The 124,198-nt window shown below is 39.7% G+C and overlaps 6 protein-coding genes and 2 long non-coding RNA genes across 11 annotated transcripts; 1 reads left to right on the top strand and 7 right to left on the bottom strand.

Annotated features, from left to right (window-relative positions):
• Positions 1-1,044: 1,044 nt before the first annotated feature.
• Positions 1,045-1,991, bottom strand: LOC122659973 (sterol carrier protein 2-like). Its single transcript, XM_043855139.1, has 4 exons — positions 1,846-1,991; positions 1,674-1,734; positions 1,265-1,364; positions 1,045-1,171 (listed from the first exon to the last, which is right to left on the bottom strand). Exons 1-4 carry the CDS (start codon positions 1,972-1,974, stop codon positions 1,090-1,092), a joined length of 372 nt encoding a protein of 123 aa, XP_043711074.1. The 5' UTR covers positions 1,975-1,991; the 3' UTR covers positions 1,045-1,089.
• Positions 1,992-3,251: 1,260 nt separating this feature from the next.
• On the bottom strand, positions 3,252-29,727 carry LOC122659972 (caltractin-like). Its single transcript, XM_043855138.1, has 7 exons — positions 29,705-29,727; positions 11,343-11,463; positions 11,197-11,233; positions 11,088-11,115; positions 5,275-5,427; positions 5,099-5,201; positions 3,252-3,673 (listed from the first exon to the last, which is right to left on the bottom strand). The coding sequence occupies exons 1-7, from the start codon at positions 29,705-29,707 to the stop codon at positions 3,609-3,611; spliced, it is 510 nt and encodes a 169-aa protein (XP_043711073.1). The 5' UTR covers positions 29,708-29,727; the 3' UTR covers positions 3,252-3,608.
• On the bottom strand, positions 20,067-28,528 carry LOC122659975. Its single transcript, XR_006332592.1, has 3 exons — positions 27,921-28,528; positions 21,282-21,285; positions 20,067-20,077 (listed from the first exon to the last, which is right to left on the bottom strand). It is a non-coding gene; the product is annotated as an uncharacterized LOC122659975 (long non-coding RNA).
• Positions 22,733-23,119, bottom strand: LOC122659974. The gene is made up of 2 exons (XR_006332591.1): positions 22,963-23,119; positions 22,733-22,836 (listed from the first exon to the last, which is right to left on the bottom strand). It is a non-coding gene; the product is annotated as an uncharacterized LOC122659974 (long non-coding RNA).
• A 3,678-nt stretch (positions 29,728-33,405) lies between the features above and the next one.
• On the top strand, positions 33,406-45,400 carry LOC122660480 (thioredoxin-like 4, chloroplastic). The gene is made up of 4 exons (XM_043855800.1): positions 33,406-33,489; positions 42,954-43,594; positions 44,262-44,315; positions 45,031-45,400. Exons 2-4 carry the CDS (start codon positions 43,118-43,120, stop codon positions 45,151-45,153), a joined length of 654 nt encoding a protein of 217 aa, XP_043711735.1. The 5' UTR covers positions 33,406-33,489; positions 42,954-43,117; the 3' UTR covers positions 45,154-45,400.
• A 2,889-nt stretch (positions 45,401-48,289) lies between these two features.
• Positions 48,290-51,182, bottom strand: LOC122657352 (abscisic acid 8'-hydroxylase 4). Its single transcript, XM_043852027.1, has 9 exons — positions 50,838-51,182; positions 50,410-50,731; positions 50,011-50,160; positions 49,662-49,910; positions 49,459-49,548; positions 49,207-49,285; positions 48,996-49,102; positions 48,751-48,869; positions 48,290-48,485 (listed from the first exon to the last, which is right to left on the bottom strand). Exons 1-9 carry the CDS (start codon positions 51,038-51,040, stop codon positions 48,365-48,367), a joined length of 1,440 nt encoding a protein of 479 aa, XP_043707962.1. The 5' UTR covers positions 51,041-51,182; the 3' UTR covers positions 48,290-48,364.
• A 3,527-nt stretch (positions 51,183-54,709) lies between these two features.
• On the bottom strand, positions 54,710-107,303 carry LOC122658527 (glycoprotein 3-alpha-L-fucosyltransferase A). 4 transcript variants are annotated; one of them, XM_043853529.1, is made up of 8 exons: positions 106,683-107,302; positions 104,612-104,778; positions 101,135-101,376; positions 80,960-81,064; positions 80,522-80,678; positions 80,118-80,336; positions 79,018-79,292; positions 54,710-54,743 (listed from the first exon to the last, which is right to left on the bottom strand). In XM_043853529.1, exons 1-7 carry the CDS (start codon positions 107,097-107,099, stop codon positions 79,037-79,039), a joined length of 1,563 nt encoding a protein of 520 aa, XP_043709464.1. In that variant the 5' UTR covers positions 107,100-107,302; the 3' UTR covers positions 54,710-54,743; positions 79,018-79,036. The 4 variants fall into 4 exon arrangements, with proteins under 4 accessions (XP_043709464.1, XP_043709466.1, XP_043709465.1 ...); XM_043853531.1 differs by lacking the exon at positions 54,710-54,743 and having other exon boundaries at positions 78,870-79,292; positions 101,135-101,279; positions 104,608-104,778; positions 106,683-107,303; XM_043853530.1 differs by lacking the exon at positions 54,710-54,743 and having other exon boundaries at positions 78,871-79,292; positions 104,612-104,782; positions 106,687-107,303.
• LOC122658529 (heat shock factor protein HSF24-like) lies at positions 101,067-119,461 on the bottom strand. Its single transcript, XM_043853532.1, has 4 exons — positions 119,202-119,461; positions 117,996-118,733; positions 117,761-117,767; positions 101,067-101,087 (listed from the first exon to the last, which is right to left on the bottom strand). Exons 1-2 carry the CDS (start codon positions 119,403-119,405, stop codon positions 117,996-117,998), a joined length of 942 nt encoding a protein of 313 aa, XP_043709467.1. The 5' UTR covers positions 119,406-119,461; the 3' UTR covers positions 101,067-101,087; positions 117,761-117,767.
• Positions 119,462-124,198: the final 4,737 nt, after the last annotated feature.

Genomic DNA, 124,198 nt, shown 5'->3' on the forward strand with positions numbered 1-124,198 from the left:
ACATCCTATTAGCTTTCAATCGGATTAAGATACTTTTTTGAAAATCGATTATTCAAGTACGGATTCCTCTAAATTGATACAATCATGAATTGAATACGAATTTTTTGGTTATCCATTTACATTTCTAGTGGAGAATAATAAGAAAACAACGCTTGGAAAAACTAGAAAAGCCTTTATCAAAAATAAAAAAAACAAACTAGAGAAGACGAAAATTTGAAAAGACAAAAAAGTGAAGGGCTGAATCCACTAGTCCATTAGACTTGGTGTTGAAATGACATGTCTGAAATTACATAGATGTCCTCATCAACTTTTCTCTTTTTCATGTTTAACTACTTATAATATACCATGAATTAATAAGAGTATTTTAATATTATAAGGTATTATTTAATCATATTTTTATAATTATACCTAAACAGATCGAATAAGATCAATAAGCTTTCGAATATATTCAAATACTTTCCAAAAATTGATTTGTCGAGTAGATTCAAATACGAATATGAATCGAATACAAATTTTTTACTATCCATTTACATCTCTAATATTAAGTGGAAACCCATTTCAGTTTCTGAATATAATGAGAAAAATTATGATATAGCTCTGTTCGGTTGCAAATAAAATAGAGGGAAGGGAAGTGAAATCAAATCAACACTAAAGCAAAAAAAATTTATAAATCATTACCTCACATTATGGTGTAATTAATTCCAAATCATACTAGATTTGATTATTAAATTTAAGGGAGAAAGAATGCTACCTGGGTGTGTGCGATGCGCTGCTCTGTGCCCAGACACAAGGGTGAGCAAAATGACTATCATGCCCCTGAGAAATTTCCCCTTTCCATGGGGCGTTGCTCTACGCCCAGGTAGTGTTCTCTTTCCCTAAATTTAATTATAATTTACAATCAAGTTTCTTTGATTTGAAAAATAAATTAAAATATTTACCAAATATATGATGGAAGAGTCTGTAAATTGTACAAATAAAGATTACATTTTTTTTAAATCAGTGATTTCATTTCCCTTTACTCGCAAGGGAATGGAGACTACAAGCAATGTTTTAAATGAAAAATCCATACAAGAAGATCCCAGAGTCTGCTCACAGCTTGGACTGCTTTAGGAAAACGTCAGGATGGAACTTCTGGGCAGCGGTCAGACTACCTTTAATCTTCATGGCTCCCCTGCATTCCCCATCAAGAAAACAAAATAGAAATGAAACAACAGAAGACTACACAGACAAAGATTGAAGAGTTGGGGGGGAAGATTAATTATACCTCATGAAAGCCACCTGTGGTTTCATCTTCCCTGTGGCAATCTTGACGAAATCAGCATCCTTGAAGGAAAACGTGGCATCAGGCTTGCCTTCGTAAGGACCTGAAATTCCCCAAATCAGGAAGGAGGGTAAGGAAGATGAAACCATCAAAACCCAAAATTTTAAATTTTATTGATTGCGTTGAAGCACAAATCTGAAATTTAAAGTAAATTACTCGACAAATTCACAGATGAAGTGGAACAGAATGAGGACCAAATTCGCTATCAAAACTGAATTCTTCTTTTCTAACTATAAAATTCCTAATGAAACCTCAGATGGAGCAGAACAAAGCAATCATCAACAGCTTCAATGGTAGATCTTGTCCAACCAATTCGAAGTCAATGCAGAAAGGGAGAGGATAATTCACTAACCTTTAGTTACCTCTCCTTTCTTAAGGTCAACGACATAAATCTCCTCATCGGTTCCAATTTTCTGAACAAAGAAAGAAACATTAAAGAAGAACGCAATTAGAACTAGGGTTTCAAAAGATAGATAGAGAGCGAAGAAGAAGAAGAAGAAGAAAGCGAGGGAAGGAGGAGCAACCTTGGGGGCGATGTTGATCTGATAGACGTAGCCGATCTTCTTGCTGAGCTCTTTACCAGCGTCTGTGGCGAGTTGGAGCTTCATCTGATCCAGTATCGCTGCAGAATTTACCTGGCTTTGGTTTGACATGGTTGGTTGTTGGCTTTCTGGTAGGAGGATGGATTAAGGTCCAGGGCAACACCATTTGGCTTTTTGTTATCGGTACTGGTTTTTATAGGTAACTTGTGATAGAGATAGAGAGAGTTGAAATTAAGGGAGGAGGTGTGAGCGTGACTGTGCGGGCGATGAACCCAATGAACCGATGAAACAGTGTCATGACCTCAGCACCAACGCATAAAGGAAACGTTGGAGCTCTCTGGTATCATTCATTCTTACTGCCTTGTACGTCACTGTGAAGTCTTTACTTGATATGGGAAGAATTAGGGCTTTTTTTTTGGGACTTCACTTGGAGAAAGCCTTGGTCTTGGAGAATATTAAAAAGCACTCAATTTCTTCCTTTGGGTAATTTGGCACTTACACTTGAAGTTGACATTAACAAGGATTTATGGATCTTACCCAAAAAAAAACCAAGGATTTATGGAGAGTATAGTTATCAGCTAGAGAAGTAGAAGAAACTTTTTATGGCAAAACATAAAGAGATCATTAGTTAGGAGAACTACTCTCAGCCTGCAATTAATGATCCATCAGACAGATCTCAAAGCTTCAGAGTTTGCCAAGCTTTGGCCATTAGCTGATACATTCTGTAAGGCTAATTAAGGCTGTGTTTGGTATGCATTCTTGGAATGTATTCTAGGTCAATTTTGCATTCTCAGATGATAAAAACAACTATTTTTATCCTCCAAGAATGCAGAATTGACTTAAAATGCATACCAAACACTGCCTAAGTTTCATACTTCAAGGCAAACCACACAAACCATGTGACCCTCTTCTCATGCATCCTACGAAACTAAACAGGTCAAAATGTTGCCTCTGAATCAATCTTACAGGAAGAATCACATAGGATCTGCTCTCCCATACTCTATATTCATCCACCATGTTATTGGAAAGTGATTATGTTGCCCATCCAGTGTCCATGTGGCTTCCTATTATATCCCTAAAAAGAATGATAATAAACATCTGATAAGTCTTCTTCGTAATCAAGGTAAACGAAGACTGCTTATACATACATCTAAAACACACACACACACAAGCTCAATCCTTGATTTCATCTACTGCACATTCTCGAAGGATTAGCAGGCAACTCTGCTGCTACATCTGAGTTTGAGATATATCAAGGTTTAAAAACAGGTGCAAAAGTTTGGGATTGGGTTTTGAAGGTGTGGGAATGGGGACTAATTGGTGTTGTTCAGTCCGGATCCCTTTGTTCGTCACGTCACAAATTTACGGAGTGAATCAGGGAGAGAAAATGGCATGGCTTCCACCAAGAAGGAATCGATTGCAAGAATAAATTGTTATACAATGACAAAGCAACTCTTATCTTTCATTAGATACAGATAAAATAAAACTTGCTTATACATCTAAAATCAGTGTATTGCAATAAAGAGTATGTCCCAAACAGGCTTTCCATCATTAAGTCCTATAAAGAGAATACAATAACAGGACAATAACAACCCAATCCCCATAGATGGAAATGTCAAACTAAATTAGGCAACATAAAAAATCCACGAAATAGCGTTCTGTCAAGCTTTCCGGTGCCAGGTACTACAGAAAAAGCGTGCAACGATGATTACCGACTACGTACAAGGACCTTCAACATCAAAGATTTAAAACCCATATGAAGTTTTCCCCATCACCCTGATGAACTCATCAGCATTGATTTCACCATCACCTGCATATTTCATCATCGTATAAACCATTACATACAAGTGATCTACTATATGGTTGTGATACAGAGAAAGATTGCCACACAATAACAAAACTAGCATTCCAATCAAGGATCACAGGATTAGCATTGGAATCCAGCTTGTTCACAGCCGACATTCCATACCAATCCTTAAAATCATGATTCCAACTGATACAATTTGCTTATTCATTTATTTGTCTATTACAAGAGGCTGCAACTCAAGCTGATTGCAGTGATTTAGTCCAGAAATCATTGATTTTTATAAACACCCATGTTATCCTCCCAGATGACTTCATTATATGCTAACACAACATCCTTGAAGCTGACACAACTATCGTAGGGGCTCCCAAGCCATGAATAGTGCGGACACAAAATTCACATGCAGACAGCTTAGGGAAGATTCATGAGCAAAAGGGTGCAATTTCATGAATTCTTGATACAGCAACAATGGTGAGATAAAGCCTCAACGATGAACTAATGAAAAATGATACGTCCACTACTAATTTAATGTTTTGTTCCATCAAACTCATGTCACAAAGTAGTGCATCCATTCAAGACTGGTCTAATAAGTCCAAAATAGACGAGGTGGTCCAAAAGCCTGTTTAAACACTTTCAGGTAATTTTCATAAAATGCTTTTCACACATGAATAAAATTTCAACAAAGGTTGTCCAAGATTTCAGTAGAATACTTAATCGTTCATGGAGAGGGTGGGCCTTGGTGCAACGGTAAGGTTGCTCCATCGTGACCAAGAGGTCACAGGTTCGAGTCTGGAACCAGCCTCTCTGCAAAAGCAGGGGTAAGGCTGCAGACCCCGCAGTAGCGGGAGCCCTGTGCACTGGGTACGCCCTTTATTTAATCGTTCATGGAAAAGGGAATTGTCATCTTGAAATTTGAAATGGAAACAGGTCACATCAAATTAGTATCATGAGACAACACTTGTAAATGCCACGTGGCTTGAAGCGATACTGAAAGGCACTATGAATTGTGACAGAATACAACACTTCAGAATTTTGATCATGAACTGTAGAAATTATTCAAACCACTTATCTTCATGGGGCGCATTGTTATTTTTGAATAATAAGCATTAATTGTTGTCTCAGTGAGTCCACAAGGAGGTCTCGAGTTCGAGTCTCCTGGCTGGTACCTTACCCCCTCCCCAGGTCACCCCCCCCCCCCCCTATAGATAAATATATATATATATATATATATATATATATAATATATATATATATAAGCTCCCAATCCCCCCCCTCCAAAAACAAAAACCATGTCACAGGCAATCATCCTTAGCTTGACAGGTAAATGTAATTAGATCTTTACAATTCCGTAAAATAGCATGCAATTTTGATCTCAAGCACAACAGAAGAAATGCGTATAATACATCACTTATGCGGAAAAGGCTAACTTACGATCAAGGTCTGCTTCATCAATCATATTTTGAATCTCTCTGTCGCTAAACTTCTCACCCAAATCCTTTGCAATACGCTGAATATCACTAGCAGATATCTTTCCCTGAATACACATTAAATAAGAGTTAGTTATCAACAGGAAAGAACAAGCTGACTCGAGATAATGGATACTTCACATTATTATCTTGGTCAATTATGCGAAAAGCTTTCATGAGCTCCTCCTTGGTATCCCTTTCTCCAATCTTGGCATTCATCATGTGCACAAATTCATCAAAATCAATTGCACCACTGCCATCCTTGTCGACATCTGCAATCATTTGATTGATTTGCTGAACAACAGATGGTACTACCATTAGCCATGCAATCAAAGTGTACCAAAATAGAGAGGAAAACATCACGGTAAGATATGGAGATATGAAGAGATTAGCCATTAACAAGAAGAAACTTATGCAGATCTAGGCCTAAAATCTTATAGTTTTACTTTGTGTTAAAAAATGTAAACCAACGCATCTGTTAAGAATTTCTAGTGGTAGTATGAAGCTCCTTCCATTCCACATGTTAAGACGTTTTAAGTAATAATCAACACTAAAGCAGCCGAATATAATGCAATATGAAGACAAATAACTCTATATACATTATACAAACTGGAAATAATTCAGACCATGTTAATGCAACCTGAGCTCCCAAAACCCTACTTTTGTGGGATTGAGCTCCTCTCCAGGGAGCCCAGCACGCCCAGGGAGCATCCAGCGAGGAGCAAGTTAAATTTGTGTTGATAGTATTTTTGAGACATTGCCTGTCATTAATATCCTACAACTTCCAGAGGCTGAAACTGAAGGGGACAACCTAATCCCATCGAAAGTTTGTGACACTTGTGGAAGTACGGCATGGGACGAATTGATTTTCTTTGTGGCAAGTGCAACCAGGGAACAGAACACATTTCTTGCATGCACCAGAATTTTGTCGACACTCACGCCAGAAGTTTGGGCCCATGGTATTATAATGCCTCTAATTAACAAATACAAATCTAAAACGTTGATCTTAAGATCAAACTTTATCATACACATCTGATCTTGCCCATGCATTATTCCCTCCTTGTTTGAAAAAACTTGCCCTCGAGTTTTGTAGTACAGGAGGATCTCCGATGCATGATGAGCAATCATTCCTGGGACCCAATGAAACCAACGATCCAACAGTATGCAATCAGCGATGAAGAGCCTGTTGTTGAAGTCGCAATGTGGAAGCACAAATTTAACTGGTTCGATCAAAAGATTAACCAGTGTTTGTTCCTCCATGGGTGGTTCTTCAACGATAAATAGAGCCACTTCGTCTTCCATCATTGGTGGTTCATCTTCTTGCTTTTCCATCCATTGCGTAACGACTGAGATCAGTTTTTCAAAGGAAGATTTCAAATGATCGGATGCGACCAGCAATTGGTTCTTAAAATCCTTGCATTGTCTCTGAATCTCTTTGTGTAGAAACCAATTCAGTTTAGGGATTCTTTTAATTCCATTCCACAGGGCCTGCCTCACACTGCACCTCTACCGCCTCATTTTACACCACCACTGCCATATGGAGCTGGCTAACCTTTTGACAACACCCCCTATTGAGCTGAAAGAGAGGGGCCAAGTTGGATGTCCTCAATTTCTACGAGGATAACAATCCGGAACAATAGCTCGATTACACTCATAGCTTGGAGATATTCTTCCGATGGTATAGGTTGACTGAGGCCAGAGAGATTTTATTTGTTGAAGCTAAACTGAAGGGTACGACTCGAGTCTGGTGGGTCAAGTACCAACAGCAAAAATTGACTCGAGGTATTGGGTTGGTCAACACCTGGGCTGAACCGGAGATCCTTGCTTGTCTACTACAAATAGTGGATGTACCTCCGGTTCTGTTATTGCAACAGAGTAATATGACCGTTGAGGAGTATGTGGCGAAGTTTTACCACTTAGCCACTAGGTTTGATTTTTGAGTTAGACGAAGAGGTATTAGTTGTGCAGTTTCAGAATGGATTACACTATCATATTAATGCCGGATTGGCTTATAGTCGATTGCCTATGATGGATGACTCTGTACAAGTAGTGTATCAGGTAGAGGAGGACCTGAAATAGCTTGACAATCAAAAGAGCTTCCCAGACACCTCTAAGGGTGATAGTACAAGTAAGCATCCTTCTCAACCAGAGAAGCCATTAAGTAAGCCATAGGTCATCTGTTCTTCTATGGCATCTTCAAGGCCAAATCGCCTTTATACTCCACCTCCTGGGTGTGGTTCTAAAAGACCTCCTTCGAAGCCACAAGCTGAGATACTGTGCTTTACGTGCAAGGGGCATAGTATTTTCCCGCTCAATGTCCTAATCATTTGGTCGTCATTGTTGATAAGGACGCTCTCATGGAAACTGCTTCAGAAGAGAAATGGAAGAATGAAATAGTATATTTGGCGGCAGAACATGAGCCTAGTAAAGGCAGTGATAGCGACAGTGATGGAAAACAACAACAGACTTGCTACGTTCTTCGTCCTCTTTTGGCCGCACAAAATCTTTGAAGAGAGTGATTAGCGTCATAAGTGTCACAACAACATTTTCCAGTTCAAAGGTAAAAGTGCAACGACATTTTGTGCACTTTGGTGATTGACAATGGTAGTTGTACCATCACTTCTGAATATGCTGTTTGCAAGCTCGCGTTGAAGACAAAGCCACATCCCAATCCCTACAAGGTTGCTTGGGTGAACAAGCACTAATCTCAAAATCAATGATGGATGTTTGCTCACATATTCCATTGGTGGGTTGGTAGATATGGTCATGGAATAAAAACTCGACTGAAACCTGTCGAAACTACCGAGTTAACTCGGTTTCCTAGGTTTCTGAGATGAGTTGAAGGGAGATTTTATAAAATCCTTGGATTCGATCGGGTTTCGATGGTTTCGACTAGTTTCGACCATATTTCGGTGGTTTCGACACATATGCCCATCAAAACTAGGAGAAACTTGGCTCGAAACTAGGACAGACAAGTATTTATGCCAGAAACCAGGACAGACACTCAGTTATGTCTAATATCAATTAAGTAAATGATTTTGTATTTGTATTTCATTTACTTAAGATATTATTCATAAATAAGCAAATACCCCCCTATTTGAATCCAATAAAAATAGTTAAAAAATCAAATTTCAAAAAGGAAAAAAAAGTCCCCCCAGTTCAAGAACAAAAACTGGATTTTCGACGGTATGTGCAATTTTCAACTTTCTAATGCTGGGGTTTTTCTCAAATCTAAAAATTTCATAAATCCTAATATGGTAAAACATTGCTAAAAACCAAAAGTGCGGTAAAATATTCATTTGTTTTGATTTCCAAAAAAATATTTTCATTCAAAGCGATTTTGACAACATTTGCACACACCAAATTAAGTTTGACCGGTAGATAACTCCTTCAATATAAATCAGATTTAAGCAACCTTGGACTTATTGGAAAGCTATCAAAACAAAGCTTTCTAACAAATCCAAGATTACTTAAATCTCATTTATATTGAAGAAGTTATGTTCCGGTCAAACCTTATTTGATACCATGTCCAAGAACAATATACAGTATCAAACTTGGATCAAAACCACAAGTAATATTTTTAATGTTCTCTATGTGAAACTAATGCATGGATTTAGTATAAAATGTCAAAAATAGGCAGCACAACAAGAATCAGGGCAAAAAAACAACTTCTGGGCCTCGAAACCAAGGTTCGAGTTAGCTTGGAGAAAGTCCCAAGTTTCGACTAAGATATGGTCGAAACCAAGACGAACTCGTTTTCTGGCTGGTCAAAACCTAGTCGAAACCCGAGTTTTAGAACCTTGGATACGATACAGTGTGACATTCTACCTTCGAAGGTTTGTCACATTCTTCTTGGGCAACCGTTGCTATTCGACAAAAAGGTGCAGTACTGTAGGTATAAAAATACCTATTCTTTTAAGCGCGGTGGCCTAGAAATGAAGCTTCTTCCTGTGATGGATCTCCCAACCATTAAGCTCAAGCAAACAGTGGGATCGATCCTTCTCAGCAAGTTGACCCAGATGGTATCCTTAGCACTCATCGAAACTCGACGGAGTCAAGTTCTTTGCGGAGGGGAAGAATTGATGTAGTTGCATGTGCATGGCTAGACCAGTATGACCCAAACTGGAAACCAAACTGAGTGGAACCAGAACTAAACGAGGCTTTTGCTCCAATAAGGGTTCGTTTTTGTTATTCTTGTAATTTGAATTATTTTTATTTTGGGATTGGATACGTAGGAGAATTTGTTTCAGTTTTCCCTTCTTTGAGTCAACTTCAGTCTTGAAAAGCCAATATATGTAACAGATTGATGAAGATTGAACACAGTTGAATATCGAATGAAATTTAGAATTTTCCTCACGTTCTCCCAGTGTGAGTTGCTTGCGTGTTCTGCTCGTCGGAATCGGTTGACGATTACTACCTGCCTTCTGTTGATCTCTTTCCCCATCTCAGGTGCAATTTTTCTTCTCATTTTTTTCTTCTTCTTGATTCCTTATTCTTCTTTCTTTCTTTCTTTCATTATTCTATTTACCTCTATACTCGATACTGTTAACATCACTAGGCTGAAAAAGAGTACATCGATCTCCTTCATATTCAGTCCTCTCTAATAGAAATTCTGGGGTTAGAATCACTACTCTAGGGCAACCTAAACTCCTGCTGTGAGATTAAAATCTGCAAATAGGGTTTAATCTCTCTCTTCCGCCAGACCATGAATCAAAAAAATTCTACTCGATCTCAGGCTGCTGGGCCGGGTGTTTGTCAAATCGAATCTAGAGGTCTGAGGGTTGGAAATCTTACCCTCAAATCTCACCATCACCGAACTCTTCCTGAGAGAGATCTCCTCATCTGAAACCAAATCTCTCTTTTGCCTTCACTGTTATTTATCGAGAAGAAGAAGAATCAAACTTCTTCTATTTACAATTAAGGCCATACTTTGGTAATTGTTAAAATGCCTTTCTTTCTTGAAATTGATTCTGTTTATTCCCACTCTTATTCAAATTTCCAGAAAAGCCATTCTCTTCTAAATTTATTTACCGATTGGTCCTTGTGCCTATTTGCTTTAGCCAATGGGATTCTTAACATTATTTTGAGTTTATTTCAGCTTGGTGGGGCCATAGCGACACAAAAGGGATCCGGCTCCTCTCCAGGGAGCTCAGCGCCCAGGGAGTGCCTAGGGGGCATCCAAGGGTTGGGCTGTGCCGCACACATCTCGGACCTCTCGGCGCACGCCTAGGGATGTGTGTGGCACACTAATCACCTCCATTCAAAGCCATACTTCTAACTAGTCCAAAGTTATGCATGTCTTTCCTCAACATTTCTCCTAGTGCCGTTTTAGGCCCCCGAGCTCTTTTAGCAACTCCAATCTGAATCATATCACTCCTCCTTATCGGTGCATTCAATGGTTTATGTTGCACATGTCAATGCCACCTCAAGCAACTTGCTCTCAACTTATCATGCATCGGAGCTACTCCTAAAATAGTAATTTGTTCATTCCTTCTTTTATCTTTTCTAGTTTTACCATTTGTTCATCTCAACATCCTTACTTTTATCTTTTCTAGCTTCAGCCAAGATGAAGATGCATCACAATAGGTCAGAGACAATATTCCAAGAACTTTGACTAGAGGTCCAAAAAGAGAAAGAAAAGCAGGGAAGTTTAAGAGAAACATAATTAAGAACTGAAGATTCTTGAACTTCGTATGAAATCGCCTCCTTTTTTTTTTTGTGAATGCAAAAAGTAAAAAACTTTGGAATCTGAATAACAGAACTCATAAGCAAAAATAAATTTGTTGCTATGAGGCCTACAAAACACCAATGTGTTCACAGAGGAATGCCAATCAATTAGTAAATATCAATCAAGTCTGCAAAAGACACTGGCATCCTAAGGATCCGAAACTTCAGCAAGGATCTGCACAATACTATAGCAGACACACAGAAACTAACTGAGCAGAAACTAATACCTCATCTGTCATCTCAAATCCCAAGGATCTGCACAGAAGTCATTTCAGTGTCAATTTTTGCATGACTGATAATTAACAGTTTAGGCATGTTTGATGAAAGCATTACTACCTCATTGCAACATTCAACTCTTTGGCGTCAATGGTACCTAGCAGGTTAAAAACAATAAATTAATTCAAACAAAGAAAAGAAAAGAAAAGAAAAGAAAACATATGCACATGCATGTGCACACTTATAAGATAATACACGATGTTGACCTGAGCCATCAGTATCAAATAGCTCAAATGCTTCCTTTATCTCTTGCCTCTTCTGTTGAGTTAAACCATGATGGCGCCCTTTAGGTTTCTCCCTCCTAGATTGCCCCCTGTAAAGGCTTGCCTGACAAAGAAATGTGCAAAAGTTCATAGGAGAAACTTCTATTCACCAAAGAATGTCTCTCAAAGTTGACAATACTTATCTTTATAGATATTTTGAAACAGTATTTGGTCAGAAAACAAGTAAAAGAAATTAACTATATACAAAAGAGAGATTTTAGAAACATATATACGCATAAAACTAGTACAAGTAGCCCTATTTTTGTAATTTCCAAATTCAACCTGGGGACCTACTCCCTGTGACCTGATTGAAATTATCACATGATTTCAATTCATAACCTCCCTTGCATATCCTCATTTGGAGTAATATCCCTATTAAACCCAGACAAAAGATACTCCCTCTGTCCTAGAGACTGTCCTGATTGGGAAAAAACATATTTTAAGGAGGTGGTTGTTGATGCATTAGTCACCAACTAATTTCAAACCTTGTTTCCAAGATCACCCCTATTAGTTTGGTCTATGTAACATAGGGAAACAATCATGACAAGTGCATAAAATAGATGCGTGGATGAACAAATAGGGGAGTTATGGGAAATCCAACAGAGCAGCATATGTTAGTGATGCAGATTTATCACCAATCTGGGCTTCTTTTATTAGGAATAAGTCTAGGGTTGGGTTACATAAATGTTGGGCCTTTGATCTCATGGGTTTCTAATGTAATAGGCCACTTTTATGGGCCTAAAATATGGGTAAATAGGTTGCATACGGGATTAGCTCCCATACTTAGTTTTATTTTCATACTTAGCTTTTTATTTGGTGTTTTAAATTGAACCGGTTCAACCAATGGTTCAATTTAAGTGATTTTATTAGTTTTTGTTTTAGTTGTTTAGTTGGGCTGGATTAGGACTTTATTTTGAGTCTATTTCAATTTCCTAATCAGTTTAAGTTAGCTAATAGGTTAAAGATTGGGTTAGGCCATTCCTTTTTAGTGTCTAAGTCTATTTTTGAATCTTCTATATAAGTTTGTGAGGGAGGCCAGCATTGAATACGAATTTGATTAATAAAAATTAGCTTTATGCTTGCTGCCTTTGTTGCTGCCTTTGCTCCATCGTGAGTGTGCCTTGTGAGTAATATCAAGGTTGAAGGGATTGGTGGATCTTCAATCGACTCCTTGCATCGTGAAGATCGGGAGACCCCACTGTTCATCTTCAAAGCTGCTACCATTGAAGACCTGCAACAAGTAAGAAATTCTGCAACTATTCTTCTTCCTTCTAGAAGGTCACATACAAGGTGATTTTTGAGATCTACCAAACCAGCCATCCGATTGAACTCAGATTTTCACCATACCTCTATTAACCCTAATTTGGGAAGTGATTCAAATTTGACCTAATTCCTGTGGCCTGATTTGAATATATTCTCATATTTCCCATTCTGCCCCTACCTCCATTAAAACACAGTTTCAGACCTTCAACCATACTCGATTCTGATTTCATGCTCAGAATAAGTAGTTGATTTCATGACATGATAATTCTGAAATTAGTAACCAAATCATATCTCTAAACCCTAGAATCCCCTTCTCCTACCTCCATTAGGAATTGTCTCAAATAACCTTATCTTGCTGCCCAACTCACCTAACCTACTTCCATTCATTCAAACATCATAAAACCTATACCATTAGACTTCCCTACACCTGCCCATCATTACTATATAAGACAACTCTAACCTAAACCTAACTTTAACCCTAATTTTGACCTAAAACTCAAGTTTCACCCATTCGGATGACCTGTTCATATTAGATCCTGGTTGAACTGGCTCCTAGTAGGTCTCCTACCTATCTAGGACTACATTAAAGTGGTATCAAAGCCATGGATGAGCATGGCCAGCCCATTACCTCTGTCTCCATCGACTCTTTGAACAAAATTCTGGAGAAGCTTCAACAGTTTCATGCTGGTCAAAGGGCTATAAGTGAAACATTGCAGCGAATTGAGCAACACCAAACTATTCCAGTAAGGAACAACAACATTCCCCTAGAAAAGGACAAATATCAAGTCAATTCGGTAGCACAAAGAGCCCCAAGAACAGATCAATACAAAGAAGACAGCGATTACAGGGATCGACGTAGGCATGATAGAGATCATAGTGAAGATAGGAACAGAGGATACAAAGATTACAGGAGACGCCATAGACCTCCAGAGGCATATGAGTTGAGAGACTATGATGGCCGACCAGATCCATAGGTATTTTGTGATTGGTTAGCTGCTTTAGATGATTATTTTAATTGGTATGATTTGCCTGAGCATAGGAAAATGAGACTAGCACATACCAAGCTAGTGGGACCAGCACATAATTGGTGGAGAACCCAGATGGATTATCCTGACTACCGTGGTAGAGAACCTGTTACATGGGCAGAGATGAAAGAAGATCTGAGTAAGAAATATTTCCCACGGACGTTCAGAGCTCTACAACAAGGTAATTTAAATTCCCATTGACAACATCACCATCAAAAGGCCTTCAAATCTGAAGACAACTTGAAGCCTCCATCAATGAGATTCCGTTTGCAAGTTGAAGAGTGTTGGAAATCTGACATCACCAGTGTTAAATCAGTGGTTGAATACAAATGTACATTGCCAACAGAAATTGAGAGAGCACAAGTTGAAGACAAAGCTGAAGTGATCACAGTGAATTGTGATGAAAAGAAAGAGACAATGCCTGGAGCTTCAAAGATGGAAAGTCAACATGCAGAAGATTCTACTGAAGAGGTCTACCTTGAAGAAGTCAAAGTAGACAAAGCTGAAACAGCAGAATATGAAGAGGTGGTTGAGAATATTCCACAGGAGATCAATGATATTTAAGATGTTATTCTTGAAGAGGTGGAGCATGTATCTCAAGTATTAGATGAGAAGGTTGCTAACACTGAAGACTCTATGGATAGGGCATTCACAGTTGGTGTTGATTCAAAGGTAGAGCACATAGAGTTTGTTATGCCACCACGGTTCTTCGAAGAGAAAGCTCCACGCCTTGAAGACTATATTCCTAATGTTCCTGCTTTACCGGAATTCTGTTTGGGGATGGTTAAAGCTGCTGATCACATGTTGATTCCCCCTCATCACTACAAAATTCGAGGACAAATTTTTTCAAGCTGGGGAGAGTTTATGTAGATTTATCACCAAACTGGGCTTCTTTTATTAGGAATAAGTCTAGGGTTGGGTTACATAAATGTTGGGCCTTTGATCTCATGGGTTTCTAATGTAATAGGCCACTTTTATGGGCCTAAAATATGGGTAAATAGGTTGCATACGGGATTAGCTCCCATACTTAGTTTTATTTTCATACTTAGCTTTTTATTTGGTGTTTTAAATTGAACCGGTTCAACCAATGGTTCAATTTAAGTGATTTTATTAGTTTTTGTTTTAGTTGTTTAGTTGGGCTGGATTAGGACTCTTTTTTGAGTCTATTTCAGTTTCCTAGTCAGTTTAAGTTAGCTAATAGGTTAAAGATTGGGTTAGGCCATTCCTTTTTAGTGTCTAAGTCTATTTTTGAGTCTTCTATATAAGTTTGTAAGGGAGACCAGCATTTTTTTATTTTTTATTTTTTAACCCGAACTTCTCTGGGACCCGGGTCAGCCCCTAGATTTTATTAAGCCAACAAAGAATAACGAATACAGGGGGGGACGTCCCGCCTTACCCCAACCCAAAGCTATACAGCTTACAAGAACATGCCATGTCCTAAGCTCTAAGGACCGGCAAGCCCTCTCTATCCTCCCTCACTATACATCGAAAGCCGCCTAGCGGCAAGTTATCCGGCTGAAAGGTAATGGAGCATTGCGAAGCACAAGCTTGCTTGGCCAGCCAGTCAGCGGCCCTATTGCTCTCCCTGAAAGCAAATGTCACCGTCGCCCTAGTCGCTGCAATCAGCTGGAGGATCTCATCAAACCAGTACCACCCCTGCCACAGGTTACACTTCTTATGGTTTATCTGTGTAACAGTGGTCTCTGAGTTCGAGTAAACAAGCACATCTACGTATCCCCGATCGTGGCATAAGCGGAGGCCATCCCTCATAGCCCTCAGCTCTGCAATAGCAATAGTACACATCCCATAGCTGTTAGAAAAAGCTGCCAGCACTTCTCCCTCAATATTCCGGATGACTCCCCCTCCTCCCCCGACCCCTGGATTGCCCCGACAGGCTCCATCAACATTTAGCTTGACAGCAACAGAAGGGGGGCACCAAAAAACAGGGATAGGCCGAGAGGCCTTGGCCGGCGGAACCATTAACTCGAACCACTGCTGAATCAGCCCATCCCTTGCAGATCCACGTTTGCCCACTTGTGAGGGGATTGGGAGCTCTTTCACCCACCTTCTAACACGATCAATGATAGTGGTAACAGTACGCCTAGTCTCCCCATGCCTCCTGTTGTTTCTTTCTTTCCATAGCTCCCACACAATCAAAGCCGGCAAGAGCCCCACAATGTAATCACTGATGCACCTGTAGCTCGCCAACCCATGCCATAGCGCTAGCCGACCCCTAACATCCTGCCCTGGGTGAGGCACCAAGTCAAAAAGGCGAGAGAAGAACCTCCACACCTTAGCCGCTGTAACACCACCTATTAGGCAGTGATCAGTAGTTTCCCTTTGGGGGGAGCCACAGTAGTAACAACGAGAGGCCAAGGGAATCCCAACTGACATTAAGGTAACATCCGTAGGTATCTTGCCGTTCAACAGCTGCCAAGAGAAGAAAGCCACCTTGGTTGGGAGCGAGGGGTTCCATATCCACTTTGCATAGGCAGCAACTGACCCCACTGTCCTGATCTCATTCCAGACCGATTTGGTCGAAAAGCGACCATCACTAGCCAGTGCTCACACTAGAACATCTAGCCTGTCTGAGATGTGAACATTACCTTGGACGATAGCCTGCCGGATGGCCTCATCATCAATGTGATCCAAGATGTCTTGTCTCCAAGAGCCATCCCCCTCAACAGCATCTTTCACCCGCAGGTCAACATCCACCAGAAGGGCATTGTCCACTGCATCAATCAAAGGACCCGCCCCCAGACCAGTTATCCAGCCAAAAAGAGACATTCCCACAGCCAACCAGCCACCGAGATCTCTCCAAGATCATTCCCCTAAACGCCAGCGCATTCCTCCAAGACCTAGAAGTCACACCCCATGAGGGTCAACCAGCACTACATGGAGGCCCTTGAAGAACTTGGCCTTGAAAAAACTGCTCCATAAAGAATGCTCCGTTAGAACACGCCAGAGACCCTTAAGCCAACATTGAATACGAATTTGATTAATAAAAATTAGCTTTATGCTTGCTGCCTTTGTTACTGCCTTTGCTCTATCGTGAGTGTGCCTTGTGAGTAATATCAAGGTTGAAGGGATTGGTGGATCTCCAATCGACTCCTTGCATCGTGAAGATCGGGAGGGCTGCTACTTATCTCCTTGCATCGTGAAGATCGGGAGACCCCATTGTTCATCTTCAAAGCTGCTACCATTGAAGACTTGCAACAAGTAAGAAATTTTGCAACTATTCTTCTTCCTTCTAGAAGGTCACATACAAGGTGATTTTTGAGATCTACCAAACCAGCCATCCGATTGAACTCAGATTTTCACCATACCTCTATTAACCCTAATTTGGGAAGTGATTCAAATTTGACCTAATTCCTGTGGCCTGATTTGAATATATTCTCATATTTCCCATTCTACCCCTACCTCCATTAAAACACAGTTTCAGACCTTCAACCATACTCGATTCTGATTTCATGCTCAGAATAAGTAGTTGATTTCATGACATGATAATTCTGAAATTAGTAACCAAATCATATCTCTAAACCCTAGAATCCCCTTCTCCTACCTCCATTAGGAATTGTCTCAAATAACCTTATCTTGCTGCCCAACTCACCTAACCTACTTCCATTCACTCAAACATCATAAAACCTATACCATTAGACTACCCTACACCTGCCCCATCATTACTATATAAGACAACTCTAACCTAAACCTAACTTTAACCCTAATTTTGACCTAAAACTCAAGTTTCACCCATTCGGATGACCTGTTCAGATTAGATCCTGGTTGAACTGGCTCCTAGTAGGTCTCCTACCTATCTAGGACTACATTAGTTAGTTTCATAGAACAGTGAAAAACCTCAAACAGGACTAAGTTTGTGGGACAGAAGGTGCAATAGTGGATTGTCATGTTCACTTCTCATTCTTTTATCTAATAAAAGTATTTCAAAGAGACCATTAAGCAATTCTTCAAAGTCTCAATTACAGAATGTAGGACATCATAGTTGTCACGGCGGTTAGGCGACCCAAGGCGGTGGAGAGGGCCAAAGTTCAAGGCGACACCAACTAGGCAAACAAGGCGTCCGCCTAGGCGACCACGGCGCCCAAGTAGACCAAGGCCCCTGGACGCCTAGACGACGCCTTCACAACTAGGGGTAGACATCATTAATTGTTCTGAAATAGGATCCCAGTAGCCAACCCACTTGGTTCGTAGAGGCTTAGTTGAGATGGGGTTCAGACATCATCAATTGTTCTTGGGAAAACAAAAAAGTTCACAAGTCGAAAACCTAATATATTTCCTATGTACAATTTTAATCCCTTTTTCTCTCCATTTCCTTTCCTTCCTAGATGCTGATCACTTCCAAGTTCCAACACAAGAATATGAAAAGAGATATACAAAAGAGGGAAAAAGGAAGCATGGAGATGTAGGGGCAGTAACAAAGAGAGTATTCCTATTTCAAATCACAAGAAAATTTCGGTTCAGTAATAGTTACATTCCCCCACCCTCTCCCCCTCCCCCTCCCCCATGTTAGAGTTCATGTTGTAAGGGGTATTTTTGTCACTGGCTTATTATAAGTCATGTTAAGTTGTAATTTTATATTTTGTTTTTTTTTACCTTTTACCTCCCCAGGGAGGCCTATGTAATGTCAAGAAGTTATTCATGAAGCAAATAGTTGAGAGGAGTCCACTCTCCCTCAACCACGATTTCTCCCAACTCTTCTTCTTCTCCTTCCCCTAATTGTTAATCCTTGTTCCCTTGTTAGAATCGATCCACACCTAGTTTCTAACTTGGTATCCAAGCTGGTTTGAGAGTCGACCAAGCTCATTTGTTCTCTTCACCTCTCTTTGGAACCCTAGAAAGGTAGAGGGTTCCAATAGAGGCCATACCATGTAAAATATTTCACATAGCATATTCATTGGAGTTAATGGAAGGAGTTTAAGGGCTGTAGGAGTTGATTGAAGCCCTATAGGGTAAAACCAGAGCTACCGCCAGCTTCTCTTCTCTTGGTTTCGATTCTGCCTCATTCCACCTTTGTCTGCAATGAGACCAAGCTCATTTAAATCGCCTAAGAGTACTTTTTTAAGCCCTCCAAGGGCTCAGTTGGTAAGGAGAGATGGTTGGAGAGAATAGCTCTCTTCTTTGCTGCTGTACAGGTACCGCCAGGTGCTACTTTTCTTCTCTGTTTGAAGTTTTTTTGAATGTGGTGTGTTGAATAGCTGCTGTGAGTTGAAGAGTTACACTATTTGAATATCTTTGGTTGTTATGGAATGAAGTTAAGGTGCAAGAAGTGTATTTGAGTTGGTTATCATCAAGAAACTATTGTTTGTTTACTTGCTGGTGATGTGTTTGGTTGTTGGTTTTCTTTCTTTCTTTGGGTAAAGTATATTTCCCACTTGTTCAAGATATTTCAATGATTTGTTAAGTGTTTGCAAAGATCCATGTTGCAAACCCCATTTAGCTGAGATTCTCCTGTCGTGCTAGGTTGGGCTTCTTCCCTCTTACTATCTTTCATCTAGCATATTGCATCTTTCATTTGGCATTCCCCATTTTACATTTCTCTCTTTAAGAACTCAGTTTTCATTGTAATTGGATCCATGTAGCCGACCCCATTAAGTTGGGATAAGGCTAAGTTTGTTGTTGTTGTTAAGTGTTTGCACATCATGTTTGGGTCTAGATCTGACGTCAGCAGACCCTTGGAAGCTTTGGCTAGTGGTTTGGATGGTGCTCACCCCAGTATGACTCCGTTTAATAATCCCAACACCCAAATAGCTATTGTGAAGTTGGATAATACCAACTATTTAAATTGGTCTCACTCAGTAAAGTTGTCTTTGCAAAGTATGGGGAAGCTAGGATACATAACTGGATCTATCAAGTATCAAGGCACCTGAGTGACTGATCCAACATATCTGAAATGAGAGATTGAGAACTCCACTGTCATGACCTGGTTGATTTTCTCTATGAAACCTGAGATAGGTAGGATATTTATGAGAAAGAAAATTCCAAAGGAAATTTGGGACAATGTCTCCAAGACTTTTGACCGAGTGGGTGACTCAGCAAAGGTCTATCAAATTCCTCAAAAGGTCATTACTATGAAACAAGGTAACCGAAGCATCTCTGAATAATACAACATTGTAATTGGTCTCTGGGAGGAGTATGACCACTATAGGGGTCTCCATTTGTCCAACCCTAAGGATGAAGCAAAGGTGTATAGGACACTTGAGAAAGAACATGTCCTTATTTTACTTGGTGGGCTTAATCCAAAATTTGAGCCGATCTTATTGCAAATCTTGGGGAGGTCGCCTCTTCCGTCCCTAGATGAAGTTTGTAGCTAGTTACAGAGTGAGGAGACTAGAAGAGTATCCATGGACACTGCACCATCCCTAGAGAGATTTGCTCTTAGTTCTAATTCTCACAAAGATTGGTGAGGTGGGGGTGAGGCCAAGGACCACCCCGCAGAGATAATAAGGAAAAAATTAAATGTGATCATTGTGGGAAGTTGGAACACACTAAAGATAGATGTTGGGCACTTCATGGCCAACCTCCTGGTATGCATGGTGGATTTACTGGTACTCGTGGTGGTAGGAGAGGGGATCCTAGATCCCACATTGTGACAGCTGAGACAGAGTCACCTGGACTACAGGCTGATCCTGACTCCCTTTCTAGAGAGGATATTGCAGCACTACACAAGATGATGTCTAGACTGGGCCACTCTTCTATTACTTCTGTAGAGTCAGATTGATGTAGTCATGTAGATTCTGGCCAGAAGAGGAAGAAGCAGCTTCTCCATCAAAGCAGGTCCTTTTTTGCCAGAACTGGACCAACTCGAGCCAGCCCAGCAGGGCTTCTAGAAGCTGCCCAAAGATGCTCCACGATTTTGACAGCTTCTCCTTTGACCAGTCAACTAGGATTGGTGCACTTTAGTTCCTATTTTTGCAGCCTTTAGTAGTTACTATATTTACTAGTTTCTAATTTGTTCCTTGCATGTTGGCTGAACTATAAAGCCTAGTTTCTATTTCCATTAGGTTTCTCTTTTTAGAAGTTGCTATTTCTTTTAGAAGTTCCTATTTCTTAAGTTTCTAATTTGTAAGCTGACCTATTCCATTAAATAGGAAGCCCCTCCTATAATATAAACAGATTTTGGAGAATAGAATTTTCAAGCCATGTTGTCATCGGTTATGGGAGAAATTCCATGTTTCAACAGTTGGGATAGCTGTGGGTGAGAGAACCAGGCTGAGAGAGCCATTCCCCCCCCCCCCCTCTTTCTCTTCTCTATCTTCTCTTCCATTGCAATCGATCCCCTGTTGTGTTGCTGCTACCCTGTGATCAATACAAGTACTGTGAAGACTCACTGGAAGGCTGCAATTAATCCGCAGATCCAAACAAGGCTGCTGTTACTGTTGCTGATCAACATAAGGGGATTTTCATACCTTGCGGATTCAATTCTGCCCCAAGTTCCTGCTGCAACATCAAGGCTGCATGTCTCCCACATTCATCCATTGAAATCTGCTGGGTTTTGGAGCATAGAACCACACCATCAACCACTCCATTCGATCCCCACTTCCACCCCATCTCATTGGCTAGAATCCTCCATTTTCACAAACCTTCTATTATCATTCCCCCTTCAAAACTTCACTTCTGTCCATCAAAATTACACCAAACTTGCTGCAGATCACCTACTCCACAAGGCCTGCACTCGATCCTCATTGGAGCCCAAACAAAGTGCTGGTTTGTGAGATAACTCTTACCCTTCTATTTTGGTGTTGCTGCCATATCTTCCAATTCAATCATCAGAATCAAGTGAGACTTTCGCTTCTACTCCTTACAAGCACCAATTGACCTGAGTTTGGTTCCCTTCAAATGGCTGGTTTGGTTTTTATCCACTGATTTCTACTTTCTAATTTTGTGATCTGTTGATAATTGGTGATTTGGTCATCCTACTCTGTCCCTGTTTGAAGGGTTTGCTGAATACCCTGGGGCCTACACTCGACCTTGCTATCACCCCTACCGAGTGGCTGAATTTTGGATTACAACCCAAGTTTTACATGAGTTTCGGCCCTTGTTATCCCCAGCTGTTGGGGTTAATTTTGATCGACTGCTGTGAACTATTGTGGGTTATTTGGGACTAAATTAACCCTAATTTAATCTTACATTACAGATCCTTCAGCCTCAGCCTTGCAAGCCTCTACTTCTGTACCTTCCACTGCTCCTTGGGTCATTGACTCTGCTGCCACCGATCACATGACTGGTATGTCTCAGTGTTATGATTCCTATTCTATTTGCTCTGGTAGGGATAAGGTTAGAATTGCCGATGGTTCCATTTCATTGGGAAAATATCATTCCCCTCCCCTCTAAGTTTCCTTAATATCAACCCAGTACCCAAGTTTTGGAAAATATCATCCCCCTCCCCTACTTTATAAAGTTACTATCAACCGTGCCCTAAGTGATTAACGCTGTTAAAAAAACAAATAAAAGACGAAATCACCCCCTCTTCTTCTACTTCTTCCTCCTCCTCTGCGAACAAGAGAAGAATTATCCAAATATACGCTTCATCGTGAAAATCGTCATCTATCCGCCAAGATCGTTCTTTTTTACCCGGAAGTTTGGTTGATGGATCAGTGAGGCAAGTTAATCTGGAAACAGATCATAAGAAAATCCACAGCTATCCGACTCTAATCAATGGATTTTGTCCTGCAAAATTTCCGAATTACAAAAATTTGACATATTTAGATTTTCAGAAGTTTAATGGGGTCAAGTTCACTGGATTACTCCTTTTCGGATCGACCGGGTTTGATTAATTTATATGCTGAAGAGGAATCAACTTTTATTAAGAAAATGCTGGAAGCTGAGGTGTGTTCTTCTCGGGTTCTGTCACCTTTTCGTGAGGAAAGTGGTGATGAGGAGCTCTCTGTTCTTCCTCGTTTTGATGTTGCAGGTGTGAGGAAGAAGAAGAAGATACAGAAACTAAAAAAGGGGTTTTGATTTGGGGTGAAAAATGATGAAGGGTGGTAATAATGATATCCAATTCCTCAGATTTCTGGACTTTGGTTGATGGACATAAATTGTAAGGAAGTTGTTTCGTTTGAAAAGGATGCCGATTTTTTATGTTCGTCCGAATTAAGAAGCAAAAGATGACATCATATTGTGGCTGTAACCTGGAATCACAAAGCTTAAACTCAGTTGACTACTTATTGATCAGTTTTGAATCTGGAAAAGACATTAAAGTTTCAATGCAATTTTTGGAATCCATGAACAAAAATAGTCTTATCCGAACTAATTACCTCCTTCTATTAGATTCTGTTTCCGTGAAATCAACCGTGGATTCCACCGTCCAGAATTGAACTCGGAAGAAAAAAAATAGTCTTTTAAGCGCTAATCGATCTTCTCATCAGTCAACACTGAAGTAATTGTAGAAATCTGAAATCTGCCACTATTTCTACTCTTCTGTAGCCCCACATTTCAAAAAAATTTACAGATTACATTCGATTATCATTAAAAAGAATAGCTGATCTTTGAACTCTACAAAAAACATGTGAGATCAATATAAACTCAATCGGAGCAAATAACAGTATCAATAACCTAAACATAAGAAATCGTGAAGGCAGTTGAATTCTGGAAGAAGAAGAAGAAGAAGATGGTGAGGGAAGGAGATCTGGACGGCGATGGAGCTCTCAACGAGACGGAGTTCTGCATCTTGATGGTCAGGCTCAGCCCCGGGATGATGGAAGACGCCGAGGCGTGGCTTGAGAAGGCCCTCCATCCGGAGCTGCAACGATCTGCTTAGTTAGTTTCACCTTCAGCTTCAGAGGAAGAAGAAGAAGAACGGGGGTTTTGATTTTTAGGGATTTTGGGATTGGAGAGGGTAAAAATGGAATTAAAAAAGATTAAGGGTAATCTGGGGTTTAAAAAAATTGGACATGTCCACGTCATCAATTAATGACTTTTTTAACGGTTAGGGTACGGTTGATAGTAACTTTCCAAAGTAGGGGAGGGGGATGATATTTTCAAAAACTTGGGTACTGGGTTGATATTAAGGAAACATAGAGGGGAGGGGGATGATATTTTCCCTTTCCTTTATTTCTGGTAAGGATAATGTACGAGTTACTTCTTCTATCTCTCTTGATTTTATTCTTTGTCCCTATTTTGCCACTAACCTATTACCTGTAAGTCATCTAACCAAATCCTTAAGTTGTTGTGTCACCTTATTTCCTTCCTATTGTCTTTTTAGGATTTGGTTACGAAGAGGATTATTGGCAGTGGACGTGAGGAGAAAGGACTCTATCTTCTTGAGTCTCGAACACCTATTTTGCCTACTGCTCAGTCCTATGTTTGTGGCCAGAGTGACAGTAGTACTAAGGATTCCGTGATGCTTTGGCATCAACGTTTAGGCCACCCATTTTTGTTGTTATGAGAAAACAATTACCCCATTTGTTTACTTCTTTTTTCTTCTTCTTATGTTTTTCAATGTGAACCATGTATTTTTGCTAAACATTGTCGTTCATTTTATCCATATCATGGTAATAGATCTATTGTTCCTTTCAATATTGTATATTTTGATGTTTGGAGACCTGCTCCCACTACCTCTTTGTCTGGATATCGGTATTTTGTTACCTTTGTTGATGACTATTCCCGGTCCACTTGGACTTTTTTGATGAAACAGAAAAGTGATCTCTATGATGCTTTCAAAAATTTCTACCAGTTGATTTGTACTCAATTTGGTACTCGCATTCAAATAGTTTGTTCTGATACGGGGGGAGAGTATATGTATGGGGGACTCCAACAGTTTTTTCTTGACAATGGCATCATCCATCAAGTTGTTTGTGTTGACAACCCCAACAAAATGGGATGGCTGAGAGGAAAAATCGTCATTTGTTGGAGGTCACTAAGAATCTCCTCTTTGGCATGCATGTCCCTAAGACCTTTTGGCCTGATGCCCTTCTTGCTACTGCCTTCCTAATCAATCGGATGCCAACTCAACTCCTTGGCTCTAAATCCCCCCTAGAAATCCTTTCACCTCAAGCTCCTGCTTTTTCCCTTCCTCCTCTACTAAAGGGTATAAATGCTACCACCCTTCCTCCCGAAGATGATTTCTCTCCAAAGATGTTGTCACCTTCTTTGAGTCTATTCATTCTTCTCTCCTCATTAGCATCCTCTTCAAGGGGAGATTAATGGAAGTGAACAAGTTGTTGATGTCATCCCCTTTCTTTCTCCTTTGCCTATCTCCCCATTCTTGCTTGATATTGGGAAACACAAGGAAGTGGATGTTGTTGATTGATACCAAGTGTTGATGCTAGCAATGAAAAAGAGTTAGTTGTGTACAACAGAGATGAATGCTTAAAGGGAAAGAGAAAGAAGACATGCCAAGAGTCCTCTTTGGATCTACATCTTGAGCTCCACTTTCCTCAGTCAGGTAACACTTTTTCTCCTTCCTCTGAGTTAGATCTTCCCATTGCTATCGAAAGGGGAAGAGAGCTTGTACTAATCCCATAGCCAAGTTTGTTTCCTATGACGCTATTTCTCCTACAGGTCTTGCCTTTTCTACTGCTCTTGCCTCTTCTTCCATTCCCAAAAATGTCATTGAGGCTATATCGGACCCAAAGTGGAAGGAGGTCATGTCTGAAGAAATGATGGCTCTTGAGAAGACTGGTACTTGGACACTTGTAGATCTTCCCGGGGGAGAGTTCCAGTTGGATGCAGGTGGGTATATACAACTAAATATCGATCAGATGGTACTGTGGAAAGATATAAGGCTTGGTTGGTGGCCAAAAGGTACAGTCAGGTATATGGTATTGACTACCAACAAACATTTGCTCATGTTGCCAAGCACAACTCCATCAGAGTTCTCCTATCAGTGGCAGCCACTAAAGACTAGCCGTTGTATCAATTAGATGTAAAGAATGCCTTTCTCCATGGTGACTAGAAGAAGAAGTGTATATGCAGCCTCCACCTGGTTTTAAGTTTCCATCAACAGAAGGGAAAGTGTGCCTTCTAAAAAAGACACTTTACGGCCTCAATCAGTCTCCTAAGGCTTGGTTTGAGCGATTTAGACAAGCCATTATAAGGAATGGGTATCCCAGAGTTAGGCTGACCACACCTTGTTTATCCGGCGAGGAAATGGTACGATCACAGCTCTCATCGTTTATGTTGATGACATTGCAGTGATTGGGAATGATAATGCCGAGATAAGTAGATTAAAATCTTACCTAGCCCAACAGTTTGAGATTAAAGATCTTGGACTTTTGAAGTATTTCTTGAGAATTGAAGTATCAAGATCAAAGAAGGGAATCAATATTTGCCAGAGAAAGTTTGTACTGGATCTATTGAAAGAAACAGAAATGTTGGGGTGTAAACCATTAAACTCCCCAATTGATCAAAATCACAAGCTTAGTGAAGATTGTGGCTCTCCTCTTATAGATGCAGGAAAGTACCACTCTCTCCTTAACTCGGCCAAACATCACTTATGCAGTTGGAATGGTGAACCAGTTCATGCATGCTCCCAACAATGGACATTTGGATGTTGTTTTATCGCATCATCAGATACTTGAAATCTTCTCCAGGAAAAGGCCTTCTATATGCTAGGCATAATCATTTGAGGATAGAGGGCTACACTGATGCCGATTGGGTTGTTTCAGTGTCTGCCAGACGATCCACATCTGGTTACTATACCTTTGTGAGTAGTAATTTAGTTACATGGAGGAGTAAGAAACAACAATTGTAGCTAGATCCAACGCAGAGGCAGAATTTAGAGTCATGGCTCATGGAGTGTGTGAACTCATATGGCTGAGGCGGTTGATTCAAGAGTTGGGTTTGACTTTGAGGGACCTATGCGGCTCTATTGTGATAACAAGGCCGTTATAAGTATTGCTCATAATCTCATGTAACATAACCAAACGAGCACATTGAAGTTGATAGGCACTTCATCAAAGAAAAGTTGGATTCTGGTTACATTTGTAACCCCTTTGTGAAGATAGGTGATCAAGTGGCAGATATATTCAACAAAAGTCTCATCTCCTACCAGTTCAATACCCTCTTGTGCAAGCTGAGAATGCATGACATTTATTCTCCAACTTGAGGGGGAGTGTTAAAGTTTATGTTGTAAGGGGTATTTTTGTCACTGGCTTATTATAAGTCATGTTAAGTTGTAATTTTCTATTTTGTTCTTTTTACCTTTTACCTCCCCAGGGAGACCTATGTAATTTCAAGAAGTTCTTAATGAAGAAATAGTTGAGCGGAGTCCATTCTCCCTCAACCACGATTTCTCCCAACTCTTCTTCTTCCTCCTCCTTCTCCTTCCCCTAACTATTAATCCTTGTTCCCTTGTTAGAATCGATCCACACCTAATTTCTGACTCTTCCCCCCCCCCCCCCCGTCCCCAAAAAAAAAATTACAATAGCAGTATAACTGCCAGGTCCAAGAGAAACCAGTAAGTCGCAAGTTGGTAAACAGGAGTTTAGACAAATCTCAAAAGGAAATAACAAATAAGGTTGTCTCATATCACATTTTTATAAAGGAAGTAGGAGTTGGATATGAGGGATAAATTAGCTTTAAGAGGGCTAGAAAGTAAAGCTATAAATGGCCAAGTAGACTTAGGGTTGTTGGGTGAAGCGACAATGGAGAATTTTGACAGATAGACATGGCTGGAGATTTTATTATAGGTTACATGAACCTCAGGTCCACAGGTGGACTTGGAATGGAGTTTATGCTAGAGAAATGGAGGATTAGTAAGTTCCAAAGGACTAATTAGATGGAGAAAGAATATAAGAATACAGCCAAGGTTAGATGGGTGAATATATGGAAATGAATAAAAGATATGAGAGAATTAAGGCCATAACAGAAATAATGTACTTAAAAGAAAAGTACAAAGAGAGAAGATGTTTTTTAGTTGATTACCCAGATAGAGAGGAAAAAGGAGCAGGACCTCATTAAAATTCCAAACACAAAAAATGTGAACTCTTTATAAACATCTCTAAATTGAGACTTGCATACCTGATGCTACACGAGATGTTTACTACTGGTAAACCAACTCAAGATAACAGAGGACAGAAGCAAAGATGTATGCATTGAAGATCACTGTTACAATACCCCCGCAATCTTCTGCCTTTTACTGATAACAATCTTGCCTTTTATAGGCTAAAGCACGGACTTAATAGATAGACTAACCACAAACAAAGGACATTTTAGTGCTCCTACTCCCAACAACCCTTTTACTTTTAGACAAACTAAAGCATCTTATGAATACCAGAAATTTAAACAGACTTAAGGAATCGATATGAATACCATTCTAATCTGGACAACCAAGGGACACCATTATATAACATATGCCCCATGAAGGAAGGTAACAGGTGAGCTACATAGTAGACTACTAAGATCCTAACAAGCAAGCTAGAAGCTAACATTGGACATCAACAGCTGATTCGCTATATGAAATCTCCCTCATGTCAAATAACTTGACCATTTGTTACTTTGATTCCATATATACTATTATTCATTTTTTTTTAAATCAGAGGTGTCCCTTGACTCTGTTACTCATTCTTTTAAATCAAAGTGTGTCCCTCCAATCTCCTCGGAGTTGAATTGACCCTTCCACTGATATATCACCCCCATTATTTCCTTGATAGCCCTTCTATTACAACTCTTTCTTTCCTTCATCTTCTGCCAATCTGAACTTTAAAAAATTAAGGGAAAAAAAAAAACCAATTCCTAAAGCCAGCTCAAATTACACAATCAATGTCATAGCATCATGACCCATCATTCATGATGTAATCACGGCAATCTCAAAAGAATGTGTATCTATCACTGGCATAACAAAGCAACTTGAACCAACTCCCATCTTGCACTGGTAATAGCAATGAATGTAGCCAATGAATTGGGAATAATATATCTGCAAAGTTATCATTCATACCGGGGGGTTGCAAATGCAAATCAAACAAGGGTCGTATTTCCACTAAAGCATTAGTCATAGCAAAATTCCATAGATGTGTGGGAAAGAATTGACCAAATCCAGATCATTATCCCCTGCAATTCCCTGCCGGTCCAGTTCCCCTGGTGCCCCTAACAAGGGGGGCGGTAATGACCATTCCATCCCTGCCCGAACACTCTGCCTGGGTGGGGTCCACCCCCCTCTTATTACAGGCACTAGGAATTGGACCGGGCAGGGAATTGCAGGAGATAATTTTCCGACCAAATCCTGTGCTGATTAAAGAGAATAATAATGTTTCTCCACTACAAACAACATTCTCTAGCTTATTTTGCAATAGGACATAACTCGGAGCAAAGAAACATTATGGCTTGGTAAGACGTATCCAAGCCGCAAATATTGCCCAAGTTATGTCCAACTCACATACATTGAAACCTTTATAACTAAGGGGAAAAAACAAAAATCAGATGAATGAGGGGGTTGGCACTTGGCAACTTCCAACTCTGTAGAAATATTTCAAAAGCTTACTCCAGTTTTCCTCTTTTACTTCTCCATTTATTAAATCAAATCCAATCCATAATTTGCCCATTCCTACAGATAAGTGACCGTAGTCCATCTCCATCCTCTCGTCAACAACCCCCCCCCCCCCACCAGGCCCTTGAATTCTATCATTTTTTTAATGAGAAAATTGAGTTCTATCAGTTGTTGAAATAGTCTCTCCTGCTTTCCCGCTCCTTACAAATGTCCGACAATTTTATTCTTCTAGGGTTTACTCGATACTAAGGTACCAACTTGAAAAACAATGTCAACCGAGCACCTCCAACAGGAGATCCCAAAGAATACTTGATTGTATCTCCAAGCAAATTCCCGTTTCACAAAAAAGAAACATGTTACATACTAAATTTACGCCATGAAGCTTAACACAGATTACAAAACTTAACAGATTCGTAACCTAAACGAATGATCGGAAGAGAGAGGGAGATCAGGGTCAAAATCGATTCGCATCAAGAAAAAACTAGAAAGGAGAGATTAGGTACAAAATCAATTCAGATCAAGAAAGCTAAAATGAGGGGGGGGGGGGGGGAAGTTGAATATATTAGACGCACCATCGTTTCCGGTGGAGGAGTCGGCGGCAGGAATTGTTAGCAAAGCTGCGTCTCCGCCTAATCCTGGCACGTCTCTCTTTGTCCCTTTCGGGCTTTCCCTCCCTTATTTAATATTTTATGGGAAAATTACATCAAGCTACTTTTGGGTCTTCATTTACAAAACTGTCCACCCAACCTCCCCCCAAAAAAAAAAAAAACAACTGTCCTCCCCATGTTTGAGATAACGAAAATAGACAAAAACAAGTTTAGTTTTACAAAACTAGACAAAACAGTGACTCTCCTTCCTTCCTCGGCAACACCCCTTTTAAAATATCTCTTTTTTTTTTTCTTTATTACTTGGGGTAGCAGAGAATGGCAATGGCTGGGACAAGGGTAGGGTTGCAGGAACGGAGGATGCCTAGGTGAGAAGGCAATGACAGGGGTAAAAATGTCTAAAACAATAACTGTGGAAGGGAGAGACACTATTTTGTCCAATTTTATAAACCTTAACTTGTTTTTGTCTATTTTTGTTAACTCAAACATAGAGAAGACAATTTTGTAAATGAAAACCCAAAAATAACTAATCCTGTAATTTTCCCATTTGTTTTCTTGATATTTCTCCTCTATAATTTTTTATACCTTTTTATGGGGAAGGATTCTTTGAGCCTAAGGGGTTTCTCACGCCTACGGTCTACCACATGTACATATTCATTAATTTAAAGGGAAAAATATATATATATATTTGGTGCAAGGGAAAAATTAATTAAAAAATGAGAATGTGATGAGGAGGTACAGTTAGGGATACAAATGGGTAGCCCAAATGTATCCGATCTTAGGGGTTTTCAAATCTGGAATTTGGTAAACGGATTCGAATTCAAAAATGATAATAATTTTTAATTAATCGGATAGAATATCCGAATATTTGATAAACTCCTGAATTCGAAAATGCTAATAGTTTTTAAAATTCCGTCAGATATCAAATCGGTTACAGATATGTCATTTGGTAAATGGATTCGAATTCGGATAGTAGTAAATGCGAGCCAAATCCGATCCATTTACATCCCTAGCACGTGTACCCCTCAGGTTCAGAGAACCTTTTCACATCTTTTATAATTATCAAGGAGAAGAGGTTTATATGCACGCCAAGCTGACTCGCACAAAAAATAGAATGCCCCACGTTTGAATAAGGACCATATGGTTAGAGAGGAGGAAAGAGGGTATACAGACAGTCAAGGAGGAGAGAAAGTGTTCCAGAGTATATGAGAATATGTTGCGTACACGAGACAGTGTATAAGTAGTAGTTATTATTTTATTTAAATTATGTAGCTATTGTATTTGAATAGTGTAGTTACGATAAGATAGGAGTTAAAAGAGTTTGATAACTATTTTGTAACATATTTAATTGAATCCCCTAGATCATCTCTTTAAGTTCATGAGAAGAGGATTGATTGCCTCCCAATTGCGTCAAAACGTCTTGTTCGTAAAGCCCACAAAACCTGTATCCCCTATATATATATATCATATTTTTCTCTCCTTATTATTATTATTTATCCTTATTATTATTATTTATTTATTTAGATTATAATGCACATGAAATAGAATAATGATGCTTTTATTGCACTCTTAAAGAAAATCTTTTCCTCTTCTTGGGAGAGAAGGAACAAGTGAGTCACCACCGAACTTAAAGTCTATGAACCAAAAATAAAACATTACTCATTTCAAACTGATCCAACTGTGAGATGAGTTCAAGTCAGGTTGTTGGTTAGGAAAGGTCTTTTTATTAAGGGAAAAGGTTCGTTGAGCCGTTAGAGTTGGGTACACTAACATCTTTGTGTCTATCTCTATCCTCTTCACATGAAATGACCTCGTTGTCCTCCAATGTATAATACCATTTTACCGCACCTCATAGGCGCGCTTCTGTATGTTGATTGATAAGAGAATCCTCTTCCCCTTTCATGTACCTAAGCCTAGACGCAGCTGCATGCGAAATGACTGGTGAATTCCTTGTCCTTTATGCCTTTCCAAGGGGTGTCTGGGTGCAATTACACGTCGCGCTGTGTAACAGATTAGCGTTCTGTCCCTTAATAAATCAAGTGGGGAGCTGCAATTTTAGCAATTTGGAGCTCTTTAGATCTCCGAATGAGTGAAGTTCCCAGCCGATCAAATCTTGTAGATTTGATATGCAATTAAAAGATAAGGGCCCCAAATCTGGTTAGATTCCAGTGCAATTCCACAGAGAAATCAAGCCTAAAAGGAGTCGGGGTTGAAACTTCGAGTTGCAGGTTCATTTCACAATTTTAAATTTTTAATAGCCATGGATAGGCTGGATCGGACGGATTGAGCAATCTGCATTGGATCTGCCCACATTGCCCGATCCACCTACACCTGAGCTACAAAGCTAGAATGGTGGGACGTGGGAATCGGGACGTTCCCGATCACTTCTGATCCAGATCGACCGATTTGATTGATCAGATTGCAATCCAGATCTACTGATTCAACCTACTCAATTCCGATTTTAAAACACTGACTTTTTTTTTAAAAAAAAAAAAATTTAAAACACTGGCTGGCGTGACCTTTGCTGAAGGACCTTTATCTGCTCCATTTTCTGGGCAGGTCCATTTCACCAAGTTCCTCTAATAGATAGGGGGAGGGGGGCAGAAATGACCACCCTACCTCTGCCCGAACACATTGCCTAGGTGGGGTCCACCTCCTCTATTGGAGGAACTTGGGGAAATGGAGCGGGCAAGAAATTGCAATTTGGATTCTCTATTGCCGAGTTGCCCAATAGGACCGTGCTGTCTAGACACGGCAAGGCATGTCATGACCGCCTTAACCCTGCCCAAACGCCTTGCCCCAAGTGGGGGTAAAGCGGTCATTGCACACCTCAACGTGTCTGGGCAACTTGTCAGTAGAAGATCTGGATCCAAGAAATTGTGCAGATAAAAATACTTTGTTGACAGTTCAAAAATAATAATAATAAAAAAAGACATGGGTTGCCAATTTTAATAATAAAAAAGTCTTTCTAAACCTAAAGCATCTTTTATGTCTACTCACATAAAAAAATTATGATTATTTGGTTTTTGGTTGCGTGGCCCTGCACTAGTGATAGGTATCAACATGGAAGAGATTTTTTATTTTACGAGGGTGGGGCTGTACTTTCTGTTATAATAATATACACAAGACAACAATTTATGTGGTATATAGCGTTTTCACGCGGTACAATATAATATGCAAAACTTTAACCCACAAAAATATAAAACTACTCTGAAGCCCACCCAATCTAATCCAAGGTACAAATTATCAGGGCAAATAATATATCAAATCGAAGATCTTGATGAGCTCTTCAAGGGTTAACGTCTTAGGCGCTAATATATGCACTATTTGGCCGTTTACACGCATTTTGAAGGCTAACCACCCCACCGAAGAATCAATAGTACTTTCTAGATTAAAACTGAGGTCAGGCTTCACCAATAACACTTTCGTGCACTTTTTTGTGGGCACAGATTTCACGTAATCTGACAAAGACCTTTTTCCCATAGTGTGGCGCCTGCACCTAGGCATAAAGAGCGGCAAAATGACCGCTCTGCCACTGTGAATGTGAAAAATCCTGCTCATGTTAATGCTCCCGCACATGCTGTGATTGGTCCCCTGTGCTGGCGCGGGCCACACTGCTAGGTAGGGAACCCCTTTCCCATACTAATATGAGTAGTACTGTAGTAGTATGGGATGGACTCGACGAGATTAGATTTGTGTGGTTTTATCGGATTCTGATTTGATTCTATTCCAGAGATCTCGTTCTCAGACCGGTAAGAATTTCTCTCCTTTTAGAAAAGAAAAAAATTTACAAAATTAAATGATAATTAGTTAATGCCACATCCACGAATGATAATGCATGATTCGGCAAGCTCTGAATCCCAATTGTTTTTTGTTCCTTCTTCCATCATTTCTGCTGTTGTTATGTATTTTTGAGTTACAATAATTTCTTAAAGAGATTTAAAATGAGAAAACCTAAAGAACCGACTTGTTCAGTTGTTCAAAGTTATTTGAATTGGATGAATTATACTGTTCCAAACGAATTTATAGATCATGGTTTGAGGGGAGTGATTAGATCGGCAAAAAGCCTGGCTATTTTAGTGTCTTAAATTTCTGAAATACCATCTGTAATTTGCACTTATGATTTGTCATTGTCAAATATAGATCATTGTCCTCGTATGCGCCCCTTGGAGCTGATGGGTTTGTAGGGATTTGAGGCCTAGATGGTCTGTCATGGGCATATTTATGTCAACTCATTGGATTGTGTACATTGCATGGATTAACATGACTAGTGTGGTGGACTAAGCATGGATGGTTCCATCTATAGCGAGGTTTGCCTCCACAAACAAAACTGTGGATGGGCTGCATTGGATATCCATTGGGAATGTGCAGTGAGGGAGAAAGGGCAGCACTGTGCCTATCCCTTTGCATTGCTTATGAATGAGTTAAGTATGGGGCATTGTATGGTTATACTTACTTTGACTGAAATGGTAAGGGTGTCGTTTACTGCTATTTTGGAACTTCGATGAATGTTTTGGAGTCTAAAGCTTATAAGTAATAATTTTGGTATTTCTTTTTCTTTTTTCTAGGTAAAATATGGGCTTAGGGATGATTGAATTTGAAATTTGATGGCTGAGAGGTATTTAAGAGCTACCATTGTCATTATCTTGGTTTAATCATTTATAGGGATTAGGGAGGGAGAAGCTGCAGAAGCTTTTGCGAATAGACTTAGGTTAGGTGATTTAAGTGGGTAGCTTCTTTAATGTTGCAGCAGCAACTCATGTCAATAATTTTGATGGGGAATTTCAAAAGTGTGTTTTTAAAAAAAAAATAGGAAAGCTATAAGAATAATGAATGATTTGTGAAGCAGAATGCAGGGCATTCAAAGAAACAAAATATACTATGGTGAATGATTAACATGTTGAGATGGATGAATGGTGAAGCATAAGAGTACAGAATTAGATATGTATGCATAAGGTAACACTAGTAAGTTAAAGATGTGAAGTTGACTGAGATGAACAATTATGTCCAACTAAGATGATTACAGTCTTGGAGGATGGGCCTTGGTGCAACGGTAAGGTTGCTCCATTGTGACCAAGTGGTCACGGGTTCGAGTCTGGAAACACTCTCTCTGCCCAAAGCAGGGGTAAGGCTGCGTACATTATGACCCTCCCCAGACCCCGCAGTGGCGGGAGCCTCGTGCACTGAGTACGCCCTTTTAAGATGATTGCAGTCTTGAGATGATGTAATACTATGTGCCTTCAGGTAACCATGGGCCAGCCATGAACAAAATCTTGCTTAACCACAGTAGGTCAGAGACTCAGAACTGCATTTTATGCATGCTTGCTAATGGGTAAACAACATTTTCAAGCCCTTAGAAGCTACTGTATTTGATGTACCAAACAATTAGCTAATGTTTATAGAGCCACCCCCCCAAAGAGAGCTCCTGCGGCTGAAAATATCCCACATGATGCATGACAGCATGAGTCCCGATAAATTGCATTTTCTAGTAATTTGTTGCCTCAGTGATGCAAAATTAAAGACTTACCAGAGTATAAAGTCCAAGAAGAATGAGGCCTAGCGTGTCCCAATCTATTTTAATGGTTCTGGTTCATTTGTTTTAAGTTTAAGTCAATTTCTGTTTTAAGTGTTTTAAGTCCCAGTTGAACTGGTGGTTCAATGGTCCAGTTTAAGTAGATATATTTTTTTTTTTTTTACCTTTTATTGTTTTAAGTTTGGGTCCACATCCTTTTATTGTCTATTTAGACTTAAGAAGGAATAACCAGTTGTAAGGGAGTTGGTTGGGGGGGGTGTTTCCTAGCTTGATTGGAACTCTATTTGTGGCTTGTTATAAATAAAAGACCAAGGGCTTTATAGCCCATGATTTTACTGTTTTAAAAAACTGTTGTTGCTGCCTATCATGGTGTCCTCTTCCGTGTGGTGATTAAAGGTGTGATTGGAGGTGAATCCAATCAATACCTTGTCAGCTTGTTGTGGGAAGTCCAAATTCTGCTGGGGGTGTGTGTTTCCTAGCTTGATTGGAACTCTATTTGTGGCTTGTTATAAATAAAAGACCAAGGGCTTTATAGCCCATGATTTTACTGTTTTAAAAAACTGTTGTTGCTGCCTATCATGGTGTCCTCTTCCTTGTGGTGATTAAAGGTGTGATTGGAGGTGAATCCAATCAATACCTTGTCGGCTTGTTGTGGGAAGTCCAAATTCTGCTGGGGGTGTGTGTTTCCTAGCTTGATTGGAACTCTATTTGTGGCTTGTTATAAATAAAAGACCAAGGGCTTTATAGCACATGATTTTACTGTTTTAAAAAACTGTTGTTGCTGCCTATCATGGTGTCCTCTTCCTTGTGGTGATTACAGGTGTGATTGGAGGTGAATCCAATCAATACCTTGTCGGCTTGTTGTGGGAAGTCCAAATTCTGCTGGGGGTGTGTGTTTCCTAGCTTGATTGGAACTCTATTTGTGGCTTGTTATAAATAAAAGACCAAGGGCTTTATAGCCCATGATTTTACTGTTTTAAAAAACTGTTGTTGCTGCCTATCATGGTGTCCTCTTCCTTGTGGTGATTCAAGGTGTGATTGGAGGTGAATCCAATCAATTCCTTGTCGGCTTGTTGTGGGAAGTCCAAATTCTTCTGTTCTATGCTTTTGATTCTTCTCAAGTTCTTAAATGTGTTCTAGTCTGATTTGCATTCAAATCTCAGTTCTGTCCATGCGATATAGGCTTTTCCATTCATACTAGGATTGCTGGAATTCTTGTTTTTACAGTTCTGATTTTGATTCTGATTTCAGATTCCTTTGTGGACATTGTTATGATCATTATTCTAACATCAGTTGCTGAATCTGCTGTGTAAAGACTATAGTCCTACTCCAAAGTGGGATGCAATTCTTACTATTTTGAAGGCCATTCTATACTGATGCTTGTTGATCTGTTTGGTCTGAAATCAATAGCATAAGTTGAGTTTCTGTTGGGCATATGAAATTTGTAATCTGATCATTCATTCGATTTAGTGCGTGGCTGATTTTGAGCTTTCCTAGTTCCACTAGGAGTTGGCTATAATATCATATCCAGCTGTTAGATCTGGCGGAGATTTGGTATTATGTGATTTCTCTTGATTCTAGAAATTCTTACTCTGTAATTGATCCTATTGTTGGTACTGGTTTACATCTATATCAGAACCACATTACTCAGGTTCCTTTATTTGTTGGAAGCAAATCTTGTCCAGCTTACTTATAAATTTTCGGCTCTGTTTGGTATGCTGTCTTGGAATAGATTCTGGGTCTAGAACACATTCTAAAACCCAATTCTTCTCTATTTCCTTGCTTTAGAATGTGTTCTAGACCCAGAATCTATTCCAAGAGTACATACCAAATACAGCCTTCATCTGCCCAGCCCTATGAATCTGCTGAGAGAGAGAGAGAGAGAGAGGGCTTAAGAGGAGGCTTAAGAATTCTTTTATTAGGTTCCTTAGTGCCAAGGGAATCTACCTTTTTCATAGTTAAAAAGAGATGTACAAATGGATGGTTGGATGTTGTGAGTGGAGAATCTTGAGATGGAGCCCACAAAAATAGACGTTGGGTAATTATGGGAAATCTCTCTCTCTGAGTGACTTTCAAAGGCCAACATCTGCTAGTGACAGTTCCTAGCTTCAGGACCCAGCGGTAACTATCTTCTCTTGGCCTCCATTCCATTGATGTGCCAATTCCCCCACAAGTTGTTATTTGATGCGAAGCATGAAGCATTGGAGGCAATTACAGTTTTTCTCATAGAGTGGTTTTTCAGACAAAAACATTGTGGGATTATTGTCAGCGATTTCTTTTTCTTTCAGTTTCTACCTCTGGAAATGCTATGACATGGATTGTAGCCCTATAATAAGCCAATTCTTTTTGTGGCGTGGCTTTGTTTAAGGGGTGGCCATGTAGTACAGGTTTGTTTTTACCAATCTGACAACTACAGGAAGAAAACTTCTTGGTATCCTTCCAGTATAATAACAAACGGGATTTGTGACAAGCACTTGGACCTTTCAGATGAATATATGCAAATCTCTGGAGAGCAGTTAATAAGAGTGCCAACATATAAAACCATACTCGTTTCAAGATGGAGTCTGTCACGTTTGGGCATGATCTACCTATTAAATGGTATTTGTGCATCACCTTGCAGCAGATATGGATTTCATGAACTACATCTCCTCCCTTGAGAAATGCTGGCTGATTACCTGCAATCATCCTTTCAAGAATGATTCATTTAGTTTGCCATCTTGTTGATAAATTGACAGACTATGTTAATGCTGGAATAGGTATAGAATCCTAAGAATTCTCCACCCAATCGATTTTAGGGATCAGTGTAATTGCTTTGTCATTCAACTCCTTAAATTGTCTCTCATACCTGAGAAATTCTGGATGGCACTGCTCATGTCCTGACGCTTGAGTCCTTGTCATCTCCCAACTAGCTCAGAAAAGTGCTTTGAGAACCCATCAGGCACCTTGGTCTTGTCAAAATTCACTTTCATAACAACGCCCAAATATTTCACGAGCTCCCTTCTAAGTGATTGGACACTTCTAAGCAATTCTTCATTTGGGGCCACAGTACTCTCCTGCTCAAGTAAATCAGAGAGTCTAATAACATAATAGCATTTCTATCTTCAGCTTATCTTCCTCCTTCATTCTTCTAGCTCTTACAGATCTGTAAAATAAAATTTTCTCCGAATGTTGAACCTGGGGAACTTGGAATGAATGTGTTCAACCTTCTTAGACAAGACATGAGGATCATCTCTGCTCCACACTTTCAATCTCTTACTCACCTCTTTAAGTTTTTTAAACAGTGTTCCCAGCATGGTCGATGCCTTATGAATAACATCTGGAAACGTTGGGTATTCAATTCAATAATCAGACTATCAGAGAACCTGAATGGTTTGGGTCCACAAGGACCTTTTGCAGAAGCAGTTACAGTGATAAGGCAGTGGTCTGGAATAACTGAGGCTAAGAAAACCGCGTCTGAGGTGTTGAGCAAATTCTGTCATGGGAGGTGTACCGTGTACCATTAGTCCATAACTTGTCAAGTTTTTTTATTGCTGTAGTGACTCTAGTCTGAGGATGCCATGGGTCAACTCAGTCATTGGAGGTATACCATTATTCCATAGCCTGTCAAATTTGGCGCAGAGGCATTCTTTTCCAATGCATAGGCCTGCATTCATTCTTTTTCATCACGGCATAATCAAATTGAAGTCATCCATCCCGATTCAAGTGATGATACTGGATATTGGAAAGCTGGTTAACTGCATAATTTATGTTGTCTCATGTTCTTTATTATTAGCATAAACCACTGATATAACAAGAACCTTCAACATGCTCCTCACTTAGATGTGGCGATAACCCTGTAAGGTTCCACCAATTACATCGATGCAATAGGTTATGATTTTCTTAATGGGCCCAAATACTCCATTTTGAGGTAAAACTTTAATCATCATTCATCAATAGTATTCCACTCTGATGAGTCCTGAACAGTTTCTACCCTTGCTGATTTTACTCTACTTCTCATGTATCCGATGCTGAGTTATTCACTCCTTTATACATTTGATTCTTCCGATTTTATCATTGAGAGGAAGATGGGCTTGTAAGGGGACCTGACTATCATCCACACCACAGAGATAATTACTACGAGTCAGTCAAGCAGGGACGTTTGACTCCTATTCTCCTGCACAGGCTGTCCATTCAGCCATGTTGATAATTTCCTTTTGAGTTGGAAACCTGTATATTCTGCTTGAGTTGCAGAATATCCTCCACTCAAATTCTGGCAGCTCTTGACATGCAGCCACCCCTTGCACTGCCACCCCTTGCGACTAAATGACTACCTTCAGACTTTAGGGATTCTTTCTGAATTGATGCTTATATTAGTTTCTATATTTGTGGTGTTCTTTGTTTGATGTGCTGCTCCTCTCTTGGCATCTTTTCTCATCCTCAGGAAGTCCCTTTGCACTAGTGAGGATGCTCAGCCCAACTATTGGTGCTAACTAGTGTCTGCCATTGCAAGCCCTAGCTTTCTGTTTTGCTGTATTAAGTTGGTGCTTGTACTTTTTCTTGGATTGCCTTTTTCTGTAGGGTCAGTTTGTGGTTGTCAGAGAGGATCCCTAAGCCTCTGGGATCCTGTGTGAACTTCCTCCAATATCAGAAGGATGTTCAAGAGAGGAGCATCCAATAATTTGGCCTTCCCATATGCCAGATCCCTAAGCTTCTGGGATCCTGTGTCTAAAAAAGGTTTAATAAAAGACTAGAATGGTGGCAAAGAAGCTAAATGCCTATGGGAGGGAGAATGATACTGTTCAAAGCAGCCATAGCCATCCTTCCAATCTACAACTTATCACTCCTTTAAGGTCCCCGTGATGCAAACAGATTTCCATGTGAATTGAGGGAACCAAATAGTAAATATCTAACTGAATTGGAGAAAATATGCAAAACCTTAGCAAGAGTGAGCTATTGTCTTACGCAACATCCAGAGAAAAGGCAAAGCTATGCTGGCTAAGTGGTCACGGAGATTTGAGAAAGAGCTGCAAAGTTTGTGGCACCAAGTTATTAGATCTAAATATAGTTTAGTGGAGAACATGTGGGTCTTTGGGGAAGCAATAGGGCCCTTGGTCACCGCTGGAAGTGCATTCACTAGTTGCTACCAGAACTGTCTATTCATCTACTATTTTTTGGGCAAAGGGAATAGGTTCAGATCCTGGAAGGATTTTTGGTGGGTCGTGGGTGATGTGCTCCTTAGCCTAACGCTGTCACATATTTTCCCTCTTAATAAGGACTCATGGTAGATCCATAGAAGAGCATGCGGTATTATTGTCTCAGATAAATATTGCCTGGGATTTCGACACTAGGAGAGATTTTACTCTACTCATTTGAGGGATGTTGGACTCGGCGATTTCTGGCTTGTTATAATTCCTTGAAGATATACATATCAGAGATGATTGGGTTAATGTGTTTAGACACTTCCGCAATTGTCGAATACTCTCCAAATCATTCTTTTTTGTTTGCCCTGCAGAACCTCCCCCATCCCAGCCCGACTGTTGACCCAATTCCTAACCACCATAGCCCTACAAAGTTCAAACTCATACAGAAAATGTTTAACCCCCCAAAGTACAAGGCTTTGGTATGGGAAGTAATCCGTGAGAAGGTAACCCTGGTAATAAATTGTAAAGGATTTAACCCTATTTCCTTAGGCTGTTTGGTGTATACCAAAATCTCTCTTGATATTCAATACATTCTGTTTGACAATTTATCTCTATGTGCGAATGAGGCATATAGTATAGTAGGGGACTAGGGGTGCTTGGACAAATAGGGAGGAGAGACAAGATTCTCTACAGGATGACTGAGACCCATAGAGCAGGTTATTAACATCATCGTGATCTGAATAGTTCCGTGCATAGGTATTTGGGATAGTTTCAGAGACATATCTTTGGGTTTGTTATTGAGGACCTGTAGTAATGCAAAAGTCGACCTCGAACCAGGGAAACCAGCGGGAGATCGATTGCAGCCAGGATCAACACAATAAGGATGAACAAATTGAATAACTGAAACTTTTATTGCTTTTTTTTTTTCCTGTTTGCATATGAAAGAACATAAAAAAAAGGATAAGAAGAAGAAGGGAATATAGATAGATGAAGGGGGGATAGGGATATGAGGGGGTAGGCTATCTTAGCCTTGGGTCTCTCACCCACAGCTATCTCAGCTGTTGAACACAAGTCTTACCAGACCAAACACTTGCAAGCAAGCAATAGAAATTCCATTAATCAAGTCTGAATTCAAGTGCTACTGATGGGGCTGATTTATAGCTTGGCCTAAGCTTCACAAAATAGAAAGTCTCAAAAATAGAAACTAAATCTCACTAAAAGGAAACAAAGGACTGAAATAGAAACTTAAGAAAATAAAGACTGTTTGGATTATTGTCTGCCTATACTATAGAACGGGTTTAGCCCCCAGGAAATCATCTTGTGACATATCTGATTTTGAGTACTTATGGATTCATATAAACCCCCTTGTTACGCCGAACAGGATCATCCATATTTACATAGTACGCATGCATCTTCAAATACAACCCTTAGCAGTACATTAAATTTTCTTGTTGATTTTAATATTTTACAAAATGAAAAAATCACAAAAAAATTAGATAATATAGAATGTATTTTATCAGAATCGGTTGACACACAGCCAATCCCTGATATTCCCCCAAGGGCCACGTTCTTATGTATAAGTACTGTCACTGAAGACCCTGAGCCTGATGATGATTTTCTTTATCTCATAGAAATTATGGATCACTGGAAGGATCGTTATAAAAATAGTTCCAATCTTGACGACCAAACCCGAATTTTGGGGATGATGCAGCAACTCTATGACTTCTAAACAAAGCTAAGCCTACTTTCTAATTCTGAAATTAGAAACTGGTACTAACTTGCTAAAACTGAGAAACTATCTAATCTCCTATTACAACCAAACTGGAAAATAGAAACAAGGTAAACTAACATAGCTAAACAAAAATAGGAACAAAGCTGTCCATATGTGCCCCCAAATCACTGTTCATGTGAACAGTAACTTCTTTTTTTTATTTTTGTCTTGGTTTTTAATCTTCTTCATGCTTCTCTCTGGGCTGGGGTTGCCTTAGGTGATGCTCCATCGAACCAACAAAAACTTGCCACATCATCAAACCAGACTGCCTCACAGCAGTCGAATCCCACAACCTTGCTGGGCTGGTTTTGGGGCTTGTTGTTGCGGGTACATATGGACTTGTGATTTTCATGTTTTGCCAGATCTGATCAAATGCTGGCCATTTTGAGGTGGCAAGGCTCTCGGCGTGGTCCAGCAAAGGTGGTTGATGATCATTGAAAACCATCTCAGTTGAATACACATCAACTTTATGGGTCAACTAGAATTTAGTGTGTAATCTTAAAATGCATGCAAGCACATCAGTTGTATGCACTTGATGTATCCTCTATCAAATCACATGCTACTCTCAATTGTTGAAATTTGTTTGAATCGATAGCCATCTCTGTTCTGGAAAGTTTAAACAATTTTACGCAGATGATATAAAATATCAATTTCTAAATATGTTTAACCCTTTATTTCATTAATTTCAGAATTTCCATGTTTTGCTAGACATCTTTGACTAGACAATTACTCTGTGTGTAGTAGTTTATCTGTCATTCATGTTCTAATGGATGCACTTTTTGGGTCAATCAGCTAATAGCATGGTAGATGAAGTAAAGAATATTGTGAAGACCTTGTGGACCATTGCATGAATCAAGTAGTGTAGAAGTAAAGCTTTGTTCTGGAAGGCCTTTATCCTAGAGCACATCCTGATGATGGAATGATTTTCCTGCTGTTGAGGTTCTCTTATTGTTGCCATGCAAGGGCAGAGCCTTTTGTATCCTAGGTCATCTTTCAAGTATTCAAAAATCCCAGATGGACAACTTGATCATGGTGCTGTATGTGTAGTTCCCAGCTTGCTTCATGGGAGGACACATTTTGGAGGTTGTCTAGTAAGGTCAAAAATACCTTCTATCATGAAGAGTATGAATCTAGACACTCACAAAACAAATAGCACCTTTCAACCTGCAGACTTCAAAGGTGTGCCAGATGAAAATGAAGGAGAGGTATCTGATGAAGACGATGAGCTTTGCCCTGTGGAATGTGTGAGAGAATTTAAGACCGACGAAGAATTCTTCAAATTTCTGGAGAAGGGCAAGGAAACTGGTTCTTTAGTTGTGGTAGATTTTTATCGCACTGCCTGTGGAAGCTGCAAGTATATAGAGCAGGGTTTTTCAAAACTGTGCAAAGGATCTGGTGTTCATGAAGCTCCAATTATCTTCTTAAAGCATAATGTATGGCATTGCTCTAATTGTTTGCTTCTGCTAATTTCTAGTAATTTAGTCCAGCTATCCGATCCTGGACTTCAATTTGTTACAGGGAATACTTGTGTCAAAAATCGAATCCTTAAACTTATCTGTTCCATCTTATTTGTTGGATCCTGCCAATTAAAGAAAGTTTAAGAAATATTATATTAAACAGCATAATTGTTTTCTGTTAGGGTTGGATTGCCTCATGACCTGAAAGATCCCTTTGAAGGAACTGACCCTGCATATGGGGAAAGATTTATCTTGTTTTTTGTCCTGTGCATGGTAATTTGATTCAGTTCCTCTTCAGAATATGTTGACTGAATTATGCAATTTTGTTGAGTTTGATACAAACTCCTGGGGATGGTTATTAATAGTCAAGTTCTGTTATGTTCTTTGTATTTGTGTTCTGACAACATTTCTAACATATGGAGTCTACTAGCAACTTCTTGTTCCTTCCCTTTTGGTCTGAATTTTTTTTTTGGTTCATATATCAAGGTCTTTCTCATTTTTAATGTGCGCAAGGCTGACCTTTTAGATAATTTCTAAAATATGTAAATAGCTTATAATAACTACCTTCTTTGTCAAGAGGAATTTCTTCTGGTTTATTAAGTTTTATGTTCTTTCGTCACCTAATTTGTGCAACCTTCTGTAGGTTATTGATGAGTATGATGAGCAGTCAGAGGTGGCTGAACGGCTAAGGATCAAGGTAAATTTCTCATGTGATCAGATTCTGGTTGAATTATTGAAGCTTGCTAACTAGAAAGTTGGACCACATATTTCTGGCAGCAATTCTAATGTAGTTGATATGGAGGGCTTTGAACATATTAGCAACTGTTTAGCTCGATTGTATGCCAAAACCCCCTTTCAGTTGAATTCCATGGGTCTCTTCAGCTTTAAATCGGCCTTTTAAGTCATTGGAAAATCTAATGAATTCAACCTCCACGAGTTTTAGGGGAATTAGGGTGTTGTACTTGGTTTCAATACTCAATTCAATTCTTCAAGAAGATAAATATCCAGAGAAGTGGCTTCCTGATAGGCTTTGAGGAAAAAAATTGACCTAGAATTTGAAACCTATTTATGGGTGTGGATAAATACCATGTGGATTGGAGCTAGTGTATGGATTCTATTTTCCGTGCAAACAAAAGGAATGGACATGACATGGTTATTCCCTTGAAAAAAAGGTAATTCATTGACCAGAGAAGGCATTAAATATATCTTGAAGAATCTGGTTAAATTAATCTTTTTTGTTCAACTTGAATTTTCATTTCCTTTATAATGCATAGTGTGCTGTGATAAATCAGTATTTGAATCCAGAAATGCAGCTTTGAGGTATCTTGTTCATGTTACCACAAGTAGCTCAACCAAGCAAGTATGAAACTATTAAATCCCATGGTTTGAATGCTGATTTTGAACTGATGCAGGTTGTGCCCCTCTTCCACTTCTACCAGAATGGTGTGTTACTGGAGGCATTCCCGACCAGAGACAAGGAAAGGATTGTAGCTGCTATTCTTAAATACACATCTCTTGGTCTTCAAGACTTTTAGACCAATCGGTGTTCTTGGTATACAATGAGAACACGCAGGTTAGGGACCTGAAGTGCAGGCCAGCACTGATTTAAATGCTTGGTTATGCTGGACTCAAAAACTTACTTCCTCGTTGCAGTAATACATTTACCATTGCTTTTACTCTGCATTCTATGAACTACGATTTGTCTGTCTCATATTATGAGTTCATGTTGAACAAGATACAGTTGGGATGTACTGTGTAAAGATCTGAACCAAGGGGTTATTATTTAACTGGTGGACCTGTCTACCCCATAAGCAGATAACTGTATTTTTCTTGTAACATTTCTATTCCATTATTGTTTTGTTGCCCACAAATGGGGGTTGACCTTGGGAACAAAATGTATGGCACCATTATGCGTGCCATGCTGTTCAGGACCAAGGGTTTGTAATCTATTTGTATACATATATAAGATGTAGGGATGTTGGAGATCATGTTTTGAATGTTCATGAATTACTGCCCTGCTGTCCCCAAAACTTCCTTATCAACCCCATTAACTGTGCTTACATGAAAATGAAAACTAGATACTGTAGATAATTTTTTCCCCGTGGCCCAAAGATAGCTGGTCTTGGACCTGAACATAATGCCATATGAGCTTTAGCCCTTTTAAACTGTGATCTATAATTGGGTAGCAGTCGAATTAAAGTCATTTGGTATTCATCATCATCATTGTCAATCACCATTGATTCATCATCTTCTCCATTCATTGTTTCATCACTTTCTTTGCTTGATGATTCGGGAATTATGGGGCCTGTATGATAACACTGATGTTTTTCTATTTCTCTGTTTTTTTGGTCTTGGAAACAAAAGAGATAAGAGAAATCCATTTGTTAACACATAGGGTGCAAATTTGGCCCTTTTGGCCTGAACCTGCCTTGAGCCCGAACAGGGCCTAGGCTGAGCCGCTGAGATACCTGGCCCTGAGGGCGGGTCAGGGTTGGAAATTTTTTACCCTGAGTCAGGGTCGGGTCGAGCCAGCGTTGAGGCCTTGGTCTGAGCCCGGCCTGGCCCAACCCGACCCTGTTTTAAGTTATACTATAAAATATATATATTTTTTGGTGAAGACTATAAAATATATATTGATATACTATATATGTTATAAACTTCAAATGTCACATATTTTGTTATATAATTTATTATATATGAAGATAATAAGTGATAATATATTTTATTATTGTGTTATTTTATGTAAAATTGATAATTTTCTCCCCGACCCAGCCCAACTCAGTCCAGTCCATGCATCTCCCTTCCCCCACTCCATGATCAGGGCCAATCAGGGTCAATCCGACCCGACCCTGAGGGCGGGTCAAGGTTGGATTTTCAAGGTCCTGAGTCAGGGTCGGGTTGGGTTAGGCCAGGCTTGGGCCCAGCTAAGGGGACTAAGGGTTGGGCTGGGGTTTTAAAAAGCCCCCCAACCTGACCCTGTTGCCGCCCTATTAACACCGGCTCAATTTTTATTCCTAGGAATGAGCGGAGACAAAAAAGTTGCTGAGAAATAGAAAAAAAAAAAGAAGCTCCAATTTGAAGCTTCTCTATCTCATAAATAAAAGGAAGAAATAAGGGAGAAGTTGCTCTTTAATGAGCACATGGTTAATTTGATGAACAAAGCAACAAAGTAATAATTTCATGTTCAAAATAAAACACGACCTCCAATGCAACTTCAATGGTTCAAACACCACCACCACTACCTAATCTTTGGGTATTCAATGACATTGTTGAAATTTTATGGAAGTTCTTGAAACAGAAATAATAGTGCATAACAAATGCGGTTCGGTTTCTTTTCTGGCCCAGAAATAGAAATTATTATGTGTTACCAAATGCGTTATTTTGGCCCAGAAATTTGGCCTAGTAATAGAAATATAAAAAGTCATTTTTGGAATAGAAACATGGTCCAAAAACAGAAGTATTATCATGCAATCCCACTGTTGCTGGGCATATTTATACAATTCATGAGGAATATCATTTCACTCCACAGTCCACATCATAGATTTGTTAAATGCTGTTATTTATTAAACTGTAAAATTAGTGTGTTGGAATATGGGTAAAGGTAAGTTGCATTGAGCAAGGAACCTGAGGGTCACTACTCAGAGCCATAGAGTGGTTTGTAAGAGGCAACTCTGGTTCCTCTTTTGTTGTTGTTAGAAGTTTCTTTAATCCAGAAGGCAATTATAGGTGAGAGGCACAAGTGAGTGTGGTAGGTAGTTGAATAGAGATTAACATGCAACCCTTAATGCAGCATGGGCTAAAACTCTAGGTAGATCTTTATCTGCACTGAGACTGGTGATAAGCTCATCAGTTCTACATAATTTTTTTTCTTGTTTTCCAAACTGCCAGATGAGTTCCTTGAGAAACGTGATGATTAATTGTTCAACAATCAGAAACACAAAGGTGTAGGGTGGTTGGCTGCCCATCCTCTGGGCTGGGGTCCCACATTTATAGACTTATAGTACAGTGGGGGTGGGGGGAAGGGGGGGGGGTGTCTTTGAAAAAATCATAGAAAATAAGGTGCTCAGGCCACTGCACAAACAACTAAAAGGGCTGTAAAGTCTCTAGTAGCACCAAAGAGGCACCAAATGTGGTGTACTTTGTAACTGGACCCATGAGAAACAAAACATCAACAAACTATGTGTAATTTGATACTTGAGAGGGTGCCATCCAGCCTGTGCAACCCCCATACCTTGTATTCTTTCCAATCACACTAGCAACACATGGGTTCCCATGGATCACACGTGAGGTTCGCAGGCCGATGAGGACACGTGGCAATTCGTAGTAGGTGATTCCATCTGATGTAGTTGGTCCCCAATTGTACAAACAAACACAAGCCAAGGCAAGCCAAAGAAGAGTTCCACAGATAATGTTTCTCTTCTAATCATTAATACTTCTTTAATTATAATTAGATATATATATATCTGAATGGAAATTACAGACTAAAAGATAGGGACATTGGGGGGGGGGGGAGGGAGGGGGGTTCTGAAGAGCTAGCTAGCTAGTAATTAGAGTTGTGAAGGAACACAGAAAGAAGAAAAATTCCTACTTGAATAATTTGAAAACTAAGAACAATATGAGAAGAAAAGAAGCATCTTTCCTTCCTTGAGATGAGTCTGTGGGGTTGGAGAATTTTTCTTTTTTCTTTCAAAAAAAGAGAAAAAAGAAAGGAAGGCTGGAATTGATGGACTATATTTGCATGTGCTGTCATGCACACCCATGTTGTGTTTGCTTGCCGGATTCTTTCCAAAACCTGGCTGGGAGTCCATGCTGAGGGACTGGGAATGGGCCATACTGAATCCCACTTTGGGGTCCTACCACTTCCCACCTGCAACAACAAAAAGCCCTCTGTCAAATTATTTTGCACTTGCAAGATCCTTTGTAGCTGTACTAAAGATACTCTTACTCCCAGGTTTTAAATTAAAAGTTTGAAAGTAATTTCATTCAGTTATTCTACTTATCTACTCAATTCTTGTTTTCAAATCTTCATCAAGCAAGCACCCTAAAGGGGTCCATTTGTTGGATGGTTTGGTTCATCAGATTCAGATTGGGAGAAATTCCAGATCAGTTCTATATATCTCTCCTCATCATACCTGAACTTGGTGACTAGATGATGGATCAAAATAAGCATCTCCAGCTTGGCAAGTTCATTTCCAGGACATGCATGTGCTCCATTACCAAATGGCATAAATGTATTGGGTTTTGGTGCAACCTGTATACACCATTTCAAGATTAGGGACAAAAAAAGCAAAGAAAAGAGTAGAATACTCTCTCTCTCAAGTATTATTCCATACTTTAGTAAGTAACAGAAAGGCATATGTTACTCTCACACCCTCACCTCGAATCTTGAAGGATCAAACTTGTGAGGATCAGGGAAGAGTCCTGGATCATGGTGAATGTTTCTAAACAAAGGCATCACCTTCCAGCCTTTTGGAATAAGATACCCTGAGTCAATTCCCAATTACCAATCAATCTCTTGAAAGATTCAATAATATGGACAGGGAAGAAATAAGAAAGAAAATAAAATTCAAAAGTTATCTAATTCTTACCCTTGTATTCCACATCAACCACTGCTTCTCTAAATGTAAAGGATATGATGCTTGCCATCCTCAAACTTTCTAATATAACCTGATCAAAACCAACATTTCTACTTAGCCATGCAAAATAAACCCAATAATTACTAAAGGAATAGAAACAAACAAAAAGGAGAGAGAAAGAGAGAGAGAGAGTGCATAAGAAGGACAGGTTCATTTCTTTCTTCAAAGAAACTTTGAAGTGGGTTGGGAGTGAGAATTGCATACCCTTTGAGTAAGTACCATTTTTCTAGTCTGAGCCCATGTCAAGGGTTGTTTTCCTTCGTCATTAGATTCGTATATCGCTTTCTGTTCAGCCTGTAACAGTAAGTACTTTTGTTAATTATGATCATTGTAGGCAGCTTACTAGCAAATTATTGAAATTTTGGAAGATGGAATTAAAATGCACAATATCTCAGTTAAGTTCGTACCTTAACAGCTTCTAGAAGTTTCGGGTCATCATGGAAGTATTTTAGAATCCAAGTAAGAACACTTGCTGTTGTGTCTTTAGCTGCAAACAATACTCCGATGATGTTATCCGCAATTTGATCTTCTGTTAAAATATTTCCCTTTTCATCTTTGGAGTTCATAAGACAACCCAAGATATCCTTCTCAACAACTCTCATCTCCCTCCTCTCAGAAATAATCTCACTAAGAATCTGACTGAGCCTTTTCCTTGCCTATTGAGAATTTTATGAGAAAACAACAACAGAATTAGTACAGGAAAAAGAATCAGTTCTGGGTCCTGAGACACAGTTTTAGTAGCAGTTTTTTGCTTACCAAGACCGCGTTGTGGTATGGAGTTCCTGGTATGTTTGTGGGGAAGGAGTTGTAGCCTTTATCTACTATGCAGTAGTTTTTCTTGAGCTCTTCTCTGTGATAAGCATCCAAGCTGCCGAAGATAGCAAGAATTCCAACGTCAAAAGAGAACTGCAATGGATCAATCAAAGAAGACCATATTAATAGATCAGAAGACAATGAACAAAAACAAAAGTGAAGGTCCCATTAATAAAAACAAACAACTAATTAAGAGAACCCATCAGGTAGAAAAAGAATTTTAAGGAATAAGACGACAAGATCAATTAAGTCATTAACAAAAAACGCAACATGAGTTTCACATTTATGATCAAGTTCATATTATGACTGAAATAAGAAAGTGACTTCAAACTCTTAACAAACCTTCTTCATTTCATTATAGGTGTTGACAACATGACCACCAGCCCATGACTCCAATGTTGAGACTGTAACAGCTTCAATGTTGGGGATGAGTTTTCTGATAGAATCAGGAGCAAGTGAACCCTGAACCAGCTTTCTAATTCTAGTGTGGTAGTTTCCTTGGTGGAAAAACAGAGCAGATGGGCCGATCATTTGCTCCTTACTCTTTGGGTACGTAGGCTTGAACAAGTGAGCTTCAGTAACCAACACAAAACGAGCAGCTTCAGGGCTTGCCAGCATAACACAAGGGCAACCAAGTATGTGGGTCTTGAATATCTCTCCATAACTACACCACCATATTCAAATCCATGAACAGGATAACTTAAAATAATCTCAAGAGGAAAGGTAGAGAAAAAAAGGCCATATATATAACATGTAAAGAGAAAAGAAACCTTTTCTGCTTAGCTGCAAAGAAGACATTTGGGTCCTTGGAGTAGAGTTGAAGAGTTTCTCCTATATAAGGCCACCCCATTGAACCTGGAGGTAGTTTAGCTCTTTGCTGAGGTTTCCTCTTGTGAGTTCTTCTCAAGAAGATATATGAAAGAAGAGTAGGAAGAAAGAGAAGAACATATACAAGAATTCCACCCATATCCATCTTTTACACAAGCTTGATAACTTCAGACCAGAGGAGGAGTTGGGTTTCTCTGTTTTGTATGTTAGCCTGTGTATGTGTGTGTGTTTTCAGGAAAGATGTAGATATGGTGAGGGACTTCAGGGCTACAACCTGAGACTGGGGGAGGAAGGTTGGATGGTATATATAGAGTGATAGGGAGGTGATTGGCTTTGTTAGATAGGCTAATCCAGTTTGAATTTTGAAGTAAAGATTCGGATTAAGATGAAAACTGTTGGATCACTGTAATGGATACAGGTGAATTCTGCCAAATGCTTATCTGGGTTTGTTCTAGATTAATATGGTAATAAGGTTCTGTCAAAGAAAATTTATTACATGAGAGAGTGAGATTTTCTAGACAACATTAACTGTTTCATTATCTGTGATCAGTTTTTTTTCCCCCCTTCTTTCCCCTTTCAGTATTTCCTTCCCCAACAATACAATACACTTAATATCTTTCACAACCATAAACCCCCACCAGTATAGAATCTAGACAGTATGAGTCACAGATCCAAAAAATCAGATTTCCTCAAATTCAATTCTGTTCTACCAATTTGTAAATGGTCAACACATAACCTCACAGTTTTTCATCAAATTTACTTATTGGGTAAAGATGGTTATGTCTTTCTAAAATACCCAGTTGGGTAATTAGGCCTAAGAGCTTCTACGGCGCATCAGCCTGCGCCGCTCTGTCCTTAATTCACGGCGAAGGAAGATAAAAACTAATTTTAGGCCATTCCCTTCAAAGTGTAATTTGAAATAATAAAACTGCCATTGTTCTGATGGGCTATCTGGAAATGCAGTCTTAACTAAGGTTCCATGTAGCTGGAATGAGAAAGGTGAATTAAACATATATATTTATATATATTGGTCTCAAGAGTTTAGCTTTCTATGTAGTTACAAAAATGTATCTGATAAATAGTTACACAGCTAGTGTTTTCAATTCCTTGTATAATTTTGATTTTGAAATTTAACAGAGGAAGTAAATTATAGTTGATAAAGCATTATAATTTGATTGAAGCCATTGACTCATTAATATTATATAGATGTTAACATCTAAATAACTACGATTATCCATTACTATCCAAACATTTAATATTTATGGTCTATCATATCATGTTATAATATATATGAAAACGAGAGAAAATGATGTACACACTAGTGAGATATAATGAAATCTTATACACTAGCATTATATTGACCGTTGGATGAAACATAATATATATATATATATACAAGAATCTTTATTTAACAATCCACGAGTGAGAAGAGAGTTATCTAGATTACCTACCCTTAAAAGGAAATAAGAAAAAGACAAAAGGTTCCATGCATGATCGTGCACCATACACGGTCCTATCCCCCCCTCTCACAAGAGGGAGTTGAAATGATAAAAAAAAACCTTTCTATTGGACAAATTCGAAATCTCTGCCAACCGTATATATGTCTGTAGAGAAGGGTTTTAAAGCTTAGGACTCTGTAATCATAGAAGAAATTGAGAACAAATGAAATCACCAATGAAGATGATATTATGAATACCATTCTTATATAGGCAATGCTATTGACTACACTACATCAAAACTCTAGGAATCACTAGAAAATAGAGGCTTTCCTTGAGGCTGACCGATCTCGCATGATTCTTACCTGCTATGTGGCAATTCATTTGGGGCTCAAATTTGGTTGACATTATATAATAGAAAAATCAATTATAGACAAAGTATTTACATCATCGTTGAATATTTCATTGTACATTTCAAAAAAAAATCGTGAACAAGTTGTCTACATCATGGTTAATTATTCAGGGGATTTGGGGACCATTAGATTTTTTGGAAAATTTGACAAATGGCTAATCCACATATTATTTTAAACGTTAGAATTATCATCTCAACATCTCCGCTTTCCCCTTGATGTGATGGATGGAAATACATAAAAAAATCCATTATAGATGGTGAGTCATAAGACCATGAATACACAATGGATCCTTTTTACGTTAACAAAACTTACACCTGATGTTTATGATAATAAATAAAATTAAGTACATAGTCAATTATGGGAGAATGCATTGGAAAATAAAATGATAAAAAATCTGAGTATACAAATATTCCCTTCATTTCCAGCTTTATAATTTTCCTCAACATTGTCTTCAAGAATGTAAAAAATCTTATGGATGTTGTCTAGTCAAGGTGGGAGCAATGAAGGAAACTGAGTTGCAATTGTTCTGAACAAGGTTTTTTTTGTTTTTGTTTTGGGATGGGATGGGATGGGAGGGGAGGGGTGGGGGTGGGGGGAAGAAATAGTTTTCTATCGTGGACTGTGGTCTACGCCAACACTTCCATGTGTCTATCTCTCACATCCTTAAAACAAGGGTGGCGTAGGTGTTTTTTCATATGGGGAGGAGAGAGATAGATTCATGGGAGTGTTGGTGTAGGCCACACTCCTGGATTGAGTTTTTTTTCTCATTTATTTAGTATTTAATTTTTAAGATGCTATTGCATTATATATTGTTGGGAGTTATAAAAGTTCATTTTCATATCGATTTATTCAGGTCCTTAGTGTTGGGATCTTCTTCACATCATTGAGAGGGGAGGGGGGGGGGGGGGGGCTCACTGAAAATGAGGTGGTGAGAGAGTTTACTTCTCTCACGCCATCAGTCTCTCATGTCTCTACGATGAGATCTTTTATTCTATTATATATATATATATATATATATATAATATAAAGGGAAAAAGTGAGTGTGCGAAGGATTTTCCAATATCGCATACGAGATGTCTCTTTTTTAATCTAGTTTTTCCACGAATGAAAGAGGAGAGAGAAAAGAAAGAAGAGAAGTTGTTCTATCATTGGGTTGCAGCGTGATTACGTTCTTTCTGTCAAGGGAGGAAGGGAACGTATTAACGGCTTTTCCAGTATTTGTCACTAATGATTTTGAGGTAAGAGTAATGTGATTTTGTGACCCACTTTTGTTTGATGAATTATTCATAATCTAAGAATAAATTTTTCTCTTGATGTTTAATAGCCTTTAGCATTGTCTAGAGAGTATTGTAACTCTATTATTGATTATAGTGGAAACTTTTTGCCTGAATGAGGTTTCAGGGGATTTCCCCTTTCGCTTTAGAAGGGGTTTTCCATGTTAAAATTGGTGTATGCTTTTTCAGTTGGGTTGGTTTGTTCAATGTGTGATTATTTTGCATATATTTGATTATTGTGATGTATCTCCATTAGCAAGCATACAAGTGAAAAAATTGTTTGTTTTTCGCAATACTTAGTGCTTTTATATATTTGAGGAACTCTTTCCACCTAATTCCTGAAGGTCTTGAGTTGAACCCTCCAATATGATATCACAATCCATGATTCCTTGACTCTTTCCATCATATGCTACAATGTGTCATTCCACCTGTTAAGAGCTATAGAGCTAAACTCAAGCATCATTGCTCAAAAAAAAAAAAACAAAAAAAAACTCATGCATCGGTTTGTTTAGGCCGTCAATGCTTTCATATAATTAAGGGCTTTCTCCACCTAATGCCTAAAAGTGTTACCATTTTCTCTTTGATAGTTCAATGGACCGTCGCCCATCTAGGGTTGGATCGGGCCATTTAATAATTGTTTTCTCACCTAAAGCCAGAGAAGAAATATGTTTGGATTCCAAGAAAAAAAAATATAATAATATAAAATTCATGATGACATAATGATTGATTTATGCGTCAGTCTTTTTTTTCAAATTCAATTATTTTTCATAACTTCCAAACATTGCCTAGGAGTGTTTTTTTAACCTAAAAATAAACGAATATGGCAATGGGATCATAATGGCATTTACGTTAAACATATGGGAGAAAAAATAGATTGACATAAATACCCTGTGAACCAATCTCATCCATGTGGGGATCAAAGACTCAAAAGTTTTCTAACCATTTTACCCTTTGTCCATACCACGCTACCGATACGGTATCTGCGAGACTAGTAAAAGCAATACATATCACCCGATATGGACAATACAGTACCGATACTGATACATCCAATATTCACCGGGCCAATCAACGATCGCCACGTGTCACAGACGACCCGCTCCATAGCCAAGGGGAACGAACCGGGGTCCTAGCACCCAGGCGCGGCCTCACCCAGGCGTGGCCACCACTCGGGCGCGGCCTCACCTAGGCGCGGCCACACATCAGGGCGCGGCCTCACCCAGGCGAGGCCACCCCTCGAGCGCGGCCACACATCCGGGGCGCGACCTCACCCAGGCACGGCCTCACCTAGGCGCGGCCTCACCCAGGCGCGGCCACCACTCGGGCGCGGCCTCACCTAGGAGCCTCCACACATCCAAAGCGGCCTCACCCAGGCGCGGCCTGCACCTAGGCACAGCATCGTGGGCACGTGAGGTGGGAGCTACCCATCTATGACCCGATCGTATTGCTAAGACTCATGTCACCACCAGGACTCTAGACCGCTGCTTAGAGGTCACGTCACCCAGACGGATTCAAGCACCAAGGACGTTATCACCACACGCGGGTATCTATCCACCAAGGATCTTGATACCACCAGGACACTCCCTCCCACGGGGAGATGGCTAATCAGGACAGAGCCCCGTTACTCAGGGCCTCTATCCACTCAACGGGACAATCGCCATCAAACTGGGACTCTCCACACCACCATACGCTACTATAAAAGGCAAGGTACACAACCCCATCAGAGGACATCTAATCTGATATTGAATAATCACTATTCATCTGTTTGCGCCAGGAGATCTAACTTTGGCATCGGAGAACCCTAGGCCGGGACCACACCGGTTCTCTCTGTTGACCCCTTTGGTCCACTTGCAGGTGACGGCACTCGCAGGACCGCTCGACGATTTCTTGACGCAACAGATACTTAGAACCATGCACCTACCATGCACGTTGTTTGAATCAAAATCCCAATTCTCATATAGGGTGTTTTAGAAGGGATAGTAAGTTGAATTTTAGACGCTACGCAAGCCATGATTTCAAATTTGTTCATTTAATAAAGCTAATAGATTGATTACCAAAAAATTAAAAAAAATAAGCTAATGAATCACCTGAGGAATTCTAGTTATATTTTCCACTTGGGGAACAAAAACGCTCACTGTCCGTGTGGTTCCCGTGCCTAAACTCATGGGGGTGCGAAATGACCATCCCATTCCCCATGGAAAAACGAAAATCACACTCCCCATGATGTCTTTGTGCACTCTTTTATTGGGCACTGCACATGTGCAAGCCCTAGAGGGACAATTAGTGTTCTCTATTCCTTTTTATTTTTATTACATCCATTGCAAAAGAGTATTTTCGTAATTAAACGTACCATGGGTATTCATGTAAGTACACCCTATAAATCTTTTCTCTTAGGTTGGCCACTAATGCATGGTCATAAACCATGGTATTAGTAATTGTATCCAGCAGACCTTTGCCGATCTAGCACGTCTGTTTGAAAGTAGACTATGGCAGCGTGTCGGCACACGTGGGAAGTTTGGTATTGGACTGTTCGGTATGTATGGGCCCCCTTTTATTGGCACGTATGTGCATGCGCTTATCTTTAGCTGTGTCTGCAGCTTTCTCTCTAGGGATATGGTTGTAATCCATCCCCTACTCTAGATAACCCAGTCAATGGCATGTGAGCAATCTCCACTCCTTGGTTTTGGATACCGTATATCCATATCTTGTGTTTATCATGCTCTCTATCTGTTTTATGTATTTTGTTTTTCTTTGTTTGATGTTGGGCACGCATGAATGAATAGCTTTCTTTTCTATAAAAAAAAAGGGCAATCGTATCAGTCTCGACCGATATGGATATGAATAACTTACATGAATCAAACATTCCCGTATCAAAGTCAATTCGATCTAAAAAATTCACTTTTTTGGTGTTTCATGGATTTCATGTCATTTTGGTATCGATATCGTGTTTTAGAACTATGATCATGGGTGATGTAATCACTTCCATTTAATTAAGCATATAGAGATAATCTTTTTAGCAAAAGGTAAAATGAAAAAGTCCTAATGGATAGTTTGTTTTATGGTAGGTGGGGGAGTTTAATCAATGATTAACAACAATCTTACCATTAACAAAATGATATTAGAGATGTATTAAGCAAATGAGAAGTTAGGAAGCAACTTATTTCAATTCCTAGTGAGTTTCATTTCACTTATGGTGAAGAGATTTTTTGGTTTTTATCAGGATTGAATGAGACTCTTAAGAATAATGAAAACGTCGTGTCATTTTTTTATTATTTTTTTTAACCGTGTATCTTTTTCACTGTGGGTGAAGGAAGATTTCCTTCTCAACTTAAACCACAAAATTTTTTTTTTTTGGTAAATAGAAAATTTTCTTTTTAAAGAAATGGAATGGAATAGGCAAAAGCAAGAGTGGGGGAATACACATTCCCAAGCTCTGCGGAAACAGTCTTATGATAAGAAAATGCATCCATAATGTATACGTAACCTGCACGTGATGTGTACTCTCATGGCGTCAGATTAGAATCCAAAAATAACTTAAATCCAACCGCTCATCGAAAGGGCACGATCAACGGAACGCCGACACCCGCACATGTAGGGAGGGTTCCGTCATTTCAATTTTCCTCTTTCAGACACAGAGAGAGAGAGAGAATCCAACTCCAAATGAACCTACTATAGTCCATGTGAATTAGGTGGGACCCATAGGCTGGCAGTGGTGCCCAGCTCAGACGTTTGATGAGATCATAGAGTATATTATTAGAACACATCAGTGTACTTGGGATCACAAGTCCCTCAAGTCCCCAACCCCAATACGGAAAAGGAATCTAAAGCCGGACCTTCCAGATCGAGTCGGCCCACCCCACCGCACCCGTCTGGTCCACTAAAATAAGTTCTCCCGGTCCCCCCCCCCACAATCTTGGTTCGGTGATCTATAATGAAGAAGCGCAAATATGGAACTTTTGAGAGAGAGGAAGGTGGACCCCACCTTCGGTCTTTGCCTCAAGGGATGGATGGTCCCCACAAGAAAGCATTGCTATCATTTTTATTTGGGGTTCTAATAAAACTGTCTCTCTCCATCAACTCCTCCCCTCCTCCTCCCCCCCACCGTTTCTGGCCTTCCCTTAAATTGCTTTTCCCCGTTCCGTCCTCTGACGGGTAACGTAGATGAGAGGGTCGTCAGGTAGACGGTGGTTGTCACGATCAATGCTAGCTGGACATGCCACGTGTTTAGATCTGGGTGATCAATCGTCGAGAAAATTCGGGAGTTAAGAGTGCCAGTGACCAATCCCCTTTGTGAACGTCGGTGGTACAGTGGCACACAGTTTTAGAGAAAGAAGAGAAACGTCACTGTCCACGTCATTATTCACCGTCCACACTGTCCTGCATATTTGGAGGACAAGTCGGCGGCCAACCGAAGCCCCGACGACCCGACCTGCCCCTTAATTTCGGCAATTATCAAACCATAAACGGCTAAATACCAAAAATCTTAATAGTTTGTATTAATTGATTTGACGTGCCTCTTAGTTCTTTCTAGATTCCATTAATGGGCTTTCAAATGGAAAAAGAAAGGAAAAAGTAGGACCATTATTCGCTGCTGTAATTGGAGCGTTACTGTGTGAATTGTGCGGTGCAGTAGCGGTCATGTGTGCATAATGAAACCAACAGCCATGTGTGCACAGTGGGTCCTACTGTGCACACATGGCCGCTGCTGTGCCGCACAATGTGCACAGCAGTGCTCTAGTTACAACAACGGATAAAAAATCGAAAAAGTAAGGGAGAGAGATCGGGATCCTTGTCCCCTCCAGTTCCCTGTCCAGCCCAGTTTCCCCATTGCCTGTAATAAGGGGGACACAATGACCACCCTACCCCTATCGGAACACTCTGCCTGGGTGGGGTCCACCCTCCCTTATTACAGACACTAGGGAACTGGGTTGGACAGGGAATTGGAGGCGATAATTTTCCAGAGAGATCGTTCGTTGTTTGGTTGTGTAGCACTTGCACCAGCACGAGACAATGAAAACGTGCACAAGAGCGTAATATATATGAGGTTTTGATTTCACAAGGGGTATTAGGATATAGAAATAATTTTGCATGCTTTGCATCAAGGCACAGTGCCATACCGCCCCCCCAGTTAGCGCTCTTTTTTTTTTTTTTTCAAAAAATAATTAGGAAAAATATGTATCATGCTTTGCACTGTGATTTTTTATTTCACTTGGGACTGAACAATAATTTCACATGGTCTTATGTCTATATGAATTTTGAGTTCAATTTCTATTTTTCAAATTATCATATATGAAATTTGGGCTCTTTTTTTCACTTCTAATTTTCACATTTTCTTTATTTGTTTTGTCTCACATCTATTAAACAAAATTGAAGAACTAATTGAGGAATCCTAACTTGATCAATAACATATCTAGTTGTCTCATATGGAATGTTGATTTGCCAATATAATTGTTTCATAGATAGAACATTGTCTAAATAAGTTAGTTGCCCAATTTTAGAGTTAAATTCCAATCACGTTGAACTACGTACAAGAAATATGCGTGAAGACAATTGCTTACTCAATTGGTTGATGCTTATGCCAGTAGAGTGCAGTCGTGTAGACTCTCCTGTCTTCACCTTGTGCCAAAAGACACTTTTCTCCCACTTCCCCCTCTCTCTTGTAGTTGTAGTTGAAGTCCCATTGGACACTTAAATAAGATAGATTTAAAAAAAAAAAAAAAAAAAACTACAATGTGTTTGGGATATTTTAGCTACTTGCTTCTCTTCAATGATTTTATCACAAAATGCCATACGATCAGGTTTATTAGGTAGCAATAACATGAAAACATGAATCCTTTTGCCGGCCAAAAAATTTGAGCCACTCCTAGTTAAGCATGTCATAGATGTTAGGTCTGTATAGGCAGGCAAAAGCCCTTCCTAATAAGTGATAGTAATAATTCCTCTTTTTATTATTTGAGAACAATTTTTAATACATCCTTTCCTTAAAATTGTTCCCATCTCACAGCTTTGTTTGGTATCAAACTTGATTAATATTTTATTGTTCACTTGAGAATCTTCTTAATTGTATCATATTAAAGGTGTTTGGAGGGTGGGGTGGTGGTGAAGAATTAGGCTGTGATTTCATCTAAAAAAAAATAGTTCTATACCTAATTCTAAGCTTAGATAGCAATTCAATCACAATTCAAATCGTCTACGACGCAATTGTTCGTAGCGGCCTGTGCGGCGTAGATTGGGCCGCACGTGCAATGTCCGCCTTACCCTTGCTCGGGCAAGACGTTTGGGCAAGGATAAGGTGGTCTTTGCACACGTGGCTCAATCTGCGTCGCTCAAACTGCTACGGACAGCACGTCGTAGAGGATCTGGATCCATTCAATCATTATGGATGGGTCCATAAATATGAAGATGGTTCTAATTACTTCCATTAATAAAAAACCAACATTGCATGGCAACTTTGGTAGTACATTTCTTATGGTAGGTAAGCTATAAGCTTCAATTGACAAAGAAGGGAGATGAGCTTCTTTGAAGGTGAACCACACATGCAAGAAAATGACAAGTAGAACTATAGGAGTTTCTGTTGCAGACAATGACTCCAACTAATTTGTTCTTGGCCTGATAGAGATTAGATTTCCCCCACCCTATGATCTTTTCTTTTCAGTGTACTTCATCTCTCCCCCACTCCCAAATTTTCTTTTTTTTGGTTGGTTTGTGATGTCTAAGGCTGTATTTGGTAAGCTTTCTTGGATAAATATATTCCAGGTCTAGAACGTGTTATGAAATCTGATTTTTCTTTATGTTATCACTTCAGAATGTGTTTTAGACCCAAAATCTATTCCAAGAATACATACCAAACACAGCCTAAATTTAAAGGGTTTCGACGATATATTACGAAGGAGGCGTCATCAATACAGTTAATGTGAAACACCTCGTGGAGATCCTCTAAAACACACATTTCAGCAATAACCCTCATCTGTTGCATTGCACGATTTTTTTAAAAAAAAAAATTTAAATTTAATAAAAAAAAATGTTTCAAACGGCATTTTGATTAATAAAACCTAAAATATTGAATTGACCAGACAATACCCATATGATGCTTTTTGACTTACCTATGAATGCTTGAATGTGGCAAGCAAATTAAGCTAACCCTAGAATGTGCACTCTAGAGGATCTCAGCTCCCTATGATAGTGGATTCTCTAATTATGTGCATTCCAAGGGTAACCCATGTATTTCCATTTGTTGGGTTGAGAAAAAGTACCAAAGGGCACTTTGGTCAATTAAACATAAAATGTGGTATTGACCAAGTTACCCATATGATGCCTTTTCCTAGTTACCCCTAAATATTGTGGCATGCAGGTTTATCATAGAATGTACACTCTAAATTAAGTATTCAAGCTTCCTATGTGATGGTCCATTGGAACTTGCCTTCCAGGGGTCACCCATGCATTTTGATAAATATGACTAAAACTTTAAATTAACATAAGAGAGAAGATTTCCTACAAGAGCAATGTAAAAAAGAATCTACACTCTACACCAATGAGGGTTGAGAAATGGTATCATTCATATGACTGGGGTTTACATAAGACTCGCATCATCAAAATAGGATAGAGAGTGTCAGTATATATCCTACTTTTTATTATGTGAAAAAGATATAGATGAATCTTTAGGCGGCTCATGTTTCTTTTCCCTTAACATAATTACCCATATGATACCTTTTTATCTCTAAAGATAGCATGCAATACGGACAATATAAAGAACCTTTTGCCTTTCAAAATGAGTGAGTTCGAATTTGCTACCCACATGGGGATAGGTGGGAACAGATCTAAACCCTCCATGGGATGTGAGACCCATCTTTAAGGTGTGGGACCCATCCCCCATGGAGCGGTCAGATCTGATCCGGATTCATTAACAATTTGTAAAAAAGTATTACTAAAATTGAAAGCCAATATTCCTTTGCCCTTTGACAAAGTCTACAGGATCATTAATTTTCCACATGAAGAAAAGGTGATGACAAAACACATGAAAGATTCTGGAAGATTTTTCTCTCACACTTAGATTCCTAGGATGGCATACTAGTCAGCAACAGTCAGCAAAGAGATCCAGGGAATTTTTGTGGGAGAAAATTTCCGTTAATCCCCTAATTAGCTTAATCTATATTTTGCCCAAATTTTTCTATAGAATATTTTTTTCCCCTGATTTCCTTAATAAAATAATTTTTTTACCTCTCCTTCTCCCCTGGATTTTTAGAATATCCACATTACCCCTCAATGGTACATTTTTACTATTTTTCCTTTTCATCATTTAATCTACCTCCCAAGTGGGTAATGAGATGATTTAATGAGATGATTTTACTATGTATTGCATAATTATTAATGGTACATTATCGCTTTAGTGTCTGCATGTAAATTTAACGTCTACACTTTCTCTAAAATTCCTCCCATTGAAGTAGTCGATTAATTAAAGCATCAAATTAATACAGGTAGAAAACGTGCTATAAAATGGTCAATACGTATCACATGTATCAAATACTATAGCTTCTTGCATTACACAATGGCCATGTGGAAGTTAAAATGAAATATAGACATTAAAGTGATAATATAGCATTAATAATTATGTAATACGTAGTTAGGTAGTGAAGCCATGAGAGAAGGAGAGGTACATGCTTGCTCTATTTGAGGGAATTAGAAAAGAAATGTTCTACAGAGGAGAGTTTGAAAATAAATATAAGAAAGTTTATGGGGCTAAAAAAAAAAATTTCTCAACTCAGATTTCAATCGAATAATACCCACATCCTTATATTTATCACCATCCATACATGTCCATGCACCTTCTCATAGTCTCTATATTTACCAAGTTTTATTTTGTTTGAAAATTTAAAAAATTTTACACTCAGTTAGCTGCCGTATAAACTTTTGAGTGACATATGGGTAGTGATCGATACAAGTAGAGGGCGGGCCTTGGTGTAATGATTAAGATTGTTCCATTATGATCAAGTGGTCACGGTTTAAGTTTGAAAACAATCTTTTTACGAAAACAGAGATAAGATTACGTACATTATGACCCTCGTCAGACCTCACACAATGATGGGAGCTTGGTAAATTGTTGGAATGACCTCAAATCAAGAGGCCATCCAAAGTGACTTAAGTCCACAAACCTTTCCCATCTTCCGGTCTGTTTATGTATTTCCAAGACAACTTTTATGAAGAGAGACATATTGCAATCCCCAGTTGGAAGACAGCTAGTTTTATCCTGCTTTCTTCTTTTGAAAATTGATAGGATCTTTTTAAAGCCTGATCACAATCCGCACAGCAATTGGTCATTGGGTTCTTTATTCTCTCTTTCTTTCTTTCTGTTTTTTTCCCCTTATTTAATCCTTGAGCTGTAAAGGCTAAAATTGTGACCATAGAGCTCTATCTCTCTCTATCTCAAACAGTCAAACCAGAGAAATTCTCTACAGGATAAAGCAAAAGCACTTGTAGTAATAATCGAAGTATATATAAGACCATAAATGATGATCGATATGATTCCAATGAGAGAGAGAGAGAGAGAGAGAGAGAGAGAGAGGCCTTTAATAGAGAAAACTTTGCGGCCTAAGGCATAGAATGATAAAAGCAACTATCATTGTCAACATATTTAGCACCCAAATCTAATAATAAACAAGAATTTATTGAGAGTCATTATAGCTAAACTAAAAAGAAAGGAAATCCTTACGTAATAGATTGGATGGAGCCTTGCAGTCTAATCACATCTTAGAAAAATTATTTGTACTTATTAATCTCCTTGTTTAATAAAGTTCTCTACACCTGGAGTGATATGTTCAGATAGGACTATTTGTGACTTGTGAGGTTTGCAATAGTCTAAACAAACACCAAGATTGTGTTGTGTCATTGAATTTAGTCTCATATTGATTGTGCTTAGGTCATGGAATGTCCATATAAGAGGCGGCCAACCTTCACATGATATGATGCGCTTTAAAGTCTTATAGTGAACCTTAGCTAAAGCGGACATTGATATGTGGGGTTTATCGTGGACTGTGGCACTTTATTGGTATCAGAACCAGAGTGTGGGGGAATGCTGTTGGTATGATTCTGCAATGGAAGTTTGGACGTTGTACCACAGAATTTAGTCTCACATCAACTATACTTAGGCTATAGAATGTGCATATAAGTGGCGGCCAACCTTCACATGATATGATGCATTTTAAAATTGTACGGAGAACCTTAACCAAAGCGGACAGTATAGTGGCACGTGGGGTCCATCGTGGGTTATGTTACTTCAAATTGAACATGGTTCACACATCAATATGTTGTGTTACGTCCACAGGCGAAGCTGAAGATGATTCACTATGTAATGCATGAAGTTTATAGTGGAGATCTCTTAAGAACACTCAAACGACGGCAAAAACTCTCTTCTCAAAACCCTAACACGAAAACCCAAAAAAATCTGACTTCTAACTTGCTTACACAACAAGATACGAAAATAGGGTAATACTCCTTCAAGCGGGTTGATCCTATCAACCTAAGTCTCTATTACTACCATCACATGCCCTTTAACCTTTCTTATACTAAACTGGCCTAATCTAACGCCCATATACTAGATCAATCCCCCATTAAGTACATAACAGAGAGAGAGTTGTATCCAGTGGAAAAGTGGAGCTTACTTACGCTGACATTCATCTTTTAAAGATCAATCTAACTATATATATATATATATATATATATATATATATATATAAAATTTAAGGAAAAGAGAATGCTATCTGATCATGTATGGTGCACGATGTATATATATATATAATTTAAGGAAAAGAGAAAGCAATCCGATCATGTATGGTGCACGATGGATGGACCCTACCTCTAGAGGGTTACGATTAACTACCCATATGGGGAGCAGTGGGAACAGATCCAAACCTTCCATAGGCTGTGGGATCCATACCCACCCCATTGAGGGTTCTCATGCATCATCTCTGCAGCAATTCTGCAGAGATGATGATGGTGGTAAACCAGGTGGGTGAGGTGGCAACCATAGGCTGGGTTTAACATATACGTTAGAATCTCCTTTAGTTGTCATGTTGAGGCAGAGAGCAGCGTGCATATAGATATTGTAGTTTGCGGCAACATTGTTTTCTGGGCAAGACCCATAATCTAATAATTCTCTTTCCGACAATAAATCCTTCTCTGTTATTCTCTCCACACCATAGAGGAGCAGATTTAAAATTTAGAGAGAAGGCAAAAATGGAGATGGAGGATCGAATCTTGAATGATCTCCCTCTGGTCGTCTCTGGTCGTCTCTGTTGAATATATATATGATCGTATATTCTCTGCACTGACTCTGTCTCCATGCCTCTGTTGTGTAGATTCATTCATGGTTGAAGAGCAGCTAGCCGTGGAGGGAGCAAGAAAGAGAGAGAGAGAGAGAGACAGAAGAGACAACCTGAAGGGACGGGGATCATGAAGTTGCAGAAAGAAAAATATTACACGTACGAACTCCGGCCCTTAATCTTGGGTCCCTGACTCCTTCTTGGCACTTGCTTTCTTTCATAGTTTCATTCAAAGCTTAAATCATCATGCACCTACGTATTTCTCAATTTTAATATGAAATGATTGAATACCATTTCTTCCCAAGACTCTCACAAGGGTTACGTGTCATGTCGTGTTTTCATCGATCTTCCCTTTCACTACTAGTTGAACCAAACATATATGAGTGTATGATAGTTCATGAAATAAAAAAATTGCATCTATGTTGATACCACTTTGGGCGTTATATGATTAGACAATTATCTTTTGCCCATGTTTGTATTAGTTTATGTAGAAAGTTTTCTTTCACCACACCATGCATCCTAGGGTCACACAAACTTTTATACATAGGGTTTTAGTATGCTCTCCAAAATACCTTTCCTATATCCTCGACTTGCATCTGAAGTCCCATGGTGAATGGATTCCCATTTACCGCAGTCCTTAATTAGTCTATTTATGGTACTACATTATAATCTAATCAAAATTGGTTAAATTAATCAAATTGGAACTTAAAAGTGGTTTTAACCCTAAAAATTAGAATCAAAGAAGCAAAGATATTAACTAATAGCTAGGTCTTGAAAACCATCAATCATGCCACTACCACTTTTCTTTGTTGTGGGGGGTTGGGGAGAAAGGGGAGAGGTTTGGTAAATACATTCTCTAATCCCATACTAATTCTTTACTAGTCTCCATTTGAATTAATATATGATGATGATGATGATGGTATCCATGTGAACTCATAAGATGGAGTTGGTATATATTCGTTTTGTTTTATCCTAAAGAGGAGATAGTTTGACCGGTTAGCCTATGAGGTTACGTGGGATAGGTCTCAATTTGGATTCTCTATTGCCGAGCTGTTCGACAGGACGGTACTACCGAGACACAGCAAGGCGGTGAATGACCGCCTTACCCCTGCTCGGGTAAGGTGCTTGGACAGGGATAAGGTGGTCATTTCCCACCTTACTGTGTCTTGGTAGTACCGTCCTGCCAGGCAGTTGGGCAGTAGAGGATTTGAATCCGATAGGTCTAGGCATTCTAAGGACGTATTTCTGACTTAGTGGAATAGACCCTCCATGGTTTTAGTGAACAGTATCGGATCTAATAAGGATTTAATACGGGGATGAAATTTTGCTGCTACCTGATTTACAACCAAAGAAATGAAGCTGAATAGTCAATTCACGCTGTCTTATGTCTATATGATTTTCTTTAAGAAAGGGGTTTTGTTGACTTACCCTTTGTCTATACTCTGTACTCCGTACTGTTTCATTAATACAAGATTAATATGACATTAACATCGATAACTAGTAAAACCGATATATGTATTGATCGATATGATACCTATACTTCAAATCATAGGAATAGTAATGACTACACCATGGTATATAATATATGCTGCGTTTAGACACATGGAGTGAGTATTTCTACCATTCAGAAGGAGGGGGGGAAGAGCGATTATTTCACCCAAACCCCATGTGTTTGGCGCAGCAACCTGTACCTTCGACAGAAAGAATATTTTGGCCACATGAAGAAGAGAAATAATGGAAATTAAAGAGAGGAATAAAGATAGAAAAAAGAGAAGCACATGAAGAGGCGGGGCATCAGGGCATGGGTTTAATACGTGTCACAGTACTTGTAAAACTTTTTAATAAAGTTTGAAGTACGGAGTCTGGCTTTTGTTTAGTTTTGGTGTTTCATGTTTTATGTCGCGTCCTTCTGTTTATAACCTTTTTTTTTTCTTCTCTACGTTTGACCTCTGTGTCTTATTATTTTTAACAATCATCATCATTATCGTCATTATATTCCACGTGTCGATATATGGTAGTGTTTTCCCATCATGTTGGACGCGTGTCAAGTGTAGGATTCAATGGTGTCAATTCCACGTCAGAAAGTGGTCTCTCTTCTAATGGATACTTTGCTCTTTTCTTATCACTATGCCAGCTGTTTAGATTTCCAACTTTATTTTTCTAATTGGGCCCATTTTATGGGCTTGGATCTTCATATTTCGTGCTTTCCTTTTGGGCTTTATGGACCTTTTCAATCCTATGGATTCACTAGAATTTTGAGTCAATGGCTCAACTCGCTACGTTAACTCGAATTCTTTTAATTGGTTAAAAGACACCCGAATCATAACTGTTGAAAGCCGACCCCATTTAATTGGTATAATATTGTTTTGTTGTTGTATAGAATTTTAGCGTTACACTCTATTAAACCCCAACAGTATAACTCAGTTGACAAGGGAGCATGCCTAAATCGACATGAGTCTTGAGTTTGACTCCTCTTACCCCCTTGGGGCCAGCCCCATGGTTTCTATACTTCTCTTAGGATCCAGTGCTGACCCGATGCGTATATATAGGGGCGTATGTGCGTGCCAGGGGGACTAGTTGGGCCAAAGATCCGAACACTGTCGTTAACAAGAAAGAAAAAAATAGTGTTACCCTCTATTCAATAGAAAACCAACTAAGTTCAGCCACAGGTAAGTCTCACTCTCCCCGACTTATATGCCAAAGGCAGGGTGTCAATTTAGAATCAAAACTGAAACCGATTATTTAAGCCAAACCGAATCGAATTGACACACATCAATTCAGTTTTGGTTTCAAAATCAGGAATCTTTTCTCAATTCGGTTCAATTTCGAACCAAACAACACCGAATTATCCATTTTCAACTGAAATGAAAAAGATGGTCAATTTTCGAATCTTTTCTAGCATCCGAATTGGCTAACTAGGCCCCCAACCTACCAAACGTTTTACTTTCCACACAAAACATTACGGCCTGTGGCTAATTGGTGTATTTCATTCATATTTTTCTTTCTAATTTTTGCGACACATGTGTCATTTTTTATTGATCTACAGATGGGGCTAATTAAGCAATGAAAGTGAGAGGGAACTAATCCATTACTAGCTACTGAACTGAATCATCATATCTTATTTGGATAGAGTATATCATCAATAAGACCAAGAAGAACAACATGTTTCCTCTATATATACACATAAAAAGGTCAAGGATTTGAGGCATCCCGAGGAATTTTTTTAGGATTTGTTAGTGCACGATCCGTCCTGATCTCCGAATGGCTGTACTGACCTACAAAACAATGTATCGGTCAATCCTTGCCGGTCTGGGCCGGTCGATCGAGCTCCGATGCCAAAATTAGATCCCGCACGCACAGATAATTCAAGAATTTGAAAAAAGAGATATCCTTAAACCTATGGCATACCTGGCTATTTATAGGTTTCAAATCGCAGATCGTCATAGGTTTTTATTGACAGCAGATCTTTGTCTTAATCTAGTAAACTCTGAAGTGGAGCGTCTTTTGAGTGGACACCTGTCTTAAGAGATCACGCCGAACGCATGACCCTAGCTCATGTGTCCCGTGTGATTTGGGAAAAGTAATTATCTCTTCGCCTGCGCCTTCTTTGCCTCGGTCTTTTAAATGATCGGCTCGATAAGAACCGGGCCGATCATTTTCTCGGGCCGTGGGGTTTTATTCTCTGTAGGTTTGTACAAGATCGGTTCAACGTGACCGAGCTGACATCGAATAAACCTGGGCTGAACACGTGTCATTACACCATTGGCAGGACTATAGTGGGTACATCAGGATTACATGAGGTACGTACAAACAACAAACTCAGCCTTATCCCAAAATAATGGGGTGTCGGTTACATGGATCCAAACAAAACAAAATATAGAAAATAGAATTATACTAAAAAAATATGAAAATATGAGATAAGAGGGATGGGGAAAGAGATGAAAAGTGATAAATGGAGGATGAGAAATAAGTAGAGAGATGAAAGATAGTAAGAGGAAAAAGGCACAGCCCAACACATCAAGATACTCTCAACTAAATGCATGAGGTCTGTGACATGAATTCTTGCCCTCCAAGGGCTTTGCCCGAGGTCATACTTGGGACCAGACCTAGACTATGCATGCATGTCCTTCCTCACCACTTCTTCTATGGTCATTTTAGGTCTGTCCCTGGCTAGCTCTTTTAAGATTTACATGGGGGCAATTATGATAATTTGTAGTTTTTTGTTCCCCTATAAATTGTTACGATGGGGGGGGGGGTGGATATTAATTAGGGTTGCGTGAGGATGAGAGATTGTAACGTTATTCTGTTCTCATCTCTTTATGAACGTAGACGCCTTATCGAACCACGTACGATACATGTAATGATGTTGGAATGGGAATATTTAGCATTGAAAATGAGTTTTAATGGACTATTACTACTCAAAGATTGTGACATACATAAAAACATGTTTGTGTATAGAGGTTGATGAGGCAGTCACTTTGCTCACTCCCTAGTGGCATTCTTTAGTTTATTACTTAATCTTATCACACATTGCTATATCCTTTTTTTCTTTTCTACATCCATTTTGTTAACAATTATGAAGAGGCAAATCTATTACTTACCCTCTTGTCGGATTAAGTGACAACATAGACACATAGTTTCATGAAAGAATAATCCATGGATTACATGGAAGTACTCATTAATCCTTGTAATATTTCTCATTCTTAGATTTAATTTGTCCTTTCTTATTCCACTCAACTATTGAAGTAAAAAAGCTATTAGAAATATCTAGGTGTATCTTTTACAAATAAAGCAATTAATGTGGAGAGAGAGAGAGAGAGAGAGAGAGAGAGAGAGAGATCCATTGAATCAACTTTAACCGAAAGCCTGATATCTTTGCAACCAAAGCTTACCACTCTCTCTCTCTTTAAAGGGATAAAGTCGGCTCTCTAGCCATCATCCTATCCATTTCTTTGCTATCCTTAGAAAAACGAATAAAGATTGGATACATAATCTGAGTAGATCATCTGAATTCACCTCATCTCCATCGCTACCCATTAACCTCTCTCTCTCTCTCTCTCTCTCTCTCTCTCTCTCTCTCTCTCTGTTTGTACTAAATTGGGCTCAAGGAGATCGAAAAGGATGGTGGAGATAGATATGTAGACCAAACAAGGCAGTGAATCTAAAGAGAACGAAAATAAGAAAGCAATAAATATTGGAAGATCTAAGAAAGCTAGCTAGATCTTCACCTCATCTCTATCCACCGATGCTATTACATATAGAGATACCCAATATCTCTCTAAATTGGATCAAATCAGAAAAAAGCTGACTCTCCTATTCTAGCCCCTTCTTGGAACATACGGCGGATTATGACCCCACTCACTCACTATATCCTCCTCCTCCTCCTCCATTCTTACCATTCACCTTAAAACCTTCATTTCATTGATTCTCAATACAAATTTTAGATAGAGAAGGAAGCTAAAAAGAAGCTAAATATGAAGCTTCACTTTGGATTTTTTTTTTTTTTTTACTTAGATAAGCCATAACATGGCCACACTTTTTGGGGCAACCCCACATCTACAAGGCTTCTTCTGATAAGAGATCTCAAAACAGTCAAAGTTCCCAGCTCTTGTTGTTTAGCTTGTTTGTCGTACACTGTGAGTTAAGGTGGGCCATTATTATGATCTTCTGGTTCATTCCCTCATTCTGTGTTTAGATAAAGATACGTGATCAAATATTGCAGAGGCCTACCCTAGCCTCTTCAATGACCTCTAAGATATCTCTATTGAGCCCACACGTGTGGTTGGATATCTTTTGTTCATTCGAAACTTAATTTTCACTATCCATCTTTAATTATTTATTTAACATGGTATCAGAACAATGATGATGAGTATTTTCTAACCGCTAGAAGATTAAAAACTCTTCCTTTTCTCATCATTAATATGGTATCAGAACCGCGAGATTGAGTATTTCCTAACAATTCGAGCTTTGAGATGAAAAATACTTCTCTTTAATTTATCCAATTGAAGACTAAAAACTCTTCCTTATCCATCTTTAAAGATTTCATTTCCAACCCATCATCCATTAAGAGAGAATATTCTTTTTTTTTTTTTTGATCTTGCTGTATAGCTATCTAATAATACGGCCAGAAACTGGTGGTGAACATAAGATTTTGTGGTTGTCAAAAATTGTTCCACACTTGAGAAGTCATGGTTTACTGATTTCATGTCCATCCATCCATCTTTTTCTAGTTGGTGTGGTGGTCTCTATCGCACATTCTCATCTGTCATCCATTACCTCTCCCAACATTATATTTGGAAAAAATGAGAAGCCAATGGTTAGGTTTCCAAATGTGGGGTGCCTACCATTTTGTAAGGTTCATTCGATCCTTCCATGGATTCTCCTTTTCAAGCTATACATATAATTCTCATTCAACATCACCAATAATTGTTAACTTTGTTCTTCTTATCAGTACTAAGGGTACAGTGCTGACTCAACCCTAATTCCTATGTTTCACCTTCAACATCACCCCTAATTAGCTCACACAGCTATTAATTGTTAGGTATAGTTTAGCTCTTAGTAGAAATGCTTTTTGGAAAATGGCTGACATGTGATTGATCGATAATGGATCCAATAATACAGTAAAATGGTCTCCCTAGTTATCAATGAGATCACATGAACTTGGTCTTCCAAATGGGGTAGGTTGATTAAAGATGGTGGTGAAGGTCACTGAGGTGTATAGCACCTTGTAGAACTATAAGCAAAGAGCTTTTCTAGAACACTAGAATCTCCTAGATAGCAGTACAACACCCAAATGGTGGTGTGTCCTACTCTTATTGGTGAAGTCAAATTTCAGTTTAATCCAGGAAGGAAGTACTGTTGATTCTTCCCTAATGTGGGCAAATTTTTGGGAGTCATGTATATTGGAGGCGTAATTTTGTATTGGGGACTAGGGTTTCTATGTATTGTAACATGTTAAAACGCCATATATAGGGTGTTATTTCGTAAGAAGGTGACGGTTAAGGTTTTTTTGTAAATTTTTTTCGTCAAAATAGTGGAAGTTCTGGTTTATTGCTTGGCCGTGGACGTAACCCGTCTTGGGTGTACCACGTAAACCTTTATGTTCTTTGTGTGTGCAATTCTCTTTCATTTTTCTTTTGCACATCATTGTTCTGCTACGTTGTTAATTTCTAACACCTACCAACATTCCAATCATCTCATACATCACCTAATGTTTCTGTTTTTGATCAAGATACTTATAATAATCTTAGATTGTTTCACTCATGTTTAGAGGTAATTTGAAGTTTAAACGATTGTACATAATTAACATCAGAGCTCTAGTCTGAGATTGTTAGGTACTTGAGCGATACGCCAAAAGCTTCAGAGCGGATGGAGGACGTTAAATCAAGCTCTTTAACCTATACACTAGATCGGGCCCCATTAGGCGCATAACAGATATATTGTAAAAGTAGGATGTAGTACATTACTTTGGGCCTAACACCCAAGCCTAAGGCCAGCCCAAGATGGATATATGCTAGACCCAAGCTTTCCATCCATGCTGAGTATAAAAATCTGTGAGATAATTCATGCATTGGATCTAGTCTCAAATATGCTATGTACTTGACTACAACCTTAGGCTGTGTTTGATATGCATCCTCAGAATAGATTATGGGTCTAGAACGTATTCTGAAGTGAGAAATTAGAGAAGAATTGAGTTTCAGAATGTGTTCTAGACAAAGAATCTCTTCCGAGAATGCATATCAAACACAGCCTTAGGGATAAAAACCCTCTGCAGTATCGGCGGGTGTGCGGTGCACATCCTGCCGCACAATAGAGGCCATGTGTGCCACGTGGCCTCTGCTGTGCTGCAGGATGTACACTGCACACCCAGCGGTATTGCAAAGGATCCTGGTCCCAGCCTTAGATTACTATGGTTCAAAGCACGCTTTGTTGAATTGTATTGTTTTGTATTGATTTAGGCCTAGTTTGGCAACATTTACAAAACGTTTTGACAACGTCCTAGAGCAGGACAATGTTCCCAGAACGTTGCCAAACGAGCCCTTTGTTTCAGGCTTTTGGCCCTCCATGAATGGAATTTCTTAACCTATAGAATAACAAATAATGGTTTCAATTTTGGCCCCTTGAAATAAGATAATTTCATTCCAGATTCTCTATGGGCTACCCAATGGGTGTTTAACTCTAACCCATCCCAACCCGAAATTCGATCATTGGTTTAGTGGCCCAAAATGAAGTTTGAGCTGAGTTGGGCTTACCTTGGCCCAATTATACAAAATAATAAATTTATGAAGGTTAATTCATATAGAAAAATTCCTGGAACCATAGTGTAGGTGACAGGTGGTAGAATGGTTTCTAGCAATGGAAGTTATTTTTTTGTCAAGTGAGAGAATGATTGTTCATTCTGACCATTTGGATAGATGAGAATTGTTAAAATAGACATTTATATATCAGATTCAATTCAAGGGACCATTAAAGTACATGTCCCACTATGTATTGGCCTCCTGCCCTTATCATAACTTTGTCCAAAGTTCTTTATAAACATAGAGACATCATTCATTAATGTTTAATCACACACTAGAAATAAGAAGTACTATCTAATTTGGGTAAATCTCTGTGTAACCATACGTTGCAACAATAAGTTGTCACCATCCTATGTGGCACACAAGTGACAAAACTCATTAATAAGGATAATTTTATTGTTACCCAAAATACTTCCTATTGTACAGGATTTCATTGGTGTCAAATTCGATATAACTATCTATGGTTAAACCAAGCAAAATCACCTCTTCCTCCCCCCCCCCCCCCCAATTTTATGAAGTTTTTGAGACATGAGATCCCATGAACAATGTTAGGATGGGGAGGGGGAGGCCGTCTTACAGTCAAATTTAATTCAAAATTAACATATGGTTAGATGATGACATTGTCTATGGATAATAAATCCTTTTTATATCGAGCAATGATTAGTCACATGACATATATAGCCAATGTGAAGAATTTTTATATTGTGTAATTACCAAACGTCCATTAGTTAGTTAAGACGGATGCGACAAAAATACGGTTGGTTGGTCTGTGGCAAGACTAATATTCCATCTTCTTTCTCTCAGTCTGTTACCCAAACGACTAATTTCCACAGGCATGATGGAGTACCTACCAAGTGGTATGAACTAATCAATAAACACAGAATCAAAGAGTTTAGCATTTTTCACTATCAAAACAAAAATGAAATTATAGGATCCACAAGGTAATATTAACATATGGCCAGATAGAATCAAAATTCATCTCCATGGTCTGACTTTAATTAGACTACATCCTACAGAACTCTACCAATGGGATGAACATATTGAAAGAAGAAGTAAGGCTACGCATTTGTAACTGAGGGTAGTTGTAGGGGTGGGTTGGGTGGGGTGGGGGTTGGCTTTATGGGACGAACATCTTCCTTGTAAATCCAACATAAAAGTTCATGGCATAACTAATTAACCTGTGGCCCATATGGGTGTTGATGTCAAAGTGCGTGCTCTCATTGCCCCCTGTGTGCGCAAGAGCCACACTCCCCCCCCCCCCCCCATACAGAGAACATAAGAATTAGTTGTGCCTTTTCCATAAGCAATTGCTTTTGTTATAAATGGTTACGCCAAAAATCCTAAAAAAATGTATCAAAGTGGGTCGCATATCCGAGGCCTATTATAGATATTGAGGATTTTTGGTTTTATGGAAATAACTTTTACCTTGTAAATCGGATAAAGGTTCACGACTTGACTACTTAACCAACAACCCATATAGGTGTATAGTGCCTCATTTCCAACCCATGCTTAATAGGGGGCTGTACACTAGTATTTTTTTTTTTCTAAACTTGACGAGGGCCCTTAGTCCACTAGGTGGGCGCCCAAGGGGGGGGGCCAGGGTGAGGATTTGTGTAAGGGGGTGGAGGGGTAGTGCCTGCCGGCACCGAAATACGGTTCAGAGGACCCAGTCAAGTGACAAAAGCTCAGAATATGCTTTGACAAGACATGCCTAAACCAAATGAGCAACTTAGTTGTCCGCACTACGCTGCTAGTAGATAAGAGAATTGGTTGTGCCTTTCCTATCAACACTTGTTTTTTAGGCAAATGGTTGCACCAAGGATCCTAAAAAATGGTATCAAAGTGTGGTCGTAAGTCCGAGCCGTAGCTATTGGGGGATTTTTGGATTTATGAGACCAACATAAATGACCTATATAAGTGCGTAGCTCCTCATGTCCAACCTCCGTTTAATAGGGGGCTCTGCACTGGTATTCTGTTTTTTGCTCAACCTAATGAGGGCCTATTGGCCACTAAGTGGGTGCCTAATAGTATGGCCCGAGCTGGGGGGTGTGCAAGGGGTGGAAGAGTAGTGCTTGCAAGCACCGAAATACGATTAAGAGGACTTGATGAAGTGACCAAAGCTCAGAGTATGCTTCGACAAGACATGTCTAAACCAACTGAGCAACTCAGTTATTCACACAATGCTCCTAGTAAATAAGAGAATTAGTTGCACCTTTCCCAAGAGCAATTGATTTTGGAAGTGAGGTCACGTGTTCGAGACCTAGGATAGTTGTTGGAGGATTTTTGGATTTATGGGACTAAATTCTACCCTATAAATTGGACATAAAAGCTCATAGCTTAACCACTTAACTACCAACCCATATGGGTGTGTAACTCCTACTATCCAATACACGCTTAATAGGGGCTCTGTGTTACTTTTTTTTGTTTCTGCTCAACCTAATGAGGACTATAGGCCACTAGGTGGGCACCCATGACGGCAGCCAGAGGTGGGGATTGTGCAAGGGGTGGAAGGGTGGTGCTTGCCAGCACCGAAAATGTGGTTTAGAGGACTCGATTACGAGACAAAAATCCAGAGCATGCTTCGACGAAACATGCCTAAACCAATTGAGCAACTCAATTACCCGTATTGCGCTACTAATAAATAAGAGAATTAGTTGTGCCTTTTCCCTTAGCAATTTCTTTTAGAGATAAATGGTTGTGAAAAGGATCCTATAAAATAGTATCAAAGTGAGGTTGCGTGTCCAAGACCTAGGGTCATTGTTTAGGGATTTTGGCTTTATGGGACCAACATCTACCCTGTAAATTAAACATAAAGATTCATGGTTTTGTTGCTTAACTCATGACCCATATAGGTTCATAGCTCCTTGTGTCCATCCTCCTGTTAATAGGGGGCTCCACACTGTTAGTATTTTTTTCCCCCTTAACCTAATGAGGGCCCATAAACCACTAGATGGGCTCCCAAGGGCACATCTAGGAGTGAGGACTGTGTAGGGTTGGAGGGGTAGTGTCTGTCACCACCGAATTGTGGTTCAGAGGACTCGATCAAGTGAAAAATGCATAGAGCATGCTTCAACAAGATATGCCTAAACCAACTAAGCAACTCAATTGTTTGCATTGCGCTTATAGTAAATAAGAGAATTGGTTGTCTTTCCCATCAACAATTGCTTTTGAGGTAAATGGTTGTACCAAAGATCCTAAAAAACGGTATCAAAGTGCATGAGGTCACATGTCCAAGGTCCCCCTAAGGGTAGGACCCAGAGTGGGGGTGTGCAGGGGTAGTGCCTACCAGCACCGAATTGCAATTCAAAGCACTAGATCAAGTGACCAAAGCCCAGAGTATGCTTCAACAAGACATGCCTAAACCAACTAAACAACTCAGTTGTCCACAATTCGTAGCTAGTCTCAGTTGGTAAAAGACCAACTAAACAACTCAGTTGTCCACAATTCGTAGCTAGTCTCAGTTGGTAAAAGACCAACTCCTCAAATAAGCGGTCATGAGTTCAAACCACCTTGGGGCCTATCCCCATCCCTTAATTCCCCCCCCCCCCATTATTATACAAGCTCTTAATCCAACCAAAAAAAGAAAGAAAAAAGAATTAGTTGTCTTTCCATCAACAATTGTTTTTGGGATAAACGACTGCATCAAGGATCCTAAAAAATTTTATCGCAGCGAGATCAGGTTTTTTTTTTTATCGATACCTACTCTATTATATCCTATTCTATGGGGGAAGGAACGGTGAGGAACAAGAGGCTCAAACCCGAGATCTCCTAATAGGATGGGCTTTACCGCCTTTACAGTACACTACCGATTATGCTAGGCAATTGACCTCAAGTGAGGTTGTGTGTTCAAATCTAAGGGTAGTTGTTGGGGGTATTTTTGGCTTTATGGGACCAACATCTACCCTGTAAATCAGATGTAAAGGTTCATGGTTTAACCACTTAACTCGTGACCCATTTGGGTGTATAGCTCTTCACATCCAAACTAGGGTTAGTAAAGGGCTTTGCACTGCTATTAAATAAGAGAATTAGTTGCAACTTTCCCCCATCAACAATTACTTTTGGAATGTGTCAAAAAAAAAAAAAAAAACAATTGCTTTTGGAATAAATGGTTGTGCCGAGGATCCTAAAAACAAATTGCTAGCCCACTTGAATTGTGTATTTAGTTTTGATGATAGCAAACATTGTAAAGTCAAGACTACCAAGGCAATTGCCCAGGTTCAAGTCTTGAGAACGGTCAGTTTGCGAGAAAAAAACCCTAAGATTAGGATTGTCTCCAAATTCACCCATCCCAAAACCTTAACTAGGCAAGACTAGCACTGGGTTATGGCCCTTATATTTGTGGATACTTTATGTCATATATTGAAGAGTCAATGGTTTATTTTTTAAGGCTGATTTTGACACATGGCAAATCCAAATCGTTTTCCAACTATCCCAAGAGTTAGAATTGCCACATCACTTTTCTATGTGGCAAAACTAGGTGCACAAACCAAGTAAGATACATATTTTGCACAGACCATGAGACTTTTTGCCAAGTTGGTATTGAATGCATAAACGGCATCTCTTGATGGGTAATGAATGATCCATTTAAACCTAATTGTTAGAGAACATAGTTAAAACTTATATAAAACACATATAATACTGCCTTATAGTATTATGCCATTTTATGTGTTTTCCTCTATAGAACCCAAATATAGGAAGAATAAGCATCTTTTATAAAACATTATGGAATGTGTATTCATTTATTTTTCAACCCAATAAATTTTATCATTTTAAAAAATTAAAAAAATATATAAAAATCACACCTGCACGCATGCACACACACACACACACGCACACGCACACATGAGAGACAGACCTCAAACAGGAGGATGTAGGTTGTCCTTGGAATCCAATTCTTACAAATAAATCTCCTAGAAATCTCATCTGATTACAATGTGGGGACGAAAACCCAAAAACAAAAAAAGCTTGCAGAACATAAAAAAAAAAAAAAATTTTAAAAACAACCAACATTGGAGAAGTGAAGTGGAGAAAATCAATGGGGATTTATCCTCAATAAGCCATGATAAAGAGTGGTTCATCTTCAAAACTACAATAATACCTATATGGGTCTGTCTCTCTCCACACCCCTGTGGAAATGACCCTCCAGCCCTCCCCATCCCACCCTTCCCCATTGGGCACAGCCACTAGCTTACCTGGAGCCGGCGGCGTGTCCAACCCTTGCCCTACCTATATATACTTTCAAAGATGTATTCCATCTCAGATCATTCTACTACCTGTTAAATCTTCTCCCCCCCCCCCACCCCCCACCAAGAAGGAAAAAAAAACTGTAAAAAGTCTTAAAAAACCACCGCCAATTCAGTAGCTTGAAGCCCAAAAAAGAGGGCAATCACCCCTCCTCTCCCTCTTCTCTTAGACAAAAATGACTTCAAATTTTGCACATAAATTGTTTTCAACATAATTTTTCAGATCAGCATCCCCGTTGAATCTGAAAGTGTATAATGCTTGCCTCTGTGTCAAGCCAACTGGATATAATCTGTAGATTTTAAGTTCATCCCCTCCTCTGATGCTCTCAGGTCTTTCCTCTTTCCAAATTGGTATGTGATTCACAGACTTGAATTTAGTGAGAACAGCAGACTCCAAGGCTACCAAGGTCAAATTGCTGGACCTGCCCACCAATAAAAAGGAATGAGAGCAGATTTTATTCTTTAAAATTGTAAAAAGACAATGTTTGTGGATTCAAGTGCATTCCAACCGAACTCAACCCTGAACAGAACCATGTTCAGACTCCTGAGTTTGACTCGGCAAACAACTTTACCAATATCATCAAAACATACAGCCCTAATACAGTCCGATATGGTCCAGAGAAAAAGCATACCTATTACCGATCGGCATGAGACATGTAAAAAGGAGTCAAGGATAGGTTAGCTAACTATGGCATCGAGTACTTATCTCACACCACTTGGCACCCAGTCCACATGAGTGGATCACATCAATGAAAAAGTAGACATATCAATCAGTTGGCTATCAATTGATACAATGAAGTTTGAACATGGCACTGGGAACCACCACAATGAATCAATTACATCTATTTTTTTAATTGGGGGGGGGGGGGGGTGGGGTTAGAAATGGGTCAATTACTTCAATTTTATATGTAATAGGAGCTACTTTTAATCTGTTATGAGTCCAAATGATGGATTCAATAAGTTCTTGCCAACTTTGAGCCTCAGAGAATCAGTAGATCCCTGACCATAACATATTACTCAGATTATACACATCCCTGCAATCATGAGAAAGCATTTCTACTGCAGTACTGCCTAACACGTTAGGTTATAACTTCACTCAACAGACAAGCAAATGAAAGAAAAAAACCTTGTATGAAACCATGGAGAATGAAACAACTAGCAGACATTAATAAAATCAAACTGGTAAATCAGAGCCAATAGTACGCATGGACAAATTTGAAAAAATATTGGGCTGGCTATGAAATTACCTCATGAAAATGGAATCCATCTCAAACCTCCCTCTTTCTCGAACATATATATGATAGACAGTTTCTGTCTCTCTGATGCACTTGCAGGGACGTTTCTGGTTCTTTTCTTCACTCTTCCAGATCTTTGTTGCAAGGTGAATGCACAGGCGGCAGGAGGAGTGGACTGCAGCCATATCCACAAGAGCCTTGAAAGAATCAGATGGGCCCTCATACTTCCACCTATTGGATGCCTCCATGTTAGCCTCAAATTGCATTGAGAAAACCAAAATCAGAAGAATGAGAAGTTACACAATGACATGTAACAGAATTATCAGCCACCCCCTGAAGAATTTCTCTTTATAATTAATGAGGAAAATAGGCCAATGTGAAATAGGTAAGTCTCCTATAAAAGACAAAAGTGTTACCTTAGGGATTGATTATATGCATCATCATTTTCTGCAAGGTACTTCATCGTCTTGGCAACTGAAGGAACATCATTTAGCTCCTTAATATGCAAAACCGAACCAGGAGATGGTGCAAATTCTTGGATATTTGGTGCACCAACAACTACAGGGACAGAACCTACAATTTATTTTAATGACAAAGTCAGACTAGCAATACTGGCTTAATACATCAGAGATGCAACTTCAAACAGACCTAAAAAGAACTTTAAGTCCCAATCATGGTTCTGAAACCCAGATTGGCCGAGTTGGTCAAATAAGTTGACCTGGCCTTCAAAACATGTCAAAGGGCACGCCTGGTTTCAGAACATTGGTGTCAATACATAAAAAATACTCAGAAATCCAAAAACCTCCAAATGAAACGGGCATGTTATACGTGGAAAAAAACTATAGAAGACATACCAGCAACCAGAGATTGGAAGAATTTCTCAGTGACATAATCCTCCTCCCCAGAATTTTCAAAAGCTAAGCTAAACTTGTAACGCTTCAGAGTCTCCACTTTGTTCACTGTAAATCATGGAAAATTTAATAACTCTATTGACCAGTACAGAATCTTTTAGCTATGGGTATAAAATCTAATGGATATAGTAGGCACATGGAATCAAAAATAAAATCTAGAAAATTTGCAAATTTGACATTGGGAGTAGTAAACTCAATCAACTAGGAAGACACTGGTCATAGTTACTCCACACTCGACTTGTTGTATTTGTATGAAATTAAGTACAAAGTATTCCACATCACTAGCTAAATTTTTTTCACAATTCAGAGTCCCAGGTAAATTATAAGAAGAAAAAAAAAAAATCAGGAACAGGTCCATGTAAAGGTAATTCTAGGTCCCATTGAAATGAGAAGTTGCACAAACCTGTCCATTCCAAACCCATCCTCCTCTTTTCCTTCTGTACTTTTACTTATAAACAACTCAGCCTTATCCCAACTAAATGGGGTCGGCAACATGGATCCTTGCCCTCCACAATAACATATCACGATGGAAATTCTCCCCCTATTGTGAATACACCAAACACTAAACTATCGCCAACTTAACACTCCCCCTCAAGCTGGAGCATTCAAGCCTTCCATGCTCGGCCTGTAACAACACTTCAGAAAGGTAGGACCAAAAAGAGACCAGGTAAACAGATCCGCAACTGGTCAGCAAATGAAACAAATGGAGTAACAATCAGCTTCTTCATAACAACATCCCGCACAAACTGGCACTCAACCTCAATGTGTTTAGTTCGCTCGTGAAACACTGGATTGCCAACAATGTAGATAACGGTCTGATTGTCACAAAACATCTTCATGGGTTGAGTAATGGGAAAGCTCAACTCTTGAAGAAGTGACTTTAACCAAATAAACTCAGTTGCAGTATGATCCATAGCTCTATACTCAGCTTTAGCACTGGACCTGGTCACAATAGTTTGCTTCTTGCTTCGCCAAGAGACAAGATTGCCACCAACAAAGGTGCAACAACCAGTAGTAGACTGTCTATCACCATCGGCACCGGCCTAGTCAACATCAGAACATCCAACCAGATCAAGATTTTGGTGTGGACGATAAATAAGACCCTTACCTGGGACCCCCTTTATAAGATACAACAGTTGCCACCCAGTGAACTTTCTTCGGCATTTGCATAAACTGACTAATACACCCACAACAAAGGAAATATCAGGTCTGGTGATAGTCAGATAAATAAGCTTCCTAACTAATCTTCTGTACCGATGTGAATCATCAAATACTTCACCATCATCTCTGCCAAGCTTTAGATGTGGGTCCAACAATATCGGTTATGCCATTGCCAATCTAGTTTGCAAGGAAGCATGCCACTCTTAGATAAGAGATTTAAAATTTATTTTCGTTGTAACAGGCTAATACCTTTCTTGTTGCGAAGTACTTCAATACCAAAAAAATAACTAAGAGAACCCAAGTCTTTCATCTGAAAGTGCTGATGTAGAAAAGCCTTTACCTCTGCAATACCGGTTATGTCATTACAAGATACAATAATGTCATCGACATAGACAACCAACACTACCACCTTAGAACCTCGTCGGCAAACAAACTCTGAGTGATCAGAATAGCATTGGAAAAACAATTGAGCTGAATTTGTCAAACCAGGCCCTAAGCGATTGCTTCAGTCCATAAATGGTTTTGTGAAGTTTACATACCCTGTGTGAATTCTCCCCCTGAGCAACATACCTTGAAGGTTGCTCCATATAGACCTCTTCTTGTAAGTCACCAAGCAGGAAAGCATTCTTGATGCCAAGTTGATAATGTGGCCAATCTAAATTGACAGCCAAGGAAATAAGAACCCAGATCGAGTTGAGACGAGCAGCTGGGGAGAAGGTCTCAAAGTAGTCCACACCATATGTCTGAGTAAAACCTTTCGCCACTAAACGGGCCTTAAGATATTCAACAGAACCATCCAGATTGCATTTGATCGTATACACCCAACGACACTATACAAGATCCTTATCGGGTGGCAAGTTCACCAAGGTCAATGTCTGTCGAGAGATCAAAGCATCCATTTCTGCGTTCATAACCACTTTCCATCCAAGATGAGATAAGGTTTGTTGATAAGTCTGAAGAATGGAGTTAATAGATATGGACAAGGTAAGATTATAGACAGCAGATGGTAAGTGAGAAATAGAAACATAATCCTCACTCGGGTAAGCAAGCATGGATTTTTGGGTGCAAGAACGTGTATCTTTATGAAGAGCCACTAGTAAGTCAGTGGGAGCCTCAGTCGAAGGAGATGATTGAGTGGTGGGCTATGCAACTGAAGGTGGCACTATCCGCTTTCGCCGTTGATAGACTTGCAACAGAACCTCATCAAAGGGAACACGAACAGGCAATGGGATGGGGCCAAAATTGTTTTTGAGCACAGGAGAGGAGCTAGTCATAAGACGACAAAAATAGAGAGTATTTTCAAAGAAGGTAACATCGACACTAACAAACTGCCGACAAGTAATCAGGTCATATGCACTTCATAGCTCAAGGCGATAACTTATCTACTTCAGAGAGAAAAACGTTAGCAAAGCAAACACAATCAAAAACTCGTGGCAGTAGAGAAAATAAGGGTGTGCCGAGAAAAACAATAAAGAAGGGTGACTTGTTACCTAGAACAGAAGAGGGCATCTGATTGATCAAATAACACGTAGTAAGTACGACATCACACAAAAAATGACTAGGATCATTCATATGAATTAGCAGACCTAGCGATCTCTAAAAATTGTCTATTTTTGCATTCAACAACCTCATTTTTCTGTGGGGTATATGAACAATTGGTTTAGAGAATCATGTCATAAGAAGAATAAAAGGTGGAAATTTCACATTGAGTGTACTCAAGGGCATTATCAGAACGAAAAAACTTAATAGAAACACCAAATTGAATCTTTTTTTCATTGTAAAAATCTCTAAACACATGCAAAAAATTTAGAAAGATCCTTCAACAAATACATCCAAGGTAAATTGGAATGATCGTCCACAAAGGTAACAAAAAAAACCCTAATCTATTTTTGACATAACAAGGACCCCAGATGTCAGAATAAACTAAAGAAAATAAAGACGGACTTCTTGGAACACTACGAGCCAGAAAGGATGATCGATGATGTTTCCCTATCTCACAAGCTTTACACTCCAGATGAGACACAGACTTGCAGCTTGGAACCATATGATGAAGTTTGGAGAGAGATAAATGTCCTAACCGAAAATGCCATTGGAGAGGAGAAACACTAGTAATAGCAGCCACAACAGTAGTCCAGTGCCATGCAGGTAATAAAATCCTGCCTACTCAAGCTTGCCACCAATCGTCCTCCCTATCTGACGATCCTGAAAAACACAATAGGAAGGAGATAAGGTGACAAGACAATTAAGAGTTTTAGTTAGTTGACTAACAGAAAGTAAGCTTAACGGTAACTAGTGTACATGAAGAACAGAAGACAAGGTTATGGATTCAGTAGGGGAAACCGTACCATGGCCAGTCACATTAATGGAGGAACCATCAGCAAGTATCACAGGAGAGGAGTTAAAGGTGTTTGAAAACGAAGACAACAGATTTGACTTACTACTCATATGAGCAGAGGCACCAGATTCAACAATCCACGGAGTAGAAGATGTGGATGTAAGGGAAGCGGATGTACCTGTGTAAGGCCAGGGTGGCAGTGGAAGAAGAGACATCGGAGGAAGGCTGCAGATTCTGGAGAAGCTTAAGCAATTCTTTTAGTCATCTCTAAAACACAGACCCTAATGTGGTAGCACCGGAGGAGGAAGCAAGGTTGGTGGCACTAAAAGATATCTTTGCTATAAGACCATCAGAAGTAGCAACATTAGCTAAGGGAGGAACCCACTCTGGTTGACCATGTTTTGCCAACACGTATCAACTGTGTGATTTGGCTTGCCACAAACGTACAATGTCTAGGTGGCCGGTCACTCTACTGCCCACTTGTACCTCTACCACCACGACCACCCCATGAACCACGCCCTCTCTCAGAGAAATCGTGACCACGACCAGCAATAAAAGCTGAATTGTTTTTGGGAGAGGGTGAGACATCAGGGCGGGGAGGAGCAACAATACGCTGAAGACGTGCAAAAGATTGATTCATTGAGGGCACCTTTTCTCCAGTAAGTAGTTGACTCTTCACAGACTGGTAGTCATTACTTAGCCCTGCCATAATTTTGCAACAAAAAAATCTTCCAGTTGGAGTTGTAGTTGTTCCAGATTGATAGTAATAGGGCACTGTATATTGAGCCCTTCTCTTATACCAATAAAAGTGTTGAAATACTGATCAAGGATCAATCCCCATGCTTGAGAGAGACTAGTTTGTCATAAAGATCATACACGCAGGAGATGCTTTTCTCTTGAGAGAGTTTTTTCCAGATCATCCCACACTCCTTTAATAGTGGAATGAAACATTACATTAGCTGCAATTGACAGATCCATACTATTCCACAAACAGATAAGAACAGTGTCATTGTCCCGCACCCGTTCTTCATAGGTTTTCATCTTAGATGGTTCGTTACAATTAATAGAAAAGGGAGGGGGGGGTTAGACCAAAGGTACTTCAACTTCTCTTGTGCATTGATATAGACCTTAACAGCCTGAGCCCATAAAAGATAATTACTCATACCATTAAGTTTAACGGCGGTGATCTGAACGTTAACATTGTCGATAGAAGACTTGGGTTCAGCCATTACTCAACAACCAACAATATAACCCCAAATTAATGGGTTAGAAATACCAGCAGTAACAGAGAAGTCAAATAGTCTTCAGATATGAACCAAGTGATGCTTACAAACTAGGGAACAAAACCCTACAAGTGGAAATCAATCTGATTCCCAAATCAGCAGAAACAGAAACAATGAAAAAACCCAAAAACAGGGGTTCCGCAGGTCTAATAAGGGGAAATCAGTAGTCTTCAATCAGGAGCTCCAACTGGCTCCGAAGCCCAATCAAGCTGAGTACTATACCACTGATAAACAACCCCCCCCCAAAAAAAAACTCACACTAATCTGATGGACAGATTGTGAGTAATTAGAAAAATAAAACTTCAGAAACCTCACCCTAAAACATGGTGCTGCATGGAGTGTAGAGTGATATAACAGAAAACCTGTTCAGTGAGTCTGATCAGTCTCAACTCATTGATCTAGAGAGCCTCTAATAGGGATCAATCTTCCTTCAAAATCTGGGAGAAAACCAGTGACTGGGTAGCGACCAATCAACAATCTCAATAATCTTCAAAAATCTGAATTTCAGAGAATACCACAAGCTATAACTTCACAAATCTTGACTTCAATAGATCTTCACTCCATGGGACATCAAAACAGGAAATAGTGACCCTAGTTCTTCATCATTAAAAACAAACTAGGGCCTCATACAACCAACATGCGGCATAGGGTGCTGCAACCCTCAAACCGAGATCCTTAAAGCCTTCAAAACCAGAGTCGATAATGAGCAATCAATTACTGATTGTGCTCTGATACCAGATAACCAAATATAACTTCTCAACAACTCGTTAGAAATCAGAACAAGAGAAGAAAGAGAGAGATGGAGATTTTCCTTGAATTTTATAGTATCATCAAAGGGTGTCGAAGTGATACGGAGAAGGGTCGAAATATTGTTGATTGGCCTACTCCACAGACACTTACAAAAGTGCACAATTTTCATGATTTGGCATCTATCCATAAGCTCTTTATCAAAGGTTTCAGCACCATTATGACACCTATCACAGAATGCATTTAAGGAAAGGGAAAATTCAAGTGGACACCCGCAGTCACCAAAGCCTTCACTCTCATCAAGCAGCAAATGACAAAGGCACCTTTTCTATAGCTTCCTGATTTTTATAGGGTGTTTCAAGTGGCTACAGTTGCTTCTCACATCAGCATCGGCAGTGTTTTCATGTAGAGAGGTCATTCTATAGCCTTCTATAGTGAGAAACTGAACGATGCCAAGAAGTGTTACATACGACCTGGAATTGTACGCGGTGGTACAAGTGTTAAAGCACTGGCAGCATTACCTAATCGGCAAAGAATTTATCTTGTTTACCGACCATAAAGAATCTACATTCTTAGAAGTTGGTAAGCCAGAGACATGCTAAATGGATGGTATACCTGCAGGAATTTATTTTCACTCGCAAATATAAGGTAGGAAAAGAAAATACTAAGGCTAACACATTGAGCCAGAAGGTGTTAACCTTACATACATTTTCAGCACATGCTCTGAGTATTGACCACATCAAGTATGAGTACCCTACAGACCGGGACTTCTCCATTATACAAAAAAAATCACAAGAAGGAGACAGAGATCCTAAATATTCTCTCCATTATGGCTTTCTTTTCATGGGTACTCGACTATGCATCTTCGCATCATATCTACGACAGCATCTCATAAGGGCATTGCACGAGCAAGAATTGGGAGGAAATTTTGGACATGATAAAACCCTCCTCCAGGTGATTGACCGCTACTATTGACCACATCTTCAAAGGGATGTTGAGCATGTAATCAAACAGTGTCGCACATGTCAGCTAGCTAAAGGAACAAACCAGAACACTGGCTTATATTCCCCGTTGCCTGTTCCTCACATTAGCATGGACTTCGTCCTTGGCCTAACCACTACTAAGGACAAGCATGACTTTATATTCATGGTGACTGACAGGTTTTCCACGATGGCACACTTCATTCCATGCCTGAAAACTTTTCATGCAACTCACATTGCAGCCCTCTTTTTCAAAGAGGTTGTACGTCTACATGGATAGCCAAAGTAGGTGTCTCGGATCGAGATGTAAAATTTATGTCCCATTTCTGGAAGACGTGGTTGAAGACGAATACAAAGTTGCAATTCTCTACAGACTTTCATCCACAAACAGACGGTCATATAGAGGTCGTCAATCGAAGTTTGGCTTATGCTGCATTGTGACAGATTATGAGAAAACTGGGCCGTCCATACTCGAAATAGCCAAGTTTTCTTATAACAGCTCGGTTAATCACACTATTGGATGTACTCCATTCGAGATCATACTCAAGTTCAGCTTAAGAGGTTGATTGACTTGGTCCCCCTCCCTTCTCATGCACGAATTTATTTAGCATATTACTAAGGTGCACACTGATGTACGTCAACACATTGTTCTTAATAATGACATATGTAAAAGCTACGGCTGATTGTTAGCATCGTTATGTCAGGTTCAAACCCTGAGATATGGTGATGGTACAAATAACACCAGAAAGGTTTGCTCTGGGCACCAACAACAAGCTGCATCCGCAAAAGATGGTCCAAAGTGCCGAAGAAGATTGGCCCTAATGCTTATATTCTTGAACTCCTACCAAATATGACCATCAAGAATGTCTTCAACGTAGCAGATTTGACTCTTTACATGGGTCACCATTCAAATGAAGGTGATACAGAGCATCTCTTCGGTTACCTCAGTTGGCTACACTACTGAAGGACGAGATTGAAGACGTCATCAATGCTAAATACACTATAGTATGGAATGGTGACGGCCATCATTCCTTTCTTGTCAAACGGGAGGGACAACCGAGGATTGATTGCACTTGGATCCATGTGGACGATTTTAAGCGACTCAACCCAGATCTCTACACAAGCAGTACATGTCACTTTTACATTTGTTGGGGACGAATGCTTTCAAGCCACGGAGTGTTGATGTAGGGGAGTTCATTAATTAATCCCGAAGGAAGAAGAGAAGCACAAAGAAAAGAGTCAGGAATTACTATTTACGTGAACAGTGTCACAGCCCATATTGCCTTGATGGGAATCCTTCTAGAAGACCCAAGTTGAAGACTAAAATAATGTTCACGTGAACAGTGTCAAAGCCAAAATTTGCCTTTTTGGGATTGATTTTTAGAAGATCTTGTGGGCCCATCAAGTGGAGAAGATCCTACTATCCTAATGCTACCATAGTTTGGTTTCTATTTTCAGTTTATATTAGGTAGTTTCTTATTTGATTATCTTTGCATGTTTAGAATGCTAAGTTATAAAGCCTTTAGTAGTTCCTAATTGTTATAATATCAGCAGTTAGAAAACCAGATTAGGGAAAATAGAAGAGAAGAGAGAAGAAGAAGAGAGAGGACAAGAGGAAGAGAGCAAGTCGTAGAAGAGGAGACCTGCGTGAGAGAATGGAAATTATCTCATGCAGGTTATTCAATAATTATTTATAAAAACAGAAATAACTTGGACAGAATTGCCCTTACATATGCTGAAATATAAAAACAGAAATAAATAAAGACACAAAGACTTATTTGCCCCCATATAACTATCGACTTTAACACTCCCCCTCAAGCTGGAGCATATATATCACCCATGCTCAGCTTGTTACAACAAGACCGGAAAGTAGGAGCAAATAGAGACTTTGTGAACACATCAGGAATCTGATCAGATGAAGAGACAAAAGGTGTCTCAACCAGCTTCTGCAACACGGCACTGCGAACAAAGTGACAATCCACTTCTATATGCTTAGTTCTCTCATGAAAGACGAGATTACTAGCAATGTAGATGGCTGCCTGGTTGTCACAAAACATCTTCATCGGGGTTGGAATAGAAAACCCCATCTCAAGAAGGAGAGACTTAACCCACATCAGCTCTGCAGTGGTATGGACCATGGCTCTATACTTAGCTTCAGCACTGGACCTGGCAATCGTGGTCTGTTTATTGCTTCGCCATGTAACCAGATTTCCCCCAACAAAAGTACAATATCCTGTAGTTGACCGACGGTCACTAGTAGAACCTGCCCAATCAGCTTCAGAGTAAGCAACCAACTCCATATGTTTATTTGGGCGATAAATCAGTCCCTTACCAGGGGCTCCCTTCAAATACCAAAGAACACGAATAGCTGCATCCCAATGATACTTGCAAGGAGACTGCATGAACTGACTGAGAACCCCAACAGCATAGGAAATATCTGGCCTAGTGACTGTCAAATATAGCAATTTCCCAATTAAGCTTCTGTAGGGATGAACATCTTTAAGACTCTCACCATCATCAGAACCAAACTTGTGACTAGGGTCCATAGGAGTATCCACTGGTTTTGCACCAAGCATACCAGTTTCGGTCAACAGATCTAGTACATATTTCCTTTGGGACAGGCTGATTCCCTTCTTGCTTCGGATAACCTCAATCCCAAGGAAGTAGTGAAGCTGGCCCAAATCTTTAGTTTGAAAGTGCTGTTGTAAGTAACTTTTCACCTCCTGGATTCCATTTTCATCATTTCCTGACACAATGATGTCATCAACATAAACCACTAGAATCACCAATTTCTCTCCTTGGCGGCGAACAAACACAGAATGGTCAGAGAAGCATTGAGTAAAACCAAATTGTGTGACAACAGAACTAAACTTCTCAAACCATGCACAGGGAGACTGTTTTAGCCCATAAATGGCTTTGTGCAGCCTACACACACGACCACCATTCTCCCCCTGAGCAACATAGCCTAGAGGTTGCTCCATATAGACCTCCTCAAGTAGGTCACCATAAAGAAAGGCATTCTTGATGTCTAACTGATACAACGGCTACGCAAAATTCACAGCCAAAGAGATAATGATGCGAACAGAATTCAGCCTAGCCACAGGAGAAAAGGTCTCAAAATAGTCAACACCATAAGTCTGGGTATACCCTTTAGCTACCAGGCGGGCTTCAAGCCGCTCAACAGACCCATCAGAATGGTACTTAATAGTGTACACCCATCGACACTTGACTAGGTCTTTACCAGGAGGTAAATCCACCAACTCCCATGTATGTCGAGTCAATAAAGCATCCATTTCCACATTCATATCCTGTTTCCAGGCAGGATTATGAAGAGCCTCAGTATGAATGTGGGGAATAGTTTATGAAGACAAAGACGTAGCAAGACTATGGGGACAAGAAGGAAGATGGGATAAAGAAACAAAGTGCTCAATATGGTAAGTAACTAAAGACTTTTGAGTACAAGAGCGTTTACCTTTCCTAGTGGCAATGGGCAAGTCATCTGGATCCGGATAAACTGGTGAGACAAGAAGAACAGGTAAAGTGGGATCTCCACCAGAGGTTGAGGGAGGTGCAGGAAGCGATGCAGACGGGCCAGGCTGATTCATATGGAGCTGCCCAAAGTGCCTCTTGCGCCGGTACACCTGTAGTGGAGTAGTCATAAGAACAATGGCAGGAATAGGAGGAGCTTCAGACACAGCTAACGGATCACTGGACACAGTAGGATTGTCAGAAAAATAGGATGTGCCCTCGAAGAAGGTGACATCCGCACTCACAAATTGTCTGTGAGTGAGGGGGTCATAGCATCTATACCCCTTTTGGGTCCTAGAGTAACCCAAGAAGATACACTTGGTGGACCTAGGGTCCAACTTATCACAATGGAGATGTAGATTATGAACAAAGCAAACACACCCAAAAACCCTAGGAGGCAAGCTAAAACTCGAAACACCAGGAAATAAAATAGAAAAAGGTGATTTATCACCAAGGACAGAAGAGGGCATGCGATTAATCAAGAAACATGCAGTAAAAACTGCATCACACCAAAAATATTTGGGCACCTGCATATGCAACATGAGGGCCTTGGCAACTTCAAGTAAGTGCCTATTTTTCCGTTCCGCAACTCCATTCTATTGAGGAGTATAGGAACAACTAGTTTGATGAATCATCCCAGTCGAAACACAGTAAGATGAGATCTCATTTTGAACAAACTCTAAAGCATTATCAGACCGAAATATTTTAATAGAAGCATTAAATTGAGTCTTTATTTCATTGCAAAAATTCTGAAAAATAGTTAAAAATTCTGATCTATCCTTTAAAAGGTACAACCAAGTAGTTCGGGAAAAATCATCCACAAAAGTGACAAAATAACGAAAACCATGTCTATTGCTAGCATGACAAGGATCCCACACATCTGAATGCACTAAGGAAATAAAGACTTACTACGGGGCATATAGCGAGATGGAAAGGTAGCACGATGATGCTTGCCCAACTCACAGCCCTCATACTCTAACTTATTTAAACTCCTAAACTTGGGAAAAACAACCTGTAATCTAGATAAAGATAAATGTCCTAGCCTACAATGCCATCGAAACGGAGACTCTCCACCAACAGTAGTAGCTGCAGCCGAAGCAGACGGGGCAGCGCCATGCAAATAATATAGGCCATCTTTCTCACACCCTCCACCAATCGTCTTCCTCGTGTGAAGATCCTGAAAAACACAGTAAGAAGGAAAGAAGGTTACCGAGCAATTTAAGTTTTTAGTAAGTTGGCTAACAGAAAGGAGACTTAAAGGAAATTGAGGAACATGTAGGACGGAAGAAAGTGAAATATTAGAATTAAGTGATACAGTACCATGCCCGGTAACAGGACTAGAGGAACCATTGGCAACAATAACAGGAGGGGTGTGAGAGTTAGAAAATATAGAACTAAAAACTGATGACTTACTCGTCATATGAGCGGAAGCCCCTGAATCAATGATCCAGGGTGTGGAAGTAGTAGAAAGGAGAGCAGCAGGAGTACCTGCATGAGCTAAGGTGGCAGTGGTGGTGGATGCCCCAGAAGTGGAAGTGGATGATTCCAGACTCTTGATGCGACGCATAAGTTGTTGCACCTCATCACGAAGGTTGGTAGAAGAATCTCCCACGGTCGAACCAGCTTTAGAATCGCTAGGTGTAGCAAAATCAAAACCATCTTCAGAAGCTGCATGATTGGCCAAGTTTTGAGCCCATTCGGGTTTCCCATGCTTGGACCAGCAAGTGTCAACAGTGTGATTGGTCTTCCCACAATAGGAACATAACCGGGCTGCTTTATCAATATGCTGTCCACCAGAATTACGACCACCAGATCCACGTCCTCCCCCTGAACCACAGCCTCTAGTAGTAGTGAAAGCAGAATTTTCTTTTGGATTGGTGTCGGGCTTGGAACTAGAAGAAGCAATACGCTGCAATCGAGAGAAGGTGTCATTCAAGGTAGGGACAGATTCACCAGCAAGTAGATGTCCTTTAACAGCCTTGAGACTAGGATTTAAACCAGCCAAGAATTTAGACACAAAAAATTAGTTTCTTTGAGCCTTCAACTTCTCAATGTCAGTGGTCAGGGGCTGGAACATATTTAGTTCTTCAACCATTCCCTTAAAGGTACTGTAATAGTCTTGGAGAGATTTGTCCGACTGCTGAAATTGAAATAGTTTCTCATATAGATCGAAGATACGTGTCATACTCTTCTCTTGAGAGTATGTCTTCTTGAGATCATCCCAGACTCCCTTTGCTGTAGTGTGGAACATAACATTCGCAGCAATGTCTGGCTCCATGGAATTCCAAAACCATATCAAAATAATGGCATTCTCCCTTTTCCAAGTACTATACTCCTTAGAATCAGGTTCTGGAGGAGGAGAAGTAATATAATCAAACTTGTCCTTAGCTATAATATAAACTTGAACAGCCTGTGCCCACAATAAGTAGTTGGAGCCCCCCTTCAGTTTTATGGATGTAATCTGAACATTCACATTGTCATTGGAGGTCTTCGAATCAGCCATAGTGTATAAACTTCAACAATCAATAGGGACCAGCACCCAGGAGCAGTAATAAACAGTAGTAATAAACAGCAGCCAATAGCTCTCAATAGAAGCAACCAAAACCAGCAGTAATCAACAGCAGCAGCAGATAATAAGAGGTGAATAATCTTCAGCAAAAATAGAGGTAATAGACAGCAGCAGTCTCACACCAATAGAAGCAGCCAGAACAGTAAAATTCCAAAGCAGCCAGGCAGAATCGATCTCAGAGTTTTTGAGAAGAGGAAAACTTCAAGGCAGCAGCACCATCACCCCAAAACAGGGTACAATAATCTCCAGAAGCACTAAATAACATGTAGAAGTAGGCTGGAACCACAGGGCATCAAGCAAAAACTTCCCCAAAAAAAATTCGATAATTGTAGGGTTGTACCCTGGAGTCGATCTCAGCAGTCTTCAAGAGTCATTGAGGGAGAACTCCAATCAATCATCAGATCAGGTATTAAATAATAAATATCACTCCATTCATTCTTCAAGGAGTGGAATTACACCATAGAAGAGGCAGCTATAGGTGGCTGTACACCACAAACCAAAAATCGATGAAGGGAAACCAGAAGAGGATCGTGGGGGGTTTCTCCAATCTGATTAATCAAGCTCTGATACCATGTTATAATATCAGCAGTTAGAAAACCAGACTAGGGAAAATAGAAGAGAAGAGAGAAGAAGAAGAGAGAGGAGAAGAGGAAGAGAGCAGGTCGTAGAAGAGGAGACCTGCGTGAGAGAATGGAAGTTATCTCACGCAGGTTATTCAATACTTATTTATAAAAACAGAAATAACTTGGACAGAATTGCCTTTACATATGCTGAAATATAAAAACAGAAATAAATAAAGACACAAAGACTTATTTGCCCCCATATAACTATCGACTTTAACACTAATTTCATTCAGTTTCTATTCCATTAGTTACTATTTTCATTAGTTTCTATTTTCCAAATAGTTGCTAAGTTTTATTTTCTATTTTTGTAGCCTAGCCTCAGTCTATAAAAAGGCAGCTATTGTAATTGATTGACACAGAATTAACGAATGAAGTTTTGAGGCATTCTTGCACTCGATTATGGGAGTAAAACCCCTGTTCAACAGCTGGAATGGTTGTGGGTGAGAGACCCAGGGCTGAGAAAGCCCATCCCCTTACCCCCTTCTTCCATCTTCTCGTCTCCTCCCTCCCCTGTTCGTTATACACTGCTGTGCTGTTTCTGTGACTGCAATAAACTATTATGAAGATACCCTTTGAAGATTTGGGTCAACCTACCACCAATTGAAGTGCTGCTGCTGTTGCTGATCAACATAAGGAGGTTATTCAGACCTTGCGGATTCAGTTCTGCACTCAGTTCCTGCTGCAACTTCAAGGCAGCATTTCTCCACATTCCTCCATCGAAATCTGCAATCTTCTGGGTTGTGCATTCAGTTCTGCCCCCAGTTCCTTCCATTATTGATGATCTGCTGCAACTATTAACGATCCTACTGTAGAGTGGTTCTTAATTGAACCCCTTCTACATTACTTTCTCTTTTAAATAAACAACTTGTAAGGCTATTTGGCCACCAACGATTTTGATTGATGAAGAATTGGATGTTGCCTTTTTGCTGCAGAGAAAGTATGCTGCTGTGAGAGTGATTGAAAAGTGAGAAACTCGAGGATTAGAGAGATTCCGATCTAGGATGTTGGTGGGAATTAATGGTCATATCCCCTTCTCCATATTCTGTTTTTCTCTTCTCAAGTAAGTATTATTTCATATACTGTCAATGGTGATTGCTGAAGTTGATTTAACTTGAGTTTGGAAGGGTTGATAATAATTTTTTATTGTTTTTCATTTACTATTTACATTGGGATTTAAACACAGATAGGGCCATCAAACAGAAGCTAGCGGCAGCCCTGTTTTGGGCCTTATTTGGCTGACATCGACATTGGCAATAAACGGGAATCTGTTCCTTAGATTCAGCCCACATTTTGGGGCATGAAGGCCTTCCCAGAAGTGACCCTCAACCAAGGTTCTAGCCACTGTTGTAACAAATTTCCTAAAATTCTGGTTTTGGGTTTCATAAGATACTGTTTTGACTGTTGACCCAAATCCGACTGTTGAAACATCGCAGATATTTTAGGAATTGTTTACTCTGATAGTTTATGACCATTGACTATAATCTGACCTATATCAGACAAGGTTAACTTTGACTTTATTACAACAACAACAAACTAAATTCTGTTTTAGGGTTTTCTTGAGATCCAGTAAAAGAGGTGTGTAATCTGAACCTACGGTTCATCCTATCTAACCCCCACCAATCTCCTCCAGTATCATTCCTTCAAAAAGGAACTTCCTTTAGGATTTGAATGACTCTAATGAGCTCAATCACATACTCCAAACTTTTCGTCTTAATATGGGATTCCAGTTCAAATGAATATCCTGACCATTCATTCAACTAGTAAATAAAATAGAATATTTTTAATCATTAAGAAAGTATAACCTCTGACATATTTCATAAACCTTTCCTTTTCCAAACTAATCATTTTAACAAATTCTTTGATGCAGAACGTGAGCAGAGGGAAAATAGATCTTTTATGGTCTGGTTGGGTTAATAACGAACCAGTTTTGACCCACATTAACCTTTACGATTGGAGAATTCAACTCCCTAAAATCCAGCATAGTGGGACCTAGTATGGAGGAGAATTGGTTTTGCAATATGGAAGTTATACAGATCCTACTTTTTAGGATCTGTTAGTACCATGGGAGCTATTTAGGAAGTTTTATATACATATTTAATACCAGCGTGAAGATCTTCTGGTGGGGCCCATTCTTAAAAGTTTTTATGATGTGCAGTTGCTAGTTCCTATCTTTTAAGAAACTGAATTATTATCCAGAACCTAGCTTGCATGGAGAAAGATTCCTAAATAGCTTGTAATCTTTTATTTCCTGTTATAGTATGTTACTGCTCTACAAATAAAGTGTAAGGCCATAGAGCCGAAGAGGGAGAAATTAAGTTTGAGATGCCACTTCGGTGGTGAAGCTGGACGGGTTGCAGAGATCCACTGTGGGAAGCAGTGTTGCTGGGTGAGATGTATTGCAAGAATGATCAGTGGGATGCTGATCGAGGATAAGATGGGATGCCCAATTCATATCCTTTTTATTTTTGCTTTCAAATATAAAAAGAAAGAAGAAAAAAAAGTATTCATTTAGTTTGTCCCTAATATCATTGATCTTGTTGCAGTTAATCTCCCACTGGTCTTTCGCTGGATCGATTCTGTATTATGTGGTACCAGAGCATTGGAGGGACTGCAGACAAAAATCGATGAACTAAAACCTACTTTCACTTGAGGGGTGAACGAGCAAATTTGATCCATCGTCGTTGCAAAACTCGTGGATGATTTTTTTTTTTTTTTTTTTTTTTAAGCAGAGGGGAGCTGATGCAAATTGTGGGCAGAGGGAAAATAATCTTTTGTGGTCTGGTTGGGTTAATACTGAACCAATTTTGACCCACATCCATGGTTTGAGAACTCGGTTTCGATACTGGTTTCACCTAACCAAAAAACCAAGTTGGACTGAGATCTCAGCGAGTTGGTGCATTTTTTTATTTTATTTTTTTTAACTCTGTTGATGGTTTTAGTGGGTTTTTGACCTAGTTTGGTCATGAAACTTGGTATACATACTATTTTGGGTCATTTAAACACAATGGCACTATCAAATTTAAAAAAACAAAGTCCAAATAAGAGTTTGACTTAGTGGCAAACCAGGACAGACACTTATTTATGCCTAATATCATTTAAGTAAACGTTTTTATTTAAAATATTATTCATAAATAAGCAAATGCCCTCCTATTTGAATCCAATAAAAGTAGTTAAAGAATTAAATTCCAAAAGGATAAAGAGTCAACCCCTCCAGTTCAAGAACAAAACCTAGATTTTCGGTGGTAGGTGCAATTTCAACTTTTAAATATTGGGGTTTTTTTCAAATCTAAAAATTACATAAATCTTAATATGGTAAAACATTGCTAAAAACCAAAAGTGTAGTAAAATATTAATTTGTTTTGATTTCTAAAAAAATATTTCATTCAGAGCGATTTTGACAACATTCGCGCACACCAAATTAAGTTTGACCGAAACATAACTCCTTCAATATAATCCAGCATAATGGGGCCCAATATGGAGGAGAATTGGTTTGCGATATGGAAGTTATACAAATCCTATTTTTAGGTTATATTACTACTGTGGGGGCTATTTTAGGATTTTTTATATTCAGATTTAATGCCAGCAGGAAGAACTTCTGGTGGAACCTGTTGAGATATTAATGTTAGGGGTGTTTTAGTCAATTAAAGTATCTTAGTGTTAGTCGGCTAGGAGAGGTTGTTTTAGTTATTTATTAATTGTTTTCTTGTAAGTAGGTTAGCTAGGCTAGGGGCAGAATTGTCCTTTGCTGTTTAAACTCTTTATATTATAATATAACAGAGCCTGCAATCTTGACTTAACTATCCAAGATCGCAGACCAGATTTCCATGACGGTGTGTGTCATTCTCTGCTTCTTTTCTCTTCTTCTTTCTTCTCCTTCCCCTTAAGTCTGGTCACAGGATTCTGGTTTTCTAGCAGAACCCATTCTTAAGAGTTTTATGAAATGCAGTTTCTAGTCTCCTATCTTTTAGGAAACTGAATAATTAGCCAGCACCTAGTTTGCATGGAGGAAGTTTCCTGATTAGCTAGTTATCTTTTATTTCCTGTTATATAAATGAAGTGTAAGGTCAAAGAGCCGAGAAGTAGGGAGAAATAAAGTTTGAGATGTCAGTTCGGTGGTGAAGCTAAATGGGTTGCAGAGATCCACCGTGGGAAGCAGTGTTGCTGGGTGAGATCAAGGTTCGAGGTTTCGGTATCTTGGCTGGTTTCGGTCAGCCAAAAAACCGAGTTGTCTTGGTAACTCGCCGAGATCTCGGCTGAGTTAATACTTTTTTTTTCTTCAAATTTTGGCCATTGGTTTCAGGGGTCATATGACCTGAAACTTGCAAGACAGACTATTTTAGATAAACATGGTGGAACCCTTAGTTTTTAAAAATCAAACCCAAAATGGTAGTTTGACTTAGGACCCTAGCTTGGTAGTGTACGCTGTATATATATACTGATATGACCTATTCCACACAATCTTTAGTATTAGAACACATATAATTCAAGTAGAACAACTTAAATAAGCAATAGGAATGAAAAGACGTCAAATTATGAACCATTTCATAAATCATACACTAACATTGTTTGTTATACAGTGTCAAATATATTTTGAGTCAACATTTAACCATACAAGACAAAAACTACCAAGTACCAAGTCACCCCTATCCCTATATGCTCATCCTAATATTGAACCAGTACCCGGCCTTCAAGTTCAAATCCCCTCCAAGGAAGGTTGTTGGGCAGCAAATCTCCTCCAAATGTTGTTCTTGAGCATCAAATCCAAGTGTTCCAAGCTTATTTTGGTAAGATTTGGAGCAAATAAGTGATTTGGAGCTGCTTTCTTCACAAACTGGCGAAAAGCAGCCGAATTTACCGAGAATATGTCGAAATTTCAACCGAGAAAAGTCGAAACATGGTATTTTTATAACTGACTTTGTGTCATTTCAGCTAGATACCGAAATTTCGGCCGAGATCTTGCACGTTTATTGACTCATGGAATGTCTCGTCTCGGTACATGAAAAAACAGAGTTTTTCTACCGAGATATCGGTGAGGCCTCGAACCTTAGGTGAGATGCCTTGCAAGAATGATCAGTGATGCCCCAAGTCATATCTTTTTATTTCTGCTTTCATATGTTAAAGAAAGAGAGAGAGAGAGAGAGAGAGAGAGAGAGAGAGAGAGAGAGAGAGAGAGAGAGAGAGAGAAATTTTCTATTATTGAATTTGTTCGTCCCAATAACATTGATCCATTTGCAATTGATCTCCTACTGGTCTTTCACTCATTCGAGATCAATTCTGCATTATTCTGATTCTTTCCCCATAGCCTCCTCTAAATTTTGCTCTCTAACTAAAGCTCCCTTGGCCCTTCATTACACTGTTCCAAACTCAAGACTCACATGAGAATGACTCTAGTCATATCTACCCATGTTTCAGGTTCTACATTTCCTTTCTATTATTTGTCACCATAAGGCTAGTATTCATTAACATACCTCCATAGACACTTCTCTAACATTTAGTCATCTTTTTTCCTCTCCTAAGTCCAAACCCCCAAAGTTTCATAACCTATTCCAATCAAACCAAGAGGAAACTCCTCTACTCTGGTATCCCATCCCCTAACATAAAACAAGTGCAAACTACAATGTAATCTCAGTTAAGAAGATCAAAACAAATTAACCTCCCAAGCAGCTTGAACATTCCATCTCCTTCATGAGTAGAATATATATGTCTCTTCCCCGCAAAATTTTAAATGTAAATGTATCCAAGTTCGTCATAATTTCTAATAATATTAGAACCAGCGTATCGTACCAGGGCAACGATAGGAAGGGAAGGGAGATGGCAAGCACTAGTGAACACCAAACTGTATGAGCAGATGTACTTGGTATCTAGTTGATATCTTGTTTACATATAGCAATATAGTTATCATGAAATTAAATATCACTACTTAATCCTTCAAAAGAAGAAAATTTTTCGTGTGCACATGTGCTTGTTTGTTTCTTGGCATCTTCTGCATACATATTGTGGAAATCAGAATAAGCCATAGCGAACATCAGAACATAAGTTCATATTTGATTTTAAAACTATGATCTTAGTAGCATAACTAGTAGCAAACAATGGACAGGAGTAACTCAATAGATCTTTTGCTCGATGTCAGCCCTCCCAAAAGGGTGGCGGGAAATAATGGTGAAGTAGTCAACCATGTAGAAATTAGAATGTCTTATCTGAAACCACAACCATGTGGCAATCAACTCATTACATTCATGTCCCACAGCCAGGCGGCATCATTTCATCATATTCATGTTTAAGTGAATGAAATAATCATAACAAGAATTCCCCGTTCTAATTTTAAACAATACCATGGGTTCTTTGAGGAATGATTCCTCCACTATTCTCAAAATCTTGGAAGTCTTGAGATATCTTCTTTACCAAAATTTAATTAGAGAATTTTGACTGTTCTTCGAATTTCGAAATAAGTGTTAAGCATTTTGCTAACAACTAGAAAATTGATAAACTTTACAACCTCAAACCAATAAAAAAAAAACACAAAAATATAAGACAAAACCTATAAATACAGAACAAATTATGGACACAGTTAAAGGCAAACGCAACATAAAGAAATGAATAACCAATAAGTATTTGAAAACCTACTATAAATAAACAATGAAAGAGATAAACGATGCCAGTGCACAATACAAAAACTTATATATTCCCAGTCCTCAAGACTCAAAAATTATAAAATTGGCAGATGCATTTTGGACAAGAATGTACACAATAATAATAATAATAATAATAAAACTTTTTATTATTATTATTTTTTATTTTTTTTGGGGGGTGAATTATTATTATTATTACTACTACTACTACTATTATTATTATTATTATGATAAAACAATATAAGTCACAGTCGAGTGTGCACCTCTTCCGTCACGATTCCTATGACAGCCACCATAAGAGTCTATCTTGATATTTGATTTTTCTAAACCCTCAAGGGCCTGCAGACGGAAATTGCGAGCCGCACAATTGGAAATGAAGGCAGCTGCAAGGGCTTTCTCAGTCTTCGGTTGCACAGGTGCCATGATGTCATACTCAGCCCACGAGAAATAACCAACAGGAACATCTGACGAGAGACTAGTTGTCATCACAACATTATACCCTCTCCTAAAGACAAGACAATTATCATGTCAGTTTTCTTGACTTTCTTGTCGTTTAATTTGCAAATTTCCAGTTTTATCACGCAATGTCAGTCAAAAAAATTATAATAAAGGAGGCCTGCATGGGGTCTTCTACCAGCATCAAAATTTTGTCTCAGGGTAAATAGCCCTCAAGTAACATGATCCATGTTGGCAAGCCCAAATATGATGACTACAAAATGAGTCCTCTTCATAAAATTGAACCACCAACAGTTTTGTCGTCTCGATTGCCGAAACTGTATGACTAGACAGTCATTTACATAGAAAATTTTGTTCCAAGTTCTTGTCTATCTACTACCATTCAAGCCATTATAGGAATCCCCAAAAGAAGAACAAGTTCGCATAGTAAAAGGCTTCACAAAAGCAAGGTTCAAAGCTGCACCGTAGGTATGACATGATAGATTTAGTCCCCTGATACCCACACAACAAATTCTGTGATGTTCTGAGTTTATTACAATTTTTCATATTCTTAGTTTGTTAAGCTATCTTATGCAGCTCTTTTATCAGTGCTTCACAATAACCTATGTCAGCAACCTATGCTGCTACTTGTGGTTTGGAGCAACCTATGCTTCTCTTTTGTCAGTGGCTCGCAGCAACCTATGCCTCTCTTTTATCAGTGGTATGCAGCAACCTATGATGCACTTTTATCAGTGGTTCGCAGCAACCTATGTTGCACTTTTATCTGTCTTCTTTGTGAAGATTACTACTTACTACTCGCCTTCCTTGAGAAGGGCTTAAGATGTTGTTGCTGCTGCGATATTTTGGCTTGCGGTTGATATTCTCTACCGCTTATTTTGCTCATTGTTGTCTGGATTTATTCGACAGAAAATTTTTTTTCCACTGTTGTGCTGATGGCTGGTGTGCTTATGATTATGTTGCGACTGGAAGGTGGTGTTGCTGACTACTAGCTTCTACGTATGGTTGTTTGTTCAAGTTGGGTTCTGCTAGTTATGTCTGTCTTTATTGTTCCAAGCTGGAGCTTAGAGCCTGAGGGGGAGTGTTAAGCAGCACCGTGAGGGGGAGTTAGAGTTACTGTTAAGTCGTGAGAGAGAGGAGTTTGATGTTGAGTTATATAGTTTTACTTTTTAAGATATTTTTATTTTTTTAAGTTGTAATTAGGGTCTTAGTAGGTTTCATACTAAGAGTAGGTTTCCTAATATGACATATACTGTGGAAAATGGAATATACCACGATAGGAAGGTGGTGTTGCTGACTACTAGCTTCTACATATGGTTGTTTGGTCAATTTGGGTTCTGCTAATTATGTCTGTCTTTGTTGTTCCAAGCTGGAGCTTAGAGCTTGAGGGGGAGTGTTAAGCAGTACCGTGAGGGGCGAGTTACAGTTACTGTTAAGTCGTGAGAGAAAGGAGTTTGATGTTGAGTTATATAGTTTTACTTTTAAGATATTATTATTTGTTTAAGTTGTAATTAGAGTCTTAGTAGGTTTCATACTAAGAGTAAGAGCCCGCTTGATAACCTTACAGGTGTTTCTGTTCTGGTTATGTGCTGAGAAACAGCAGAACAGTTTTTGCATTTTCTGTGCTGAGAAACCGTTTTTGACCCGCTTGGTAAACCTGTTCTGGAAACGTTTCCAGAAAACAAAAGTCACCAACCTTAACTTAACATTTTGACATTCTCTTTGCACTTTTTTGACTCTCTCTCTCTCTCACCATTACTAATTACTCTCATCTATATCTACCCCCAAGGCCTCAATTAATTACCCATTCTTCCTACATTCTCTGCATATGGGGTGATTTTACTGGAATTGATTTCTGGAAGATCATCAGTGATCCAAATGGGCACATCAGAAATGGATCTGGTTCGGTGGATACAGCTCTGCATTGAGGAAAAAAAGCCATTATCAGATGTCTTGGACCCCTTTTTGGCTGGAGAATTTGACAGGGAAGAGGAGATGGTTGCAGTTCTGAAAATTGCTCTGGCCTGCGTTCAGACCAGTCCTGAGAGGAGACCTTCTATGAGATATGAATAAATTCTGGTTTGGTACTTAAAAATCAGGCCATTCTGTTAATGAATTATGTAATGTATGTTATTTGTTGATTAAAAATGTAATTTTTCTCTTCTGGGAGATGGGGATTTGGGGGGAATCAGTATCAGGGGTCACAAATAACCCGAGATTTTTTAGATCTAGGGTTCAACGATGAGTGTCCTGAGAAGGGGAATGGGGTTTTTTGTACACATTTCGAGCCAATACTGGCTTCCACTGTCATCGTTGAACCTAAGAGTTCCCTTACATGAAAATCACACCTTCTATGGTCTTCCATGAAGACGATCAGACCAGATCAGAGAGAGACAGAGGGCGAGATAGAGAGAGAGAGAGCGAGAGTACCTGGATGAGACTCTTCGACCTGGTTCTGCAGTAGTCGTTGAAGGAGACGATGAGAAGAAGCGGTTATGGCTGGCCGTGAGGACGAAGAGAGTATATGAGAAGGCTGTCCTTTTTTCCTTTCACTCACGATTTTATTAGGCACACTTTTCCAATTTTGAGCCCAGAAATGACAGAACATGTTGGACATGTTCTGTCAAAAGTCTTCCAGGGAGCATAAATTTTGATTTATGTTTCCAAAAACAGTCACAAAAAACACTTCGTTATCAAGCGGGTTTTTGGGTGTTTTCCCGTTTCTCGGAATGGAAAAACACCAAAAACTATTTCTCGTAAGGTTATCAAGCGGGCTCTAGGTTTCCTAATATGACATATACTGTGGAAAATGGAATAGACCACAATAGGCACAATCCTGAATCCTATCGTGGCCTAGGATTCTCTCCCCTTTTCTCCTATCGTGTTCTTTTTCTTTTTCTTTCTCTCGGTTCTGTTCTTCTTCCTTCTTCTCTTTCCTTCTTCAAAGATATTGGTTTGTAATATCTGATTTTGTCACATAGTTTATTTGCTACAATCAGACAGACCCCTTCATCTTCTTTCCAAAATGATAACAAAATAAAATGTCATATAGTACCTTAATTTTTGTTCGTTTAACTATGTCCAGTCTTTATACCCTTTTGTCAAAGTCCCAACTTTAGCACATTATAGATAGCATCAGAAAATCCCAATAAACACAGCAACATGCAATAATGAAGGTCTTTTGACTCCATAGAAGCATCCAGAAAGTGGCCATAGAAAACCAACTTTGGACAAGTATACCAAGTCCCAATAGGAAGAGAAAGCCATTTCAGACTGTGCTTACCCACCGTCGTGCCTGATCAATGCTGTTCTCTGCATAATAATGAGAGGATTCCATGGACCGAATAACGCTAGCTATCCTTGCCTCTTGAGCCAAACCAAATGTAGCATCGGGCTTCTTTCCTGACTGATGATCAAATCCAAACCTACATCCCACAGCGCAAGTCTTCCACTCCTGCATGGAAGTTTATTATATCAGCAGCTGGGTCTTAAGATATTTTTAAGACCACACACCTCAAAAGAATACTAAACTCAGTCTTAAAAAAATTACATCACAACTGGAAATCAAGCCGTGCTTCCAAAGGGATGGCAAAAGCAATCAGTGGGCTAAAGAGTCAGCACAATTAAGAACCATACATTAGTAGTCGTAAGCTTTCTATAATTTTCATTAAGAAAGTTGTCAGGTTTACAAACAAACTGTTCATACTATGAGATGAGCATGGTATGATGGCAGTCAAGCAGGCATGCCCCCATTGTCTAGCGGTTTAGGACATCTCTCTTTCAAGGAGGCAGTGGGGATTCGACTCCCCCTAGGGGTAGGGTATTATAAAAGGAGGGAAATATTTTCTTAAAATTTAAACGCACAACAAGGTTCATGAGGAATTTCTGTGGCATAGATTGAAGATCCAAGTAATGATTTTATTCAAGGAACTGAAACATGTTTTTGGTGAAATAGATCAGATTCTCCAGGAGTCTAACCAACAACAAGGGATAAATTATACCAACATCGTATTTGTAAGTAACAATACTAAACAACCTTGTCGAAGTTTTTCTTCCCCATTTGGTGAACACTTTCAAAATTTTGTTGGTGGTCAACAGCTCCTGTTGTTGGTTCCTCGCATTTTTCATCAAGAAACAAGCTCTACGGTTGAAATTCAATAGTGCAACCTAATCTCTTCCAACCAACCCACCCCCTCCCCCCCGGGACTTGCAAGGAGATGAAAAGTACTAAGGCACATTTCTATGCATTGTCTTAGGCTACTTGATATGTGTGATGGCAGCAAGAATACTGCAGTAGGTCAATGTTACCAAGTATGACTTCCACAGTGGCAAGTCACTCGTTTAGGTTCAAATGCTAGGTTGCTGATACATCCAATATTCACAGGGCCAATCAACGACCGCCACGTGTCATAGACACCCGCCCCATAGCCAAGGGGAACGAACCGGAGTCCCAGCACCATTCGGGGGCGGCCACTACTCGGGCGCGGCCACACATCCGGGGCGCGGCCTCACCCAGGCGCGGCCTCCTCACCAGGGCGCGGCCTCCTCACAGCCTCACCCAGGCGCGGCCTCCTCACCAGGGGCGCGGCCTCACCCAGGCGCGGCCTCCTCACCAGGGCGCGGCCTCACCCAGGCGCAGCATCATGGGCACCTGAGGTGGGGGCCACCCATCTACGACCCCGATCGTATCGCTAAGACTCATGTCACTACCAGGACTCTAGACCCTTAGAGGTCACGTCATCCAGACGGATTCAAGCACCAAGGACGTTATCACCACACGCGGATATCTATCCACCAAGGATCCTGATGCCACCAGGACACTCCCTCCCGCGGGGAGATGGCCAATCAGGATAGAGCCCCGTTACCCAGGGCCTCTATCCACTCAACGGCACAATCGTCAATCAAACGGGGACTCTCCACACCGCCATATGCTACTATAAAAGGCAAAGGTACACAACCCCATAAAGGACATCTAAACTCATACTGAATAATCACTATTCATCTGTTTGCGCCAGGAGATCTAACTTTGGCATCGGAGAGCCCTAGGCCGGGACCACACCGGTTCTCTCTGATTGACCCCTTTGGTCCACTTGCAGGTGACGGCACTCGCAGGACCGCTCGACGATTTCTTGACGCAACAGTTGCTAACCCCATATACAAACCCTTTAAAGTTATTTTATTTTACTTTTATTTTTATTTTTTTATTTTTTTTTATGAATAACAACAGAATCCAGTGCATTAAATTCATGTGACCAATTATCAGAAAGATAAAACTTGAAATAAAAATTGCAAAGGAAATACACAAAAACAATTGAAAAAGCATAAAAGAAAAGGGGGTAAAAAGACAGAAGAAGAAACCTTTTCCGCACCAGAAACCCAAATAGGCTCAGTCCGAAAGTCTCTAGAATAGGTCACAGCATCCTCTCTCTCCAACCACTCCTCGCAATTCTCAGTCCAATCGTGTGTTGAAGAAGTGGAAGCTTCTTCCTGTGTTGGCAACTCTAAGGCAGTCCCACGAGCAGGCGAATAAGAAACGGTAGACACAGTTGAAGAAGATGAATAGAAGGAGTCGGTCCAATTGTAGACCATAGCAGCTTTCTCAGCCATGTCGAGGCGACCCAAGAAGGCGACCTCGGCGATAACGACGAAGGCTACAAAGAAGGGCATCAGATTCGACCATCTTTTCTTGTTGGGGGATGGAACAACACCAGAGACTCCAACTCCGTCACGGGTCGTTGCTGTTCTTGTCCCTCGCTGCCCTATTCCGAAACCCATCAACAAGTTGTTCGTCACTCCCTGTTTCTCTCTTTCTTCCACATATAGCTATACAAGTAAAGGAAGTTGGGAGCAGGGAAAGGTAGGTTGACCAAAAACCATTAGATTCTGGGAAACTTCAAAATTTCAGGTTTGAAGACAAACCCAAGACAGAGGGAGATGGAATTGAAGGGTTTCAAACTGGCTGGATCATAAAAGAGTATAAATGATTTTTGGGTTTGGGTTTAGGCTTCTGAGTTCTGAGTCAGGTCTTTGTCCTCAGTCAAACCTTGAAAAGTCTGAACACAACACTCAGTGTAACGACTAAACAAATAATGACGACAGAGAATACCTAATCAGCATGGAAAATCCAACCGCATGCAGCAGATGGTCTTGAAAATTGAAGCATTTGATCCGGAGCATGCCCTCCGCCGAGACACAGGGTCACGGGAAATGACAATCATGCTCCATGGGAGTCCTAGGTATTTCCAGTTTTCTATGGATGCAGGGTGATCATTTTGCGCGGCCATGTGTTTGAGTGCACGGCCGTGCATTGTACTCCATCCGATAGCTCTTAGAATTTGAATCATTTGCTCTCTCACTCTTTATTTATTTTTTTTTTTTTTTGATGAAAAAAAGTAAATATATATATATATATATATATTTATAAACCACCTATTGACAGTTGTCACTACACACATTCTGTGCCAAGTTCTTGGCAACTATCATACTAAAAGTATCAGCACTAAACCTAAAACGTACATTTTGAGTTAGGTCCAAAATATACAATAGTTTAGGAAATATGTGCAATGGCCACTGGCATTTAGTTAGAGTTGGAGAGATTCAGTGATCCACCAATTGTCACACCAAATTTCCTTAATCTGCAATCCAATTCTAGTAGCATGGTCGATACCCTTACGGATAGCAAAAATACATGTTGCCAGGTCATCCTGACATATCACCTTCCTTGCATCAAAAAACTTAAATCTATCGTCAACCAAAAAGAGAAAGGACCATCCGACCTCGATCAGTCCAGGGGAACTGAATCCTGCACAGATTAAGATAATAAAATCATAATTAGGAAGAGTAAAAACAGAAGGCGTTAAAGGGTACATCGTATGATGCATTAAGTCATTCCGAGAGAAACAACCCAAGTCATAGAGATTAAGATCAGCAATCCACTTAGACACAAGTTTAATAATACATAGAGGATTAGGATCTAGGGAACCACCCAATACTTTGTTTCTACAGGTCTAGATGTAATAGCAAGAAATAATGAAAATACTAAAAAACCAGACTAGAGTAGGTTTGTTGGACTTAAAATGGAAATAGAAGAACCGACAAAACAAAGAAATAGAGTCAAAACCCAAAATGTCGGGCCTTAGCCCCAATGGTCCAGCCGCCCAGATGCGTTTGACCCAATCACAAGAAAGGAAAAGATGTCATATAGATTCAACACCAGTTCCATAGAGAGCACAGGTCGAGTCAATCTGGCTCCATTTCGATACAATATCCTTGGTAGGAAGTCCTGCATTTAGCACACGCCAAAAGAAAATTTTAAACTTAGGATGAATAGGGAGCTTCCAAAAAAAATTCCACCAACTAACAAAATTAGTAGAAGTGCAAGCAGATGAGGAAATTAAATGTCGTGCAGCCATATTAGTGGAAAAGAGGCCAGACTTGGTCTTAAGGCAATACCACTGATCATTAGAATCAGATAACCTAATCGAATTGATGTGAGGGGTAATAAATTGTTGACAGGTACTATCATTGATGAGATCCAAGTTCCAAGCAGTACCATCCCAGAAATGGCTAACAGTTCAAAATTTAGATTTCAATGATACCGGCTTGGAGGTTAGAGATGCAAGATTGTTTGTCAGAGAGGGGATCCATTTATCATACCAAAAAGAAGTCGCACAACCATTTCCAACCCTTTTGCCGACCAACTGTGCAAGAACTGGAGTTACCTGAGCGATGCTATTCCAGGTCCAGGAACCCTTTTTTGCAACAGTCCTAGGATCGAAAAGACTGGTTTTAGGAAAGTACTTAGCTTTTAACACTCTGGCCCACAAGGAAGATGGTTCGTTAATTAACCGCCATCCCAATTTTAAAAGCAGGGCCTGGTTATGGTGTTCAGCTTTCCGAAAACCTAACCCCCCCAAGGCCTTGGGTCTACACATCTTATCCCAAGAAATAAGAGAAGATATTTTCTTAGCCCCACCATTACCCAGCCAGAACTGAAGGCAGATAGAGTAAATTTTCTGACAAATCTGACGCGGGAAGCGATAACATTGCATCAGATAGGCCGGGGTCGAGGCCAACACAGGTTGAATGAGAACACCCCGTCCAGCGAATGAAAGAGACGTAGTCTTCCAAGAGGTAAGTTTACCAGACAAGCGTGAGATCAATCCATCCAGTTGTCTAACCTTAGACTTATTATGAAACAATTTCGTTCCCAAGTACAAAGAATCCCGAGACATTTCCTTAATACCAATGACCGATGAAAGGAAAGCACGAGAAGAAGCGGGGACATTTTTACTGAAATGGATTTCACTCTTAGTAAAGTTAAGCTCTTGACCAGATAGATCGGAAAAGAGATCTAAAATAGCCTTGATAGAAAGCAAATCCTCTTGATTAGCACGACAAAATATAAAAATGTCATCTGCAAACAGGAGATGGGAGATCTCAGGACCTGCACGTGATATTTTGACCCCACGAAAAGAATCAAGATCTCGATATGCAGAAAGCAAGCAAGACAAAACTTCCATTGCGACAATAGACAGAAAGGGGCTGAGGGGGCAACCTTTTCGAAGCCCCCTAGAGGCATGAAAATATTCAAAGGGGCTCCCATTCAACTTCATAGAAAAAGAGGTAGTAGAGATAAGAGAAGACACCAAATGGATCCATTTATCACCAAATCCTAAGAATCTAAACAAAGAAGTAATAAGACTCCACTCAATTCGATCATACACCTTGGACATATCAATTTTTATGGCAACAAATCCTTCTTTACCTTTAGTGTGCTTAAAGAAATGAAAAATCTCTTGTGCCAGAACAATATTATCAACAATCTGTCTTCCTGGAATAAAAGCAGCCTGAAAAGGTGAAATAAAAGACTAGAGACAAGTTTTAAGTCTAGTAGCAAGTAACTTAGAGATAATTTTATATGAAACATTGCAAAGGCTAATGGGTCTATAATCACTAACTGAGGAAGCTTGATCCTTTTTTGGAATCAGACAGATAAGGGTATGATTCATGCCAGGTGGAAGCAGGCCAGAATGAAAAAATTCAACCACTGTTCTATGTATGTCAAGAGAAATGATATCCCAAAATTTTTGAAAAAACCCAGCATTAAAACCATCCATACCTGGAGCTTTCAAAGGACCAAGCGAAAAACTACCTTTTTAATCTCGTCCAGCGTAGGAGAAGTACAGAGATAATCCGATTCACCTGGTTGAAACACAGGAGGAAAGAGACACTCCATAAAGCTGGCATCCAGGGGATTAGAGGTGGTAAACAACTGTGTAAGATGGGTGGCAAAGATGTGTGCAACAGCTTTAGGGTCCTCAACCAAAATTCCAGAGTCATCCTTAATGGAGATATTGCAGCGCTGTCGGAGATTGGTTTTTGCAATCAAATGGTAAAACCTGGTATTGCGATCTCCATCTTTAATATAGAAATGTCTGGACTTTTGGAGCCAAAACAATTCTTCCGCCTCAAAGATCCAATTCAATTTCTGAATCACTCGTTTGATGGCACAAGGGTCAGGGGTCATCCGCTCAGACTCCGAAAGATGAGACAAAAAGAAATTGGTTTTAAGATTGTCAACATGGCCAAAAACATCCTTATTCCATCGTTTCAGTTTGTTAGAAAGGGAAGAAAGTTTACAAGGTAAGGAATCATAATGTAGAGAATTCCAGGTTGAAGTACAAAAATAAAAAAATTCTGGATGTGCGGTCCAAGCTTCATGGAAATGGAAAAGTTTTTTGTAGGAACGGCGAGCGGCAACGGTATTCAAACAAATAGGATTGTGGTCGGAGCCAAGGGAAGACAATTTACTCAGGATGGTAAAAGGAAGGAGATCAAACCAAGACCTAGAAGCAAACACCCGATCCAAACATTCCTTAATGAGATATGGTGGTTTCTGTTTATTGGACCATGTGAACCTCGATCCTGGTAAAAGAACTTCTTCCAGAGTCAAAGTCTGAATAAGACCTGAAAGCTCACAACCCGATTTGGACAACACAAAAAGGAGCACCCCCCATCTTGTCCTCAGCCTGGAGAACCTCATTAAAATCCCCAATAATACAGAAAGGTTGAGTTAAGGAGGAAAGAAAGTCTCATAAAGCAGTCCAATAAGCAATTCTATCAACAGCATGAGGAGGAGCACAGATACAAACAATCCAAAAAGCCTGAGACGAAGATTCACCAATCAGTAAAGCTATAACATTATCCAAGCAAACACATTGTAATACTGAAACAGCAGCCTGAGCCAACACCCAAAGGCCACCTTTTTTCCCATGTGACCCTGAGCTATTTTGAAACTTAACAGAAACATAAGATGCAAAGGGGGACAAATGACGTATGCTATCATGATCAGAACATTTAGTTTCACACAGAAAGGCAACATCAGGTTTATACTTAGAGAAGTGAAAGGCTAAACATTTACGTGTAAACTTATTATTACAACCATGAATATTTCAAGCAAAAATTATCATTATAGAAGGAAAGACAAAGTACGTACAAAAATGAAACAGTCTGCGTGGAACAAAGCATCTACAGGAAGCACGAATGTTGAGATTCCAGATGCAAAAACACTAGGCAAGCAATGAAATAAGGAAAATGCAATAAAAGTTAAAGAGCCAATGACAGACAAGGGATAATCTTACAGGGTTTGGCGCTTCCAGACTTGTAGTGAGAATCTGAACCAGCCTAGATGAGGCCATATTTGTGGACACCTCACTACCTTCACCACCCCCCACCCGAAGTTCACCCAACCAGTCATGGACCATCACCAAGAGGGAGGTAGGATCACTAGAAAAGGATAACACTTGGAGCAAAGAAGCGCAAAAATTAGAAAACTCTTGAAGCAAGGGCTGCACAGCAGGAGAAGGGGATAGCTTTAGTTTCTTGAGGGGAGGCTCACAGACGAGGCTCCCTTCAAAGATCGCATTCTGGTCGACATGCCGGACTGAAGGTAACGGAGCAGACTGGACTTCGTAGGAGGGATCCAAATCCAAAGGAGAGAGCGAACGTACATCAGGGGTCACCAGCACCGGAGATGCAGCAGCAGGGCCCAGTTAAGTAGACAAGGCAGTAGTCGGGGGCTCCAACAGTAAAGTTGCAAGAAACTCATCCGTCGATGAGATGGTGTCGCCAACAACCTAATCCGCCGAAGGTAGCTCTAGTAGAGGCCACTGGAGGTCTTGCTCGAAGTAGCCAGCGTTGAGATCGATCCCCGTAGCGTCAGCCTCAGAGAACTCCCATTCCATGTCTGCAAGTGGTAGAGCAGAAGCTCCATCCATTGGAAGAACTTCCTCATCACATACTTCAGTAATAATCGGCTCTGAAATATTTCGAAAGTACGAGTCATTCTCAAAACACCAATCACCCACATCCACCGAAGCACAAGAAAGAAACCCCTCAAGACCAGTGAAGTTAAACCGAAGTGGCCGTGTAATAGCTTGATCAAACCGGTGATCAGAAGTCGAGGGAGCCGAGCAAACTCCAGCCACAAATGGAACAAACAGACACAAATGGAACAAATCTGTAGAGCCTCATACTTGAGATTCATAGGGAGAAGATCACTGTGATCGTTTCGGATCTTGGAGTGGAGACAGGCTGGATGCCTCCATTTGATTAAGGCCTTCACTCGAGCAACCGTACGAGGGAGCCCGACATCATGCTGGAGATAGAGCTTGACCACTTTACCCACAAATAAAATAGCCTGGCGAAGAGATTCAGCCGAAGAAGCTTCCACCGGGACAGGGCTAACTTGAATCCATATCGGAATCGTCTCACGTTCACTGGTGAACAAGGCATCATCAAGGCATGAGGAACGAGATAGACAAGCCCTTGCCCACACCACCAAGGGCATAAGGAGATGAGCCGATCATGCGACGTGTGGTTGAGGACGTGTAAAACAAACATTCCATCCCCGAGCCAATGGTAATCAGTCACTCCCATCGGCCTCCAAATGTTGAGAAGCTGGGAACAAAATAACTCCAAAGATGGTTTAGGGTGTCCCACCGTGAAGCCAAACACCACTGGGTGATCCAGACTGTATAAGAAGTTAAGATTCTTCCTTTGAATCCCTTGTGCCAGCAGCTCTTGATTGAAAGTCCAGTTCGATTCCAAGGGAATGTCGTCGGGTGACCCCTGACGAGGATGATTCAAGTTCCAGCCATATCCAAAGTCTAATCTGCGCCGACTACGATACGGACGTCGAATGCGAGAGCCAGCGGATCTTTGAAGGGGCCTGCTATGAGGCAACATGGAGGGAAAGACAACAAACCAAACAATAGATAGAAGAAACAGTAACAAACGAATAACTTAGCAAGACCCTACCAAGAGGATCAAACCGGACGGTAAAAGCAGAAAAAACAAAAAAAGAAGCGCAAGCAACGCAGCAGCAGGACTCTAGACACAGAATTGAGCCAAAGCATATGAAGAAAAAGCACGACAAGCCAATCCCGACACATGGAAGCCCATCATGTAGGCACAGAAAGCCAAAACACCAAAATAGAAAACAACAGAAAGGCGAGAAAGTGATAGTTGCATTAAGGCAGGTGAAAATGAGAATGGGGTGAGGTAGTAAGTCAGTACATATTCCCACAAAGTCTGTCCACGCCAAACCCCAAAGAGAACGCAATAAAGAGAGTGAGGGTAGTAGGTGGGTAGATAGAAGTATTAAAGAAAAAGATTTAAGGGTGGAAGATCATGATAGCAAACGTCACCCCGCAGTGAGGGAAAAGAGGAGAACTCATATTGTTCACTCTCACTCTTATTTTAAGAGTGCATAATAATGCTTAGGGTATGATGATATGCAATGTCCACACTAAAGAGCCCATTTTTTTAGGCAAACCACTCAAGCTTATCCTCATGAGGAAATAGAGGGATGCTCAATCAATTGGGAAACCCTGTTGAACAAGACACCATTGGGTTAAGGAGTTGTTACTCTGCAAGACTGCAACCATCAAATGAGGGAATCCACTTATCTCGCCAAATATTAATAGCATCTCCATTACCCACAAGCCAACAAAGCCCAAAGTTTAAAACTTCATGCCCTTCTATTATGCTAGCTGCCCCAACCCCAACTTGGGGAGTTCCCAACCGTAGTATGTAAGAAGTTATATATATTAAGGATAATATATAGCCTTGAGAAACCTAGATAATAAAGTGTCACATTCAGTCCACAATCTCCAAGCAATCTCAGACAATAAAGCACTATTGTAAAGCACATAAACCCATAGCGACAAGCCGACAATGACACTCATATAGTAAAAATACAATCCCTGACATTCATCATAGAAAAAAAATGGAGAGAGGGGAGATAACCATCTCTAAAAAACGGAAGGGTAGATGTGTTTACACCTCATTTTTGGTCTATTTCGATCAATAGAGAAATAGACCGAAATCTATTTCAGTCAAAACTAATATGTTAATTAGTGATCGAAAAAATGATCAAGGATCGAAAATGGTCAGTAAACGTTCAATGACCGAAAAGGCAAGAACGATCAGTTCGGTCAGAAACGGTCAATGACTGAAAACGGCCAGAAAATGGTCATGACTGAAAACAGTCAGAAAAACAAAAGATCACGACCGAAAACGGTCAGAAAACCATCAATGACCTAAAAAACCATGCATACTTCAAGGTCGTGCATTGTACGTGTCATGTAATGGGTTCCTTTTTGAAATTTGAACAACAAAGTGGGAAGGTGGTGAAGGAGGTTATGTGCAGTTACAGAACCACCTGCAAGTGTTCAAATTTAAATTCAAATGTAAAGGGATGGAGATAGGAAGTTACTTAACCACCTAATGACTACAAGGGATTGCCAGCTACAACTATATAAATGATGATAGCGATGAAGAAGGGATCCACAAATCAATCAAACAATTTGCAATTTATGTTTATCTTTTATCTTTTCTTGTTTAGGAGTAGTGTAATTGTAAATGGTTCCTGTTCTTTTCCTTGAAAGAACCTGTTGAGGTTACTCTTCAACAATACTATATTCTTAGTCAAAGTGAAGATCTCTACAGTCCTTCAATGGCAAGATGAAAGCATCTCAAAAGAGGCGTCATTGGGCGTTAATGGAGGGTTTGTAAACATTTTACCATAGCTGTATCTGGAGAGTAAATTAATTTGATTTCTCCTTTTTCTTTTTTCTTGGCATTGCATTTGAAAAAGTCCTTGGATTACTAAGGCACTGGTACAACCCACTCTTTGATTCAATTCATTTTGTGGCATCTTCAAATCACGCCGTCAATGCCGAATTTAGTGGAAACAAGATGATGTTTTCCCTAAACTCTAAAACAAATCAACACAATACTTTCCCTGAAATCAAAATGAAATATTTGGGTGAGTTATCAGAGAGGAATGGAGGGAGAGAATGGGTAGGGATAATCAATATGGAAGGGGGAGAGAGAGAGAGAGAGAGAGAGAGAGAGAATACCTACAATGCCAGAAGTATCTCTTTGAGATTTCGGTAATGGTTGGACCTTTATGATGTATCTATTTGAGAGTTCAGCAAAGGTATGACTTTTATCTCTTTTGGAGAAATAGAGTTGTAAATAAGACGGTTAAAACGAGTGTTCGACAACAAGCTTCTTTCTCTTGAGTCTCTAGTCCTAGATATGTTTGTGATGATATTAATAATTTGGGACGGTCAGGACAACGGTTTTGTTTTGAAAGTTGATCACTAAGTTTTGCTCTCTTGGGCAATTTGGGAAGCTACATAGTTTTTTAGAATTGTGTTGTATCAAAGTTCTGCTCATGGCCATGCCGAAAGTGGATCCCTGAGTTAATAATGTTCTTTTATTTATCTTAAATTTTGCTGATAGCTATGTCGAAGGTGGAATTTTAGAATTTTATTGTATTTTATTTTCCCATCTAGGTATATATGCTTGGATGTTAAATTTTTATACATCCTCTTATTATGATATGGGAGAGGATTGGGTAATGCCCCCAGCTTTCGGTAAGCTAACGGCATACACCAATCATAGGGTTAAATAAAGGAGAGAAGATGATACATACTACGCAATCTAGTGACGTGCCCAACCTTTTCCCTTATAATAAGAGAGAGAGAGAGAGAGAGGAGCTGTTCATTGAATCCAAAACTTTAGTTTTCACACTTTTACTATTCATTGATTGGTTAGTGAAGAATAAAGCATTAGAAACATACAAAACTTTTATGCAATAAAGACATTAAGACCTTCGCTCTCCTCCATTAAAATTAGTCACGGGACTATACTAATGGTGGCCACTGGCCAATTAAATACCCTTTAGTTTCCATTATTCTGATTAATTGTGTTCCTTCTGTTCACTTTAATTTCATGGAACAATCCAAATAGAGAATTGAATACAACTTGGAAAGAGTAAAAAGTACTGAAGAAGGAACAAGAAGAAGATAAAGAGACTAGACATATTTGAGAGAGTATCTCAATGGTCCTGAAACTTTCTTTCCCTGCTGATGGGTTGAATCATTAGTGGAGTGGAATGACCAAATAAATGGGTATTGTCATTCTCCAACTCAACCACCCAAATAACAATTAATACAATTAGTAAAGATTAATACTAATTAATTTATATTAGCTGTTGCGTTGGTCACACGTAATCCGCTAATTTGGAAAACTTGAAATTGATGGTCCCCCAAAAAATGAATTCTTCATGTAAATGCTAATGTGGATTCCATTTCCAAAGCTTCCATAGAGATCGATTAGACTCCATGTTTCATGCTTTAAGTTCCAAGTACCCAGCGGTCGACCACTACGCGTGGTAGCTAGAAGACCTGTAGAACCTACTTTACACAATTACAGTCGAGATGTCACTCATGACTTGCCAACAAGAAAGAGAAATCTAATAGTCCAGATTTAATAATAGTCTTCAAAATGGGGAAAAAATGTTTGGTTAACTTGTTTGTTTGTGAATAAAAGTCAATAAACCAAACCAAACCAAAGATTTCAAATGTTTGCTTTGTTTTTCAAACATATCATTTGTCATGGGTTAGTTGGTGATGATCCGATTCACACCAGATCCACTAATACTTGTCATTGTAAACTAAGTTTCTACTCCAACGTATTATTCGGGTTTATAAAGAATTTGACGAATAATTGTAAAATCCCAAACAGGTGGTGTCAAACCAAAACCAATGATACATCATTAACTCCATAATATAAAAATATTGTTTAATAATAGAAAAGGAGAATATAATGTACATAAAGTAAAGAGGGGATGAGAGATAGAAATCATGGTGTGTGAGAGTTATGTTTCCCATTCAAGACCCTTTACAATCATCATCATCATAACAAATTCACAATTGACTGAAAAAGAAAACAAAGGAAGAAGGAAGAAAGTATCCATCCATCCATGTGAAGATCTTCTAAACCTTTCTACTACTTTAACTAAACTATCACACGACTGAAGAGTCTGAGAAAGAACCTTTTTTCTGCTTTATGGGTCTCTTCCAGACTCCACCATTACCCTTAAACTACTACTACTGCTATAACTGGACCTCATAGTTCATATCATCATGAATCATGACGATTTACACAAAAAGAGACCATTCTATATTTCTTTCTTTCCAAAACATCTCTCTTTCAAACGAATCGAATCAATGTACAGTGATTGTTGTTTGGCACGCCTTTGTCCTTACGGTACGACACGCACCCATTTAGAATTTGGAAGCAATCTGTAAAGTTTCAGTTGCAGACCTTGCTGGTCTCGCCTGGTGAAGAAGATATCCTCATCCATGGCACCTCGAAATCCCTCGCCACTTTCATCGGTGACCCACCCCCGGCCCCACCCAAGTCTTCAGGGCCACGTCCTCTCTTATTGTTGTTCATCCTCAAACAAACCCCGAACAGCTTCACTTCTTCTTCCTCCCCCACCTCCTCCTCCTCCCTTTCTTCTCCACTTAGTTTTTCGTCATCATCATCATCATCATCATCATCATCGTTGATGTTTTTGTCGTTACTGATATTGTCACCGTCACGGCAAATCTCGACCGACGGATTACGGCTGGGCCCATTGGTCCCTTGCGACATGATGCGGTCTATCTGCTCGGGACCCACCTTGAGGTAGTTGGACAAGAAAGCCATCAACTCCTCGCACTGTTTCTTCGTCTGCGCCAGCTCTGCACTCAGCATCTTGTTATCCTTCCTCAGCTTCTCATTCTCGTCCGACAGATCCGAAGCCGTCGTCTCATCTGACGCGTGGTTCCTTGATCCAGGTGACGAGGTCGAGGTGGACCCCACATCCTCCCCCGAAATCGCCGGCGTTGACATTCCTCCTCCTCCTCCATTGCCGTTGCATTTTCCGACGTGTAGAGACGCCGGCACCGCCTTACGCCGGTGGATATCGCAGAGTAGTTCTTTCTCTCCTTTTTTGAAAGACTCGTTCGCGAATTCCCATCTGTCCGGCACTATCTTCCGGAAACCCTGCTCACATCACATCACAACGTCATTTGTTGTTAATTAGTGTAGTTAATTATAATTAAAATTAATCTTCTCAAAAACCATCCAAATGAGCCGCCTTGCAATTTCCGGCTCGTATTTCGGAAAGTGGTTAGTTTTAGAATTTTGACAAATTTGACTCCAACACGTTTCGGCTTTCGCCAGCTGGAAACTTCTAGTCCTTCCAACGATGGCTACTTTCTTGATCCTTTAATGGGAGCCATCAGATTAGAATCTCGAACAAAAGTACACCACTCTACTCGATGAATTAATCAGAACCGCAAAATTTGATACCCACCATACCGGTATATTCCAATCCCATGATAGCAAAAAAATAAAAGAGAACGAATCTTCTTTTGTTTTTGGAATTAGCGAATATCCATAGCAGTTCTTCTAGAATACTCTAGAGCATACCCTAGCAATCCTAGAGAGAGGAGAGAGAAGAATACGTACATAGGTGTTGAGTTGGCGAACGAAGCTGGAGAAGTTGTTGTGCTTGAAGTACTTAGGAAGCAAATCCTTAGCGAAATCTGCAGGTTTCCAGACGATGAAGGTAGTTCCGGTGTCGTTCCAGGAAATCACATCGTCGGAGATCGGATCTTCCACCAACTGATACGTCTTCGTCAAGAACGGTGCCGGAACACATCGCTGCGTCATCTTCGCTAATTCCTTTCTCCAGGCAGGCTCAATCGAAACAAAAAATAATAATAAAACTGGTTGGTTGTAAACCCTAAAACAGAGATTAAGATTGCTTCTTAAACCCTAAGATAAAATGGAATTAAATGTTCTAGAAGGAAGAAGAAGGCCAACTGAAAAGCAGAAGAGCAGTCAAGAACTCCCAACCCCAGCAATAGAAACCAATCACCAACAAGCCCGTTGAGTTCATGAGATCCCAGTGAGATCGAGAGTAGAGAAGACCGTCACACTTTCTTTCTTTTTCCATTACTCCTCCTCGTGAACGAAGTCACGAAGAAGACGATCCCGATTCCGCTTCAAACTCACCGGGCACACGACCATAACGAAACTTTATCTGCTTCTCTGCTTCTCTGAGGCTCAGTCGATGAAGGAATAGAATTGATTTATTGGGAAAGAGAGAAATTGATGGAAGCTTTGGAAGAAATAAGCTCTAGAAGAAGCGGTAGGTTTGTGCTCTTCTCTTTATAAACTAAACCTATTCCATGGAGAGAGAGAGAGAGAAGAAAGGGATCTTTCTTTATAGAAAGAAAGAATTACTGATCACTCACTACACACGCGCTTGCTTTTTCTTATACGAAGAAGAAGAAGAAGAATTGGAAGTCTACGATAAGCTTCTTATCAACTTGGGATGAAGCTTCGGCGATTTTTTTATCATCGATATGGACACGTGGCCTTCATCTGTCGCTCCTTCTGTTTTTTTCCCGGGTGTATCCTTCCCGAGTTTTCTACGAAGAAATGAGGTAAGAAAAGAAAAGAGAACCCCAAACACTCCCCCCACCCCTTCACCTAACCACCTCACTCTCTCTATTTATTATAGTCTCTGTCACGCGCCGCGCAATCCCTTAATCCGTGGTTGGTCTCTGCTTCCATTTTTTATTATTGGAAAAGAGAACATTACCCACACGCGGCCCCTCAGTCGCGTAGGTCGGGGCATGCAAAATGATAAAGGGTGTAATGGTCATTTTACACACCAATGTGTCAAGAGTCGGGACACAGGAGTAGGGTGCGGTGGCGTTCTTTTTTCTTTAATTAGTTTTTTCTTATTTTATTATGACTTTTTTCTTTTTCTTCATATATTTATTATCAGAACCTTATCTACTATAATATAGGAAAAAAGAACGCTAATGATAATAAGAAGAAGTTGAAGGGGTCAATCTAATATTTCTATGGGTATTCGTCAAAATGTGCTGTATAGTATATATGTTTAGATTTGGTTCAATTATTGCCAATTCATCAGCATTTCTTTTTTGAGGTTGGCTCAGGTTCTCTATACTGCTTGAGTCACACAGATGAAATTCAAGGTTGTATTTGGTATGCATTCATTCTTAGACGATAAAAATAACTATTTTTATCACCCGAGAATGTGAAATTGACTTAGAATTCATTCCAAGAATACATACTTTAAACACAGCTCAAGAGTAGTGAATCACACATCAAGAACTTGAACTGCATTCCTTTCAAGGCTGGCTCAAGGTCTCATAGAATGGTTCTCGTAGAAGAACCTGAGTTGCACTCTTCCCTTTCCATAAATATCTTTATTCAAATGGAATTTAATTTCTAGGTTAGTAGCAGTATTTTCTTGGTCAAGGGCCAAGAAACTTTACAGCAGCAATGTTGGAATTTCTGAGAAATGTCTCACCGGTCCAAATTGACTTTTCTTCTACCTTTTCTCTCTATTGTTGCTGTTTTCTCTCGCTACCATTTTATTTTCTAGACTATGACGGCAGATGTTTTGGTTCCCCATTTTCCACTAACTTTTACACCTAAAAAAAGAATAAAACGATATTTTGGTTCGGACGGAGAAATATTTGACTAAATATACCAATAACTGCTTAGCTCAGATGATGAATCGTGATGCGCTTCATGCCCATGTTCACTAGAAGATCTCGAGTTCGAGTCTCCTGACTAGTACCTTATCCCCTCCCCAGGTAGGGGTGTCAACCGTTCGGGTTCGGTAAGTCTCAGTCAGGCCTAGTCGGCCCTCACCAATTTTACAAGCTGCACCGTGTCCAACCGTTTAGGCATTGGGGCTTGCCTTGGGGGGGCATGGTATAGTTTCATTTCGATCGGTCGGTGTTTGGTCTTTAATCGGGGCAGTCGTATTCGGGCTAAACGGGTCTAAATCGGATCCAAAATTGACTAATGAACCGTTTAGCTCTAAACGGTGTGGGCTTACTAATTGACATGCAACCAAAATTTTAAGTTCAAACCATCACATCGTTGGGCAGTCAGAGTACACCTCAACTCAAAGTCAAATAAGGCTTATCCCAATTAAAATAGCAACACAACACCGAATAGAAGCACATCTAACAAAATAAGTAGAGGGAAAAATAATAGCAGCACAACACCGAATAGAAACACATCTAACAAAGTAAGTAGAGGAAAAAATAATAGCAACACACTACCGAATAGAAACACATCTAACAAAGTAAGTAGAGAGGAATAAAAAAATAATAGTACAACAACGAATAGAAACACATCTAATAAAGTATGATCTAAAAACTAAAACTAAGTCTCATCTCACCTACGTTAAGTGTATCTAACCAATAAATATCAAAGATCAACAAAGAAACAAACAAAAAAAGGAATTTTGGAGGGAAGAGGAGGGGAAGTTTATAAGTTAAAGGGTTAAGCTGGGTCGGGCTGTAACCGGACGGTCTAGGTCGGGCTTGGAATTGGTCGGTCCGGTCGGACGCCCGACGGACTAGAATCCCACACCAGGACCACCCGATTACTAAACATGTCGTGCTTAAGCCCGGCACGTTTAGTAATTGGGTTGGGCTTTAACCGGGCAGGCTCGATCAGGCCTGGCTGGCCGGCACTGGAATTGACACCCCTATCCAAAGGTCACAACCCCCCTATAGAGCTTGACTGAGGCAGAGCGCAGAGGCAAAGCCGCAATACTACTATTGAGCTTCTTATTTGTATCCACTAAATAGTCACATGGAAGATTTGAATTAGGTTGTTCTCCCATCCCTCTACTGGGCATCAATCTCGTCCTTCAAAATAAAATGGGGCAATTACTATCACTACCCTACACTTAGCCTATATTTACTAAAACTACCCTATCTTAAATTTTTTTTCTAATACTACCTTACTTTTGAACTTTTACATCTCCTTCACCCCTCATGTTTTTAAATACCTAGATTGCCCTTCTTTTTCACGTTGTAACCTGCTAACCTATTTGGTGTCCAACAAAAAATGATTTTTTACCTCTTTATCCATGACCATGATAGATCCCACGATTTCTCTCTTCTTCTCTTCCGCTTCAACGCGGCTGGATTACCTATTTACCTCCTTTACCTTATCTGTTTGATCCATCTGTCTTGCTTGAACTTGCGATTTTCCCCTCAATTGCTCTTCGCCAGCGACCAACAGGTCGATATCACATCAGCCATATCACTGAGAGAAGAGACCCCAATTGTGAGAAAACGAGTCCCTGAAGGAATAAGGACAGACGGAGAACCTTTTCATTATCTTTTTTATTTTTTTTCTTTATTTTATTCGGGGATCAGTGGTTTGTCCATGTCTTCCTTCTCTGCGTTGGGTTTTATAGCCATTATTAAATTTTAATTTTCTTTTGTATTATGTGGGATTGGGATTTCTTGTGAGGAATGAATGCATAAGAGTTGAAGCTCAAAGAGTGTGGGCTTGACTCTGGAAGGTAGGGTAACAAAGAGTAGCAGAGGAGAGGGGTAAACGAGAAAGGAGAAAGGAGGTTCTTTTGTGGACTGATGAGAGATGAAATGAAGTAGGTTTAGAGATCCATTTTGTTGGGCGTGATTCTTTTTTCTGTTTCAAGAGTTTATTAACAGTGTTGGGTGGGTGGGTGGGATGAGTGACTTGGATACAGAAGATCGAGCGAGATACGCTCCTGCCATCATGACCAGATATGCAGAGCCTTTACCACATTTGGAAGGTCAATAAACTAGACTTCCTTGCTTGCTTGTATAGGAGCATTCTTTGGGGTGGTTTTTGCATCGGTGGAGATTGGTCTTTTAACTGTTGTTACTACTTTTTGTTTAATTATATATTCTTTGGGGAGTTTACATCTCAGATCCAATCCAGGTGATCTAATGACCCGTTGGTTGCTGGCGAAGAGCAATGAAGAGCAATTGAGGGGGAAATCGAATAGACACTGCAACTGCAAGTACAAGCAAGACTGATGGATCAAACAGATAAGGTAAAAGAGGTAAATAGGTAATCCAGCAGCGTTGAAGCGGAAGAGAAGAAGAGAGAAATCGTGGGATCTATCATGGTCATGGATAAAGAGGTAAAAAGTCATTTTTTTGTTGGACAAATAGATTAGCAGGTTACCAAGTGAAAAGGAAAGGCAGTCTGGGTATTTAAAATTATGAGAGTAGAAGGAGGTGTAAAATTTTAAAAGCAGGGTAGTATTAGAAAATAAGTTTAAGGTAAGGTAGTTTTAATAAATATAGGTAAAGTGTAGGGTAGTGATAGTAATTGCCCCAAACAAAATTCTTAGCTAGAAATCCTGGAATCCAAATTTAAAAATTAAAATTAATATTAGAGTATAAATCATTTAAAGCTTTGATTCCATTGGATTCTATAAAAGACTCTAATCCAATGGGTTAAAAAAAAGAGAAAAAAAACTGTGTAAAAATACAATCCATCTTTTATTTTTATTTTATGACAAAAGGATTTTCACACACAAGCATCATACGGAGGCATATTCTTTTTTCATGTTGTCAATAGTCAAAAGTTTCTAGACATTCATCCTCACAGTCAACTAC

Source organism: Telopea speciosissima, chromosome 4, assembly GCF_018873765.1.
Source record: "Telopea speciosissima isolate NSW1024214 ecotype Mountain lineage chromosome 4, Tspe_v1, whole genome shotgun sequence".
NCBI lineage: Eukaryota > Viridiplantae > Streptophyta > Magnoliopsida > Proteales > Proteaceae > Telopea > Telopea speciosissima.

Excerpts from the sequence above, each read along its gene's own strand:
- LOC122659973 (XM_043855139.1), bottom strand. The coding sequence starts at position 1,974 with ATGTCAAACCAAAGCCAGGTAAATTCTGCAGCGATACTGGATCAGATG. Across the intron at positions 1,365-1,673 it reads GAAAGGAGAGGTAACTAAAG|GTCCTTACGAAGGCAAGCCT; the intron begins GTTAGTGAATTA and ends GGGGAATTTCAG. Across the intron at positions 1,172-1,264 it reads CCACAGGTGGCTTTCATGAG|GGGAGCCATGAAGATTAAAG; the intron begins GTATAATTAATC and ends TGGGGAATGCAG.
- LOC122659972 (XM_043855138.1), bottom strand. Across the intron at positions 11,116-11,196 it reads GAGTTGAATGTTGCAATGAG|ATCCTTGGGATTTGAGATGA; the intron begins GTAGTAATGCTT and ends ACTTCTGTGCAG. Across the intron at positions 5,428-11,087 it reads GATTTGAGATGACAGATGAG|CAAATCAATCAAATGATTGC; the intron begins GTATTAGTTTCT and ends TCTGTTGTTCAG.
- LOC122660480 (XM_043855800.1), top strand. The coding sequence starts at position 43,118 with ATGCAAGGGCAGAGCCTTTTGTATCCTAGGTCATCTTTCAAGTATTCA. Across the intron at positions 43,595-44,261 it reads TTATCTTCTTAAAGCATAAT|GTTATTGATGAGTATGATGA; the intron begins GTATGGCATTGC and ends AACCTTCTGTAG. Across the intron at positions 44,316-45,030 it reads CTGAACGGCTAAGGATCAAG|GTTGTGCCCCTCTTCCACTT; the intron begins GTAAATTTCTCA and ends GAACTGATGCAG.
- LOC122657352 (XM_043852027.1), bottom strand. The coding sequence starts at position 51,040 with ATGGATATGGGTGGAATTCTTGTATATGTTCTTCTCTTTCTTCCTACT. Across the intron at positions 48,870-48,995 it reads TTGATCCTTCAAGATTCGAG|GTTGCACCAAAACCCAATAC; the intron begins GTGAGGGTGTGA and ends TGGTGTATACAG. Across the intron at positions 48,486-48,750 it reads CATCTAGTCACCAAGTTCAG|GTGGGAAGTGGTAGGACCCC; the intron begins GTATGATGAGGA and ends TTGTTGTTGCAG.
- LOC122658527 (XM_043853529.1), bottom strand. The coding sequence starts at position 107,099 with ATGGGTTTCGGAATAGGGCAGCGAGGGACAAGAACAGCAACGACCCGT. Across the intron at positions 81,065-101,134 it reads TAGGAATCGTGACGGAAGAG|TGAACAAAGTGGAGACTCTG; the intron begins GTGCACACTCGA and ends CATGATTTACAG. Across the intron at positions 80,679-80,959 it reads CTTCCAATCTCTGGTTGCTG|GTTCTGTCCCTGTAGTTGTT; the intron begins GTATGTCTTCTA and ends AATAAATTGTAG.
- LOC122658529 (XM_043853532.1), bottom strand. The coding sequence starts at position 119,405 with ATGACGCAGCGATGTGTTCCGGCACCGTTCTTGACGAAGACGTATCAG. Across the intron at positions 118,734-119,201 it reads TTCGCCAACTCAACACCTAT|GGTTTCCGGAAGATAGTGCC; the intron begins GTACGTATTCTT and ends TGATGTGAGCAG.